This window comes from Carcharhinus amblyrhynchos, chromosome 3, assembly GCF_965287045.1.
Source record: "Carcharhinus amblyrhynchos chromosome 3, sCarAmb.v2.hapA, whole genome shotgun sequence".
NCBI lineage: Eukaryota > Metazoa > Chordata > Chondrichthyes > Carcharhiniformes > Carcharhinidae > Carcharhinus > Carcharhinus amblyrhynchos.
In genome coordinates this window covers 26,207,310-26,351,488 of record NC_137326.1, presented here as the reverse complement: position 1 = coordinate 26,351,488, position 144,179 = coordinate 26,207,310, and the positions used below count along the sequence as shown (strand labels likewise).

Genomic DNA, 144,179 nt, shown 5'->3' with positions numbered 1-144,179 from the left:
AATCTGTCCCGTAGTCCTGGGAAGCATTGTTCCATGGAACCATGTCCACTGGGAGGCAGATTGCACCTACTTTAGCTCACCCATGGAAGGATTCACAGCAGTCATCAAAGACAGAGATTTTAATACTGTCCTTTTGTTCTGGTTCAATTCTAGGCATGTAATACTAAAAAGGGGATGTCTTGTATATGTATGGGTCATTCCATTAAATAACATGCAAAGATCATAGTTGAATTCTTAAAGCATTTAGTTTAATTAATAAATTGTATTCTGTTAAATTCTGGAAATGTTACATCTTACGTATGAGGGAATGTTATTTGTAGAAAAAGGTCAGTTATCACTGAATCCAGTACAACAACAGAAAACCTGTTTAATAAACAATCTGAGTAAGCTGGAATACTGTACAATGTAGAATTAGGTTTCAACCTTACCATCATAGAATTATGTTTGAATAGTTGATATTGTAGAGCATATATATTCATTGCATGCATTCACTGAAAAATAAAATAACCTTATTCACCAATATTTTTGAGACCTGCCACACATGCTAAGTTTGTCGTTACAATCCAGCCATTGTAATTGCTCAGTTTAGACAGCAGACATCTATCGGCTTCAGTGAGTAGGTAATGGGCTACTGTACCATCAGTGAACAAGTGTGGAGAAACATCAGCGTTCAGCCCAGCATTCCTGCTCCTTCCACAGACCACATACAATCTATCCGATAGCAGATTTTCTGATAAAATCTTTTATTTCCTGGAGGAAAAGCTCCATGTGTATATTCCTGTATCACTACAAGGTAAGCAGAACAGCAAAATATTTATGTATCCTACTTCCCCAATATTGCATGCAGGGGCCAGAGGCCTGCAAGAACAGGGTAGGTGGTGAGAGGACCGGAAAATGCAAGACTTCCACAGAAGTTTGACGTTGTGACAATTTCCAAACTTTTTTGAGTGGTGGAAGAAATTGGCATCCCATGACAATGCTGCAGGCATCATTTGAGGCTGTTTAAGTGGTAATTAACTTGAATTTAAATGCAACTGACGGGAATTGTACACTGCTTTTTCTTTTGAGTGGCACGTGTGATACGCAGAGCTTCAGAGCCCAGCAGGCCAAAGCTTGTAACAATGCAGTGAAGCTTCAGTGCTGCCTGTGTCAGGCAATCATTCTGAAAGGAGAGCGAGGAATGGAGGCCAGTGCCAGATGGTGGCAGAAGGCTTATGAAGGTAGATAGCATTCTGCAATGGACACAGAGGGGCAATGGAACTTCCTTCCAAGGAAGGAACAAGGGGAAGATCGTGGGAGAAATGTATTGCAAAGTAAGTGGAAGACAAGGAATAAGAAACGATGTTAGGGAACTTGGGGAGATAAATAGTGATGTCTTGAGGAGGGTACATATTACAGAGAAGGAGGTGCTGGAAGTCTTAAAGTGCATCAAGGTAGATAAATCCCTGGGACCTGATGAAAAGTATCCCAGGGCATTGTGAGAGGCTAGGGAGGAAATTTGAATCATCAATAGTCACGGGTGAGGTGCCTAAAGATTGGACAGTGGCAAATGTTGTGCCTTTGTTTAAAAAAGGGCTGCAGGGAAAGGCCTGGGAACTACAGGCCAATGAGCCTCACAGCTGTGGTAGGTGAAATGTTGGAAGGTATTTTGAGAGACAGGATCGACAGGCATTTAGAGATGCAAGGACTCATTAGGGACTGTCGGCATGGGTTTGTGAGTGGAAAATCATGTCTTACAAATTTGATTGAGTTTTTTGAAGGGTAACCAAGAAGGTAGATGAGGGCAGTGCAGTTGATGTTGTCTACATGGACTTTAGCAAGGCCTTTGACAAGGTACCGCATGGTAGGTTGTAGAATAAAGTTAAATCTCACAGGATCCAGGGTGAGGTATCTAAATGGATACAAAATTGGCTTCTTGACAGAAGCCAGAGGATGTTTATAGAGACTTTTTTCAAATTGAAGATCTGTGACCAGCTGTGTGCCTCAGGAATCAGTGCTGGGCCACTGTTATTTGTCATTTATATTAATGATTTGGATGAGAATATAGGGGGCATGGTTAGTAAGGTTGCAAATGACACCAAGATTCGTGGCATAGTGGACAGCGAAGAAAGTTATCTCCAATTGCAACGGGATTTTGATCAGTTGGGCCAGTGGGCTGATGAGTGGCAGATGGAGTTTAATTCAGACAAGTGTGAGGTGATGCATTTTGGTAGATTGAACCAGGACAGGACTTACTCAGTTAATGGTAGGGCGTTGGGTAGAGTTACAGAACAAAGAGATCTAGGGGTACATGTTCATAGCCCCTTGAAATTGGAGTCACAGGTGGACAGAGTGATGAAGAAGTCATTCAGCATGCTTGGTTTCATCAGTCAGAACATTGAATACAGGACGTCTTGTTGAAGTTGTACAAGACATTGGTAAGGCCACACTTGGAATACTGTGTGCAATTCCGGTTATGTAATTATAGAAAGGATATTATTAAACTAGAAAGAGTGCAGAAAAGATTTACTAGGATGCTACTGGCACTTGATAGATTGAGTTATAAGGAAAGGCTGAATAGACTGAGACTTTTTTCTCTGGAGCGTAGGAGGTTGACTGGTGAATCTTATAGAGGTCTATAAAATAATGAGGGGCATAGACAAGGTAGACAATCAATATGTTTTCCCAAAGGGGAATCTAAAACTAGAGAGCATAGCTTTAAGGTGAGAGGGGAAAGATGCAAAAGTGTCTAGAGGGGCAATTTTTTCACACAGAGGGTGGTGAGTGTCTGGAACAAGCTGCCAGAGGTAGTACTAGAGGCGGGTACAATTTTATCTTTTAAAAAGCATTTACATAGTTATATGGATACGATGCATATAGAGGGATATGGGACAAATGCAGGCAATTGGGATTAGCTTAGGGGTTTTAAACAAAGAAGGGTGACATGGACAAATTGGGCCAAGGGGTCTGTTTCCATACTGTTATCCTCTATGAATCTGAGACCACTTGGCTTGGAACTGATCCATCCAGTCTTTGTAGCCCACCTCCCCAAGGAGGAGCAGAAGAAAGGGAGAGAAGGGAAGTCCAGACACCAGCAAGGGCCACAGCAAAAATTGCAGAAGTAACAAAAGGATAACCTCTGAGTTGGTATGACAGAGAAGGGTGTGGAGGGACTGCCAGTAATCTACCACACTTAGAAGGACCGATCCCTAGAAGAAAGTCTATCATACACAGCATAACTATCTGCAGGTAACTGAGTACAGTGTCAGTGCAGACTGGTTCTCTTCAGGGAGGCAGTCACTGATTTATCTGCCATGTCGAAGGATAAGCTGAGCCATGAAGTTTGGTGGACAGCCAGTGCCAGTGGTCTTCAAGATGACTGTGGCTCTTAGCTTCTACGTCTCTGGATATTTCCAGGGATACACTGGAAATGTTGGAATCTCTCAGGCGGCAATCCATCAGCACACCAGGGAAGAGACAAATGCCATATTTGAAAGAGCCAGCAGCTAAGTGCACTACTGAACTTAAGTCATTAACTAACCCACAGCCACGTGATTATGTTTGGCTGACTGTATGTCACTCCAGTGAATGTGACACCCATGACCTTCAAAACAATCCAGCCCAGGGACTCAAAGCTAATTGTAGTCTTCTGATAAAGAGGTGTTAGAGAACAGGTGATGTTTGGACCAGAGTATGCATACAGACTTAATTATCACATTTTAATGTCAGACATTGTAGTGTTATTCTTTTATAATATAGGTACTTAATTTTTAATACTGTTATGTATGTTAAATTGGGAAGCAGAGAAATGGAGTTATTTGAACTAATAGTGCCTCTCTGCTGTGCAAGCTGAGAAGTTGGAAGAAACAATATTGAAGCACTACTGGAAGGAGAGAATTGTTATAAGGTCGCACCTCGACAACTGTAGTTTCCAAATAATTACGGTCTTATGAATTTATAATCAGAAAGGTTGAGAACAGGAAAATGGTTTCGTCAACAAGAAATGTATACAAAGTTAAGCTTTTGCTATGTTATATATGTTGCCACTAATCATCTCGAGTGTGACAATGCAGTTCTGAAAGCTCACCGATTTGAATCGTTAACCCTATTTCTCTCACCACAGATGTTGCCAGAACTGCTGAGTATTTACAACATCTCCTGTTTTTAAATCAGATTTCCAGAAGCCTGCAGTATCTTGTGTTGGACCTTTTCCATTCCTGCTACAAGGTACATGTAAGTCTTTTTATCCCAGAAAATAAAACAGTGAAGGTAAGTGACTACAGGTGGAATTCTCTCATCCTGGGACTAAGTTCTGTGGCATGACGGAAACACAGAGTCCCAATATCATTAATTATGTAACTCAATGTTTTGTGCCATCTTCCATAGTTTGGCAGGCATGAGGGCACATAATCCACCCTCCTATCTGGGTGCTGTATTGAAAAGGCACCTAACATCACTGACTCACTGAAAAATGTGGATATCTTGAAAATGAAGATTGATCCCTGGGAGCACTCTGAGATGGACCGCCTGAAAAATAAAATGGATCTTGAGGAACAATCTGAGGCTGGAAGATGGACCCCCTCCAGGACACCGAATCTGGAAGACCTGTCTGTAGTTGCTCTCTCCACCCACTGCTGTGGTGTTCTAGGGTCCAGTGTTGCCAACATCATCCACCCCTAATTCTGGAGGCAGCCCCAGGCATTATTCAGGTGAATCCCAGCATCTTCACATTACATGGTGCCAGGTGTGTTTTGCACTGGTGTGTTTTTATGCTGGCGTTGTGGAGAATTGGGTGTGGGTGGTCAGGCCTTCATCTGCATGCTGTTGGCGAGATGTTAGCGAGTTTCACACCAGCCTCCAGCAGGTCTTCCGATCTGCTATGACAAGCACCACCAGACAAACCCGTGGAAAATTCACCCCCACCCACCCACTCCACCAGCTACCATTGAACCGTTGGGGACATAGGAGAATTGCACCAAGTATATTTCTAAATCTACAGTTTGCGACATTTTCTGTACAAGAAACTGTCTTATAATAATCCACTGCATTGGATCATGGAAAATAAATCCAGCTGTATGAGCCATTATAAAATGGCATCTGCATCTTAGAATCTTCCATTGCGGCTAGGATTCTCTAATCTTGTTAGCCCCGTCACCACTCCAAGTGAGAACAGAGAATTTGGCGCTCAGCAAAAACTCCATTCACAGTGGCGGGACTGGAGAATCCCAGTCGGCAGCGAGGTCATAGAATTCCAGCCTACACCCTGAAATTCGGCAAAATGCATATTTATTGTTGTTAGACTGCTCATTCCAGCTAATATGCGTTATAGAAAGATATGTCACCTTTTATTGTGGTTTTAATTCATAATTCTCCATTTAGTTTTCACCAAGAAATAATTATCAGCACTTTAGTCTTTGAATTATTTCCTTATAAACATGCATGAATCAAACAAAAGGAACGTGATTCTGTTAAAATTGCTTCTTTTTTGACGTTTCAGTGGGAGCAATTAAAATGGAATCGGTTTTTAAGAACAGATGGTTCATTGCAAGGTGCAAGCACTGTAATAATAACCTTCGAAGTGAGGGAATGAGTGCAAAGTGCTAATGCCCTGCCGCCTTTCACCTTGGCACAGTTGGACTCTGATGCACATTAAACCCAGAAAGCCACTTGGAGCACCCTTTTATATATATATATATTATGAGATCATTCATCTAATGAACAACTTGCATGAAAACTTCTGGAAGGAAAATTATCTGTATGGGCCTGTGGTTACCATGCAACATTCAAGCTATAACAAAACAACTCCCAAACAGCTGGTTGGCCCAAGTTACTCTATAAACAATGAGGTCTGCTAATAGACTTCATTGGTCCAAAATTACCATTTCATTGAAGGGGGGGGGGAACGGGGAATGCTCTTTCTCAAGGCTAAAAATAACAACATTGTAGGAATGCAGGCTCTTTAATTGTTTGATTCCTGAGAATATAACTGGGTTAGTGAGGCCAAAAATAAAGCAGCCAATAATGAGACATTTGCAATAATTAGGCAGAAGGAGACTGGGGAATAAAGGAAGAAACTCCGTGATTTATTGAACAAAAAATTAAGGAATATTACTGAGAAGAAAAAAATAATTGTTTGGATTTCAGTAAATTTGAAATGCAGTAGAAGCAAAATCCCAAAAACGTTTATAAAAAATTTGATTGAAATGTGCGCTATAATTTATAGAAGATTTAAAAAATAGTTAGGCTTTGTGGATACTAAATGATATGTGGAGACTAATCGTAGAGTGAGAACACATGAGTGGAAATAGAACAAGAGTCATTATTTTCCAGCACAGCTGCCAGAACAGGATAATGCATTTTAATGTTATGTAACTAAACAAACCACGTACGCCAAAAAAGATATATTTATTAGTCTGAGGAAACAGAAAACATTGCAGAAGACCTGTTTATTACTGTTCTGGGATTGCACTGTACTACATCTAAAGGATTTATGCTGCTTATTTGTTTTAATGTTGGCCCTTGATGTCGTACTCACTCCATCAGACCTTGAACTAAATTTACTGCATCTCTTCCTGTAGCAGCAAATGTCACAGACAGAACGTAAGGTGCAGAAAACAACTTGGAGTTGTGTTAAATATCAATTTTTTTTTAGTAATACATACACTGGGACAACTTGATGCAACAGTGAGTCACAGCATTTGAGTTCACTAATTAAATTGAGTGGATCCAGAGTTTCCAGGAACCAACTGCAGATTTCTTTCCTTAGTTAAAATCCTTAGTAAAATTACTTAAACTCATGAAATGGGTGGCACAGTGGTTAGTACTGCTGCTTCACAGCGCCAGGGACCTGGGTTCAGTTCCTGGCTTGGATCATTGTCTGTGTGGAGTTTGCACTTTCTCCCCGTGTCTGCGTGGGTTTCCTCCGGGTGCTCTGGTTTCCTCCCACAGTCCAAAGATGTGCGAATTAGGTGCTGTGACTCGAACAGGTGCCAGAGTGTGGCAACCAGGGGAATTTCACAGTGACTTTATTGTAGTGTCAATGTAAGCCTAACTTGTGACTAATGAGTAAACTTGAGAAAGAAATGTCAACTACATATTTCTCAGACTAAGTTAGCCATTCCCTATGACAACACAAAAATGACCAAAATCAAATAAAATTCCAAATAGTATAATACATATAAATAACAATAGGTGATTTCATGCTTCAAACTGAGAATTCAGATAATCACTACAAATCATACTAGTTTCAATGATTACTATGCTGTATGTATGGACTTTGCAGATTTTGGTGAAAATTGGTTCTCCACCAAAACTCAGCTGCTCCTTTTATGACAGCATGTACCATGCTATACGTCTGACGGCACCACTTCTGATAGTTTCAGGGTGAGGAATGGAGTGTCCTAGACCCCACTTTGGTACATTTTTCTCCACTTTCTAACCTTTGTCTTCCCTGAAGATTTTATTGCTTATTCGGTCACATGGCAAGTTCTATAATCTATCCAGACTGAAACAAATGCATGTCTTGATCAGCGAACTCCTCTACATTGATGATGCTGTGCTAGCCACTCACAAGTTGAACTACAAAAACTCATGGATTGTCTCTCCTACGCCTGCAACTTGTTCTCCCTTTCTAGAAGCATTAAAATAACTGTAGTTATGTGACAGAGTCTCACATCCCAGGCCTTGATCAATCTCAAGAAAATCCCCCCGGAAATGGTTAGCAAATTCTTGGGTCCACAGTGACAGATAATCTCTCTCTTTATGTAGACCCTGAGAGGCACATAAGATAACCTTTGGCCAACTCAAAATGTGAATGGAATATCATCAAGCTGAGCCTTGGGACCAAGATGCTGGTTTATGAGGCACCTTGCTGTATGGCTATGAAACATGGACAAAAAGAAAAGCCGTGGTTTTCATCTTTACTTTTTGTGGCGCATTCTGGAGTGATAAAATCACATGTGGCAGTCCTCTCAAAGGGAAATGTTGGAAGTTTGTTGGCACTCATCAGGCAGAGGTTACTTCGTTGGTTCAGATACGTTTGCAGGATGAGAGAGGGACATATGGTCAAGGATTTTCTGTATGATGAGGTAATCAGAGCCAGGAGACTATTAGGACAGCCAAAAGATGCGTGCAAGCAAGACATGAAAGACCCATACATCGATTTTCATACCTGAGAGACACTGGCTAGTGACAAAGGGAAATGGTGACTTTGTGAACCACCATGATTAAACTAGAAAGAGTGCAGAACAGATTTACCAGGATGCTACCGGGACTTGATGGTTTGAGCTATAAGAAGAGGCTGGGTAGACTGGGACTTTTTCCCCTGGAATGTAGGAGGCTCAGGGATGTCTTCTAGAGGCCTATATGATAACGTGGGTGGTACAGTGGCACAGTAGTTAGCACTGCAGCCTCACAGTGCTAAGGACCTGGGTTTGATTCCCAGCTTGGGTCACTGTTTGTGTGGAATTTGCACCTTCTCCCTGTGACTGCGTGGGTTTCCTCCGGGTGCTCTAGTTTCCTTCCACAGTCTGAAAGACATGTTGGTTAGGTGCATTTACCCAAACAATACCAGAGTGTCAGACTAGGGGAACTTTTACAGTAACTTCATTGCAGTATTAATGTAAGCCTTACTTGTGACTAATAAATTAACTTCAATGAGGGGCATAGATAAGGTAGATAGAAAACATATTTTCCCAAAGACAGAGAAGTCTAAAACTAGAGGGCATAGGATTAAGGTGAGAGGGGAGAAATATAGAAGGGTCCAGAGGCGCAATTTTTTTCACAGAGGGTGATGAGTGTCTGGGACAAGTTGCCAGAGGTAGTAGTAAAGGCAGGTACAATTTTGCCTTTTAAAAAGCATTTAGATAGTTACATGGGTAAGATAGGTATAGAGCAGCGATCTCCAAACTCCGATCCAGGTGCAGCCTGCTGCGGGCCGAATGTGGCCCACGGCCGTAGTTTGGAGACCCCTGGTATTGAGGGATATGGGCCAAACACAGGCAATTGGGACTAGCTTAATGGTTAAAAACTGGCGACATGGACAAGTTGGACCAAAGGGCCTGTTTCTATGCTGTAAAGTTTTATGACTCTATGATGGCCAATGGCTATAGTCACTTGGCAACAGGTGCCAAACAATAACCCACAATGATGCGTAGTAACTACTTCATATGTGGCATTTGTGGCAGAACCTGGCCTTCACACAGATTGGTCTCTTCAGCCTTCTGCAGAAGTACACCATTGATGCTACCCCATTGGAAGGAGATTTTCAGGGGATTCCCTCTGGGGATCTTGCATTCAGCTGATCTGCATTTAACACAAAGACTTGCAAAAGACAGTATGCCATTAAATACATTTTTATTTAAGAACATAAGAAATAGGAGCAGTAGTAGGCCATCTAGCCCTTCGAGCCTGCCCCACCATTCAATAAGATCATGGCTGATCTGAAGTGGATCAGTTCCACTTTCCCGCTTTCTCCGCATAACCCTTAATTCCCTCATCTGTCAAAAACCTATCTACCCGTGACTTAAATATATTTAGCGAGGTAGCCTCCACCACTTCAGAATTCCAGAGATTCACCACCCTTTGAGTGAAGAAGTTCCTCCTCAACTCCGTTCTAAACTGCTCCCCCCCCCCCTTATCTTGAGGCTGTGCCCTCTAGTCCTGCTGTCCTTTCTGAGCGGGAAGAATCTCTCTACCTCTACCCTATCTATCCCTTTCATTATCTTATACGTCTCTATAAGATCCCCCCTCATCCTTCTAAACTCCAACGAGTTTATTTAGTCTCTCTTCATAGTCCAACCCCCTCATCTCTGGTATCAGCCTAGTGAACTTCCTCTGCACTCCCTCCGAGGCCAAAATATCCTTGCGCAAGTGCAGCGACCAAAACTGCACACAGTACTCCAGCTGCGGCCTCACCAGTGCCCTGTACAGTTGCAGCCAGACCTCCCTGCTTTTATATTCTATCCCCCTTGCTATAAAGGCCAGCATTCCATTCGCCTTCTTGATCACCTGCTGCACCTGCAGACTGGGTTTTTGCGACTCGTGCACAAGGACCCCCAGGTCCCTCTGTACCGTAGCATGCTGCAGCTTTTCGCCCTTTAAATAGTAACCCCTCCTACTATTATTTCTGCCAAAGTGGATAACCTCACACTTACTAACATTGTACTCCATCTGCCAAGTCCTCGCCCACTCGCTCAGCCTATCCAGATCCCTCTGCAGACTTTCCACACCCTCCGCACAATTTGCTTTTCCACTCATCTTCATGTCATCAGCAAATTTCGTTACCCTACACTCAGCCCCCTCCTCCAGATCATCTATATAAATGGTAAATAGCTGAGGCCCTAGCACCAATCCCTGCGGCACTCCACTAGTCACCAACCGCCAATCAGAATAGCACCCATTGATACCAACTCTCTGCCTCCTATTAGACAACCAATCCTCTACCTTACCCCCAACTCCATGCCCCCTAACCTTCTGAAGCAATCTTTTGTGCGGCACCTTATCAAACACCTTTTGAAAATCGAGAAACAGCACATCCACCGGTTCCCTTCTGTCCACCACACTAGTCACATCCTCATAGAAATCCAATAAATTCGTCAAACATGACTTCCCCTTAATGAAACCATGCTGCGTCTGCTCTATCAAACCATTCTTTTCTAGGTGCCTCGCTATTTCTTCTTTGACGACGGATTCAAGCATTTTCCCAACTACAGACGATAAACTAACCGGCCTACAATTCCCTGCCTTTTGCCTGCTACCTTTTTTAAACAGCGGCGTAACATTAGCCATTTTCCAATCTTCCAGCACTTCCCCGGAATCCAGCGAAGTTTGGTAAATAATCACTAAGGCATCTACTATCACCTCTGCCATTTCCTTCAGAACCCTGGGATGCATTCCATCTGGTCCTGGGTACTTGACCACCATCAGTCCCGTTAGTCTATCATATTTGACCAACATGCATTGGGAGAAAGTCAGAGGATTCTAACCTCTTTTTGATGTTACATCACATAAGCGCACCAGATATACAGAAGATTTGGTCCTCCTGCCCAACCTGTTATCCAAGCTGGATGGTCCAATTACATTAATACACTTTATTTACTTTGGCCAATAGCATTCTACCTTCCAGCAGAATTAGGAATTCATTGGTCAACCAAACTCAAAAGTTCTTTCCCCCGTTGCCTAGTAACTTTACCTGTGCAAATCTGGTAGGGGCGACCCTTGAACCTAACACCTGCAGTCCAGGAACCAGAAGGGAATCACCTTCTTTGGTCTGTTTTCTGTTGCTTTATCAGTGGAGGCTAAATTGCAGCTGTTAATTACAGCTAGAAACTGAATTCTTCTATTCATTTCAATAACCTTGGTTGCCTACAGCTGCGTGGCCTATTCCTGATAAGAGGGTATATGCTCAATGTTTCATTGTTCCAAAAGAATGTGGTCCGTCTGATTAAACTTTATCTTCCATTATGCTCAGAGGTAAATTGCTTGTTGGCCAAAGCTCATAAGAAAATACAAAAATACAGTTTAAATCTATAATACTTGTTCAAAAATGATTATATATGTGCTTATGTAGACAATACCTTTGTACAATATATAAGTGAGGCAGTTTGTGATACCGTTAGTATTTCGCCAGGCAGTGCAAGTGTTACTTAACTGCAGAGTGCTATTGGTGACACATACATTACTTCGCAGGTACTGCCTGCAAATGCTGAGCAGCACACCTAGAAGGGATACCACTCTCTCAATGCCCAGCAGCTGTGGGTTCATGTCATGCAGGTCAATTCCCATTGTCATGCCAGCTGTCATAATCCCTTTGTTCTGTGGTATCATCAGTATTTCTGTCATTCGGACAAATCAGAGAGTGACTACTAGGAAACAAGGGTTATTTGCTGACCACTTGGCTTATGATTCCAGTGCGTGACACATACTCATGTTGGCGGGATGCATATACCAAGAGTCATAGAGCCACAGCAAGTTGCATTGAGCAGACCACTGGGATATTTAAGTAACATTGGCACTGCCTGGTGAAACTTTGCTATACTTATCTTTGTTGATTGTGTAACAACTCATTTGGTTCACTACTGTCCTTTAGGGAAGGAAATATGTCATCGTTATCTGGCCGTAGGTGAGTGCAGATCCACAGCAATGTGGTTGACTCTTAAATATCCTCAGTGATGGGCAGTAAGTGCTGGCTCAGCCAGCGAAGTCCATATCTTTTGAATTAAAAAAAACATTGATGACCATGCTTTTTGTTGCCAAGGCCTAAGCACTGGAACTCTCTCCTTATATCTCCCTGTTTCTCGACCTTAGCTACCTTTTTGACCAAGCTTTTGATCATCTGTCCTAATATGTCCTTATGGCTTGGTGCCATACTTAGTTTTGTAATGCTCCTGTGAAGTGCCTTGGGACTTGCATTAAATTAAAGCTGTGATTTAAATATAAGTTGTTGTATGTATCTCTGCTTTAAGAAGTGCAGGCTGGTTTTTAAGCTGTGAAAATAGCTTTTGCATCTGCTGTTTAGGTATGCAGTCACTCAGCAGCAAGCTTAGTGCTGACTGGATGCAAGATGATTTAAATGTGCTTTGAACTTCATGGCCAAAACACCAAGAATCAAGCAAGACCCAACTGACTCTGTCAATATTCAAATCATAGAATCACTACAGTGTAGAAGGAAACCATTTGCCTGCCCTGACAACCTGCACCAGCTCCTATCCCTGCAACCCCATATATTTACCCCACTAGTCCCCTAGTTTTACTAGATGTAATATTATTGCAGCTCTATTCTGTAGAATATATCTGGGAACCAAGAATGTCCGTTCTGGAAAAATACAAGAGAGGCTCTTTTTCTTCAAATGTTGCTTGTAGTTTTCCTCTCAATCACTGTAAGTTTGGATGCTTTATATCCCTATGTTTCCTTGTTGCTAGACCGAAGATTAGCTGGGCTTATCTCACTCTTTGTCTCTTTTTGCAACAAGCAAGTTTGAACAAGTTTTGTCATTAAGAGGTTTAGAAAATCAGCTATTTTGTTCATTCATCTACGGGATGCAATGAGCTGACAAAGCCAACATTGTTGCCCATCCCTACTTACTCTTGAGAAGTTGATGAGCCATCTTCTAGAATCGCTGCTGTCTATATGGATTATAGTTTACCACATCAGTTTTTTTCTATTCATTCATGGGACATGGGCATCGCTGGCTGGCCAGCATTTATTGCCCATCCCTAGTTGCCCAAGGGCAATTGAGAGTCAACCATATTGCTGTGGCTCTGTGCCAGGTAAAGACGGCAGATGTCCTTCCCTTAAGGGCATTAGTGAACCAGATGGGTTTTTTCCAACAATCGACAATGGTTTCATGGTCATCAGTAGATTCATAATTCCAGATTTTTTTTATTGAATTCAAATTCCACCATCTGCTGTGGTGGGATTTGAACTGGGTTCCCTGAACATTAGTTGAGTTTTTGGATTAATAGTCTAGCGATAATACCACTAGACCATCCACCTCCTCGAATGACATTATAGAAGACTGTTTATTCAAGCACAAGTATACTAGACTGGATAACAGCAGGTTTCCTTCCTTAAGGGATAATAATGAGTCAGTAGCTTTGACAGAAATGCAACCATTTCATGGTCACCATGACTAATACTAGCTTTTTATTCCAAATTTACTTAATTAACTGGATTGGAATTTCCCGACTGCTATGGTGGGATTTGAATTCACATTTATGAGATTTGAGTTCAGGCCTCTGGATAATTAGTGCAGTAATTTGATCATCATGCTACCATACCTTACTTTCTTACCACACTCATTAATAAACACATCCAGAATTTGGTCTGATTTTGATCAAGTTGATAAAACACTCAGCAGCTTTGACTGGAGTTCATTGCAACTGATGCATTCCTCAATAAGCCATTGACCCCAAGTTCATCAACTTGTAACTTCATTCCAATCAAGTTTTGGTGTAACATCTTTGAAATTGCAGCACTTCCATCAAGTTAGAAATTGGGAATTCCATGGAAGTAACTCAGCCCCTGCCTCCCCAAAGTATTCCCACCATCTACAAGGCACAAGTCAAGAGTATGATGGAATATTGCCCATTTGCCTGGATGAGTGCAGCACAATCAACATTCAAGAGGTTCAACACCATTCAGGACAAAGCAGCCCACTTGATTAGCATGCTATCCACCACCCTAAACATTGTACCCTTCCACCACCAGTGTAGCATGCCTACTGCCAACATTACCTACAAGGCTCCTCCAACAGCATATTTCTGAACTGTGACCTCTGTGCTCAACATAACAAGAGTAGAAATCATAGGAACACTGCCACCTGTAAGTTCCACGCCAAGTTATTTACTTCACTGATTGGGAAATATGTTACTGTTCCTTAATATTCTCTGTATCAAAATCTTAGAACTAACAGCACAGTGGAAGTACCAGCAATGCATAGGCTGCAGCATTACTTCTTGAGGACAATTAAGGATGGGCAATAAATGTTGGCCTTGGCAGCCATGCCCATATCCCTTCGAAGGATTTTGAACTGAAGTATTTGATTCATGTTGTCTTGCTTAACCATATTTCAGAATGAAACCTGTTAGAACAGGGCTAACTAAGTGCAATGTAGCGATTGCATCTAACATGAATCTGAGTGATCTGAAGCATGTGAGCTTGGCTCAAATGATTGCTAACTTGCTGTTTGTGTCTGTCAATTAACTGTTCTTTATCTGTGCTCAGCATTCCACTGAAACGTGATAACAGAAAGAAGTCTCTGCTTGCCAAGACACATAGGGGCAGTTTGCATGTAAACTTTTGAATATTAGCTTAGAACCCGATGGTGTAGTGACAGAGGCCAAGATAAAGAAAATCAGCAAGCAACCTTTGCTGCCCCTTCCAATTGTGGGAGTTTATCACCGCTGGAAAGTGCATTCTGAAAATGCATTTCATGATGTATTTTTAAAAGATCAAGAGCTTATGATAAGCAATTAAAATCTAATTGAAGGCATTTCCATACACCTGCCTGTCTTTCATAATTCAAATATTGCTCGCACTTCCTGTATATTTTCTATTCTGCAGCCCGCAAATGAGGCAGAACAGTGATTGTCATGGAGGATAAGAAAGATTGTTGAGCCTTACATTGTACCCCAGTAAAGATGTTCAAGATTGTTGTGATGTACTGAGTGCACCAGAGAGCTGTCTGTACAAATGCAGGAAACAAAAGAGCTCTGACTGTAACCAGTCTTCCGTCACCAATCACCCTTTCATTTACAGTGATACCTGAATGCCTTTCAACAGCTACAGAGTGCAGATCAGTCTTGAGTATGTCGACTGCTGGCCTGAGTGGAGCCAGCCAGTTTTAAACCTCCCACTGCTCCTTGCCTATTGGGTGAGCCTCCAGTCACCTATTGGGAAGCTTGTATTCAAAGAGGTCCATGGGGAAATCTATAGGTGATCCCGTGTGGCCATCAAAACATTCCTCCCCCTTCAAATCAGTTTCTTCCCTCATACTCCCACGGGGGGTGTGGGGGGGCTTTTGTCTGTTGCTCAATGATTGGCCTGAGGTCAGCTGGAGACAAGACAGCATTGGGGAATGTGAAGCGGATTGGAGAGATTCACTTCTGAAGGGAATACCACAAAAATGCCGACTCCGGCTCTTCTCAAGTCTGACTTCATTAGGAGCGTTGGTTTCTTTTGCTTCCATTTCAGAATCCGTGTCCTGATTACCTGGAGGGGCAGGTAAGTCTCAACGCTGGCAGTGGTCATCCCCATAGCCGGCCTGAGGCCTGTACTGGCACGGGCTCCCTATTTTGAGTCACAGAGGTTTACAGCATGGTAACAGGCCAATTGGCCCAATTTGTCCATGCTACCCTTTTTTTTAAACCCCTAAACTAATCCCAATTGCCCACATTTGGCCCATATCCCTCTACACCTATCATACCCATGTAACTATGTAAATGCTTTTTAAAAGATAAAATTGTACTCGCCTCTACTACTACCCCTGGCAGCTTGTTCCAAATGCTCACCACCCTCTGTGTGAAAAAATTGCCCCTCTGGACACTTCTGTATCTCTCCCCGCTCACCTTAAACCTATGCTCTCTAGTTTTAGATTCCCCTTTGGGAAAAGATATTGATTGTCTACCTTGTCTATGCCCCTCATTATTTTGTAGACCTCTATAAGATTCACCAGTCAACCTCCTACGCGCCAGAGAAAAAAGTCCCAGTCTATTCAGCCTCTCCTTATAACTCAATTCGTCAAGTGCCGGTAGCATCCTAGTAAATCTTCCTGCACTCTTTCTAGTTTAATAATATCCTTTCTATAATAGCAAAACCAGAATTGCACACAGTATTCCAAGTGTGGCCTTACCAATGTTTTGTACAACTTCAACAAGACGTCCCAACTCCTGTATTCAATGTTCTGACTGATGAAACCAAGCATGCCGAATGCCTCCTTCACCACTCATTCCACTTGTGACTCCATTTTCAAGGAGCTATGAAAATGTACCCCTAGATCTCTTTGTTTTGTAACTCTCCTCAACGCCCTACCATTAACTGAGTAAGTCCTGTCCTGGTTCAATCTACCAAAATGCATGTGTCTAAATTAAACTCCATCTGCCATTTGTCAGCCTACTGGCCCAATTGATCAAGATCCCACTGCAATTGAAGATAACCTTCCTCACTGTCCAGCATGCCACCAATCTTGTGTCATCTGCAAACGTACTAACCACGCCCCCTATATTCTCATCCAAATCATTAATATAAATGACAAACAACAATGAGCCCAGCACTGATCCCTGAAGCACACTGCTATTCACAGGCCTCCACTTTGAAAAACAAATCTCTATAACCACCCTCTGACTTCTGTGAAGACGTCAATTTTGTATCCATTTAGATACGTCACCCTGGATCCAGTGAGATTTAACTTTATGCAACAACTGAGATGGTTTGGGTGTTATTGATAATTTTGTCCTGCACTTGGACCTTATATGACACAGGTACCTAGGAGGCCAACCCTGAAGTTCCTCGCGTGACTGGGTCACAGGTTTTGAATGGTCTGTCTGTCCTTACAGAATCGTGATTCTTTTTCTGGGTCCCTGGTGGGCACTCCAGCCTCCCTGCCAGGTTGGGAAAAGTAAGATTAATCTTGTCCAATGCCTCCTTCCCATTAATAATCCCGATTTCTGTTGTGTGAGGGGTACTTCTGTAGTCAAATAGAAATCAGTTTTGTCTGTATGGATGCTGCAGGTTGCTTCTTCAGGCTAATTGTACAATCTGCACTACTTGTTCAGCCAATCCATTTGATGACAAGTGATAGTGTCCTAATGTGTTTGATTCCATTGGAGCAGTAAGATCTGAAACTCAGTGCTTCAGAGACTAGGACTTCAGGTATCCCATTTGTGCAGAAACGTTGTTGTAGTTTCTCAACGATAACGTGGGAAGTGGTGGAGTTTGTACAATGTATCTCTAACCATTTGGAATGTATGTCAATCATAATCCAGAACATGAAGCCAAAAAAGGGTCTGGTGAAATCTACATGCATTCACACACAGGGTCTACCAAGCCACTCCCATGGATGTAGGGAGGCTGAGGGGGGCAGTTTCCGATTCTTTTGCATGGCAACACTGTCTAACCAAGTAAGGCCAGGCCACCATACATAGCTGCTGACAAGCATTTTCGTCTCTGAAATCTCAGGATGGCTAATGGGTTCATAGTTCCGTAAGTATTGGATGTTGCCCTGAGCGAGGGGCAACTACACGGGAACCCCAGAGGATAATACCATCCTCAACACTGAGATCGTCTTTCTTCATCCAGCAGTGTTTCATCTGAGGGCTGTCCGCTGAATGCCCTGAATGGTATTATGTTTTTTAATTTAGACAGGGCTAGGTCCTTTTGCCCCGCTGATACTGGCAAGGTGTCTAAAATATTGAGTGTCATCATGACTCCTTTCACAGCTGGTGGTGAAATCAGACTTCCAGGCAACGTCTGAGAAGTCTGTGAATCGGTTTTAGCTATATGGGTCTTGGACAGCTCTATAGGAGATATTCATATACAGCCAATAACAAGGCCCAATGCTTTATCCAGGTGGAGGCAATGGAGGGTATTGCCTTGCTTTCTTTAAAAAGTCCCAGCAGAAGTTTATGATCAGTCATTATGATAAAGATTCTACCATAGATGTATTGATGGAACATTTTAATGCGAAAGCCAACTGCCGATCCCGCTTTCTTGATCTGGGAATACCTCCACTCAGCATCTGAGAGGATCCTAGAGGTGTGCACAGTAGGTTTCTCTGTCCTATCTTTCCAGCGATGTGCCACTCCTGCCCTAACCCCGTCAGGAAAGACATCACATGTCAAGATAAGGCCCTTTTTGGTGTAAAAATGAGTCAATAAATGAGAGGAAAAAAGTTGCTGTTTAACTCTGTTAAAAACTTTCAGTTGCAATGTCCCCTAGACCCTAGTCAGCAGAACACGCAGGGAGAGCCAGCAAAGAAGCTAAATTAGGAATAAACTTCCCATAATAATTCACTAATCTCAGGAAGGATTTCAAATCCATGGGATTCCTTGGGCCATCAGGGAATAGCAGATGGAGCAGAGGATGCAGTCCCGGAGGACAGCAGGATGAAGATACAGAAAAGACACAGTGCCTGAGGATAGCAAGACAACAATACACAGAGGGTGCAGTCACTGAGCATAGTAGGATGAAGATACACAGGGGATGCAATGCCTGAGAGCACAGGATGAAGATACACAGGGGATGCAGCACCTGAGAGCAGCAGGATGAAGATACACAGGGAATGCAATGCCTGAGAGTACAGGATGAAGATACACAGGGGATAAAATGCCTGAGAGCAGCAGGATGAAGATACACAGAGGATGCAGAGCCTGAAGATAGCAGGATGAAGATACACAGAGGATGCAGTGCCTGAGAATATGCAGCTGCTTCCAGAGAAGCAAAAGGGCAGTTGTAATCACTGTGACGACTGAACTGTACTTATATTCAGTGTTGATCCTATTCTACAGCCTAGACAAGGGATAATCTTTACTGGTGTATACCGGATGTCCAGCTGATTCTTTCTAACAAGAGCAGACATGATTGATTTTAGAATAGGTTCACTTGGTGCAATTGTCAGCATCCTCCTTGCTTGATGGATGGATCCAACATGCAGCATTATAAATACCACGGTGAGAAAGGAATCACAAGAATCAATGCGATTTAAAAGGTTGAATCAGATGATGAAAACTTTGTGACTGCTAAGTAATGTTATCATGCAATTGATTCTCTGCTTCTTCCCAGTGTGCTCTCTCTGCTTACTTTTTCATGCCCTTGGCTCCACAATGCAAAGTCAATAAGACTCTTCTATTTATACCAAATATCCAGGTATATTTTGATCTGTGGAGCTCTGTGTGCTCCTTACAAATAGCTCAGCATTGATTTTTAACTTATTCATAGGATGTAAGCATTGCTGGCAAGGCCAGTGTTTATTGCCTATTCCTAATGGCCTGTGACAAGGCAGTGGTGAGCAGCATTCTTGAATTGCTGCTAGATTCAGGGTTCTCATTCCTGGATTTAAAACATTGGTGGTAACTGGGGAGTTTGTGGGGGGAATGGGGGGCAGTGGATTGTAGCCACAGTATATGCAGCAGTGAAGTATCTTTGTATCCAATGTCTTCCTCTGCATCTTGGGACTGGTACGACTACTTGTACTGCTACTTCTCAGAGAGCATGCTGCTGCCACCAAAGTCTTGCCTTACTTACTGTGAAGGTCACTATAATATTAAGCTTCTTTGCAATAGGATCATTCCAGGCCACAGGTGGAGATCTCTGTGAAATAAGCCAGTCAGCTGTTCATTCATAAATAAAGCCACTGGCTGATAACATTCGAGGAGAAATGTCTTTCTCACTTTCCTTGTGTAAAACAGACACAAACTGGAGAGGGCACAGGACTTTATCCCCTGGCAGGCTTTCTAAAAATCCAGGGCATCATTAATGATATCTGTGTGACCATCAATCCTCTATGTCTGAAATATTTATTTGATTTATTATTGTCATGTATTGGGATACAGTGAAAAGTATTGTTTCTTGTGCGCTATCCAGACAAAGCATGCCGTTCATACAGTACATAGAGGAAAAGGAAAGGGGATGGTGCAGAATATAGTGTTACAGTTTTAGCTAGGGTGTGGAGGAAAATTAGCTTAATATAAGGTAGATCCATTGAAAAGTCTGATGACAGCAGGGAAGAAGCTGTTCTTGAATGAATTGGTGCATGTGTGACGTTAATGTACCTTTAACACAAGTTTATTTTTAACTCTTGTACTCGACAGTTGTAAGCAAATTTTTCAGTTTGTTTTTCTCATCATTGCCAAACTATCTACCAGATCAGGGACTTATTAGGGAGAGTCAACATGGCTTTGTGTGCGGTAGGTCATGTTTGACCACTCTATTAGAGTTTTTCGAGGAGGTTACCAGGAAAGTGGATGAAGGGAAGGTGGTGGATGTTGTCTACCTGGATTTCAGCAAGGCCTTTGGCAAGGAACCTTATGGGAGGTTAGTTAGGAAGGTTCAGTGCTAGGTATACATGGCGAGGTAGTAAATTGGATTAGACACTGGCTCAATGGAAGAAGTCAGAGACTGGTTGTGGAGGATTGCTTCTCTGAGTGGAGGCCTGTGACTAGTGGTGTGCCACAGGGTTGTTTGTTCATCTTCATCATGGGTCCATTGTTGTTTGTCATCTATATCAATGATCTGGATGATAATGTGGTAAATTGGATCAGCAGATTTGCTGATGATACAAAGATTGGAGGTGTAGTGGACAGTGAGAAAGGTTTTCAAAGCTTGCAGAGGAATTTGGACCAACTAGAAAAATGGGCTGAAAAATGGCAAATGGAATTTAATGCAGACAAATGTGAGGTATTGCACTTTGGAAGGACAAACCAAAGTAGAATGTAGAGGGTAAATGGTAGGACTCTGAAGAGTGCAGTTGAACAGAGGGATCTGAGAATACAAGTACAGAATTCCCTAAAAGTGACGTCACAGGTGGATAGGGTCATAACGAGTGCTTTTGGTGCATTGGCCTTTATAAATTGGCATATCGAGTATAAAAGTTGGAGTGTTATGGTAAGGTTATATAAGGCATTGATGAGGCCGAATTTAGAGTATTGTGTACAGTTTTGGTCACCTAGTTACAGGAAGGATGTAAGTAAGGTTGAAAGAGTGCAGAGAAGGTTCATAAGGATGTTGCTGGGACTTGAGAAGCTGAGTTACAGAGAGAGATTGAATAGGTTAGAACTTTATTCCCTGGAGCGTAGAAGAATGAGGGGAGATTTGATAGAGGTATATAAGATTTTGATGGGTATAGATAGAATGAATGCAAGCAGGCTTTTTCCACTGAGGCTAGGGGAGAAAAAAAAAACAGAGGGCATGGGTTAAGGGTGAAAGGAGAAAAGTTTAAAGGGAATATTAGTGGGGGGCTTCTTCACGCAGTGAGTGGTGGGAGAGTGGAATGAGCTGCCAGATAAAGTGGTAAATGTGGGGTCACTTTTAACATTTAAGAAAAACTTGGATGGGTTCATGGATGAGAGGGGTGTGGAGAGAAATGGCCCAAGTGCAGGTCAGTGGGACTAGGCAAAAAAATGGTTTGGCACAGACAAGAAGGGTCAAAAGGCCTGTTTCTGAGCTGTAATTTTCTACGGTTCTATGTCTTTTTATTGCTGCTTATATGCGGTTTGTTTGTTTTTCCTCTGGGATGTTTATGACTGCAACATTTTGGGAGAAAAAAACTGGTTGGCAGGTCAGGTGATATAAGTTTTTTTCATTTTCAGTTTGGAGCTGCTGTTTAGTTTGAGTTTTAGTTTTTAGAAGGGGCATCAAGCTGAAAAGAGCTCCCTCTCTCCCTGGTTTTGGAAATTCTGTTGATTATCTGAAAGCAAAGTCTTGCCTTTCTGAAGGGAATCGGGAGTCGGTGGCTTGCCTTGGGTCCCTGGTGTTTTGGGAAGCTGTTCTGATTTCAAACTGTTCTGAGTCTATCTAGAGAATTGCAGACTTCATGCAAAAGTCACTAGTCTAGTATCACATGAATATTAGTCTTTGCTGTGTTAAACCTGTGAAAAGGGTCTTCTGTCTACAGGTTTGGTTTGATTGGAACACATTAGATATATTTGTTAAGGGTTATACATTATCGTGGTTGTTTTGTTCCTTGTTTGTAATTGATTAGAGTTCTTGCTAATTTTCTTACTATACATGTTAACTATATTCATAAATAAATTTTGTTTGATAAAAGCTCCCTAGTAGGTCATTTGAATCATATCTGAAGTGAAATATATCATGCTTACCCTAGCCAAATTCAAGACACAAAATGTATGATCCAAGTGGGCTCCATAAAACACTTTGGAGTTTCTGACCTGAACCATAACACATGATCTCAGACTTCTGTATATTTTTCCCAATGGAAGAAGATGGAAGAGAGTATATCCGGGATATGTATCGTAGGACATTCTGAGGGCCATGGGAGGAGATATAATGATGGTGTGTTCCAGCATGAAGCGTATTTTAATTTATGTTCATGATAGCCCCATAAAGGTATTTAGGCTGGGATAATCCTATATCACCAAGAAGCCATCCAATTTACCATCTTGCTTTTCAGATAATGGTGGTTTGTTGTCTCTGATAATATTGACGGGTAATCACTAAGGTAGTTTACTACATATATTCATGGACACTTGGACATTAATAGGATATAATCTGTTTCTGTCCATATGGTCCCTTGTACTATCTATAATGCCCTGTAATTTTGGAAAGCTTGTCCCTTGAAAAATTGCACCGTTCTGATGCAAGATCTTGAATTGGGCTCATGGTATAACACCTGTCAGATGCTCTGGTGAAGCAGAACCAGTTGAAAGCAGATCACCGTAGACATATCGAGGTGTCTTGATTGATGAGCTCAGCTAGTTCAGTAAGGGTAGATGCATCCAGCCTAACTCTTGAACAAACAGACCTGCCACTGATTCCTCCAGCCTCCTTTTACCCTTCAATACAGATGAATAGAAAACAATTCCTACCGTCAGAACTTTGATTGCTGCAACTGAAAGTGTGAGTTCCAAAATTAAGTGGGAAATGCAGAGGCCAAAATTTGTAAAAATTGCAAATGGCGACAAAACCTAATCTATCAAACAAATGCAAGGAAAATCTCAGAACAGTGAATTCCAAAATGAATACTTCAATAATTGAAGCTTCAATGGGAAATACTGTCAAGCAGCTTTAAGACAAGCCCTACAATTAGGGAGTGTCTTACCAAGCTGCAGCTCCTGTTTTGAACCAGCCTGCAGCCATGGTGTGCATTTCTATAACAAATGCTGACAACAGTGATTTATTTATGATTCATGGTTTAATGAATCTCTGACCTCTGCTCTGATTTTTGTTTACAAAGGTACAAAATCACAGGGAGAAAACCTCAGACTTGCTCGCTCGATTCCCAATTCACATCAGTGAGAAGTGTCAGATGATTTAAGACACTTCCCTACATAATTTAGTGTTGTACAAAATTAGATATCCTTCTTTTGAATCTTTCATCCAAATATTTTATACATATTGTGAGTTGCTACTTCTGACAACCTGAGAAGATCCCTACTGGGTATAACTGAATAATAAAATATATTATTATTGATCTCAAAAATACCTTTTGTTTAAAAATGGTGCCAACTTAGCACAGTGGTAGCAATCTTTCCAGGAGAAGATTGTGGGTCTGGGCTCCATTCCAGAATTTGAGAACACAGTTCATTACAGCAGTGACAAAGTGTTGCACTGTCAAAGATGGTAAATGATTTTTTTTTAATTGCATATTGTGTAAAGTTAAAGCAAAAGCAGAAAGTATTGTGAAAATCCAGTGCGTCAGTGTACATCCTAAACGACAAGAAGAAAGGAAAAGGTGATAAGCTAGCTTTGTTGTAAAGGATGATATCAGTACAGCAGTGAGAAATAACCTTGGCTCAAAAAGCTTGGCCCCAGAAGACCAAGTTGCAGAATTAGTTTGTGTGGAGGTAAGTAGCAAAAGAAAGAAGTCATTGGTGGGAGTAGTTTATTGGCCTTCTAACAGTAGCTACAGAAATATAGGATAGAGTATACATCAAGAAATAATGGGGACTTGGACTTGTAGAAGGGTATTACAGTAATCGTGAGGAATTTCAATCTTCATGTAAATTGGACGAATCAAATTGGCAAAGATAGCCTGGAAGATGAGTTCATAGAGTGGATTCAGGACAATTTATTAGAACAATTGTTTCTGAAACTAACCAAGGAACATGCTACTTAAGACCTAGTAATGTGCAATGAGACAGGATTAATTAATGACCTCGTAATAAAGGATCCTCCAGGCGTGAGTGATCGTAACATGATCAAATTTTACGTTTAGTTTCAAGCTGAGAAATCTGGGTCTGAAAATTTAAATAAGGGCAATTTCAAGAAGTTCAAAAAGACAGCTCACCACCACCTTCTCAAGGATAACTAGAAATGGGCAATAAATACGGGCTAGCCAGTAAAGCCTAATCTCATAAATGAATAATAAAGGTTTGAAGGTAGAGTCGGCTAAAATGAACTAGAAAAATAGGTTAAAAGGTGAGACAGTAGATCAGCAGTAGCAGAGGCTTTATTTCATAATTCTCAACGATGATATATTCCAGTGAGGAAGAAAGACTCTGCCAGAAGGAAGAACAACCTGTTGAAAACAAAGATAGTTAAGAATGGTAACAAATTAAAGAAAAAGAATACAATGCTGCAAAGATTAGTGGTAAGCCAGAAATTGGGAAAGTTTTAGAAACCAGCAAAGAATGATTAAAAAAGGGAGAAATTGAGGATGCGATTAAATTAACAAGAAATATAAAAACAAACAATAAAATCTTCTACAAGTATATAAAAAGAAAAACCATAGCTAAAGTAAATGTTGTACCCTTGGAGGGTGAGACTGGAGAAATAAGAATGGGAAACAGGGAAAAGACTTTGAACAAGTCTTTTTCTTCACAACAGGTGACACAAAGTAATACGAAATCAAGAGGAAAAGGAAGAGAATGACTTAAAACAATCACTATTACTGGAGAAAAAAGTTCTAGGAAGCTACTGAGACTAAAGGTTAAAAAATTCCTCAAGGCCTGATGATTTGCATCCTAGTATCTTAAAAGAAGTGGCTGCAAAAATAGTGGATGCATTATTTATAGCCTTCCAAAACTTCCTAAATGGAGGAATGATCCCAGTGGATTGGAAAACCCAAATGTAACATTTCTATTCAAGAAAGGATGGTGACAAAAAGCAGGAAATCTTAGACCAGTTAACCTGACATTGGGAAATGCTAAAATCCATTATTAAGGCGATATTACCAGGGTATTTAGAAAACCAGAATACAAATTGACAGAGTCAATGTGGTTTTGTGAAAGGGAAGTTGTGTTTGACAAATTTATTAGAGTTTTAGGGTATAACAAACAAGATGGAGAAAGGAGAGCTAGTAGATGGATTTCCAAAAAGCATTTGATAATTTGCCACATAAAAGATTACCGCACAAGAGCTCATGGTATTCCTAGTGATCTATTAACATGGGTAAACGATTGGCTAACTAACAGGAACCAGAGTCAGAATAAATTGGTCATTTTCAGATTGGCAAATTGTAACTCGCGGAGTGGCACAGGAATTAATGATGGGGCCTCAACTACTTATGATCTCATGTAGATTGCAGTATATAAGTCGACTTCTGAAGCCTTGAAAAATCCTTCTAAAAACGAGGATTGACTTATACACCAAGTATAAAGTATGAATGATGGTCTTGGTAAAGGTAGTCATCATTTTGAAAGGTGACAAAAATACCACCAGTAATTCAAATTAAATCAATGTGACATATTTCATTGAAAGAATTAATTCTATAAGTATGCCTTTAACCACAATCAAAACTGTCAAACTAATTGTCTTCAACATCTGATGCAAGGTGTTCATGAAATTCATTCAGAGTCACTTTGTCTATGGCTTCATCATCCCACTCTGGACTAGATTTGATGCTTTCACTTTCAGAATCATCCCTCCACAATGAACCATCTTCCCCTCCATTCATTAAATTGAATATTCTGCATTTTTTTGAACAATCGAATGATAATTTATACAGTAATAGCATCCCACGATTTGATGATGAAATGATACAAACATCAAATGAAGCAGTATGCATGTTTCCAACTCGTGGTGAAGGTTTTTCTCCAACAACGACTCACCTAATTTTTGGCATGAACATTATTCTTGAATGGCTTGTTAAACATTGAATGTTAGGCGCACTGATATAATTGCAATGTTTGTCCTAGTTCTTTGCAAGCACCTCTTGATCTCGTTAGTTACATGAAATCTGAACATGTTCCATACTGATAAGCTGGCATCTTTGTGTAGGCCACCTGGATACCATTTACACATATTATCAATCGACACCTTTACTTCATCCTCATCCATTTGACTGTTGTAATGGACATACACAAAATCTCCTGCAGAGAGTTTTAAAATTCAGATTTGAAAATTACCCCAGGCTTTAATTTTGCTTTGTCGGCCATGTACCACTGAATCTTGTCTTCTCATGTCCTATGGTTTTCACTCAAACCATTTTTGAACCTTTCCATTCTACAGTTTGATTGCTGGGCATGTCAAAATCCAGAGGTGTTCCATCCATATTGGTAAAGTGACAGGATAGCCACTTGTTTTTGCTGCTGACTGGTGATGCATCACTGGAAACTGGTAATAACGTTTATTTTTTAGTGTCACAAGTAGGCTTACATTAACACTGCAATGAAGTTAGTGTGAATATCCCCCAGTTGCCACACTCTGGTGCCTGTTCGGGTACACTGAGGAAGAATTTAACATGGTCAGTGCACCTAACCAGTGTGTCTTTTGGACTTTGAGAGGAAACTGGTGCACCTGGAGGAAACTGGAGAATATGCAGACTCCACACAGGCAGTGATCCAAGCTGGGAATTGAACCTGGGTCCCTGGCGCTGTGAGACAGCAGTGCTAACACTGTGCCACCGTGCCGCTCATAGTGTAATTTGAGCATTGGAGGATTTTCTTTGGTAGACGCTGAGCAATCTTGGTCTTCTGCCAAAACAGTAGGCTGCTTTGTCCCAGAAAGCAGCTACACCAACTAGCTATTGATCTGAAATTTTCAGAACGTGGGGGAGAATGAGATCAACTGTCCAGAACACTGATTGAAGGCAGTGCATAAGTCTGGAGGAGGGGTAAAGTAATCAGGAAAGGGGCAAGCTCAAGTCAGAAGCAACCCATAGTTTTATATATGTTTTTTCTGTTTCTTCTGACTCCATAATCAAGTGAGTATAAGTGTCTTTGCCTGTCCCTTTAAGAACCATTGGTTTGGCTGCTTTTCATCACAAGAAACTGCCAACACCCTGCTGTGCTCAGTGATGTTAAATTCAGTGAAGTAGACTGAAACAGACATGAGGGTAATTCCAGGGCATCCTATCCAATAAGGCTGACTGCTGACTTTCAGTGCTGATTGAACAAATGCTCACAACACACCGGAGAGGTCCTTCTGTGCTTATTTATCACCCAAAAAGCTAACAATTGAAATTTTGAGTCCTGATTCAAGAGCTATCTGTGGAAAGTAGTGACACTCACTTGTCAGATGATGCAGGTGGTGGAAAAGTTAAGAGTTCACAATTTGCATTTGCAATACAATCTACAAGAGGTATGGCATGAAATGAGAAACAGCCCGGTGACCGACTCCGAGGGCAGTTGTCACTTCCCGAGTGGCAGTAATGCCTGTTTCCGTAGATAGCCTGAAGGGCACACCAGCTAATGGCTTTCAGAACTTAATTAGGGCTTTTCGATCTGCCGTCTGGAGGACAGAGTCACTGCGGTTCTAGAAACCCTGGGGAGGGCGTTTACCTCTCTGCTTTATTTAAAAACAGCACACTTCTGTTGGAAAGATCAGGGTTATGTTGAGGTCACGAGATAGAAACGACAGTGACAATTTTAGGGGCAAGCTTTTGGTAGTGGGCCTCTCGATCACTATTTAATTGCCAGACTACCTGCAGGTTGCCTGAGAATGGTTCTCTTAAAGGAAGATCCAAAGCAATATTTCAATATATTTTCTGTAATATTTCCTTCAATACTTTTCATCTTCAAATTTTAATTTAATTATTTTCCAATTGGGGTATACATAATCTGTTCAATAAAATTTTTTTTATTTATTCCAAGGTAGTCTAATCATATTAAACCTCCTTTCAAACACACCTAAATTTGTGAAAAACCTTGATTTCTCCCTCACAATTGTTGTAACAACAGTTTAAAGTTAAATATCAGCATGAGGGCTAACCTGAGAAACTAATTCCTACTTCTGGCTTGTAGCCTCAAAATTATTTTTCCAGATTTCTTTTGAAGCTTTATGTTACCTGACATATAGAATCATAGCTTCCTACACTGCAGAAGGAGGCCATTCGATTCATTGAGCCTGCACCAACAACAATCCCACCTAGGCCCTATCCCCACAACCCCATGTATTTACCCTAGCTAATCCCGCCTCTCTAAGGGGCAATTTTGCATGGCCAATCCAACTAACCTGCACATCTTTGGACTGTGGGAGGAAACTGGAGCACTCAGAGGAAACCCATGCAGACAAAGGGAGAATGTGTAGACTCCGCACAGACAATGTCCTAAGCTGGGAATCGAACCCGGGTCACTGGCGCCATGAGGTAGTAGTGCTAACCACTGTGCCACCATGCCGCTGCATGAACAGATGAACGGACACTAACTCATAGTAACGTAACTCATTCAAGGCTGTTTAGCTTACCCTCCCCAGCTGGCAGCATTTTCCTGTCCCACCGAAATCGAGGACTTTTAAACAGCTTGCCACATTTTCCGGCTCTGTCCCCACTGAGACAGGCCTGTAAAATTTCTTAATTTCCTACACTTCCTAAAAATTCCTAAACACTTAAAGTGCTTTGAGACACGTGGGCAGTGTTGTTTCATTTCTGGTATAAACTGGCTTGAAGCTGATTTGAATAAGTAAGTAACAGTGTCCACAGCTACTTAGGTTCAACATGTGCAATGCGAAAAGAGATTCAGATTCCGATCTGGTTTCAGATTCCAGCATCCGCAGTAATTTGCTTTTATCAACATGTGAAATGTTTAATTTCCAATATTCTTCCGTATGTTCTTTTCATTTTGTCATTGATGGAGTAACTGATTGAACACCCAAAATTATCTTCATTGCTTTACAGCGAAATCTTCAGACACCACTGTTCAGTATGTTAAAAGGAACTGATTGCTCATGTTTGGGAAAGGGTAAAAATTGAGTAACAACATGAGAATCCAGCCTCTCTGGGCGGTATTAATAGGGAAAATGTGCAAGATGGGGAGATTTAATTAGGCGAGAGCAGAAATCAGGGTTTCCTGATGCAAAGATCGATTCAAGAGCATTGCAGCAAGAAGTGGGGACTCACGAGACCTGTGGCACATTCTTACATTCAATACATTTGCATCCCATTAATAATCATTCATTGGAATTCTCCCAAACCTGTGCCAGTGGGTTCGATGGCAGGCGAGGGAGAGAAGATAGCGGGAGTCCCAGAAATAGGCTTCATGCCAGTCTGAATTTATTGTGGGATCTTGCATTGGTGCCGCTATGGTAGGTTGGAAAACCCACTGGATGCTGGCGTGAATCTCATTTGGTGATGCCAATGAAGGCCTGATATCTTCATGCCGGTGGGAAAAACCTATGTGATACACATTTGGACATGGCATGCAGATGTCGGCCCGCATATGGAAATGCTTGGGGCTGCCTCTGGAGTTCAGGGTGGAGGCCAACACCAATCCTGAACCCCGGAACACCCCCAGCAGTGGGATGGAGGGGAATCTACAGGTGGACATTATAGATTTGGTGTCCTGGAGGTGGTCCATCTTCCAACCTTAGAATGTTTCAGGAGATTCATCTTCATTCTTAAGAGGCCCATCTTCCGGTCTCAGAATATTCCCAGATATCTATCTTCATTTTCAGGACATTCAGCTTCTTTCTTCAATAGTGGCTCAGTAATGTTGGGTACCTGGACATGACAGCAGACAATGCGCCACCCATATCTATCCTACCGCTGAATGTGCCGCAACACACCTGGGTGCACGATTAATGAATAATGAGTGATAGGATCCAAGACCAGAACCCCAAGGTATATTAATGAAGTCAGACAGACCCTCAAGAATTTTTCTATTTTGGGATAAATGTGAGAAAAAGATACTTCCAGGAATGATTTCGCTGATAAAGTAGGGATCTTTTATAATGAAAAAGACTTTATTTAATGACACCATTTAAATATAACTTCAACAAATGAAGCAACTTAACTATTAACAGTTGAACAATATTAAAAAAATTGAAAAGGAAACAACTTTAATATCCAACTTATCACTTACTGTTTCAGTTCCAAATAAGCAAAATTCCTCTTACAGACTTAAAGGCCACTTTAAATATAGTTATCAGTCACAAATATACTTGCTATATATAAGTATAAATAGCCTTGGAGTTTTCAGAAAGATATAGAGCTTTCAGAAGCCTGCAAAATTCTCCCAACTTCAACCAGAACAGCCAAACTCCAACAATGTTTTGCAAAAGACTTTCTTTTCTCTGCACATAAACCATATCATCATATGACCCTGTCAATCACTCTAATCCAAAATCCCATGGGAACTTAAGTAAATGAAAGTATGTTAATTCTACTTAACCAAACTACATGCAAGGTAATTATCCTCCTTTCCCAGCATCTGAGTTGCATTCCCTCCAAACATACCAACTGCCTGTAGCATAAAGCTGAATTTTTAAACATTACCCGTAAACATAAAAAAGCCATATCAATTACACTACTATCATTACATGAGGTTGGGATCTGTTGTACTTTCCAGCCAGCCTCTGCAGCAGGAAACTCTTCTTGTTCTCACCCTTCTATAGCACTTAGTCTCAAAATGGGAGAATTCTGCTTGTTACCTTGAAACTTTTTCAAATTAAGTCCTACTTCAAGATTGAGTCAGCAGCGCATGAGAAACACATGAAACTGGTTTCAATGGCCAGAGGTTTTTGAGGGAGGAGGCTGGTGTTGGGTTGGATCATGAAAGGGAGCCAAATGGCTTTGAGGAGCAGGAGTGTGGTTGGGCCATGAAGAACAGCAAGAGGACTTTGAGAAAGGGGACTAGTTGGCATCAGGACATGGAAGTACACACCATCTGGACAGGCTTTTTAAATGTGGCAGGGGGAAGCAATCAAGAAATGCAAAATGAGGGGACTATAGGGCAGGTCCAGTAATGTCCAATGTCAAGAGCTGTGTGTTGAAGTTAGAAAAGCTATCTGTCATGGGAGTTACTGTGCAGAGGTCGATATGGTATGATGGAATGCCTAATCAAGGGTATGGATATTGGTGGGTCTCAGAGTTCGAGCCAAGGGATTGTAAGAACATATCAAAGATGATGGGGGGGTGGTGTAGGATGGTCTCAGGTTATAGGAGGAGTGTCTATGATGAGGGGGTGTAGGGTGGGAGAGAAGCCAGGTTCACTGCCAGTGTCACAGATTCAAGAGTGATGGTTGGAGGTTGACAGTGACAGTGGAAAGATGCACAATGACGTTCAGAGGGTCAGAGATGGTGGATTTAAATTTGAAGGTGACAGAAGGAGGGGAGATGGACATTCATTCTAGGTGGTGGGTAATGTCACTGGCCAATGCTCTAAATTTATGGTTAAGCTGACCTGAGTCAAGGTCTACATGGGTGGAAGTACTGAGATGGAGGGTGGGAATTCTGGGTGTGGCCCACGGGACAATGTGAAATTCCAATTGTTCAGCAGCTTTACTAAACATGTTCTTAAACCCTTGCCTGCCTTCTTCGCACAGTTCACTGGTGAATTCACTCTGGATTGGATACACCCATTTTTCTTGCAGCCTAGAGAGCAGGAGAAGATACTTAAAGGAGGGCCGTCATTGACCAACAACAGAAGCTGCAAAGCCAACAGCAGGCCACCAACCAGAGTGGGAGATTTGCCAGAGGCAGGCATCCAGGGAAGGCATTGTAGAGAATGGGCACTGCCAAGTCACTGTATCTTCAGGATGAGAACCAAATACCTGCACACATAGAAGAGGCAGTGCGAGAGGCTGAGAGGCTAGAAGCAGCCACAAAGATACACAGATCGATCCTGTAGCAGGATATGCAGCCTCTGGCAGGAATTTGGTAGAAACTCCATTCCAATGGCCCTCAAGGCCATGCTTACTATTTTAACCAATGAGTGTTTCCAGAGATCTATGAGCATCATGTGTGGCATTTCACAGGCTGCCACCCACAGTGCTGTAGAGGAGGTAACCTTTTCCATCATCTGGATGAATTCACCAATTACTCCGTACATGAGGACACCCACACAGCAAAAGCACTGGGCATGAGGATCATTGCTCGTTTCCCAAGGGTGCAAGGAGTCATCAATTGCATTCATGTGGCTCCCCGAGACCAGTCAGCAGCATATGTGAATTGCAAGGGCTTTCAATCTTTGAACATGCAACAAGCCTGTGGCAACACCCAAAAATTGATGCATGTCTGCGCTTGATTCCCAGGGAGCTCATATGACTCATACATTTTGTGCTACTGGCAGATCGCAGAGCTTTTTGAGGCCCCACCCCAGGTCAGCAGCTGAATTCTGGATGACGAGGGCTTTCTCCTCTGGACCTGACTGATGACACCAGTGAGATTCCCAGCTATACAGAGAAAGAACATTAGAATGCAGCTCACGCCTTCACCAAAGCCATCATCAAATAAACCACTGACTTGCTGAAAATGTGTTTCTGCTGCCTATACCAGTCTGAAGGTGTTCTGCATTATACACCTGAGAGGGTCTCACAAATACTCGTGGTCCCCTCACACTGCACAATGTGGCCGAACAATGTTGAGAATCATTGCAACAGGATGAGAAGGAGGGACAGCACCCCTTCTTAGATAAGGATGAACTGGATGAGTTTGAAGAAGAGGACATGTATGCACATTAACCTTTGCTGATGCCAGGGCCATGGAGAAGCATGCAAGGGATGTCAAGGCCAACCTAATATACACCTGATTCACCCAAGTGTGAGGCACTTACATTTCCATGTTCCCATCACCAGAACTCCATTGCCTCTTGCATTGTCTACCAAACACTGCCACCGTCCCTCCTGGAGCTACCTTTGATCCTGTGTCTTCTGCCATCTAGAAAAGCAAGGAGAGCAGAGTTTTGTCACACTTGCTAATGAATACTGGGCTGAAGACATGTGTCTCGCACTTGGCATACTTCAATCAGCCTATCATGACCGAGAAATCAGATCCTGCACCATTGTTACCATGCTTTAAAAGCACCTACAACAATTCAGTTATCCCATTCAAGATGAACTCAGACAATTCCCTGACATTAGGTGTAAGGGAGGTCCATCTCAGCTATATCCTATAGATCAGCGAATATAAAACTCGACACTAATATGAACATTCAGTTGAAGTGAATGCAAACACACAGCCTTGTTTCTTCCACAATAGAAACATCCCTAACTCCCCTGTAACCATCAGTGTGGGTCAAATCATGAGCCATACCAATGCATTTAGATCTCTGACTCAACTAGTCCCAACAAATGACGATGGTGTACACATGAATAAAGTAAAACCAAAATAAATTAGAAAAGTAAATCAATGTGCAATATCAACATGTGACAAACTTAATTTCTTTAAAGCATCATCCCACCTTTATGCTCTCATAAAGTATTATGTTTTCGCTTATGGCTAAATATGTCTTGGTGCAACCCTGACTTTAGCAGCTGAAGTGGAGGCACTCTGCTCCATGCACTGGCAAGTTGTCTTTGATGACCGTGAATGGAGGTCCAAAGCCTTGAGTGCACTAGCCTACTGGGGGTCTCCTCCATTGGTGCAAATACACCCTCCTTGGCTTTACCTACTGGAGGAAGTGGGGTCACTGGAAGAGAGGATGAATAGAGACTGCTTGTGCCAATTGTTAACAGGATCTACGCCAGTTGTTGAAACTGAAATCAAGACACACAGCTTTCCTTTATGCAGAGATTTTATTGACTTGTTCGGTCATACAGCTGTCCTCCCACACACTCAGGGTGGGATTTTTCCAGCTGTGTTTGGAAGTTCCCACCCGAGGTCAGTGTATGGTCCGCTCCTGCCTTCTTCTCTGATTCTCATGGCGGGCGGGATGGCAAAATTCCACCCCCAGTGTCCCATCTATCTCCAATTTATGTTCAAAGACAATTAACCTCCATCATCACGTGATTCTCTTAACCTCAACAATATAATTGACATTAACAAATCTTAAAGATGTAATTGGTAAGGCATTGACACTGATGGCACCTCCCTGTCTCTCTGAGGAGTATAGGCCCCCAGAAGGAGGTCCAGGTGCCTCAATCCCCTCTCGCCAAGCTGTATTATGGAGTCCATAATCAGAGCAATTGAAATGCAGGTCAGAGTGTGTTTGGTTTTTGTTGAGCCTGGCTTGAATGTGTTAACTGGCTTGTGAAAATATTAAATGGTTCACAGCTGTGCTATTAATTTTAATGAGAGTTGGTACTTCATACCAATTTGAAGCCAATTCAGAGACAAACAACCACACCCTCCACACAGAGCCACAATGAATTTTTTGTTTGAATTCACAGAGCGGCACTGAACATATCCAAAGGCCGTACCATCCTGTTCCTGTAGGAATGCATGAATCTATGATGTCAATTTGGAAGAGGGAAATTGAAAAAGAGATCAATATTTTTAGATTGGTTATTAAATCAAGCACTGACTCATGTTGGGACATAATTCCATGGGCACCAGCAGTTCTCTAATCTGCTTTTAAGAGGCCATTTTCAAGTGTCAAAACAAATGTTATGAGGCAGGTTGTGTGAGCATAAATTACCAAGCATCAAATAATAAATTCAGCATATTTTACTTGAACAAAGAGCAAAGAAAATTACAGCACAGACACAGGCCCTTCGGCCTTCCAAGAAGCACCGACCATGCTGTCCATCCAAACGAAAACCCTCTACACTTCCGTGGACCATATCCCTCTATTCCCATCCTACTCATGTATTTGTCAAGACACCCCTTAAAAGTCACTATCATATCCACTTCCATTATTTCCCCCGGCAGCGAGTTCAACACCCATCACTTTCTGTGTAAAAAACTTGCCTCGTACATCTCTTTTAAACTTTGCCCCTCGCACCTTAAACCTATGCCCCCTAGTAATTGACTCTTCCACCCTGGGAAAAAGCTTCTGACAATCCACACTATCCATGCCCCACATAACCTTGTCGACTTCTATCAGGATGCCCCTCAACCTCTGTCATTTCAGTAAGAATAAACCAAGTTTCTCCTCATAGCTAATGCCCTTCATTCTCGGCAATATCCTGGTAAATCTTTTCTGTACTGCCTCCAAAGCCTCCACATCCTTCTGGTAGTAAGGCGACCAAAATTTAACACTATATTCCAAGTGTGGCCCTAACTAAGGTTCAGTAAGGTTCAATGACTTGCCAATCTTTAAACTCAATGCCCTGGCTAATGAAGGCAAGCATGCTATATGCCTTCTTGACTACCTTCTCCACTTGTGATGCCACTTTCAGTGGCCTGTGTACCCGTACACCCAGATCCCTCTGCCTATCAATACTCTTAAGGGTTCTGCCATTTACTGTATATTTCCCATCTGTATTAGATCTTCCAAAGTGCATTACCTCAACATATGTCCGAATTAAATCCATCTGTCATCTCTCTGCCCAATTCTCTAACTGATCTGTATTGTGCTTATCTTCTGATGGTCCTTATTGCCAACCGCAATTTTACCAACCTTTGTGTCATCTGCAAACTTACTAATCAAACCAGTTACATTTTCCTCCAAATCATTTATATATATTACAAACAGCAAAGGTCCCAACACTGATCCCTGAGGAATGCCACTTGTCACAGCCCACCATTCAGAAACACACCCTTCACTGCTACCCTCTGTCTTCTATGACTAAGCCAGTTCTGTATCCATCTTGTCAGCTCATCTCTGATCCCATGCGTCTTCACCTTCTGCAATGTTAATGTAAGCCTACTTGTGACTAATAAATAAACTTCACATTAAAGCTCAGGTAGTTAAGTGCCAATTTTTGGTTTGCAATACTTCTGCTTAAACAAAGGAGACTATAAAGGGATAAGGGAGGAGTTGGCTAAGGTAGATTGAGAGCAAAAACTTTATGGTGAGAAAAAGTGGAGGACTTTCAAAGTGATCTTTCACAGTGTTCAGCAAAAGTATATACCAGTGATAAGGAAGATCTGCAGAAAAAGAGATAATCAGCCATGAATATTAAGGAAATAAAGGAGGGTATCAAACTGAAAGAAAATGTGTACAAAGTGGCAAAGATTAGTGGGACCCTAGAGGATTGGGAAACATAGCAAAAATTTCTACAAAGTTACTGTAAAACTGAGGAAAAATTTAGCATGGTCAATGTACCCTAACCAGCACATCTTTTGGATTGTGGGAGGAAAGCAGGACACCTAGAGGAAACCCATATAGATACGAGAAGAACATACAGACTCCATACAGACAGTGACCCACGCCAGGATAAGAGACTGAGATGAGAAGAAATCTCTTTGCTCAAACTGTTGTGAACCTTTACATTTTCTACTCCATAACATTGTGGATGCTCCTTCATTGAATAAAATTAAGGCTGGGATAGACTGAGCTTTGGTCTCTCAAGGAATCAAGAGATATGGGGAGTGGGTGGCAGAGCAGAGTTAAAGACAAACATCAACTATGATCATATGAAATGGAGGAACATTAGGTCATGTAGGCTTTTAAGAACATAAGAAATAGGAGCAGGAGTAGGCCATCTAGCCCTTCGAGCCTGCCCTGCCATTCAATAAGATCATGGCTGATCCATCATGGCTCAGTTCCACTTTCCCACCCTCTCCCCATAACCCTTAATCCCCTTGCCTATCAAAAACCTATCAACCCGCGTCTTAAATATATTTAGTGAGGCAGCCTCCACCACTTCAACGGGCAGAGAATTCCAGAGATTCACCACCCTTTGAGTGAAGAAGTTCCTCCTCAACTCCATTCTAAACCGCCCCCCCTTTATCTTGAGGCTGTGCCCTCTAGTCCTACTGTCCTTTCTGAGCGGGAAGAGCCTCTCCACCTCTATCCTATCCATCCCATTCATCATCTTATATGTCTCAATGAGATCTCCCCTCATTCTTCTAAACTCTAACGAGTACAAGCCCAGTTTATTCAGCCTCTCCTCATAGTTCAACCCCCTCAACTCCTGTATCAGCCTAGTAAACCTCCTCTGCACTCCCTCCAAGGCCAAAATATCCTTGCGTAAGTACGGTGCCCAAAACTGCACACAGTACTCCAGCTGCGGCCTCACCAGTGCCCTGTACAGTTGCAGCAAGACCTCCCTACTTTTATATTTTATATTTTCCTGCTCCTATTTCCCATATTCCAATGTTCTTATGATGTTGTTCCTCATCCCCACTGGATCCAAAATCCCCAAGTCATATTCTCATTGCCAATTGCTGCCTTCCTTGTGTTCAGGTGGCTTACTAATTGTATCTGAATGTTTTGTCCCCTCATCTTCTGCCCCTGAGGTGCCAGAAGGAGATGACCACTTACACTTCCTGAACAGAAACAGAACATTCTCCCTGCAAACCCTGCAGACTCATTGCTGTGCTGAGGGCTGAGTTCTCCTTTGAAATGTTCTCCCTTTTATGTGCCCATTTATTTTCTTGGAGCAGGTTTAACTGGCTCCCAGTTCTATTGTTGCCTTCATGCACCTAATCTGCCCCTGACTGAGTGAGCAGCCTTTGTGCCTCCACCAAAATCTCAACATGTTCCTCAGTGAGCTCTCAATGACCTTTCTCACTACCTTGGTCAGACTCATTCATGGATCAGCTGGGTGCTCGGGGCTGGCGTCACTTCACCCTGATGAAACTCACCAGGAATGGGAAACTGACATACAACCGGTGCTGGTATTTTCAACACCTGCCTGCCTTTATTCCCATCCCTGACCAGACCTAAATTTGTTCCCATTTTCTTTGGTTGGGTAAATGTATAAAGGGATATGGAAGAAAGATGGTGAAATGGCGTTAAGGTGCATCCATGTCAACTGTGACATAATTTGAATGATGGACAGGCTTGAGGGGCTGAATGGCCTAGTTCTGTTCTATTGTAGGTTGTCTGATTATTGAAAAGGCTGTGATCTCTTCTGATTCCCATTTTGTCTGATAGGAACATGCTTGCAATTTCCAACAGAAGATACTTGAGTCACAATCACTCTGATTCCAAAGCATCAGGTCTTATTGCACCAGACTGCAGCCCTGGCACAGGCCTTACCAAATAGTTAGTTAATTTACTTAATCCATTGGGACAATTTTGTATGATTTTATATCAAATGCTTTTGGTTACAACATCTTAATGACATACAATGCGTACAGCACATGCATGGCATTGTAAAAGTGTCACTTTATAGTAGTTACTGAGCTTTCTAAATCACTTGGGTTATGCTTAAGCTTACAGAATGATTCTAGTGAGCTGTACTGTCAACAATTTACACTGTGTTGCTTGCCCGATGTTGCCTGATGTTGTAATACCCTGTCCCATTTTGTGTGAAAAGTGTCCCCAATTAAACCAAGTCTGATATCCTGTTTCTGTGTTGTAATTCCCTCGCACACCCCCCCCCCCCCCCCCCCCCCGCCCCAGTCTATCTAACTGTAGGCTGCCAGTGCATTTCGCGAAGGTAGCAATAGGAGGAAGTTAGTTTGGTTTTACTTTTGATGCTCAAGGGTTTTAATCACTGTGAGGTACTTGAACCACGTTGAGGACCATTTTAAGGAAAGTAATTTATTGTTGGAGAACATTTTGTGTCTATTATATGGTCTCCACTTTCATACAGTTTAATTTAACAGAGTGCTCTGATTTTGAAATTATTTATCTAACAGGAATGGTCTTTGTGAGATTGTACATAATAACACATTTTTTTAAAAAGGTAACATATTTTTGATCTGGAGGAATGAAATGTAATGGCGGCCTGTGGTAATCACCAATTTCACAGCCACTGCTATATCCTGATGATGTTGTGATAATGACCATCCATCAGGATGTGGTTTTTCTCAGACTAGCTACGGCTATTTTGGCTGATAAAAAAACTATCATAGAAAGCTAGCATTTCAGTTTAATAATATGTGATTATGTCATCAGATATGATCTAATTTTGAATTCAGAAGAATGCTTTCTTCTGAGGGCATTACAGATACATGGCCATCAGTGCATTGCATTAGTTTTTGAACTTTGACAATAAAAAGAATAAATGTGATCTCCCACTGAGAATGTCTGGTGTTTTAAAAATAACATCACTCTTGTTAAGGGACAGGTAACCTGAGGGATCTACTTATTCTGAGGAAATATAAGATTTTTTTTATTCTTTGCAATTAAATTCAAATTATTTAAATTGAATTAATTCCTACCCGTTCACTTAAGACCTTTATTTTGGAATGTTTCTCTTTACTCCTGCAACACTGCTTTCATTTTGATGGAAAAATATCTGTGTTCCAGCCTGTAAACTGTGCAGATGTCATCATATAATCATGTCCATTTCATTTGGAAGCATGTTTGGGATTAATCCAGTAAGTATGATGACCTATAAATGCCACGCGATGAGCTGCAACTATGCCAATATCATTAATGTTGGCACCCATAAAATTAAGCAAGGTATAACTCAGCAGTTTGCACAATGGTTGCCAAACTCCCCAGCAATTACTGACATACGCAATCCTAAAACAAACCTGTTTCTCCAGTTTAACAAGCTCATACCCTCAAGTCTCTTACTCCAACTGTCTGATGCCACTCAGCATAAATTGCTCAACTGTTTACCTCCTCACTAATTCTATCTATTTGAAGGAGAAATTATCCAACAATTCCCACCAGAGGAATATCCCTGGAAGAGCCATCCACACCTCTAAACCCCTCATACCCTCATCCCTCATAGGAGAAAGCAATTCAGTATGTGGGGAAGCACTCAGCCCTGGCTGTCGGAGATTGAGAGGTTGACAGCACTAGCTTTGTGATCGAGCATGCACACAATTCTCCTGTGTGAAGCTTTAGAAAGACACAGACTGTTAACACTTTACTGTTTTCTCAACGTTATTGGGAAATACCAAAAAATAATTTAAGGCAACATTTGCTGCTGCCTGATATTGAAAAGGAATTCATTCAACCCAACAGTAAGGGGTGGAGAACAAACAAGAAGTTGATGAGCTTGAATCTTTGATCATGTTTAAACATGTTTAATTGGGTGTCTCTTGCCAGTTGCATGGGAAAGTTGGATGAAAACTTGCCAGGGTATTAGGAGTGTGTAAGGGAAGTGAATGGTTCAATTGACAATTGAATTTTACTCTGAAGAAAGACATATCAGCCAATTATTGGATAAACCATGAGTATAAATACTGTGTGCTGTGTATTATATTGTATTTAGACTTTGTGCTTTGCATTATATTGCATTTGTTTATTGTGCTGTGTATTTTGTTGTCCTGTGATGTGCATTATATTGTATTTATACTCTGCTTTATTATACCTTGTATTGTGCATTAGATTGTATTTATACTATGTGGTCTGTATTATATAGTACTTATATTCTGTGCTGTGGTACCCTGGTACTGCCCAGGGTGGAATCTAAGGGGAGGGGCAGCAACTGAAGAGGATGCTGTGTGTGGGGAGCTGCGCACTCTGCAATTAGTAGCCACTGGGGTGGCAATCGACTGGGGTGAGGTGAATGGGGTGGCATTCAGCCTGGGATGGGAGGTAAAATCAGGGACGCGGAGGTGCAATCAGCTGGGGGGGGCACAAGCGGGGGGCTATGATTGGCCAGGGAGATCCACGATCGGTGGGGGTGATCAAGGGGATGGGGGGAGTGAAATACTTCCCAATGCACTAACTGTGAAACTTTACACACTGCACTGGGAGATCATGCGCATGCACGATAGCACCCTTGAGCATTCAGCAGCCGGCTCCCCAGCGTGAATCACACTTTCATTTTTTCTCTAAGTGGCACAAGATTTAAATTTTTTTCTCACTGAAAAAGTGGGCATGATTCTCTCCCATTTTCACACTTGTTAGAATTATTTTGGTAAGATCGACCACTTCCCTTCCCCAAGAGTTTCTACAGATATTTAAACAGGAAAATAATAAGTCAAGTGAATATTGATCTTCTAGGGAGTGGGAATGCAGAGTTAATAATAGATAATAAGGAAATGGCAGATGAAACAAACAGATATTTTGCTCTGTATTTGTTATACAGGATGAAGAAAAATTCTAGAAATAACTGTAAATTGGGAGGTGGAGGGGAGAGAGGAATCTAGTGAAATCACTGGGGAAGCAGTACTGAACAAACTACGGGAGCTGTGGCTGACAAGTCTCCAGGTCCTGATGGACTTCATCCCATACTGTTAGAACAGGTGGCTAACGAGATATTAGATGTGTTGGCATTAATTTTCAAAAATGTGCTAGATTCAGAAAGTTCCATCGAACTCAAAAGTACTACATATAACCTTCTATTCAAGAAGGGACAGAAACAGAAAACAGGGAGTTATTGGCCTGTTAGCTTGACTTCTGCTGTGGGGAAGGAATTAGAATTAATCATTAAAGAGGTTATAGCTGGACACTTTGACAAGCTCAAGGTAATTGAGAAGAATCAACAAGGCTTAATGAAACGGAAATCATGTTTAATCAATTTACTCGAGTTCTTTGAAGGAACAACATGTGCTGTGGATAGAAGGTAGACTGTTGACGTATTGTACTTGGATTTACAGAAGGCATTTGGTAAGATACCACATCAAAGATTATTGCAAAAAATAAAAACTGATGGTTTAGTAGCAGGTAACAAAATAGCCTAGATTGTGGATTGGCTGGCAGAAAACAGAGATTATGTATAAATGAGTACTGACTGGCAGGATTGGATGAGTGGAGGGAGACCCATGGACGTCCATGCTGGAGCCTTAGTTTTTTACAATTTACATTCATGACTGAGATGAGGGGAGTGAAGGCATGGTAGCTAAATTTGTAGATGACACAAAGATAGGTAGGAAAGTATGTTGTCAAGAAAACAGTTTGCAAGTGGATATTAGATAGAATAGGTGAGTGGACAAAAATATGACAGATGGTGTGTAATGTGGGAAAGTGTGAAGAGTTTCCACCGGTAGGAAAAGTGAAAAAGCAGGGAATGAATGCAGAATGCTGAGATGCAGAAGGATTTAGATATTCTCATGCGTGAGTCACAAAAAGGTTAGATTGCAAGTGCAGCATGTAATCAAGAAGGCTAATGGAATGCTATCATTTATTACAAGAGCAACTGAGCATAAGAGTAAGGGTATTATGCCTCAGTTATTCAGGGTACTGGTGAGACAGCGTACTATGTGCAGTTTTGCTCTCTTTACTTAAGGAAAGAGATAAATTCATTAGAGGTGGTTCAGAGGTTTACTAGACCTATACCAGGAATGGGTGTGTTGTGTTATAGGGATAGGTTGGAAAAGCTGGCTTGTTTCCAATAATTGAGATACATAAGATCCAGAACTTTATTGACAAGATGGACGTTGAAAGGATGTTTCCACTTCTGGGCAAGTCCGGAACTAATGTATATACTCTGTCTCTTCCCCGCCTCTATCTCTCTCTCTGAACTGAATTGAATATATATTGTGTTGTATTTATAATCTATTGTATTGTATTTATACATTCTGCTCTCTGCTCTATATTGTATTTATACTGTAATGTATTTATATTCTGTGCAGTGTCTTGTATTTATATTCTATTGTGTTTATCTTCTGCTACTATATTGCATTTCTAAACCCTGATCTATGCACTGTAATATATTTATATTCTATTGTATTGCATTTATACACTGCTCTGTGCTGTATTTTGTATTTATACTCTATTGCATTATACTTATACTCTGTGCCATGTTTTATATTTATAATTGTATTGTATGTATACCCCATTGTACTTATACTGTTTTGTATTTATATATTCTGGTCTGTACTGGGTATTGTATTTAAACACTGTTGTATTCTATTTATACTCTATTGCATTGCATTTATACTGTATTGTTTGTACTTATATACTCTGCTCTGTATTCTGTAATGTATTTATAATCTATTATATTGTATTTACACTCCATTGTATTTTTAGTCTATATTACATTTATTCTCTGTTGTATTTATATTTTATAGTGTTGTATTTATGCCCTGCCCTGTGATGTATATTGTATTTATACTCTATTGTATTGAATTTATATTGTATATGCTGCTTTGTATATTATTTATGCTCTGTCTTGTATTTATTCTGTATTGTAGTGCATTTATGTGTTACTGCGCTCTGCTTGTGCTCTATTGTATTTATACTCTATGCTATGTATTGTATTTATAGTCTATTATATTGTATTATATTTATGCTCTATTGTGTTGTACTTATACTGTATATTGTATTGTACTTTACTCTATATTGTATTTATACACTTCTGTATTGCATTTATACCATGTATTGTATTTATTCACTCTGCTCTCTATCCTATTGTGTTACACTCTGCGCTGTGTATTGTATTTACATTTGTTGTACTGTATTTATACTCTGTTGTATTCTACTTATACCCTGTGCTGTGTATTGTATTTGTACTCAGTATAGTATTTATACACTGCTCTGCATTGTATTTGTACTCTATTGTATTTGTACATACTGTTCTGTGCTGTGCATGGTACTTGTACTCTATGGTATTGTATTTATATTCTATTGTATTGCATTTATATTCAATTGTATTTATACTCTATTGTATTCATACACACTTGAGTTCTGTGCATGGTATTTGTACTCTATGGTATTGTATTTATATTCTATTATATTGCATTTATATGCTGTTGTATTGTATTTAGAGTCATTATATTTATACACACTATGCTGTATATTGTATTTATACTCTATTATATTGATATTATTTATACATATTTTGTGATGTGTATTGTATTTATATTTGATCGTATTTATATAATTTAAACACATTCTGTGCTATAGTGTATTGTATTTATACTCTATTATTTATATCCTATAGTATTGGCATCATTTATATACACTGTGCTGTGCATTCTATTTTATTCTATTGTATTGATATGATTTATACATGTTCTGTGCTCTTTTGTGTTTATATTCTATTGTATTTACATTATACACATTTTGTGCTATATATTTATATTATGTTGTATTATTTAGACGCACTCTGTGCTGTGTATAAAATTTACACTATGCTATGGTATTTATATTGTAGTAATACTGTGTTGTGCATAGTGTATTGTATATTTACATTATGTTATTTACACAGTGTGCATTATATATTTATATTCCATTGTATTTATACACACTCTGCTATATTTACACACACTATTCTCTAGTATTTATATGGTATTTATAATCCATTGTATTTACACACTGCTGTGCATTATATTCTATAGTATTTATGTTATGTTGATAGAATATTGTATACACACTGTGCTGTGTATTATATTTATTGCCTATAGTGTATTTTATACACTGCTGCATATGGTATTTATTATATTGTATTAAATTTATATTTATAGTTGTGTATATTGTATACACAATGCTGAGTATATTTATCTTCTATTGTATTTATAGTCTATAGTGTATTTTATTATATTTGCACACTGTGCTGTGTATTATATTTATATTGTATTTCGTTATAGTCTCTAGTGTATTTTATTGTACGCACTCTCTTGTGTATTATTTTCATATTGTATTATTTATATTGTACATTCTCTGTTGCTTCTCCTCCTGGCGGCTCCTTGTCTGAAGCCAGGAGTGCAGGCGTCAGCGGCCGGGAAGTGGGGGCGGCCCGATCTGAGGGGGGGGGGGGGGGGGGAGTGGGGGCCGGGCGGCCCGGTCTGGGGCGGGGGGAGCTGGGCGGCCCGATCTTTGGGGGGGGGGGGAGTGGGGGCCGGGCGGCCCGATCTTTGGGGGGGTGGGGGCCGGGCGGCCCGACACGGGGAGGGGGGGGTTGCTGGGCGGCCCGATCTGGAGGGGTGGGGGGCAGCCCGATGCCGGGTGCGGGGGGGGCAGCCCGAGGCCGGGTGCGGGGGGGTGGGGGCAGCCCGAGGCCGGGTGCGGGGGGGTGGGGGAGCCCGAGGCCGGGTGCGGGGGGGTGGGGGCAGCCCGAGGCCGGGTGCGGGGGGGGCAGCCCGAGGCCGGGTGCGGGGGGTGGGGAGTCAGAGCGCGGTGGGGGTGTGGCAGCCCGAGCCGGAGGTCGCCGGGGGGGGGGGGGGGGGGGGCTGCCTGATTGAGGAGGTTGAGGAGGGGCGGAGACAGAACAGCAGCTCCGGCGGCAGCAGCTGATCGGGGTCGCCGCCGCCGCCGCCGGTTGTGTTTAACACCGGAGCCGCATTCCTTCTCCCGCTCCGCCTCTCCTTACGCCAGCTCCTCCTCCGCCATATCCCAGCCTCCTTCCTCCGGGCTGACAGCCCGAGCCGCCGCCGCCGCCTGTCGGGGAAGGAGTTTGCCTGTGGGAGTGGCGGCGAGACGCTATGGTGGGCACCGGAGAGCAGGCGTCGCGGAGCCGGTTTTAAGTCCTCTCCCGGGAGTGGCGGGGAGGGGGGTGTGAGGAAGAAGGGAGGCGGTTGTGGGGAGAGAGCGGCACCGCCGCCATGGAGGTGGAGGAGCTCCTGATGGAGAGTGAGAGCTTCCTGCGCACTGAGGTGGAGAGGCTGAGCCGGGAGCTGAGTGAGACAACCCAGGAGAAGATCCAGGCGGCCGAGTACGGGCTGGTGGTGCTGGAGGAGAAGCAGAGCCTCAAACAACAGTACGATGAGCTGGAGAGCGAGTATGAGACAGTTAAACAGGAGTTGGAGCAGCTCCGAGAGGTGAGGCTTATTGAACAGGGGGAGACAAAAAAAACCTCCCGGGATCAATCCCCCCTTTTTTGTATTTTTTTAAAATTAAAAAAAAACTAAGATTGCTCAAAGTGTATTGGACGCACGATTCAAAAAATAACTGCCAGGAGACCCAGCCCATTGCCCAAGGGCGTCTAACCGCTGACAGATTTGAGCAGCAGCTCTCAGCATCTGCCACCTCAATTGTTCACAATCTCATTTCGTTTTTTCCTCCTCCTCGCCAAGCTTTTCTTTCTTCTCCTCCCCGCCAAGCTTTTCTTTCTTCTCCTCCCCAGGCTTATCTTCCTTTACCGTCTGACAGCTTCGAACTGTCCTCCCAACCCTCTGCCCTGCAGCAGGTCGATCTCTCATGGATCGGATTGGTGTCCACCACTGAGATCCACTCAGGGATCTTGTCAGGGCACAAACCGGTGGACAGAAATGACTTCTCCCCACCCCGCCCCCACTCATTTAATTTTACAAGCTGGAGAAATCTGTTCACTTGAGTTTGTTGGCCGGTTCCCAAAAAGATGTGCTTTTCTCCACACGCTTCCAGAAGTTTTTTTTGTGTGTAATACTGACTTGACAAGCTCTTAAATTCACAAGAGAAACAATTTCAATCTGCCACATGCACAAATTAGTTTACATTAGAATGTACGGCACAGGAACAGTCCTTTCGGCCCAAATAATGTGGTACATCCAGCAATCAGGATGTTCAAATTGTAAAGAAATGTTTGAATATACAGTACACCCACCAGCATGATCTGCTGACAAAGGCATGCTCTTCTGCAGACATTCTATAACTGCCCAACAGGAAATAGTTGTGACTCATCTACTAAAATTCCCACTCAAGACACTGCTGAACTTGACTTGACGCCTACTTTTAGCATCCTGGGTTGGATTAGGGAGTCATTGGGAAAATTATGGATGTGAACTGACTTGCTGCCACACTGGGCTCATAAATACATAATTAAGTCAGTTACATTCTGAAAAAGAAGTGCATCTTTTACATCATTTTCACAATTGTTTCATCTTTGTTTTGCTTCAATTGATAATTGTCCTTACTTTCTACCTTGGAAAAAATAAACTGGTAAATGGAGGTCTATCTGTAGAACACAGATCTATTTGAGCTGCCTGACAAATCTGAATTTAAATAGATTCATTAAAATGTAGATTATGCAACATTTTTATAGAATTATATATGCTAGAGTTTTAATATGTTTTGTATTGTTACATACGGCAAATGTAATATCATTTGAACTGGGGTCTCGTTCAGATAATGGGTGAAAACCCAAACATGAAAACGTGTGAGAAATACTTGAAACATGTTCAATAAACAAATAACTATAGTTCTTTGGTTTATCATGTTTGAATGAAGCTTTCAAAACATTGTATATTCATAATGTGTTTGAAGAACTAGTGAAATGTTGGATGTCACATTCAGTAACTTTATAGGTTTAAATAATGTTTAATGTATGGGAATTTTCCTCTGTGTTTTTCACAATATTAAATGGAATTTGAGCCCTTTGAGTTTTTTCCTAGTTTCAATAATTGAACTGGCATTTGTGTTTGAATGATAGAAGTTACTTGGGAATAGTACCCTCTTCAAACTAAGGAAAGTTTAAAAAATTGAGTCACAATCCAAGGGAGTAGTTTTATTTTGTTGCTAGATGCAGGGTATGATCAAAGATGGCATATTTGATTTCTAAAGACAAAAAAATGTAATCTATGAAAGGATGTGTAATAATGAATGTACATTCCAAATATTTTCATGTCTGCAGAATCAGGTCTAAGTGGCAACAGTGAAAATCAATTCTTTTTAAACCTTAAGTGATGGAAATTCCATTTTTAACATTGTTAAAAGAATAGTTTGTTCGGTGGGGGTGGTTAACTGAATTAAATTGTGGCATGAACTGTAAACCATAATTTACTCAATTGTGGAATATGTTAGAAGAAAATTTTTTTGGATAAATTTGAATCTGTTGAAGTCAAACATTGAATAACAAAAACAGAAAATGCTGGAAAATCTCAGCATCTATGGAGACAGAATAGAGCTAATGTTTTGAGTCTGGATGATTCTATTTGGGAAAGGGAAAATCACTATGTAGTATCTGGAGTAACAGTTGTGTAATTCTGAAAGGACAGAAAGCACTTGAAATTGAGCTGAAGTTTGAAGCACATTTTAAATTTATAATGTGTTACTTAGTATCCTGTGGATGTAACGGATAGTAACAGATCATCTGTCTTTAAGCTGACGTGCTAAGAAATCTCCTTTCTCCTCCCATGCCGCATGATTGTTATTGGATAAAACAAACTCTTGTAGTTTGTTTATTATGCAGGCATCTAAAGAATGCTGGTTGGTTTTCTCCCTCTTGTAGATATTGATAAAGGGTGGGTGTCTCATAGCCATTTCAAATTTTGGGCTGTATGAGATTACAGTTGGAAATAGAATAGCTTGAAATATAAAGAGAAGGGTGTCACTGAAGGAGGTGCGCACAACTATCATGCTAATCACTCATTGTTCTTTTGTTGGTGATTTTTTTTGGGCACTTCACATCTGGCTTGATGTCAACTCTGTGCAAGTGCTGATCACATTCCATAAACCCTTTTTGTATCTCACTTATTTTCCAGTCTTAATTTTTTTTTACAGAAGCTTTAATTTTTTGTGAATTCTGAACTCTAGCATTGAAACATCTAAAACAATTCTTTATTTCCATGTTAATATTATTTTATTCAAGTTGTTATATTTGTTGCTTCATTGCCTTAAGTAGCTATTGTAAATATAGTTTAGACATGCATACAAAGAGCTTGCTTGTATTTTATGATATAACGAGGTGATATCCAAACTGGTAAATAGCAGTTGTAACCTCTCCACAATTTAATGACTGTTAAATCTTATTTGATATGTAAGATTCTGTTCAAATAATTTTCAGAGTGAGCGATAAGAAAAAGATCATTAAAGCTGTAATGCCAGTTGCCCAGGATAGTATTGAACTTTCAATTGGGGTGCTATTTTTCGGTCAGATAGTTCTGTTGGCAACAGTGTTACCAACTAACTTTGTTTACGTAGCTCATTTACTGTAGATATTTTTTTCAAGGCACTTCACCAAAAGGGAAAATAAATAAAGTACGTGGTGAGGTGAATAGGAAATTTGTTTGAACAGGCGAATTTTAAGAATGATTTCAGATTTGGAGAGCAGATGGGAAGCATGGCAAATGTTGGTATTAAAATGTCGATTAGTGAAATAGAATTATAGAATCCTTACAGTGCAGAAGGAGACCATTTGGCCCATTGAGGCTGCATTGACAACAATCCCCCTAGGCCCTATCTCCATAACCTCATGTATTTACTCTGCTAATCTCCCTGATGCTAAGGGACAATTTAGCATGGCCAATCAACCTGTCTGTTTTTTGGAGTGTGTAAAGAAACCAGAGCAAACCCATGTTGACATGGGAAGAATGTGCAAACCCCACATGAACAGTCACCCAGTCTGGAATTGAACATGGATCCCTGGTGTTGAAGTAGCAGTGCCACACCTTCTACTTTGATCAGTTTTCGATAATGGTAAACCCATGAAGGTGCTTAACAATCTCCAGACTAAGTTCCTGGGAAACCTGGTATCGTTACTGTTTGTCTCCTTTAGGAGAGTTTGTGCACGTGTGAATAAGAGTGCAGGCTTAGGAATCACCAATTAGCTGTTGGGCAACAGATTGCAATTTAAGCTGATTAAACTGCATTGCTTCCCACTTTGTGTCCAGCCAGAACAACCCCTAGTTTGGCTGGTAGGCTTATTTGAAGCAGAACGGGAAGAATTTCAGTCCCCAGTCATGGATCTACCGTGTTGGGTTCCATCAGCGAAGCCAAGTTGTATAGTGGACTTGTCTGTCTCGGGTTTTAGTTCACCAACTCTGGCAGAAGATGATATGAAGTTCTCTTGCAAGGTATGCCACTTTGGAGGCAGCGTGATCTTCCCTGCTTTGATTTTTCTTCTTTTCATTGGTTGCTGATTCGATTTTAAAAGTGTTGATTTGAACTCTCTTCGGTAAATGGCACAGTCCTTCACTTGTGGGAAGGGTATGTAATGAATGGTGCAGTTAATGTGAAACCTTTAAAGAGCAAGTTATATTTGCAAATTTTAAAAATCTGGTTGAATGTGCATAGTTAGACGTTTTTATGTCTAAGTTTACAAGAGTGACTTCTACACTAGTATCAGGTGTTGTTATGGCAAAGAAATCAGAATCTTTCAGTTATGATGCATGTTCAAATTTAGTATTCCAACAAATGTCATTTTTTTAAAAAAGCCATTTTAAGTAAAATGTTACTCTGGATATTTATTAAAGAATGATTTTAGTAGCTTATACCTTTTGCTCTGGTGACTATCTGACTAAGCAACTTTAATCTCACACAAACTAGTCCTTGGCATGCTAAAAGAATCTGACCATTTCTGGCAATTTGAAGCAAATTATTTGCCCATGTTTCTCAACAGTTTTCCAATGGGTTATAAAGATGTGCATACCAGGTGTAACATAAAGATCATTATGATTGCTAACAAAATATAGGATTAAATTAGAACAGGTCTTGTGTTGATGCTTTCAGGCAGTGGATCATTTGAAGGACAATATTGAATGACAGTTTTTGTTATAGCCTATTAGTACTTGCTGATATTTTTTCCTTTCCGTTCCTTTGCATGCTGAGCATATGTCCTGTGATGTGGCAGTTTTTCAGCATATCAATCAGATTAATGTTCTTCAAATAAGGAAGCACGGGGACACAGTGATTATCACTGCTGCCTCACATCACCAGGAACCTGGGTTCGATTCTGGCCATGTTTGACTGTCTGTGTGGAGATTGCACGTTCTCCCTGTGTGCTCTGGTTTCCTCCCACAGTCCAAAGATGTGCAGGTTAGGTGGATTGGCCATGTTAAATTGCTCTTCATGTCCAAAGATTTGTAGGTTAGGTGGATTAGCAATGGTTAAATTGCATGGGGTAATGGAGATAGGGCAGAGGGGAAGACCTGGATGGTATGCTCTTTTGATCAGTCAGTGCAGACTTAATGGGCCAGGTGGCCTCTTTCTGCACTTTAGGGATTCCATGGTTTTGAATGTACATTTTGGCACTGAGTGGTAAGCTGTTCGCCTTTTGAGGGGCAAGGAGAATACAATGATCAGGGGTAGGAACTGTTTCAGATTAATTTTGAGATGAAGAGGCAGTGAACATTTTTCAAAGTTTGCTGACAATTGCTGGGTGGAAATGTAAGCTGTGAGCAAAAGACGGAGAGGGTGCAGAGAAGTAAAGATAGGTTAAGCAAGGAAGCAATAAGACGGTAGATGGAATAAAATGTGGGCAAGTATGAGCTTATTCATCTTTGTTGTAAGAATAGGAAAACAGAATATTTTTTGAAAGATGTGAAATTTGTAAACATTGATATTCAGAGAGGCCTGGGTGTGCTTGTACAACGAATGCAGAAAGTTAGCATGCAGTTATAGCAAGCAATTAGGAGGGCAGATTTACTTCAAAGGGATCAAAGCACAGGAATAAAGAAGTCTTGGTACAGTTGTACAGGACCACACCTAGAATGTATGTAGTTTTGGTCTCTATATTTAAATAAAGATAATCTTGCATTGGACGCTGTACAGCCAAGGTTCACTAGATTGCTCTCTGGGGTGAGGGTGTTGACCTATGATGAGAGACTGAGTAAATTGGTGATACATTTTCTGGAGTTCAGAAGATTAAGAGGTGATTTCATTGAAACATACAAGATTCTGAAGGGATTTGATAGGTTAAATGCTGAGAGATTGTTTCTGCTGATTGGGGAGTCTAAAACACGGGGTGGGGGTGGTTGCAACCTCAGAGTAAGGGACAAATCACTTAATCTAAGATGAGAAATTTCTTCACTCAAATGGCTGTGAATCTTTGAAATTCTCCACCCTAGAGAGCTGTGGTTGATGCTCCATCATTGAATATGTTTTTAGACAGATTTTTGGTGTTACAGATTCGGGGAGAAGGTGAGAAAATGGAGTTGAAGCCTAAGATCAGCTTTCATTGTATTGAATCTTGGAGCAGGATTGGTGGGCTGTATGGTCTGCTCATATTTCCTGTGCCCCTATGTTTTCTGTTTTTGTGCCTGATCAGGCATTAATTTTATTAAGTATAACTTTCTTGGTCATATATGGCATGGTTAATTTCAGACTCATTCAATCTGAGTGGCAAAGAATGTGTAGTTGCTTGCCCTATTCAATCAGGTATGAGATACCTGCAGAAGCACTGCATCGTTTCCATTTCTTATTTCCAGCAACTTGAAGGGCAGAGATATGGGCAATGGTAAATCTGACTAATGATGTTGCTATTTGTTGACCTTTCATAGCTAAACACCCGTTTATTTCCCAGAAATAGTTATTCTGCTTTAGTTTTAATTTTGTACAGTTCAGTTCCTTTACAAGTCCTATTTAATGTTCTAGCTGTAAGATGAAATGGAAATGTGCAAATCAAATGAGTATTTTGGTCTGACTATAGTCACAGGATTTCTTTTGAGATATTAATAAAATTGTGGTGAACTGTAACATGCTTAGGTGTTATTAATTTTCATGTTTTATAACTGTTGTGTCAGTGATCTTTGAAATCTGTAATGTCAAATGAAGAAAAGAATATGTTGAGAAAAGAATACTCATTTGAGATGGGTGCTAGTGTGTGTAATTGTTAATTTTGTTGTAGCTAGCTAATTGTTAACTCATGATTCCTGATTTACTCAGTTAACAATGGGGCCGGTCATGTGTTGGTGACTGTAAAGATTACTTGGAAATATGTCACTGGTCCTTCACTGTCATGTGTCAAAATCCTTGAACTCCCTTCTTGACAGCATTGTGGATGTACCTACACCACGTGGACTGCAGATCCTGCTAAAGAACAATTAGGTTTGGGCATTGAATGCTGGCCCAGCCAGTGATGCCCACATCCCTCAAATGAAGTAACACAAAAAAAGCTGACTTGACAGTGCAATCAATTGATATTTCAATTCCTTAAACAAGGAAAGTTGCATTGATGAATAAGGCATGCCAGCCCATTGCAAGATGGTTCACTTTTGTTTCTGTGTGAACCTTTGACCTCTGCTGTGCTAGCAAGAGAAATGCAGATCAAAGATCAGGTATTTGTTTCCAATACGTTGGCTTTGAGAAGCGATTAATTTCAAAGGGAGGATCGTGGAACCTTCAAAGGAAACTTGCTTATTTTCTCTTTAAAAATATGTTATTAAAAGGAAACAAAAAATGGAAAATTCTGGGAGAGGGCAACAATACATCAAATGTTAAGAACTTTTCCAATTCAGCATTGATATCAAAATAAAGTTCCCCAATTCCATTTCAGGTTTTGATAATGTGAGCTTACTTTATATTTATTTACTGGGATTGTCAAGCACCCAAATGGTGTATAGGCACATGGGCTACTGTCAGTCATGCACTGAGACCATTTTAGACGTCAAGTTCAGCGTGTTTTGCATCACACTTCTACCATTTAAAGGGATAGTAGACCAAAGTTTTTAAATCTGGATTTGGGAAAGCTAAATAGAATTAAAAGAATTATGATTGGCCTACATCTTTACAAATGTACATGTGAACAGGATCTAGCAGGTGGTAGGAGAAATGGTTGCAGCTGGCTTTTGCCAATAAATGTAATCCAGTTTATTCATTTTTGTTTTAGCTTTTTTCAGAAGTATAAAGTTTGTGAGTCAGTGCAGAATTATAAAATTCTGCAGCACAGAATGGAAGCCATTCAGCCCATCAAGTGTCCTCAAACTGCCCAACAGCCCCCATCTGCCCATTCTCTGTGTATGCTGAATATTATTGCTTAAATGTTACTTCACTTATCTTTTAGAAGGTAGATTGGATTTTGTTTTGGATAGCACATTCATATCTTAACAAACTTCTATCTTTGTGGGAAAACAACCACCTAATCTCATCTTTCATTCTTTTGATAATTTTGATACTTTTAGTTATCTGTCCAAAAGATGGTGGGAGCAGTTTCCTCTATTTACCTGATAGGTATGTTGGAGCTGCACTTTAAATTCTACTTTTTAGAAACTAAGACTGAATTATGGAATTAATATAGTGCCAAACTCAGTAATGTAAAATATGGTTTCCTTTGTTCTCTTTCAGACTTGCTTAATTTCATGATCTTTATAACAGGTCAATTTGGAAATGGCTCAAGAGTTTCTATGTCATATTGGCATTGCTTCAGCTGCTTATAACACTGTAGTTGCTTTCACTAAATATTTAATCTTTATTAACTATTTTGATGAACGTTTGGGCTTGATCCTACAAAAATTGAGATTTGCTGTGCCAACTCTGTAGCTTCGGCTGTCTATATTGAGTTGAAATGGGGACTGAGATCATACATCTAAAGTTATCCTGGGTAGACTGTGAGCATGAATAGAACAAATATGGCCAGTCCAAATGTTTTATTTCAGCACAAGAGTTTATTCCTATAAGCACCCAATTGAGATGTTTGAGTATATTATTCTGTATCACAGCTAAGTTTTGTCTGGCAATTGCCAATTTTATGGCATGTTCTTTGTAATAAATACATTTGAAAAGCTAGAATATAAAATAACATTGGTATCTGTTCGTGTTTTCTAATCCTTTCAAGACCTCGCCCTTCCCTACCTCTGTAATTTCTTCCAGCCCCACAATCCTCTGAGGACATATCTGTGCTCCTCTAATTTTGGCCTCTTGAGCATGCCTGATTTTAATAGCTCCAGCATTGGTGGTTGTGCCTTCAGCTGCCTGGGCATAAATCTTTCCTCCTCTCTACCTCAGTTCCTTCTTTTAAGACTTCAAAAAACTTTGTCAGGGTTAGTTTTTTTTTGACATCTACCCTAATGTCTTCTTATGTAGCTTGGTGTTAAAGTTTGTTTTATAATGCCTGTGAAGCACTTGAGACATTGAATTACATTAACAGTGGTGTATAAATACAAGTTGTACTTGTTGTACTCATTGTTTTAGATGATGATCTTTGTAGGCTAATTGATAAAAAGAGTTGTCATCCAGTTAGAGGATGATTCAGTACTAAAGTAGATAATCCACACCTAAATGTATTCATCGATTTGAAGTTGCCCCATTCAGAAAGTAATTAGAAAGGTCAAATTGAAGATAATCTGTAAGTATAGGTTAATAATATTTTCAGTTTTTTCTCCCATTGATTTTTACCTCTATTCCCTTCTTACTCTCATTATATCATCTAGTATATATTCTACTTACAACACCAGCAACTAACATTTATGAAGAACTTTAACATAGGGAAGCATGCCAGAACACTCCACAGAAACATAATGGGCACAATTTCCCACCAAGTCAAAGAGTGAAACACAAATCTTGGTAAATAAGTATATTTTAAGGAGAAAAGAGGTGGAAAGTCAGATTTGGGGAGGGAGCAGAACCTATGTATATCACCACAGACACAAAGAACAAATAACAAAGAAAATTACAGCACAGGAACAAGCCCTTCAGTCCTCTAAGCCTGCACTGACCTTGCTGCTCGACTAAACCAAAACCCCCTACCCTTGCGGGGACCATATCCCTTTATTCCCATCCTCTTCATGTGTTTGTCAAAACGCCCTTTTACTACAGTGTCAGCTTCCATTACCTCCCCCAGCAACGAGTTCCAAGCACCCACTACTCTCTGTGTAAAAAAAAAAATCTGCCTCATATATCTCCTTTAAACCTGTGCCCCCTAGTAATTGACTCTTCCACCCTGTGAAAAAGCTTTTGACTATCCCACTCTGTCCATGCCTCTCATAATCTTGTAGACTTTTATCAGATCGCTCCTCAACCTCTGTCATTCCAGTGAGAACAAATTAAGTCTCTCCAACCTCTCATAGCTAATGCCCTCAATACCAAGCAATATCCTAGCAAATCTTTTCAGTACCCTCTCCAAAATCTCCACATCCTTCTGGTAGTGTGGTGGCCAGAATTGAATACTATATTTCAAGTGCGGCCTAACTAAGATTCCATAAAGCTGCAATATGTCTTGCCAATTTTTAAACTCAATGCCCCAGCCAATGAAGGCAAGCATACCGTATGCTTTCTTGACTACCTTCTCCACCTGCATTGCCACTTTCAATGAGCTGTGTACCTCTACACCCAGATTCCTATCAATACTCTTAAGGGTTCTGCCACTTACTGTATATTTCCTATTTGTATTAGACCTGGTGCCATTGAAAAGAGTGGATGCACAGGAGGTCAGATTTGGAGAACTGTCGTATTCTTGTAAGCAGAGTGAGGCCATGAAAGTATTTGAACATAAGAATTTTACAATCAAGGCATGGGAGAAAGGAAGTGAATGTAGGGCAGGGAGCACAGGGTGATGAGTGAGCAATACTAAATGTGGGTTAGGATATGAGCAGTAGAGTTTTGGATGCAGCATAGGGCCACTCTCTAAAGATCTTCAATTTGCGTTGAACTGGACCATTTCTGCTGATCTGTAACTGGATGCCATTTCTAATGTGTTATTACTATTACTTTATGAATGGTGTGTGGTGGATCAATAGGAACCAAGATTTTCCCTGTAATTTTCAGACATTGTCATCCCTTTTAATACAGCAGAGTCAAAACAAATCTTTATTTGTGCTGTAATTTTGCTTTAGTCAACAGTTTTATTTGTTACTGAGGTGTATCATCATTACTTGCATTCCATCAGGATAAAGAATTTAAAATTATGCTCCATAGAATCCGCAGCACAGGAAGAAGCTAATCAGCTTAACAATTCCATGTCAGTGATTATACTCTTCACGAGCTTGTTCCCAACTCTCTTCATCTAACCCTGTAAACATAACATTTATTTCTTTCCCTGTCAATATTTCTAGCTTCCTTCAAATGTACGTTCATAATCATGTTCTGTGTGTCATCAGAATGTACGTAGTACAATGTTGGATCAGGGGTAGATGACTAACATGCCCTGAAGCTTTTGGCACTGTTTCTAACTAATCAGTAACACATTTTCAGCGAGAAAAAGAGGACATCTCAAGCTAAAAATCTGTGTGTGTTCTTTGGCAGGAATTCATTGCCGAATTACTATTTGGGAAGACCTATTGGACCTTGCAAAACTGCAAATTTTCCTGAATGAGATGTATAGGCATGCACAGCAACATGACCCCACTTTTGTGCAGTGGCAAACATAGCATTTTGCTGAAGCTTTTCTTATGCATATATTTGAACAAAAAGAACATCTGTCTCTCAATATCAAAGTTAAGGTAGAGAAAAGATGTGAGACAGGAAGCTAACTGAGAATCACATGGAAATTCTAGTCAATAATGGAACTATGAATTGTTTGAGTGCCCCAAGCAGATTCTTTCTAATATGTAGGTTAATTAGCCTTGACTGTTTTAAAAGCTTATAAGGTCAAGATCTGGGCAGCATGTCTCACGTTATGCAGCAGCTGGTGAGCTGTTAGCTCTCTCATGATTTGTCTGACAATGTACAATGTCATTTTCATCAGGATAAAGAATGCTAAGTCATCCCACTCTTCGGGTTTACAATACTTAGCAGAGAATTTACAAAAGTGGTTTAAATGTGATTTGACAATGGGCACTCTGAACTGAAAGTTGAGGTTTCTAGTATTCTTAAAGATCAAGGTTTGAGAGTTGGGAATTTTAGAGAATAGGACATGGATTACATTTGTTTGTCTTAAGAATCAAAACAAACACTTTAGCCATGTGAGATAAATTTTAAATTTATTTATAATTAAACTATGAGAAACTACTGTGCTAAAATGCAAAAGTTAAATCTGGAATCAGAGGGAATACTTTTTTTGAAACTGTTTTCTAGATTAGAGTACTACTGGAATGCAGGTGTAAATCCATACAATTATTCTCTCATCATTGCTTCTGTTCTTGGGTATCTACATGGAATCGCTTGAAGTTCTTGAAATGTTGGCGGTTCGTCCGTTTGCATTTGACTTTTCTTGTTGCCCTAAGTAGATGATTCTGCCCCAGTAATCACACTAGATGCACTTATGCATCATAACATTTCTGTATTTATTTCCTTCAACATTTTAGTAATGTTTATATTAGTCATAGTTTTTAAAAAATCCTAGTTATTTTTAATTCAAGTAATCCTTTGCCAAAATATGCATATTGTATTAATGATTTTTGATGTGATATGTAATCATCAGGTGAGCATGTATTTCTGCATAATTCTTAATATTAGTGATGGCTATTGATCTTTGTGTGAGGTTGACCTAACAGCATCAATCAGACATGTTTTCATTTAGTTCACAGGTCAGATGTTCAAACTGATGACCTCGTTAGTGTCTATCACAAATGGATGGCCACTTGTCTGTTTCCAAGTGTCCCATTAGGGATCTGCTAAATGTGCAATGTTTTGGAACGTTCAAAAGCGGTTTAGCAATTTTTGATCTATTTCATTTTTGTGATAGTTTTATGGAAATGAATGTAAGTAGTTGTCATTTGGAAATGCGTTTTTTTGGTTTAATTTTGATTTAATTTACTTGTGTGGAGTTTTTATGTTCAGTGGACTAGAAGTTTGCAGTATATTTTTAGGTTCAGTATTAAACTCTTTGCAAAGTATTGAAAGTTTCACTGTTGTGGCAGTTTAAAATTTATCTGGAACATTAACATTAACATGACTTATTGAGTTTGTTATTGTGCATTGATATTGTGACATCCTTAATCAGGCAGATTTATAACTGCTTTATTGAAATTTGAGACTAAACGTGTTGCTCTGATGATGTAGAATTTTGGTTCTGTCAACTCTCTCTTGCTGTTATGAATTAGGTTAAGCAAAGTACGTGAAAGCAAATTCTCATTGACAGATTGTTGCTTTACATGACAATAGTTCTGTTGGAACTTTGACTTTTTGTGTTACAGTTTTCAAAGAACACAATAAAGCCTTCATTACTTCAATGTTTGTTTGACGATTTGTTTCTGAATTAAGCTGTAGGGCTTGGATAAAGATTCCATCACAGTCCTGCACATTTTAGGATGAAGTTGGTTAACGTGTTTTATACACATGTATTTGCCTTTATCATACTTGGATTATTGCTTAAGCATTTCATTTTATAATGTTAAAAACAAATACAAAGGGAAAATTGTAAAAATGACATCTTGAAAGAGTTTGTGTTTGTTTAATAGTAATTAAAGGAATAGCATTATTGCTTTACATAGATATTAGTGATTTTGCATTCAGTTGAACATCTAGTTTAAAATACATAAAAAAATTAAAATTACTGCATTATTATTGAAGACTGGCTGACACCTAGATATAATTTCCTTAATGTGTACTGATGGTACTGCCACTCTGTGCTGAGTATTTGCATACATAATATATAGTACAGAGCCTGCTTTCTGATCTGCATTTGGATGAATGTAGTTTTTGTATCCTTTGATTGCTGTTGTATTGGACATGCAAAAGAGGTACTGGCAGCTGTTTGTTTAGGACGTGAAACTGAATAATTGTTATCTTGCGTATGTGGTGAGGCCGTATACGAAGAGCAACTGTGAAATTTCTGCCTGATAGGTGGCAGTTTCAGCTGGTGCATTCATGATATTAGACATGCACTTGTGCCAAATTGTCTGTCTTTTCTAAAGCTTTTCAGCTGTGCATATCTCTGCCAATTGTTCCTGCAATTAAGTTGATTTTTTTAAAAAGGGCTTGAATTAGGACTTAATCCTTTATTGATCCCACTATTAAAGGATGAATCCTCATCTTGCTAAGAGGGTTCATAGTTTGGCAAAGTGTCCGAACCAGTAGAAGAGAGTTTGCATTGTAGCATTGTGACAGCTCTTTTCAGAATAATACTTTGTGAAAGACCAAATGATATCTAATCCACGATTGTCCCATTCACACATTATCTGTCTTTGATCTAAATTGGTTCTGTGGTGCAAAATATCTCCGGTTTAAAATTTTCATCCTTTTGTTTAAATACCTCTGTGATTTATCCCTCCCAAAAAAAAAATCCTTCTCTCCTGGATTTTTGTGCCTTGGCCTACAAATGTGCAGACTCCGCAAAGACAGAGACCCAAGCTGGGAATTGAACCCGGGTTCCTGGTGCTGTGAGGCAGCAGTGCTAACCACTGCGCGCCAGATCAAGGAAGTAAGTTCTGTGTATATTTGATCAGGTACCAAATGTTGAAGGGCTGCGGAGTTGATAATTTGGCTGATCAGTAAATGCTTGGTTATCTTATGTTGTAAGTATTTCTTTATAGAGTCCCTTCAAATTATTCAAGAGAATGGATAAATTTATACATTCAAAAAATGTCTTATGAAAGGAACAATGAAATGCAGCCTATTTTGAAATGAAACCCTTGGTCAAGTTAGGAATGGCGCTGAGCAGGATTGTTCCCAGGTATTTGCAAACTATTGATGTCAGATTCTTCAGCCTGTCTGGTGTAATGATTTGTTTAATGTTTCATGCCAGCTTAATGTTAATTAATTTCACTGCCAGTGAATTAGAGAAATTCAAAATTAAGATTTTTGGTCCACTTAACAGCTAGTATTAGTTGTATATTGATTGTGTTTAATTGGATGCAGATGTGGGCATTCAATATAGATTTATTTGGGCTCCTATGAATATTAACAGAGTTTAGTTGATTAGATGGCTAATGTATGGTTCTGAATAATGCCAACAGTGTGCGTTATATTTCCATTTGGCTAAGATAGACTTGGGATCTGCCTCCTCAACTGCTGCATATTTGATGCGGAGTAGTGTCACTTGAACCATATAGCCAGCTGTGTGCCCCTCAAATAGACAGAAATACCTCACGAGCTATGGCTAAATGCCTAAATAGGAACAGACCAGAACCGGGTTTGATTTTAGGAGAGCATTTGTTGCTATAAAACAAATAGGCTTTGGTGTTGTTTTGGGAGCTATCTCAAGGACTATGTATTTTGACAGAAGAACTGTGCAGCTCGAGACTTCTTGGTGCTGAACTCGTGAGCCAATCCATAACTATCATCTGTCACAGCATTTCTCTGTTTATAGTCTCAGCTTTGTGTAGCACAGATTGCCTGCAGTTCAATACTGTAGCAAAGGATTGATTCTTGAGAACTGGCAATAAACATGCAAACCGTGTCCACACTGGTCTTTGAAAGAGGGTTAGAAGTGTACAAAAGAGTTGCTTAAGACTGATTCTTTGAGAGCCTTTGTTTATTATTGCCGCTCAGCCTAACAGCACGTATAGTTATAAATGTTCAAGAAATTTTAAATTCCATGGGCATTGAATGTTTTGCATCACATTGTGAATGAATCTACTGTAATCTGATGTAAGATGTGATGGCAGACAAAAATCAAGTAATCCAACAGTCTTGAGTCTGAGGGCCTCTCGATGCAACATGTTATAGAAGTATCCCCTAACGTTATAGCATTTGCTTTGCCATTTGTGTCTCTGTTCAAGTTTAAAGAACTTGTATGTACATCTGTGTTAATAAAATCAGTGGAGACTTCACTACAATGAAGTTGAGCAGAATTTGTTTTCATTTTATAACTCTTGCATTCTGAGAAGGTTCCTAGTTCTAATTTCAAATGCAGACATAACTGACGTGCATTATCTGCCTTAAACTTCTCTATACAAAACCCTCTCTGCCCTCTCTTCTTAATTCATTGTTTACTTCATGTCACTTTTCATATTCACTTTTCCTATGTTTAATAATATGACATCAAAATTCTTCTAAACTTATGTCAGTTTAATATTGCAGCATTAATATTTCCTATCTTTGTCATGAACCAAGATCCAGCCAAAACTGGAATGTTGCTTGATACAAGGCACCAGACTACAATGTGATATTAACTTGGTGTCATACCAATTAGTCAAAAGGATCCAAACTGTAAGGCTGTAGTATCTTTCTTCCCTTTCTCACTGAGCAAGCCTTGCATTTATATAGCACATTAAGAATTATGCAGCCAATTAATTAATAATGGTGCTTGCTGATCAATTAGTTAGTTTGGCAAAACAGCCAATAGGAAAGAGGTGAGAGATTAGAATTTGAGGTGGGGTTTGTGGAATTGACTGGGCAATTAATTGGGATAGTAATTCCCCAATATATGCATTTATTTGAAGACTTACCTTTTCCATGGTCCGCTAAGCTGAAAATTACCTAATGTTTGCTTATACCCTAAACCTGAACTTGTATCTTTATCTGGCCATCTTCAATGAATCTTTCCTTTTTGAGTCATTGAATGTGCTGTCACCTCCCAAATCTATGCATATCTTTCCTACAATTCCATTCAGTTTTCTGGACCTGCCGCAGCATTGAACTGATCCTTATCAGAGTCACAAATTATACCTTTGTGACTGTTGTAAGCTATTCTTCCTTGTCTTTCTCTACCTGTCTGCGACCTTTGTCACAGTGGACTACACCACCCTCCTCCAGTTGATGTCCTGTGTTGTCCTTTTGGGTAGGTCTGCCCTTGATTCCATTCTTATCTGTCCATCAATACAGAGGATCACTTGCAGTGGCTTTTCTTCCAACTCGTGCATTATGTTTGGAGTTGTTTGTTTTCCCCCCCCGCCGCCCCAAACCTTGGCTGTCTCCTATTTCTCTTCTGTGAGCTGCCTCTCAGCAGCAGCATCATCAAAAAACACTTTCCCGATGACACCCAGATTTACCCACGTTGAGCCACTGCTTCTAATTTGCCATGTTTGTTTTCCTTCATCCAGCTGAATGAGTAAAGGTTTCATAGAATCCCAACAATGCAGAAAGGGGCCGTTCAGTTTTGACAAAGGGTCATCTGGACGCAAAATGTCAGCTCTTTTCTGTCCTTACAGATGCTGCCAGGTCTACTGAGATTTTCCAGCATTTTCTTTTTTGGTTTCAGATTCCAGCATCTGCAGTAGTTTGCTTTTACCCCCACCTGTGCAACTTCCTTTAGTCCTACATATCTCCAAATTCTATATGCTCCTCCAGTTCTGACCTCTTGTGCATCCTCACTTTTAATCACTTCACCATTGACAGTTGTGTCTTCAGTTGTCTAGGTTCTGAACTCAGGAATGCTCTCCCCATTCCTCACTGGCTCTCTAATTCTCGGGCTGTCTTTTAAGTAGTTGCTTAAAACCAACCTCTAACCAAGTAAAAACATAAAATGTTGGAAATATTCTGGTCTGGCAGCATCTATGGTGAGAGAAACAGTGTCACCTTTTCAGATTGGTGACCCTTTGTCAGAAATTGAAGTGTTTAGTGATGTAATCATTTTTAAACTAGCTAGGGAATGAAGAGGAAGGAAGAGCAAATGAGAAGATCTGTGATAGGTTAGTTGGCAAGAGAGATAAAATAACAAGGTATAAAAGTGCAAGGCATAAAGAGAGTGCAAACTGGACAATTAAAGAAACAAAAAAGTGTGTCTACAAATATGGGAAAGCAGAATCACCATCAACAGCTGTCATCGCTATGGTCTGAAATTGTTGAGCTCAGTGCTCAAAGATGAGGTTGTGTTCCTCCAGCTTTTGTTGAGTTTCATTGGAACTATGAAGGAAGTTGAAGTCAGAATGAATGTGGAACAGAGAATCAAAGTAACAATATTTGACAATTTGAAAAGATAGAAACTTCAAAAAAGTTGTGTGGTAGCTCTGTTAATTAAGGATGTCGTTAATATAGTAGTGAGAGATGACTTTAGCTCGAATAAGCAAGATGTAGAGTCCCTTTGAGTAATGATAAGAAGTAGAAGAAGTAAGAGGTCACTTGTAGAAGTAGTTTAGTAGTCACACTGTGGAACAGAATACACAGCAGAAATAAATGGGGCGTGTCTGAAAGGGACTGCAGTAATCAGGTGCAATAAGGTGGCATTGATCCACATATAGAGTGGATGAATCAGATTTGCAAAGATAGCTGGAAAATGCATTTATTGAGTATTTGCAGAACAATTTATTTGAGTAGTTCTGTAAAGAATGACAACAAAAGAAATAGAATATGCAAAGAAACTAGCTAAAACAGACAATAAGAGTTTCTACAAGTATTTAAATAAGCAAAGAGTATCTAAAGCTAGTGACAGTCCTCTAGAGAGTGTCTGGGGAATTGATGATGGAAAAAGAAGGGAATGGCAGGAGAATTGTCTGTCTTCACTGTAAGATTTAGAAAACGTTCCAAAAATACTTGACGATCAAGAGATGAATGAGGGGGATGAACTTTAAACAGTCACCATCACCAGGGAAAAGGAGCTGGGAAAAATATTTGATTGAAAATTCCCAGGTAAAGATTGCATGGTAAGCCAGACCCTGATGTCCCCTCCCTACCCATTTACCTTAAACATTTACCATCTCCCTTGTTTCTCAAATTGGTGTGGAGATGCTGGCATTGGACTGGGGTGGGCATAGTGAGAAGTCTCACAACACCAAGTTCAAGTCCAACAGGCTTATTTGGTATCACAAGCTTTCAGCGCACTGCCCCTTCATCAGGTGAGTGATGAAGGGGAAATGCTGTGAAAGCTCATGCTACCAGATAAGCCTGATGGAGTGTTACGAGACTTCTTACTGTGCCTTCTCAAATTGGCTGGACCTTTAAACCTACCTAAAAGTTAAAGTTTCAAGTTTACTTTTTATTGTCACAAGTAAGCTTACATTAATGAGGTTACCATGAAAATTCCCAAGTCATCACAGTACGGTGCCTGTTCAGGTACACTGAGGGAGAATTTAGCATGGCCAACGCACCTAACCAGCGCGTCTTTCTGACTGTGGTAGGAAACTGGAGCACCCAGAGGAAACTCATGCAGGCATGAGAGAATGTGCTGACTCCATGCAGACAAGATAGACAAGTGAATAATGGATTATTGGGTTAGACTGGAAAGAGGAGTTAAGACCACAACCAGTTCAAGCCATGATTTTGCTGAGTGGCAGCAGCAAACTTGAATTGCCGAATGGCCTATTCCTGCTTCTGCGTCTTATGTTTGTATCTAATAGATGACTGGAACCTCTCTGGCTAGGGCTTCAAGTACTCCTTCCAGATGAATCAATATTTGTTGTCCACGATGTAGTCTGCTTTACTTTGGCGGGAACAAATGCAGATTAGGTAATCACTGCAGCACACCTGCATTTAGTATGGATGAACGCAAGCTTCCAGTCATTTGCTATTTTACTTATGTACCCAAGCCTAAATGCTCTGCAGATCTTTCATGCGTCTAGGCATGGGCTACATCATTATGTGAGAACTTGTGAATGGAACCACTGCAACCAATAAAGTGTTTTTGATGCAATCCTTCGTGATTAAATATGACTTACTTCCACTCTGGTTCTGCGATATGGTTGGGATAGTGAATTGTTTGGAGGTTTGTGTTCGATGCCTCAACTTCCCCTCTGAGTTCCTGACGAAGCCTTTCAATGTGCTTGATGCCTTCCTGAATGAACATTCTCCATTTTGGTCAGTCATCCCAACTTCGGTTATTGAACTCCTGTATGCATAAGATGTCTGTGTATACACTCACTCAGGAACTGAGCTCCAGGCCATTATCGATGACTCCTCTGAAACATGTGAGAAAATAAGCCTTTTGCTAAACACCCAGAAAAACAAGATCCTCTTTCAGTCATCATCCACAGCACAACACCTCTCCCTCGTGATTTAAGATGACTGACAAGATTGACAAAGATTACAGAATTCATCATTTGCCTTAAATGTGGAAGCTCAACCTTTAGCTGACAAAACGAGTATTTTTGAAGTTGAGTCAGTCTGTTATGCAGGAACTTTGTAATGCTGAATTTTATTTGACCCTCGTTTGTTTACCATGACCTAATCTCAACAGTAACGACATTTGAAGTGGTAAAATGTGGTTATGACTCATGGGATGTAGCAAGGAAACCTTTCATTTCCTGTTTTGTACAGCGAAAACTTGATGCAGGCTGGACTTGTTCAGAGAAACTAGCTGGGCTTTATGGTGATAAAGGAACAACAATGTAGTAGGAAATGTATACAATGCTGCTGCAGCTTGCAAATCAATGATTCTTTTAAAGAAGTGGTCTTTTTCCGTCAAGTTATAGCTTACCCCAATGACTATTCTTTCTGTGCAAGCCTGGGTGCTGAAGGTTGGCAAGTAATTCAATTGTAGGGATTTCAGATAAATTTTTCCTTGTTCCATGATGAGTTTCCCTGATACATTACCAGCAGAGATGATGGGCAGTGGCATCAAATGACAACCTGGCAGTTTTTTCCCATCTCTTTTAACTCACCCGTTAAAATCCCATCAGGGACCAACTGAGATCTTCAGACTCCTATTTAAATGTAATTGATGCTTCCATTTCTGACGGGTGCATCTCTAATGAGTCAACTGTACAGTTAAAAGCAGTCAATTTCTTGCAGGACTGAGGTGATAAGTAGATTTTAGCTGATTGCCTGAAATAAAAACTATTTTGAGCTGATGCTGTTGTATATAGAATAAAATTATTTTTCTGCTAACTCTCTAGCTTTTTGTTCACGTGATTTTCAAAAATCATTTTTCTAAAGAGGAATTTATATATTGTCAAGAAGTTCCAGTAATAAACATTCTTGTATCTAAAAATGGCTGCATTGCATACTTTTGTTAAAATAAATTATACAAACTAAGAGAGTTTATTAGCAATTTGTTGGCTTAATTCTTTTTAAGTCACATCTAGTTGCACAACAAAGGTTGATAATTAATCATTGGCTGAGACACAGAAATCACTCGTAACCATTGATTAAAAATTGGTTGTACTTTTTGTTTTTTTATTGTTTCATCATAGTAAAAACTGCTTTGAAGTGAAGATCTGATTTGGACTTGTATTGCTATTTTATCTTTTTAATTAACTGCAAACGTCTTAGACGTTCCGCAGTGGATTGCTTTTTTTTTCTTGCTGCCCTTTGTGTGTATGCACCAAGTACGCTTTCAGCTGCTGTTTTACCCACTTGCTCTTTCCTCTCTTCATTGTTCCATAGTCAAACAGCCTATGTAGGCACATGAAGCAGCTGCTTCCTGTGACATGAGAGATGGCAACATATTTGGTGAAGAAGTTTGAGGAATGAGCACTTGGTTTTTAAAGAAATATAACCATGTGTATGTGGTACATACATACTTAATTGTATTTGTAGCACCTTTAGCATAGTAAAACATCCTAAGATGCTTCATAGGAATGCAAAATGTAGCATTTGAATCTGAGATTTTGGGATAGCTGACCAAAAACTTTGTCAGAGGTAGATTTTATATACTGTTTTAATGGAGGGAGAGTAGAGAAGTTTAGGGAGAGGTTTAGAGAGCTTTGGACATCAGCAAAATAGGGGAAGTATAAAAAGCCAAACTGGGAGAACAGATTTTTAAAATTCAATCATGGGATGTGAGAATTGCTGGCTGTGTTGGCATTTATTGCCCATCCTGTTATCTGGAGAAGCCAGCCTCTGATTGGACAAATGGCTTTGTGGTATTTTTCAAATTTTATACATCAGTCTGGCCTGTGGGTTCCGTGAAACCCAGTTTGGGAAACCCTGCTTTAGACCTTCTCCTTCCCACCACCAGGGTGGGTTGTAGAGTATTTGGCACTGTACATACCTTCAAGATAATTTCTAGCTGACCAACAAGAAGTGTAATTCTGACAGGATGGTGTAATCTGTGTCGACTCCTAAACAGGAATTCCACCTATTGTGTTCCTAGCTGTTTCTAAAATTGCAAAACTGCAATCAAATATGGATTTAGAAGCCATAAAGGTTAATTGTATGGACAAACATTAACCAATTTGAATATTGATTTGAGGTCCTTATTGCACAAGTTCAGTTTGTGATTGACATTTGTTCATTATTAATCCTGTGTTGACATACTGATTAAAGTTGAGGTTAAATCTGATTCGGACAGTTTTTGTGAAGCATCTTTTGTCCTGTTTCACTAGCTTAAAAGGTTCTATAATTTCATGACTTCAGTGACCCAGAAATGTTTAAATGGACTTTTTCGCAGAAATTGTGCTGAGCTATCTATAAATGTGTCAAGGAAAGGGAAGAATTGAGGAAGAGAATTAATGATTTTGGATAGCTTTCATCCAATAATATCTCAGGCCTTTTTTATAGTCAGGGCCACACTAACACTTTTGACAAGAACTTTCTTTATCTGGTGGAAAACTTTGAAATTGACTGATTTGAATTGCATGGATATGTTGGACACAGTATATGAAGATGTCTCAAATTAGTGACTTTGCTAAGAAATATAATTTATAAGAATTTAGAACTTATAAATTTTTAAATATTATTTCAAAAGACACGTGACAGGTTTGGAACACAGCTTATAGTAGGTGCTTCAGTTTGAACTGATAGCCAACGTGTCAGCTCTGAAATGATTTTCCCATCTGTCCTGAGTCCATCTTTGGAATCGGCATGTGGTTTCAGTTATTGATGCTGTTCCCTTGTTCCTGTCAGAGGGAGAGAATGAAGTGTTGAATGTTGTATCCCTAATGTTTCATTCATCATGAAGAGAATCTGCATTTTTCTCCTTTATCCATGAAATATTATTTAGCAAATATAGCACAAAAATATTTTCCTGTTATTGCAGACAGGGGATTATTTTCTGTTAATGCAATTTATCCAAGTTCCCATCCAATTCCTGCAGCACCTGATTTGCCTGTGCAGTATGTATATAGGATGTATTGCTGTAACTCTGGATACTCACCTCAACAGCATCTTCCAGCCCCAAAACCTGCCTCACTGAGGACAAGATCAGCCAAGTTATAGGAATTCCATTATCTCTAAGTTTCCATCCAATTCGTGCAGCACTTGATTTGGGCACATTCTGCCATTCTAATCTCACTGGGTAAACATCCTAGAATTTCCAACCGATCATTATCAAGGAGCACCTTCATCACAATTCGAGGAAAAGATCTTGTTAGAGTAACTACTAATGGACAATAAATGTAATTTTTGTTAGTTTTATCCATATCCTGAAAGGAAAAAGCTGCACTATTTATAGTTTCAGGGCTTGCTCTTGAGCTTTTCTGTGCAGGTTCCAATTACAGACAACTGAGTATTGCTTTTGTAATTTTACAAAGTTCTTTTGCAGTTTTGTGCTGTTGAAATTATTTTGTATGAGTTTTTTTCACTGATTGTATTTGAGTATCTTGTGCTTTGCCACTCTTTTAGAATTTTGCGGTGTATCGCTCATCAGAAGAAACCAATTAAGTCTCACACAGTAAATCTTAGTTCGGTGTAACAATTTTAGATGACTGATTTATACTTGTGCATCTTTATCTTCAGATAAAATTAATGGAAGTTAAGTAAATGTAGAAAAAGTGGATTTTGATCCTTAAAAGAATGAATCACTTTGCTAAAATGTAATTGATTTAACAGAACTGATACGTGTTTTGAATGTTGTTCATAATGTTGGAAATTGTTTGCTTTTAATTGACTTGCAATGCAATGATGCATGTTTAATTATTTTATTATCTGACTTGGATGAAATGTGTATTTCCATTCCCCTAAACTCACTGCCTTGTGTTTTATATTTCTTTTAGGCTTTTGGTCAGGCATACAGCAACCAAAAGAAGGTAGCAGCTGATGGAGAAAGCCGCGAGGAGTCATTGATTCAAGAGTCTGCTTCTAAAGAGGCATATTATGTGGGGAAAATTCTGGAACTGCAAACAGAACTGAAACAGATCAAAAATGTGCTCACCAATGCCCAGTCTGAAAATGATCACCTAGCTTCAATCACACAACAGCTTAAAGAGGTAACAAAGAATGAGTGTTGTGAAATCTATTTTTCAAGTTTATTAATTTGAAGAGCATTCTCTGTCTATCTTTGTTTATTCCATTTTCATTTATTTTCCCACCTCTTTGGGTCTTTTGTTGGCGTACACTAATTTTCAGCAAAGAGGACAAAGTAGAGCAAACCAGGAAAACCATAGGAGTGATTCTTGACTGTTGCTATGTTAATTGATTTTAGCAGAGGTGGCAGTGAAAGTATAGTAGTTTTGTCTTGTTATGGACCAAAATCACTTCTGGTAGTATAAATGTGTGGACTAGAAGATCAGTTCAGCATTGGTGTGGTCAAATAAACAACAGGTTTAATCAACAGGTTTTGATTAAACAACAAAGGTTGCTACATAACCCACTGTTTTTAGAATAAGATTGAGAAGGAGAAAATATTAGAAGAGGGAGGTGGGACTGGAAGGTGGGGAAAATAGAGTAAGAAGTATGAGTACTGAAAATTAAACACAACGAAAACCATTCATGGTGACCATCAGATGAGCTGCCTCTGTTCCAGCCCTCCCTTTTGCTGGTACATTAAGTCAAATTTCGTCTGAAGTTCCCCATTACCCTAGTCCTGACTTGCATCTTTCTCTCATTTCTCCTATCTTCCCTTCAAGTTAATCTTTTCCGTGAGATCTCCCTCCTGCACCCCAACCCTCTTCACTAAACTGCTGACCACCTAACTTTCCCACCTGGTTCCCACATTAACTGATATTGTCAAGGATTCTCTTTCCAAGTGTTGTCCTCTTGCCTTTAAGTTTACCATCCTAAGCTCTCGTCAAAACACCAAAGCTTGATCCTGCTGACTTTGCAAACTACCACCTGATCACTCGCATACTTTTCCACTCTAAAGTTCTTGAAATGATATCTCCCACTGCGCCCACTTCTGTAGAAACTCCATATTTGTACACTGGGCATTGTGGGTGTGCTGACACCACATGGACTGCAACAGTTCAAGAAGGTGGCTCATCACCAACCTTTCACGGGCAATTAGGGATGCAAATGCTGGCCTAACCAGCAATACCCACATCTCATGAAATAATTTTTAAAAATTCTCATGTTTTTGTCTTTGCTACTGAAATAAAACAGCCCCCATCACAGTCAGAAAAGGCATACTATGTGACTGTTACGAAGATCCTTTTTGATTCATTTGCAGCCTTTAACGCAGTTGACCATGCTGTCCTCCTCCAACACCTTTCCACAGTTGTTCAGCTAGTTTGGACTGCTCCCACCTGGCTTCATTCTTATCTATCTAATCATAGCCATTGTCTTTGATCCTTGCTCCAATCTCAATTTCCTAGCCACATCTTGCTGACAACAGTTTGAGACTAAACCAGTCTGGCAATCTTTGTGCCATATTTGAGCCTGAGATGAGTTTCCAACCACTAGGGCCATCTTTTTCCATCTTCATTAATATCATTTGACTTTGTCCCTATCTCAGCTCAGTTGTTGAAACCCCCATTCATCCCTTTGTTACCTCTAGGCTTGAATTTTCCAATGCAGCCTTGTCTGGTCTCCAGTTGTCTACTCTGAGTAAACTTGAGGTCACCAGAACTCTGCTGCTCATCAAAAAACATTGCTGCCTGTGTCTTAATTCACACCAAGTCCCATTGAGATATGTGGTGCCTGGTCAAGTAATGCCAGGATTTTAAAATTTACATCCTTGTTTTCAAATCCCTTCATGGCTTTACTCTTCTCAATTTCTGTAATCTCCCCAAGCTCCACAAGCATTTGAAATATCTGCGCTCATCTAATTCTGGCCTCTTGAGAATCCCCATTCCACTTTTGGTAACTGTGCCTACAGTTGCTGGGCCTGAAGCTCTTGAAGTTCCCTTACTGCGTTAGGTCACTTTTCTCCTTTAAGACACTCCTTACAGCTTACCTCTTTGACCAAACTTTTGATCATCTGACCTAATATCACTTCATGTGGCTCAGTGTGATATTTTGTTTTATAATGCTTCTCTGAAGCCCTTGTAACATGTTATTAGGGTGCAAAGTACATACTTAATACTTTAGCTTTGGCTTCTACCTCTACATGAAAATTTCCCTTGGGTCTTTAATATGAACAACTTTTTCTTTAGTTGATAGCTTAGCTTACACTTGGTATGCTTATAAATTTGCTCTCGCATGCTAATCTTGTTCACAACTTCCATGTTTAATCATTTATAGACATTACTAGCGAGGGTAGCATTTATTGAATTTGAGAGGCAATGGTGAGTTGCCTTCTTGAATATAACAGAGTGGCTTGCTTGGCCAATTCAGGGGGTGGTTGTGAATCAACCACATTGCTGTGTTTCTGGAGTCACATATAGCTAGACGGGTACGGATGGCAAATTTAATTCCTCAAACAGCATTAGTTCATCACAGGAGTGTTTTTTAATAATTCAGTAGTCCCATAGTCATAATTACTGATATTAACTTTTTACTCCAGATATGTTTAAGTAATTGAATTTAAGATCCCCAGCTGTGTTAGTGAAACTTGAATTCATGTCTTTGGATCATTCATCTAGGCATCTGGATTATTGTTCAATAACGTAACCATTGTATGGGCATATCCCCATTCCTTCCTGTGCTTTTCATAAATTTTCCGGTTACTTACTAAATCTTGCAGCTGTCATTTGTTGTAAACCTCCTGTTTCTGTTTTATTTTAATTTTTATTTCCTTTTGTCATCTGGAATGCATGAGCTTTGCCTTCAAAAGAATATAAAGTTTTCACCTGCATTATCTCTTCCATGTGTGTTCTCCATCATCTGTAACAACTCTGATAGCTGTGGCTCAATTGGTAACACACTTGTCTCCACTCAAGGACTTGAGAACAACAAACTAGGCTGACACTTCCGCACAGTAGTGAGGGATTGCTGTACTGTCAGATATGCCATTTTTCAGATAAGATGTTAAATTGAAGTGCTATCTGCCTTCTCAGTTGGACATGAAACATCCCGTGCAACTTCTTTCAATGAACAAAGAGGGTTTTTCCCTGATCTGTTTTTTCATAATGTTAATTGAGAGATAAATATTGGCTAGAACATTATCTACTGGCTATTGGTGGGAGTTTGTCAAGTGCAAATTAGCTGCTGGACTTCCTGCATTACACCATTGATTATATTTCAGAAGTACTTACTTAATTGACTGTAAGGTGCTTTGAGATGTTTGGCAGTTACAAAAGTCAATAAATCAATGCAAATCTTCCCTTCTTCATTCCCTTCCCCACTCCTCCAAACATCCTTCCCTCTGTCCATCCATCCCAATCCATTTGTAATCATTGAAATTAATTTTTCTGCAGTCGAACGTTATTATCTTTTCTGTAGACTTTCCATTATACTGTGGTCATCATTTGCTAGATGATCACCAACGATTAACACAATTGACTTATTCCATTTTGCACAGCCAGATCCTACAGTACTCCCTTGTTGGATTGGAGACATATTGATTGAGATAGTTCTCTTATACATTTGTCAGAAATTGCTCTCCTTACTACTATCCTTTTCTCAGTATATATCAGGGTAATGGAAGTCTCCTAATATTACGATTCTATTTTTGTTGCACTCCTTTAAAGTTTGCTGACAAATTTGCTATTTATCCCATGGAGTTCCATAGAAAGTAAAGTCAACACTGTAAACAACCCTCTAAACTTTTCAACTCAAACCAGATGGATTCAGAACATTTAGTACAGTATATCCTTCCTACATATAACTGCAGCATCACCCTTAATACTTCCTGAATAACTAGTAATCAAGAATATTCAAAAACCGTCCTAGCCTTGCATCATAATTCCGTTTAGCAATTTGTGTCTGCAGCTCACTAGGCTTGAGTTATACCACAGACATTGATGAGGTGGAGAGTAGTTATGGGAAACATAGAAAACATGATTCAGAAACACAGAATCACTTTTTTATTGGACAGGCAGGATAGATTTTTTTCCAGCCTGAAATTGATCATGCTTTTGTGGGCCACTCCAAACATGCCTGGAATGTTTTTGGCTGTAGGTGGGTTAAAAGGATTATGAAATAATTTTTGTTTATTCTAATTAATTATCCCAAGGCACTTAACTTTAAAAACATACAGCAGAGGTATAGGTAAGCATTTCTAATTTCTGTTTCGAGAAATGAGAAGCCTTTTGGGGAATTAGAGGATGGTGACTTATTTAGGTGGTTTCTTGTAATAATGTTTTGTTTCAGCTACCAAAGGTAACTATCTCCAAAGCCCTAAAGTGCAAACTGTGCTTCTGCTTTGCTGATGCCCCTAGAGGAACTTCAACCCACAGTTGTTCTGCTGCAATATATTGGAAATCTAATGTCAGCATCCATCAAACTAATGAAGCAGATAAATTATTGATTTTTTTTTGGTATTTGCACTCTGTGTAGTGGAGTTTATGATGCCCACGTTTCTAAAGTTAACATTTTAGGGCAGTGAAAAAAGGGAATTACTTTTTCCTCATTGGCGTTTGTCAGTTATTTCCTACTTTGCTTCAATGTTTATTCCAATGGTTGTTTAAACGTGTGGAACAATTGAATAGGCATTATTATTTTAAAGGTTTACTCTGAAGTTGTCCATTTCTGCTACTTGGCCTATCTTGCCCCTGCATTTAAAGAAATATAATGTATAGAGTCCAGTTTCTGTACTTTTGTTCTATTCAATTTGTAAACACTTCTGGAAATTGATCCCAGGGGACAACAATCAAATAACACGCTGTGGGGATGTGTTTAGACAAGTTGGCTTTCTTTAGAAGGTGGCAGTTCGCCATTTTGATACTTGATGAGGGTGTCTTGAAAATATATAATTTAGTATTACAACAGAGGTGCTGTGTTTCTGTCACTTGGTATTTTGTTGAGTCTGGAGTTTGTTCACTTTATATTTTAAGAACATTATTCACTTTTTTTTCTCTGAAGTATGATTGCTGCCATTTAATTAAATCATAGAATCTTGTGGCACAGGAGTCCATTCATCCCTTTGTATCTTAGAGGGCACTTGAGTTCCACGCCTCTACGTGTATTTGCTGCAATGTTCTTCTCATGTTTAGACTTGTATTGTTATGTTCCAGTTTAGTGTGAACATTAAATAATGTTTTAACATTTAGAACACATACACAAGAAAAATGGCCATTACGAATCATGTGATCCTTTGGCATTTCAAACTTCAAACAGTCCTGAATTTAAACAATTAAATGTGGGCATTGATACTATTGGGGGAATTTACACATCCCTTGTTTAAGGTTAGACCATCAACAAAAGAATTATAGTATTCTAGCCAGTTGTTCTTATTGTTTCACCATGGACAGAAAAAACATCAGAGCTCAGTGTAAAATAGGTGAATGTGAATGGATCCTATTAACCTTTCATTGTGTTAAGATGGTCCCTTATCCAGACCAGACAGGGATTTCAAGGTGTCAGATGAGAACACTAGATGTTAATCAACATACTTTCCCTTTTTTGGAAAAAGAATTTTTAAACTTGTGCAAGACACAGAGTGAGGAAGCCATTTTATTGGCTCCTGTTAAAACATCAACCAGAAGCTGGAGACAGAATTTAATTAGAAAACCATTGAACCAGCTGCAAGTCGTCATTGCAACTAAGATAATAAAAAAATACCTTGAAGGTGCGCAAAGAATTCCCCAAAGATGTTCTGACTTCAAGTTCACCTGCAAACCAACTTCCTGGAAATTCAACTACAAGAAGTCTTGGACCATACTTGGAATCCTCTGCTTTCTAAGATCTTCATTTAAACTAAAGCATCAACTCATTTAAGAAACTATAGGGTTGCCACAAAAAAGATGGCAGTCATAAATTGTGAAGATGTTGTTTTACATTGATCTGTACCTAACCTTTCTCTGTGAGTCAAGCGAGTAAGATGTTGCGTTTTGAACATCCAGGGGAAGTGTATGCCAATAAATAAACACCTTTATTTTTAAAACTCACTAAAATCTAGGCACCTGAATTATTTAATCAGGACAATCACCCTGAGAGTAAGAAAATACACACCACTTATGGACAAACATATTGACTACTGGCAGGAAAAAAGAAAAGCACACATTTTGTGTGACAATGTACGTATATCATGGTTCCTTTTTCACTTAGTAGGGGGGAGAGGGCCTGGGTAAGATATTCCGTCACAGTCGATGCAGACTCAATGGGCTGAATGGTCTCCTTCTGCACTGTAGGGATTCTATTTAGTTTTTTTATGGTAACAGGAGGGCATACTCTGCAGTGATAACTTGCATTTGCATAGGGCCTTTAATGTATAAAACACTTTAACCAAATATTGACATTATAATTAGAAAGGAGCTAACAGGAAAGGTAACTTAAAGCTCGGTCTAAGATGAGTTTACAGGATAATCTAACAAGAGGAGAACTAGGAGAAGAGGCAGAGATAATGGGTGGTACATTTAGTTATAGCTGCATTCCTGAAAACTGCAACTTTAATGTTCCCAATAAAACCAATGTAAAAGCTGTAGTTAGGTTCTGTACGACTGTTCCCATTGGGAAGAAAAACATTATATCCTGTAAGTTGGAGTTCATTACATTGCTGAATTCCTACATTGCTAAATGAAATAACTTTAAAATTAAATGGATTTAAAAGTTTAAAAGAAATATAACTCTTTCAGCTTGTTTCCTGTTCCCTGATCCTTCTGGTTGCTGCCAGTTCTGCTTGCTGCTTGCCCCTCTTGCTGCCTCTCCCTGTTCTTGCCAGTCCCGCTCTCCAAGCCTCTCACTCTCAACATCTCCTGCTCATTGACTCTCTCTTTTAACGTTTGCCATTACAATCTTTTGGTAAACCTCCTGCTACTCTGCCTCTCCTGTTTGCCACATCCCTTGTCCAAACCCTGGATCTAAAGAAGAGTCTAGAGGTAAAATGTGAGAGGCAGGAAGAGCAGCTTTGACGAGTTGGAGAGGTGGCAGGAGTAAGTGTCAGTTAGCGGGAGGGACCCAACTGTACAGTCGGCAACAACCAGGTGGATTCGGGAGCAAGAGAGATTCAGAGCCACGGTGTCAATGCAACCAAGTGGATCAGGCATGGGAGAGCCATGAGCTGGAAGGTTTGCAATAACTGTGAGGGTCAGGGAGTGAGAGAAGCTGCAAGCTGGAGCAATGGCAAAGGATGAGAGAGACCATGAGCTGAAACGTTGGCAATGACCAGAAGAGTCAGAGTGGGAAAGGCCATGAGGGAGATCAGTGAAGGGAATATCAGGGAGTGGAAGTGTCAGCTCCAATGGCACTGATCAGGTCATGCGACACCATGTCAGACCTGATACGAAGTGGTTTCAAAAGTAAAATCCTAATGCTAAACACGAATATGAACCTTGTTAACTGACTAACATTAAAGAAGAATTACGTAAAACAGGACAAACCAGAAGGGGGACTTGCAGTTTTCTGAGTTGGAAGTAGGTCACCTTTGTGATGAAATGAATATAGTGTTGGTAACTCAGCTTAGGGTCCAACAGGGCCTGGCCCATCCTTCTCTTCTCTCTCGACTGTCTCCTCCAATCTTCCGAGATCCCTGCATGGCTCTAGTTCTGACCTCTTGTGAATCACTAATCACCACTGGAGGTTGTACCATCTAGACCATTTAGCCCTAGATTTCTCAAACTTTCATCTCTTCCCCTTTTGCTACTTGACCTACGTCTTTGATCAAGCTTTTGGTCACCAACATTGATATCTCTGTCTCTTGGCGGAGTGCAGCAGCATGTTTGTGTTGAAGAAAGAAGCATCATGATTAAACACACTGCAGATTGTGTTGCTTTGAAGAGTACATTGTTGGATAGAAATTAACCCAAAGGTGAGTTGAGAAACAATGACAATGCTTTGATAGTGCACTTGCATGACTAGTCTCGCAATGACAACATGGAAAAGTAGCACAGCCAAAGTTTTAAAAAAGTTACTGTCTACCAATGAAACAGTTTTCCATTTGCCCTTGATACATTTTCCCCAAGCTGGTAGCAAGGTTTTGCAAATCTCAGTGCAAGTTCATGTGATGGTATGCGGACATTTTTTTTGTGAAACCCATTCACTTCCTTAAGAGTGGTGCAGAAAAACAAATGTTGCATAAAATGGTGCAGTTGGTCCTATTGGTAGTATTTAGTTGACAAATGATGTTGAATTCTGTTGTAGTTTGGCATGCTTGATTAGATTTGATGCATGTTCAGTAAAGTGTGACCATTAATTTCTTTGTCTTATTAGAGAAGCAGCTTTTTATTTCCCTTGGTATCCTTGGTTACCAAACTTCTCGGCTATGCCTTCCCATTTTCCTACAGCAACCATTAATTAACCACTCCCTTATGGTGGGGAGACTATTGTCATTGATTTTGTCTTTTGCTTTGATTTTCGATTTTCTTACCTGGCAAATTTTTGACTTGAAATTAACTTGGGGCAAATATTAGCTGCTTACATTTTCAACCGAGAACCGTTCCAATGTTACACATATTGATTCACTTAAAAGTCATCTTTCCGCTGGAAAACCAACTCATTAGTGGCTCTAAGTCGCTGATCCTGTCAAATTTGAGGAATTAAAACTTCATTTTTTGACGTGTCTACAGTTATCTCATACGGTTTTACTGCTTAAGAACAGATAAGTGAATCAAGGCAGTTAATATTGTAAATAGTTTTCATTTGAAATGGTGATATATTATTTCAAGAATACTTCTTACCAGAAAATGGAGGATTTATCAATTTGGGGAAAATGGTGGCATAGCGGCAATGTCACTGGGCTTGCCATACGGAGGCCCAGGCTAATGTCCAGGAGACAAGGGTCCAAATCCCACCACGACAGCTATTGGAATTTAAATTCATTAAATAAAATCCGGAACTGAAAGCTAGCCTTGATAATGGTAACCATGAAACTATCATTGTTGTAAAAACCCAACTGGTTCACTAATGTCCTTTTAGAGAAGGGAATTTGCTGTCCTTACCTTGTCTTGTCTACGTGTGACTCCAGGCCCATGACAGTGGTTGACTCCTAACTAACCCCCCTGAAATGGTATGGCAAGCCCACTCAGTTCAGAGGCTGTTCGGGATGGATAACAATAGCTGGCTTTGCCAGCGATGCCCACATCCCATGAAAGAATAAACAGTGTTTGGAGACGTAGGCAATTGTAGAATCCCTATAGTACAGAAGAAGGCCTTTTGAAAGTCCAAATAAATGATATCCACTGTCTCCCCCTCATCAACTATACCAGTTACATTCTTGAAGAATTCCAATAGCTTTGTTAAAAATCCCTTTTGTAAATCCATTCTGTCTGATTCCATCACTTTTTTCCCAAGTGCTCAGCTATAAAATCGTTGAGAATGGACTGTAATAGAATTTTCCCCAATACCGATGTCAAGCTGACTGCTCTGTAATTCCCTGTCTTCTCTCAACCTGCCTTTTTAAATAGTGGGGTTACATTGGCTATCTTCCAATCTGTAGGAATTATTCTCGGGTTTATAGAATCTTGGAGGATGACCACAAATCCACTATTTCCAGGGCTACTTCCTTAAATACTCTGGGATGTAGAATATTAGTCCCTGAGAATTTATCAGCCCATCAATTTCCCCAACTCAATTTCTCTCAATACTGATTTCCTTTAGTTCCTCCCTCTCACTAAACCCTGTGTTCCCCAACGTTTCCGATATAGTATTTGTGTCCACATTTGTGAAGACAAAAACCAAAGTATGTATTTAGAACCATAGAAAAGTTGTAGCACAAACTGAAGCCATTTGGCCTTTCATGTCCATGCTAGTCCAAGGGCGCAGTAAGAAATCTCACAACACCAGGTTAAAGTCCAACAGGTTTATTTGATAGTAAATGCCACAAGCTTTCGGAATGCTGTTCCTTCGTCAGGTGACTCACCTGATGAAGGAACAGCATTCTGAAAGCTGTGGCATTTACTATCAAATAAACCTGTTGGACGTTAACCTGGTGTTGTGGAACTTTTTACTGTGTTTACCCCAGTCCAACACCGGCATCTCCACATCATGAGTCCAAGGACACCCAGATGCCCTTTCTAATCCCACCTTCTTGCACCCAGCCCATATTCCTGTAACTTACAGCAATTAAAGTGCAGCCATTTCTTTGTTTCCCATTTATACATCCCACTGTTTCTGATTATAAGGGATCTATGTTTGTCTTTACCAGTCTTTTGCTCTTCCCATACCTATTGAAACTTTTACAGTCAGTTTTTTTTCTATGTTCCCCACCAGTTTACCCTTGTACTCAATTTTCCCCTTTCTTAATCAGCGCTTGGATCTGTCTTTTCTGAATTCTAAACTGCTCCCAGATTTCAGGCTTGTTGCTTTTCTGGTCAATTTTATGCTGCTTTCTTGGATCCAGTGCTCAGAGTACAATTTCTTTTAATTCTTTTGACCTGTGCTTAGCACTCAGAATTAAAATTTATTTTAATTGACATTTTATGGAGAAACTGCTTTGCAAATCTTTGGAACAAAGTTTAAAAGTAAAGTTGTCTGCTTTCATTTTGAATAATGAACTGCAATTCCTGTCAGTCAACACAAAGGAGTGTGACTTAAAACACATCATATCAATAGCATATCTATGCACTTGTAGGTATATGCATATAATTATATTGTAAATAAATATTGTGTAACTTGTTTATATACCAATCTTTTAATTAAAAACTCTTTTTTGCAGAGTTTTCAGCTTCTTTCCTTGATGCATGAGGACGTATGGAGCCTGGCTTTGTGCCAGTTTAATTTATTACAGCTGTAATTGCAGATGCCTAGCAGCTGTTGGTAAAATAGTTTTCTCGAAGCTTTTAAATTCCAACTAGCACAACTGCCCAAAGCTCTAAAGGAAACTTTTCGGACTACATAGCGCGACTCTAGTTCTCTGCCTCCACCAATATTTAAACACATGACAAGTCATCAATATCATTTAAAAGGAAAATTAAATTCATAAGTACAGTTAAAAGTAATGCATTGTTCATGTAACAAGCGTGCCGCCTGGAGAGCATTCATTTTGGTGAAGTTACTTTTATTAGATTGTGTGGGGTGCTTTTTCAACAGGAGAAACAAAGATGGCTGATTACTACCAGCTGACTTGCTTCTTATTTTCCCAACAATAATGAGAATAGCTGTGATAGGGCCTCCCTGTGTGTGGTTTCATTTCATGTAGTTGAAAAAGGGGAAATTTTAAAAAATGCCACAGGGCTGTAAACACGGTTGGTGTTAAGCAGACTTTGAAGCTTGGTTTACAAAATAATAGAAGAGCTTTATCTCGGCAGCTGCTGTAAAAGCACCTCTTTTTCAGGCAGATTAGCCCTTTGTTCACCCTATCAGATTTTCAGAGTCCAGAGTTCAGAGTGGCTGGAATTTGAATTTTGTGTTTTTGAACTTCATTTAAAAGAATGTTTGATTTGTTTGCTGTGATTTTAATTGGACGGACAGATTTGAGAGCAGGAAATAAGGAAGTTATCGGCATTTCTATTTTTATAGAATCATATGGTTTCACAAGAGGAGATCCTTTAGATTGGCTCACTTTTGTTGTGATTTACTGCCACAACAGAAATGATAAAACAATGAAAAGGGGTCTGCCATTTTTAACTTTGGCATCAGATTTCACACACCATTTGTCTTTCATTTAAACTGTCTGTGGTTCTCATGAAATAGGATCATTCAGAATGCAGATCTGAGCTGAAATGAGTTTTACAACAATAGTGCAAATGGGAACATCAAATTCAGGTCAGGTATTTGATTCTTCAGCCATCTTTGGCATGTATTCATTTATGCAGCTGATTTAAAAAAAAAATGGTCAAGTTGATACAAATTAAGTTTTGATTTCAGACTTCCCTCTAAGTACCTGGTTGCAACTTCCAAAGCAAAACAACCAAAGTAACATAGAACGTCCCAGCGATTGGTTGATTGAATCATAAGAACATAAGAAATAGGAGCAGAAGTAGGCCAACTAGCCCTTCGAGCCTGCCCCGCCATTCAGTAAGATCATGGCTGATCTGTCTTGGTTCAGTTCCACATTCCCGCCCTCTCCCCATAACCCTTGATCCCCCCTCTTATCAAAAACCCATCAACCCGCGTCTTAAAAATATTTAGCGAGGTAGCCTCCACCACTTCAACAGGCAGAGAACTCCAGAGATTCACCACCCTTTGAGTGAAGAAGTTTCTCCTCAACTCCGTTCTAAACCGCCCCCCCTTTATCTTGAGGCTGTGCCCCCTAGTCCTACTATCCTTTCTGAGCGGGAAGAGTCTCTCCACCTCTATCCTATCCATCCCATTCATCATCTTATACATCTCAATGAGATCTCCCCTCATTCTTCTAAACTCTAACGAGTACAAGCCTAATTTATTCAGCCTCTCCTCATAGCTCAACCCCCTCAACTCCGGCATCAGCCTAGTAAACCTCCTCTGCACTCCCTCCAAGGCCAAAATAGCCTTGCGTAAGTACGGCGCCCAAAACTGCACACAGTACTCCAGCTGCGGCCTCACCAATGCCCTATACAGCCGCAGCAAGACCTCCCTACTTTTATATTCAATCCCCCTCGCGATGAAGGCCAGCATCCCATTCGCCTTCCTGACCACCTGCTGTACCTGCAAGCTGGGTTTTTGCGACTCATGCGACTTTTGCGAATCAAGCAGCATGTTCCCTTGGTTGTCCATAATAAGCAGAGTCAAGGTATAAACAACCAGCCTGCGCTAGCAAAACCCAAAACAAATGTCTGCTGTTAAATGTGATTCTGTTTTTGGGCAGCACTTGGCTGAATAACCCCGAGTGAGTCAGTGGTTATATGAACAATTTTAAGACTATCAGTCAAGCTTATAGTATGGCTCATTGTTCCTTCTGGAACACGTAAAGCCTGATTTGTCCCAATGCATTTAAGCAGCTTGCCTCTCCAGTTTTCTCGCTTAGAATCAATGTAATTTAAAACCACTGAGATTCCTTTCTACTCTTTAATGTCTGATCCATAGGGAGATGAAAGCAGCCATGTTACAAAGTTACAACCCTTGCTCCTGAGCAGAAGTAGAAATATACTCATCACGAATACTTAAGTTCATAATTGGACTGAACCGATTGGATCATACAAGAAATAAGATTGGAAACAGATATTATCTTTACATTCTTCATGTCAGGCCTCGAATGCATACTAATATCTTTTGTGAAATATTTAATGAGATTTTTGAACAGTTTAAGCTTTGATATTTTTGTATGAACTTGCTATATGTTCAAAGATATTTGCAAATGTATTTGCTAAGTACATACCTTTTAAAAAAAAATGATCTGTCCATTAGTGCACACGCTGTCTGGCATCTCGTGTCTGCTCACTACTGCTCTTTTTAAATTATTGGTTGCATGGTTATTACTCGGGAGCAATTTCCTCTTTGATTTCTTCCTACTGTACCCTTTCTCACTTCTAACCCCAGCTCTGCAGCACCACTGGAATTCAGCTAGCAATAGTCCAAGTCTATTTATGTATTTATGCATGTTTTAAAAGTCTTCATGTATCTGTTACTGAATTTGGACATCATGCAGTATATAATTACTGGCTTTTTGAGTGATGCTGTAATCATGCATGTGGAACAAACTTTAAAGTGCCACTTTGAAGTATTCAACATTTGCTAAAATTAAAGTTAGTTGCAACTGAATAAGAAAGAGCTGTGCTTTACAAATCATAGTAATTTTCATTAATATTGTATAAACAAAACATCTATCTCCAAATTGATTTATATCAGATAGATGAGGTAATGATTTAGCATTTAGAATTATTTGTTTGTAAGAATGAACTGAAAAATACAGTCAATCCAACTTCAGTTTAGTTTTATCTTGCCAAATTTATTTGGTAGTATTGTGTTGAGACCAATGTGTACCATTTTAATTAAAGTAATATGACTTTAACTGTTTTCCAAGGTTTACAGCAGATTGAATAGGTTTTTAGATTGGATAAAGTTAGTTTTTTTATTCTTTAGGGCAACCAGGTTGTGGAGCTGCAGAGAAATCGCCTGCGTGATGACATTAAAGAATATAAATTCCGTGAAGCGAGGCTTTTGCAAGATTACTCTGAGCTTGAAGATGAAAACATCTCTCTTCAGAAACAAGTCTCTGTCCTTAAACAAAACCAGGTGAGTTATAAAAGCTGTTTTGTGAGTATTTTGAATTTTATATTGGAAAAAATTGTGCAAGTTTTACCAAAACTTTCTATCACATCAGACTGAACAGAAAACTGGAGGCTGAGTGGTGGCTGGATAGAGTTCTTTTAAGTAATGGAAGACTTTGAGAAGGTAGAAGTGGAGAAAATGTTTCCATTTGTAAGGAAACCAAATCTGGAAGCCATAAATAATCTCCTCACTTGCAGTCAGTTTGGGCTCTGCCAGGACTGCTCGACCCCTGGCCTCATTACAGCCTTGGTCCAAATCTGGACAAAAGAGTTGCATTCGTGAGAGTGACTGTCCCTGACATCAAAGTAGCATTTGACCAAATGTGGCATCAGGGAGTGCTAACAAAACCAAAATCCGGGGGAATCAGGGGAAAAGCACTCTCTATTCACTGATGCCCACCATTGGATGATAAAATTTAAAATATGGTTGGAAGAAGTAAATTTAGTAGAGAATTCAAGAGATGTTCTTCACCTAATAAGTGATTACAGCATGGAATACAATATTGCAGTGAACAACATGGATGCATTAAAGGATAAACCAGATAGGGAAAGATGAATGGAAAGATATGACTCCTGTAGAACTGGGTATGATGGTTGGAGTCATACCCAGTGCAACCCCCAGTGTTAATATAAGATCAGAGGTGGGCATGTTCACTGAAGATTCACAATGTGCAGTACCATCTGCGATTCTTCAAACATTTAATCAGTCTGTTCAGCAAGACTTGGACAACATTCAGGCTTGGGCTGATAAGTGCAAGTAACATTTGTATGACAAGTACCAGGCAATGACCATATCTAAGGAGAGAACCTAACCATCTCCCCTTGACATTTCCCTGGGACAGTACGGAGGCTAAGTGGTTAGCACTGTTGCCTCACAGCTCCAGAAACCTGGATTCGATCCCAGCCTTGGGTGACTGTGTGGAGTTTGCATGTTATCCCTGTGTCTGCGTGAGCTTCCTCCAGGTGTTCCAGATTCCTTCCACAGTTCAAAGATATGCAGGTTAGATGGATTGGCCATTCTAAATTGCCCGTTTGTGTCCCAAGACATGTAGGTTGGTGGATTAATGTGGTAAATATGTAGGATTATGGGGATGGGATAGTTAGGGATGCCTGGGTGAGATGCTCTGATGGAGAATTGGTGCAGACTTGGGGCCAGATTTTACCAATTGGAGGCTAAGGGCCAGATCCGGACATAAAACAGATCCGAGCCTGGAATCCTCATTCCAGTGCGCCCATACGGCTTTTGCCGGTTCCGATCTGGTCTGCGCTGTGGGTGGGACTTAGCTTTGCTGGAACGATTGGAGCTCTGAACTGCGCATGTGCAGTTAAACTAACACAAGAGAGCCTGGGGGCGGGGGGATGAGCTGCGATTTGGCCCCCCCCCCCCCCCCCCAACAAAGCACACCCCCAACCTACCTGGATTGCTGCTCTCTCTCCTCCATCCTGCTGACCTGCACTCGTTAATGTGGAGATGTCGGCGTTGGACTTGGGTCAACACAGTAAGAAGTCTCAACACCAGGTTAATGTCCTTTTGGACTTTAACCTGGTGTTGTGAGACTTACTGCACTTGGACATCCTGCAGCACCTTCCTGGCATTCTGCTGGCATCTGCCGAAGGAGAGGGGTATACTCAGGTGTCGGTAAAGGCGTGATCTGCTTGGTTTCGGGTGCAGATCGCGTTACAGGCCTGACGCCTGAATTTACTGCGATTTTGCGCCCAAAAACGGGCGCGAATTTTTGGTAAAATTGGGCCCTTGATGGACCAAATGGCTTCTTTTTACACTAAGGATTCTATGATTCAATTGCATTGCTGAATCCTTCACTATCAACATCCTGGGATTACCATTGACCAGAAACTGAATTAGACTAGCCGTATAAATACTGTGGCTACAAGACTAAGTACAGCACTGGCATCTCCACGTCAGGGACCTGAAATTCTAGGGTAAGTAACTCACCATCCTGTTAAGACTAGTTAGGGATGGCCAATAAATGCTGGCCTTGTCACTGATGCCCACCATTAGATGATAAAATTTAAAATATGGTTGGAAGAAATTAATTCAGTAGGGAATTCAAGAGAATGTCCTTCACCTAAAGAGTGATTACAGAGTGGAATACAATATTGCAGTGAATAACGTGGATCCATTAAAGGGTAAGCTAGATAGGGAAAAATGAATGGAAAGATATGACTCATGTTGATCTTAGAATGAGTCAAAATTGCAGTTTTGGCAACTTTACATTTCTTGTTGACCAGGAAGATGGGAGAAATTGTTACAATACTCAAATTTGAGCTTAAGGATTTGAGCTTAAAATTGATGACTCAATTTTTCTATAGTTGCCTTGATGTGTACTGATGCAAAAGTAAAAGTTTTGGGGATGGAGCACTAAAATAATGCCATATTCATCAGTAAGGTCATTGAATCAAATTAAAACTGCATTCAGTACAGCCGTTAAATGTTTGATTTCTGAAAAGTAAAGATTATTCCTGTGCTAGAAGAAAGTCAATCTTTGTCGAGTATTAATGCTCCATAATATTGCTTCTTATGAACAAGTTATGAAGTAAGAATTCATTGCTTCAAAATAAGACATGATTTGCACAGTTCCTGACCATAATGTTTAGCAAGTGCATTTTTGAATGATTTTTGACCTAAAAGTATAATACAGAAATTATATTTTCAGAAAGTACTTCTTCCAAAAGTTCTTCACTCTTACAGGCAAGAAAAGGCACATCTTTCTTTGCTTCCACAATGCATTATTAATTTTTTCTCAAAACTGCCAGGCATGCAAAATAATGAAATGTTTTTATTTGAGTTTGGGTATTCCTGTATCCCCATGATACCTGCATGGGGTGGCACAGTGGTTACACTACTGCCTCACAGCGCCAGGATCCCAGGTGCAGTTCCGGCCTCATGTCACTGTCTGGTGTGCAGTCTGCATGTTCTCCCTGTGACTGCATGGGTTTCCTCCAGATGCTCCAGTTTCCCCCCTCAGTTGAAAGATGTGTGGGTTAGGTGGATTGGCCATGGTAAATTGACCCTAATGTCAGGGGGATTAACAGGGCAAATGCGTGAGATTACAGGAATAGGGTCTGGGTGGGATTGTGGTCGGTACACACTTGATGGGCCGAATGGCCTCCTTTTGTATTGCAGGAATTCTATGAGAAGTTTCACAACACCAGGTTAAAGTCAAACAGGTTTATTTGGTAGCAAAAGCCAAGTTCTGCACACATGAGAACAGCCTCAACCGGGATCTTGGGTTCATGTCACACTACCTGTAACCCCCACGACTTGCCTGGGCTTGCAAAATCTCACTAACTGTCCCATTTGGAGACAATACGCATCTCTTTAACATGTGCTTAATGCTCTCTCCACACTCGTTGTCTGTACCTTTTAAGACTTGATCACCTGCAAAGACTTGCATTCCAACCACTATTTTGTAAATTGAGTTTGTGTCTTTGTATGTCCTGTTTGTGAACAGAGCTCCCACTTACCTGATGGAGGAGCAGCACTCTGAAAGCAAGTAGCTTTTGCTACCAAGTAAACCTGTTGGACTTTAACCTGGTGTTGTGAGACTTCTTACCATTTTTACCCCAGTCCAACGCTGGCATCTCCACATTGAGATTCTATGATGCATAGATAAACACCGTTATGATTAAGGGTATAGTTTATGAAAGCTGATTTTAACCACAAATCTGGTTACTAGTGAACATAAAATGTTATTCTGCTCATAAATAAACTAATTATTTCATCATAATGCAGGTTGAATTTGAAGGTCTTAAACATGAGATTAAAAGACTTGAAGAAGATACAGAATTCCTCAACAGTCAATTGGAAGATGCCATCAGACTGAAAGAAATAGCAGAACGCCAACTTGAGGAATCCTTGGAGACTTTGAAGAATGAGCGTGAACAGAAGAACAATATGCGAAAAGAATTATCCCACTACATGAATATCAATGATTCAATGTACACTAGCCAGTTGAATATATCTCTGGATGGATTGAAGTTTAGTGATGATGGCAATGAACCAAACAATGATGAGATGATTAATGGTTACGAAAACAATAGCCTCAGCAAAATGAATGGTGACAATAAGATGTCCACTCCCAAGAAAAATGATATCTTTAAACCAGCACCAAGTTTGGTGTCCGATTTGCTAAGTGAACTGAATATTTCTGAAATTCAAAAGCTGAAACAGCAGCTTATGCAGGTATGTGTTTTCAATAATTATAGTGACGTGCAATGGTTAGGTATTTTTGGGAATCTATTTTTATATATTAATTTATGACCACTTACTCAAGTTTAGTAGTGTTGTAACTTCCTGTCTTTTTATTTTTATTTATAAATAAGTAATGTTTGAACAATTGGTACAATATTAACAAAATGAATTTTAAACTGTATATTTTAACTGATTTTATTAGAAGTTGAAGTGTGTATAGAGAAGGCTGCTAAGTGAACGTATGTTTGCATTTATTTTTCCTGTTCAACATATTTCTATGAAATTCCTCCATATTAAAATGATGGGATTTGCTTGATGGTGCTGTTTCCTCAATCAAAACCTATTAGTGAAAAGTGGTCTCTTAAACTGGAGTAGGATCGGCCATTGAAAGTTATATTAATTTTATTCTGGATAATTTGTGCTAATTGGCTTAAAACAAATTGATTACAGAATAATTTTCGTAAAGCTCAAGCAGGAGTATTTGCTGCACAAAAGTATTAATTTTTTAATAATTTTATTTAAGAAAGCAACTAATAGAATTGTCACTGAATTAATGTTTTAGCAACTTTCATTTTTCTCCTGCAACGACATTTTTTCTCACTTGCTGATTTTCATTTGAGGCTGCACCACATGTAACTAGGTGTTTACTCATTTTGTTCTTGAGCCAGTGGTTTGCTATATAAGTGGAATGTCTGGACGAGTTCCCACTAATATTTATGTAGCATTGGTTGGTTTTTCAATGCAAACATCTAATGGCATAACTGAGATTGCGAACTTGCCATATCAAAATCACTTGGTTCACATCTAGATTGAAATACTTTTGAGATGTGTTCTATGCAGTGGTCTTTAACTTCTACGAAGTGGTATAATGGTAGTGATACAGCGGTAGCTTTTTGCAATTTACGTACCCTGATCCCTCGGTACTGCAATGCCGTGAAAGTCACCTCCATTTCAATAATATATCTCCTTTATTAATCTTCCTGCCCAAGTGGACAACCTCATATTTCCCCATATTATACTCCATCTGCAAAATTTTTGCCCACTCACTTAACTTATCTTTCAGAGCCTTTCAGACACTTTACTGTCCCTTTGCAAGTTATTGTCTTATCTATCTTTGTGTCATGTGTCATCAATAAACCTAGCAATCATACATGGGGCAGGATTTTCCAGTTGCACTCTCTCCAAAACCAGAAATCCTGCCCGAGGTCAGTGGACCTTTGCGTGGTCTGCCCCCCGCTTGCTATGATTCCCATGGTGGGTGGATGGGAAAACGCCCTCTAAGTCCCTTCATCCAAGTCATTGCTGTAGAATGTAAATAGTTGAGGCCTGAGCCCTGGACCCTATGGCACTCCTCCAGCTTGCCAACCTGAAAATGAGCCATTTATTCCTACTCTGCTTTACTTGGCTAACCAATCCTCCAATCATACTAACGAGTTACCCCACTAAACCATGAGTTCTTATCTTGTCTGCCTCCAATGTACCATCTTATCAAGTACCTTCTAGAAATGCAAGTACGCAATGTCCAGAGCTTACTCTTTATTCATGTTGGTCATCATGTCCTCAAAGTTCTCAAATTAGTGAATGTGATATCCTTTTCACATGTTGACACTGCCTGATTGCATTAAGATTTTCTAAGTGTTCTGCCTTAATAATAGATTCTAGCATTTTCCCAGTGACAGATGTTAGGCTAATAGTTGTGGACTGTAGTTTCCTGTTTTCTGTCTTCCCTCCTTTCTTTAATAGAGGAGGTGCATTTGATATTTTCCAATCTAATGGTACCTCTCCAGAATCTAGGAAACTTTGAAAAATTACATCCAATGCATATACTATCTCAGCAATCACTTCTAAGACCCTAGGATGGAGGGCATCAGGTCCTGAAGATTTGTCAGCTTTTAATTATAATAGTTTTCTCAGGACTCTTTCCCTGGTGATTGTAATTGTTTTGAGTTCTCCCTCCATTTCACCTCTTGAATTACAGGTACTTTTGGGATGCTATTTGTGCCTTCTACAATGAAGCCAGACACAAACTATCCATTCAATGTTTCTGCCATTTCCTTATTTCCCATTATTAATTCCCCAGACTCATTCTAAGGATCGCTACTACCTTTACCATAGAACAAAGAACTCTACAGCACAAACAGGCCCTTCGGCCCACAAGTTGCGCCAATCATATCCATACCTACCAGGCCATAGAACTATCTGTAACTCCCAATCCCATGAAATTCCATGTACTCATCCAGAAGTCTTTTAAAAGACCCCAGCGAGTTTGTCTCTACCACCACTGGCGGCAGCCGATTCCACTCACTCACCACCCTCTGAGTGAAAAACTTACCCCTAACACCTCCTCTGTACTTGCTTCCCAGCACCTTAAACCTGTGTTCTCTCATAGCGACCACTTCAGCCCTGGGAAATAGCCTCAGAGAATCCACCCTATCTATTCCTCTCGACGTTTTATAAATCTCTATCAGGTCGCCTCTCAACCTTCGTCTCTCCAGGGAGAAGAGACCTAGCTCCCTGAACCTATCTTCATAAGGCATGCCTCCCAATCCAGGCAACATCCTTGTAAATCTCCTCTGCACCCTCTCAATAGCTTCCACATCCTTGCTGTAGTGAGGCAACCAGAACTGTGCACAGTACTCCAAGTAGGGTCTGACAAGGGTCTTATAAAGTTGCAGCATTACCTCCAACTCCTAAACTCAATCCCTCGATTAATGAAGGCCAGTACACCATACGCCTTCTTGACCACATCCTCCACCTGCAAGGCCGATTTAAGAGTCCTGTGGACCCGGACCCCAAGATCCTTCTGCTCTTCAACACTGCTAAGAGTCCTACCCTTGATATTGTACTCCTTCATCCCATTGGTCCTGCCAAAATGGACCACCACACATTGATCAGTGTTGAAGTCCATCTGCCACTTCTACGCCCAGTCTTGCATCCTATCTATGTCACGCTGCAACTTTTGACATCCCTCCAGTCTATCCACAACACCACCGACCTTCGTGTCGTTGGCGAACTTACTAACCCATCCCTCCACTTCCTCATCCAGGTCATTTATGAAAATGACAAACAGCAGGGGTCCTAGAACAGATCCCGGGGGCACTCCACTGGTGACCGACCTCCATGTAGAAAAAGACTCATCCACAACCACTCTCTGCCTTCTGCAGGCAAGCCAGTTCTGGATCCACAAGGCCAAAGCCCCTTGGATCCCATGCCCTCTCACCTTCTCAAGAAGTCTTGCATGGGGGACCTTATCAAATGCCTTGCTGAAGTCCATGTAAACCACGTCCACCGCTCTTCCTTAGTCAATGTGTTCAGTCACGTTTTCGAAGAACTCAACTAGGCTCGTAAGGCACGACCTGCCCTTGGCAAAGCCGTGCTGACTATTTCTGATTGTACTAAACTTCTCTAAATGCTCATAAATCGTGTCCCTCAGAATCCTCTCCATCAACTTACTGACCACTGAGGTTAGACTCTCCGGTTGGTAATTTCCCAGGCTATCCCTGTTCCCTTTCTTGAAAGGTAGTTAGTCTTTTCCACCTTAAGTGCTTGTAGAAGATTGCTGATTTCTAGCTATCCTTCCCTCATACTCTAATTTCTCTCTTTTCAGTTGTTCTTTGGCCAGAGTTTAAAAACCAATCTTCTGTCCTACCTTTAATTGTTGCAGAATTATGTTTTTCTTTCAGTTTCATACTATCCTGAATTCCCTTTTGTTAGCCAAGCATGGTGCATCATAAATGGAAAATGCTGGAAAATCTTAGCAGGTCTGACAGCATCTATGGAGGGAGAATAGAGCCAACCTTTTGAGTTAGGAGCTCCAGAGAAGCATTATCCTGCCTCAACATTGGCTCCATTCTCTCTCCACAGATGCAGCCAGACAAGTTGAGATTTTTCAGCACTTTGTTTCTGTTTCAGTTTCCAGTATCTGCAGTATTTTGCTTTTATGGATGGTGCATCCTTCCCTTAGAGTCTTTCTTTCTCACTAGAGTGTATTTTTGCTGAATGTCATCACCATATATCTTGGCATTTATCTCTACTGAACTACTCAATCCAGTTTCCCAGTTCACTTTAGCCAGTTCTATTTTCTTACCCTCAGTTGATAGTTTAAAACATTTATCTTCGACCCATTCTTCTCCCCCCTCAAACTGAATGCGAAATTCAATCATGTTATGGTCGCTGCCACTGAGAGGTTCCTTTATTATGAGTTCATTAATTAACCTTGCCTCATTGCATATTACCAGGTCTAGAATCGGCTGCACTCTGATTACCTCTAATACATTCTACTGTAGGAAAGTGTTCCAAAAACAATCTGTGAATTCATTTTCCAGGCTTCTATTGTAGATCTGATTTGTCTAATCTCTATTATTTCTTATAAGTTCCCAACCTCGTCCTACAGTGTGGTTACTGTTAGGGGGCTTATTAGCTACTCCCTACTCATTGGAGTTTAGAAGGTTGGAGGGGGGGATCTTATTAAAACTTACAGGATACTGCAAGGCCTGGATAGAATGGACATGGTTATTGAATCAATTGGGTAGAGATGAGAAATAGCAAAGGTCAGAAGTCACTTATTAAGTAGACCATAAGACATAGGAGCAGAATTAGGCCACTCAGCCATCAAGTCTGCTGTGCCATTTCTCATCCCCATTCTCTGGCCTTTTCCCCATAACCTCTGATCCCCTTACTAATCAAGAACTTAATTGTCTCTGTCTTAAAGACACTCAGTGACCTGGCCTCCATAGCCCTCTGCGGCAAATAGTTCCATAGATATACACTCTGACTGAAGAAATTCCTCTTCATCTCTGTTTTAAAGGAACATCCCTTTAGCCTGAGATTGTGCCCTCTGGTTCTAGTTTTTCTTATCAGTGGAAGCATCCAGAGAGTGCCATAATTGGCTGTCTCCATCAAAATTTCCCTTTGACCCCGCCACAGACATTTGTGGATTCTGAACCCACATTTCATTGTGACCGTGGAGTCAAGACCAGGAAATTAAAATACAGCCCTTGGAATCCATAATCATGTGGAAATTTGCATGACAATAGATTTGCACCAAAGTGGGGCATATGGATACCTTAAGCCAGAGAAAGTTTCAGTTGGGATATTCTAATCACCTGCTTTATTGTTCCCTGTTTTGTGATCATTTGGCATGAGGCCCAGAGCTGTATAATTTTATAAGTAACTTTTAGTATGCTGCATTTGTGGGTGAGACAAGTAAAAGATTCACCTGAGTTCTCCACTTTGACCAATATTTATTCGCAACCAGCTTCACTTGAAATAAAGATTTAATTGGTTTGTGAGATTTTGTTGTGCACTAATTGTTCTTCCTACTTCCTTGCTTGCATTATGCCAGTGAGTATACTTGAGGTTTTGATAGGTGCTATGTAAATGCCAGTTTATTCTTTCATCATTTCTTAACTTTATTTCTTACAACTGTGCATTTTAGGTGGAAAGGGAGAAGACCACATTGCTTGCTACTCTTCAAGAGTCTCAAAAGCAGCTCGAACATGCAAGAGGTGCTTTGTCAGAACAGCATGAGAAAGTTAACAGACTCACTGAGCATGTCAGTGTCATGAAAAAACTTCAAGCTAGCAAAGAACGACAGACTTCACTTGATAATGAAAAAGAGCGAGATAGTCATGAAGATGGGGATTACTATGAAGTGGACATAAATGGTCCTGAGATTCTAGAGTGCAAATACAAGGTAGCTGTAGCAGATGTAAATGAACTTAAGGAAGAACTAAAAAATCTTAAAGCCAAGTACACCGATGATGAGAACAAATATGAAAAAGAGAAGATCAGGAATGAAAATGAAATCCAAGTATTGACAGAAAAACTTGCAATGCTGGAGAAAACTAATAAAGAAGATCGGGACCAGGTAATTTGCCTGGAAAAGGAACTAAAGAAGGTGAGTGAGGTTGCTGAAGGAACCCAAGGTAGCTTGACTGTCGCTCAAGATGAGCTGGTCACTTTCAGTGAAGAATTAGCAAATCTGTACAACCATGTTTGTATGTGCAACAATGAGACACCCAACCGGGTGATTTTGGATTATTTCAAGGAAGGCAAAGATGTTCGCAGTAGTCCAGAAGGTAGAGAAAGAAGATCACCAGTTCTGCTGACCAAGGGACTTTTTCCAGGAGAAATGGGAAAAATTGAAAATGGTGCTGGAGACACTGTACCGTCTTCTGGTTCACCTTTGCCCCCCCCATTGTCTTATTCCAGTGATCCACGCAAAGAGCCGATGAATATTTACAACCTGATTGCTGTCATTCGTGACCAGATCAAGCACCTTCAAAAAGCAGTTGATAGATCAACAGAGCTGTCCAAACAACGTGCTGCATCGCCTGAACTTGGGCCAGTGGCTGACAAAGACAAAGAAGCATATATGGATGAGATCTTGAAACTGAAGTCCCTGTTGAGCACCAAGAGAGAACAAATAGCAACACTGAGGACTGTCCTCAAAGCGAACAAGCAGGTAGAGTACAAATCATTCTAAAACTGGATGTCAAAAGTTGATTAGAAAATTGAGCTTTCCACTCTTTAATGTAAAGTTACAACTCTATCACATCACTTGTTGTCATCTAGTTAGTAGGATCATCAACAAATGTAATTTTAGTCAATGAGCTAGTCATGTTAACCAGCTTGCTACTTTCAAGTGCATTTAAATTATTGTAATCTTCATTCAAATTTTTATATGTAACGTGATTGATGTACATCTGCACCATTTTTGCACTGCTGCTAATAGCTCAAATTTCCAAACTGCCTTTAATATGAATAATTAGTCATATTTATGTATTGCATATTTAATTAAAAAACATAAAAATCAGATCAAAATACTTAATTATTTATTCTTTAGACTGCTGAAGTCGCCCTAACAAATCTGAAGAGTAAATATGAAATTGAGAAATCTATGGTCACTGAGACCATATTGAAGCTGCGTAATGAACTCAAGGCTTTAAAAGAAGATGCTGCTACCTTCTCATCCTTGAGAGCCATGTTTGCAACAAGGTAAAGATTATATTCTTAACTTTGGTTTAATTGTTCCATTTTCTTTTTTCAGTCAACTTCCTTTCTTTAGGGCCATCTACCTTCCTCAACCATGAAGCAGGGGGGAAACATTATTTCCCTCACATAGCAGCCCAAATAGTTGGTGGAAACTTGTAACATTGTTGATTTGCTCCAGACTTCAGTTTGCTTGCAGTTGTGTAAAGACAGTATCTAAGAATTTGGATTAACTTATTAAGTACTGTATCGTAAATCACAGATTTACACCTGGCTACTTCCTACAGCATATTGAACAACGCTGTGACACCACAGTAAGCATTCTTGAATTGCATTTTAACACCGTATGTCATACTTTTTTATTTAAGTGCAGATGTAAAGACTAATTTTGGGGATGTGGCTTAATTTTCTCTTAGTCAAATCACTGTCTTGTGCTGCTTTATCAATTCTCCATACAACTTTGGCCTCTTTCTTTTCCTCCCTCTTGATTTTATTTTCCTTCCAATGATTGTTTCTGAATCCTCCATTCTTCCTTGGAGCATTCTGGTCCAATTTATACACCCATTATGAATGAAGAGAAAAGGGAAGACTTGCATTTATGTAACAACTTTTATAACCTCAGCACTTGCCTCCAATAAATTACTTTTTGAGTATAATCCCAGTTAAATATAGCAATAGTTATGTAGTTAAAGGATCATCAACCAATGTGATAATAGATTATTTTTGGTGATGTTGGTTGATGAATAGACGTTAATTGGGGAGGACTTTGTATCTTTCTACATAATCGTGCATTAATGTGTTTATATAACTAATTAAATTATGTTCTTCATGTCACATTGCTGGTATAACCTCATCGATCCCTTCACTAACCCTTGCTCAGTAGCTAATTACTTGTTCAGTCAGTTTTCTCTTTGTGATGATATTGAGTTTATTTGAGTTGGGAGCACTCCTGCCTCAGTCAGAAAGCAGTTGGGAGTCAGAAGATAGTGTGTTTAAGACCCTTTCCAGCAACTTGAGAGCAAAAATATCTAGGCTGACATTGCCACATGTTACAGATGGAGTGCATTGTTGAAGTTGAAGCTTTTTGGATGAGATGTTACACTGAGGCCCTGTCTGTTCCCTTTGGTGGATGTAAAAGGTAACATAGCATTACTTTAAAGAAGAGCAGAGGAGTTAGTGTTCTACCTCATTTACCCTTCATTCAACATCACTAAAAAAAAACACGTTGTTATGTTGATGTTCATGGGAGCTTGGTGTGCACAAATTGATGACTGAATTTCTTTCATTACAACATTTTGAAAGCACTTTGTCGGCTGTGAAGCACTTTGGGACGTCCTAAAGTTATAAAAGGCACTATATAAATGCCTGTCTTTCTTTCTGACTTTTCCCATTGTAACCCTGTCATTTCCTTGCCACATCTGCCATCCTGAGCATACTCTCATACGTATGTAAATAGTCTCTTTTGATGCAACTGTTCCTTGGTTGTTAAAATGCTGACTCTTTCACCTGTTTTTCTAGAAACCTTCATGACGTTGGTTTTGCCCCGCAATACCTTATAACTCTGATTTTTTTCCTTGCAGAGGCTACCAGACCTGCTGAGTATTCCCAGCATTTTCCAATTTTGTATAATTATAGTAAATCTTCTCAGCATTCACTCCATGGCCTTTCTTGGATTGAAAGTGTGCTTACCTTACACCAGGGTTTCCCAAGCTTTTCTGGTCATGGAACCCTATGACCTCCCAAGGGCACTAATGGAACCCCTAAGAAACATTATTATTATGTTGATAAGTTAAACCACAAAAAGTGATTATTTTTATGCAATCTGTTGTACAAACACACATGAAAGTCTTTCTTTATTTCATAAGGGATATATTTATTATAATTACATTTTCTTAGAACATAGAACACTACAGCGCAGAACAGGCCCTTCGGCCCACGATGTTGCGCCGACCAGTTACAAAAACAATGACCCACTAGCCTATACCAATCCCTTTTCGTCCATAAACCTATCCAGAGATCTCTTAAACGCCCCCAAACTAGACGCATTTACAACTGCAGCAGGCAGGGCATTCCAATCCCTCACCACCCGCTGGGTAAAGAACCTACCCCTGACATCCGTCCTGTAGCTACCCCCCCTTAATTTAAAGCCATGCCCCCTCGTGCTAGCTTTCTCCATCCGAGGAAAAAGGCTATCACTATCCACCCTATCTAAACCTCTAATCATCTTATATGTTTCAATAAGATCCCCTCTTAGCCGCCTTCTTTCCAACGAAAACAACCCTAAATCCCTCAGTCTCTCCTCATAGGACCTCCCCACCATACCAGGCAACATCCTAGTAAACCTCCTCTGCACCCTCTCCAACGCCTCCACATCCTTCTTGTAATGCGGGGACCAGAACTGCACACAGTACTCCAAGTGCGGCCGCACTAGAGTAGTGTACAGTTGCAACATTACACTGCGACTCCTAAATTCAATCCCCCTACCAATAAACGCCAAGACACCGTACGCCTTCTTGACAACCTTATCTACTTGATTCCCAACTTTCAGGGATCTATGTACACACACACCTAGATCCCTCTGTTCATCCACACTATTCAAAGTCCTCCCGTTAGCCCGATACTCGACACATCTGTTGCTCCTACCAAAGTGAATTACCTCACACTTCTCCGCATTAAATTCCATCCGCCACCTCTCGGCCCAGCTCTGCAACCTATCTAAGTCTCCCTGCAGACTATGACACCCTTCCTCACAATCTACCACACCTCCAATTTTGGTGTCATCAGCAAATTTACTAATCCACCCAACTACACCCTCATCCAGATCATTAATAAAAATTACAAACAACAGTGGCCCCAAAACAGATCCCTGAGGCACACCACTCGTAACTGTACTCCATGATGAATATTTACCATCCACCACCACCCTCTGTCTCCTATCTGATAGCCAATTCCTGATCCAACTTCCTAGATTACCCACAATCCCATACATCTGCATTTTCTGCAGAAGCCTACCATGGTGAACCTTATCGAACGCCTTACTAAAATCCATGTATACCACGTCAACTGCCTTGCCCCCATCCACCTCTTTGGTCACCTTCTCAAAAAACTCAATAAGGTTAGTAAGGCACGACCTACCCGCTACAAAACCATGCTGACTATTTCTAATCAATTCATTACACTCCAAATAACTATAAATCCTATCCCTAATAATTTTTTCTAAAACCTTGCCCACAACAGAAGTAAGACTCACCGGTCTATAATTCCCGGCAAAGTCTCTGTTCCCCTTCTTAAACAATGGGACAACATTCGCTATCCTCCAATCCTCCGGGACTACACCAGAGACCAATGACGACCTGAAGATCTGAGCCAGAGGCTCTGCAATCACCTCTCTAGCCTCCCAGAGAATCCTAGGATAGATCCCATCCGGACCAGGGGACTTATCTATTTTCAGCCCCTCAAGAATTTCCAGCACATCCCCTTTATCAACCGTAATACTGTCTATTTTACACCCCTGCAACCCAATGTCCTCCTCAGCTATATTCATGTCCCCCTGCGTGAACACCGAAGAGAAATATTGGTTCAATACTTCTCCAATCTCCTCCGGTTCCACACACATCTTCCCCCTGCTGTCTGTAACTGGCCCTAATCTTGCCCTGACGAACCTTCTGTTCTTGACATACCTATAGAACGCCTTAGGATTCTCCTTAATCCTATCAGCCAAAGTCTTCTCATGTCCTCTTTTAGCCCTTCTCAACTCACTCTTCAACTCCCTCCTAGCCAATCTAAAGCTTTCTAGTGCACTATCTGAGCCCTCCAATCTCATCCGAACATAAGCCTCCTTTTTCTTTTTAACCATCGACTCAACTCTTTTAGTGCACCACGGTTCCCTAGATCTACCAAATCCACCATGCCTGACAGGGACATACCTATCAAGGACTCGCAGTAGCTGCTCCTTGAAAAAACTCCACATTTCAGACGTTCCCAGTCCCTGTAATCCCCTAATCCAATCCATGCTTCCTAATTCACTCCTGATAGCCTCATAATCGCCCTTACCCCAGCTAAAATTGCTGACCCGAGGTTCATGCCTATCTCTTCCCATCACTAATTACATTTTCTTGGTCATCAAAGTACTTTTTCTCATTTTTAATGGGAGGAATGATGCTGCTTCCTTTGTTCACAAATTTGTTTATTACGAATGCTGCTAGAGAGTTGGATTCTCCTACCAGACACTGAACTCGCCTCTCTCTCCTACACACCCATGTACTCATGCTCTCTGACTCACATACTTACACTCCTACCTTTCTCTCTCAGTCACAGGCTGACCTCAATTTGAAATACACACTCACCTCCCTTTCACACATGCGCACACACACTCCCCCACCCCCTCACCCTTACACCCATCTGCTTCTGTCTCTTTCACATACATACATGAGCTTGCTTTCACATGTGCACATTCACATGCTTGCTTTGGCATACACACACTTGTGTGCACATGCACCCGCCCTCCCCTCTCTCTCATGCACACTCACAATCCCACCTTTCATTTTCTTTCCTCTCATGGCCTCTTCCTCTCCCTTCCCATAGCTGTTGCCTACCTTGCTCCACTATCCATTCTCTACCTTGCTCTAGCTTTGGCCTGGACCTTTGAGGACTTTCTTTCCTGCTCTTTCCAGCTTGTCCAGTCAGCGGCTTACTAGTAAGCCTATGAGCAGCCCCCGCAGGGAGAAACTCAGCCTCTGATTGGATAAGCAGCTTCATGGCATTTTTCAAATTTTATACATCAGCCTAGTCTACTACGAAACTCCAGGATGTATCTGATGGAACCCCAGTGTGCCACGGATCCCAGTTTAGGAAACCCTCGTATGAAAGCAAAGCCATTGCAAGGTCACATTTGGGTATCACTGACAAATGTCAGTTTGGGCAAAGCACAAGAAGACTTGGCTGCAAATGTGGTTCAGGTGATTTTATTGTTAAAGGAAAGGGGAAAATAACCAGAATGTTGGATATAGATAATTCAGTAAGTTTTTGATGGATATTTTGGTCTCCAAAAAGTGTTCAAATGAAATTTTTCTCACTGCCTTAGAAGGCAGTGAGAAAGGAATTAAATCTTGTGAGAATTTGAACAAATATTACCCTGTATAGATATAAATGATCTATGACAGCATTGAGTGCATACCTACACCACATGGATTGCAGTGGTTCAAGAAGTTGGCTCAACACCACCTCCTCGAGTGCAGTTAGGGATGGGCAGTAAATGTTGGCCTTGGCGCCCTCATCCCATGAACAAATTGAAGAACTTTGGTTGAAATTATGTAAGATTTTAAAAAATTAATTCATAGGATGTGGGCATTGGTGGTTAGGCCAGCATTTATTGCCCACCTCTAATTGCTCACGAGAAGGTTGTGGTGAGCTGATTTCTTGAACCACTGCAGTCTGTGTGATGTTGGTACACCCACAGTGCTGTTGGTGAGAGAGTTCCAAGATTTTGACCAAGCGACAGTGAAGATAATATTTCCAAATCAGGATGGTGAGTTGCTTGGACAGAAACTTTCAGGTGATGGTGTCCCATGTGTCTGCTGCCGTTGTCCTTCCAGATGGTGACTGCTGCCCTTGCCCATGTGTCTGCTGCCCTTGTCCTTCCAGATGGTGACAACCTTGGATTTGGAAGGTGCCATCTAAGGAGCCTTGTTGAGTTCCTGTAGTGCGTTTTGTAGATAGTACACGCTGCTGCCACTTTGCGTCAGTGGTGGAAGGGGTGATGGGTGCCAATCAAATGGGCTGCTTTGTCCTGGAAGATGTCAAGCTTCTCCTGTGTTGTTGGAGCTGCACCCACCCAGGCAAGTGGAGAGTATTCCATCACAGTCCTGAATTGTGCCTTGTAGATGGTAGACAGGTTTTGGAGAGCCAGGTGATGGGTTTCTTGCTACAGGATTCCTAGTCTCTAAACCACCCTCATAGCCACAGTATTCATATGGGTATTCCGATTTAGTTTTGTTCGATAGTAACTCCCAGGATGTTGATAATGGGTTTGCAATGATGGTGATGCCATTGAATGTCAAGGGATGATTGTTAGATTCTCTCTTGTTGGCGATGATCATTGCCTGGCACTTGTGTGGTGCCAAATTTACATGAAACTTGTGGAAGAGTATGTTTCATTTTTGTACCAGTCATGGGCAAAGATCCAGGTCTGTACTGGTTCCAATAAGGTCAATTTTGTTCATCATCTGGAGGAGTTCCTAGACATTCAATCATTCTTAAATTGGTGGAAGATGCAAAATTGTGCTCAAGGACTAATAATACAGACCAAAATAATTAGGTTGAGTTAATAAATGATGTGTTAAATGCTGATTAACATAGATAAATTTAATGTTCGGTATTATGACAAATATCTGGTTCATGTAAATATTTGGAGATAATATTTAGTTTCGTGAAGATTGGAAAATGATGGCCCTTAAAGACTGCCAGAATACCTAAAAGTAAATGGCAGTTCATAATGTTACCCATGTTTATTTAATAGTGTCAGAATAAAAGGGATGGAGCCATAAAACAGCAGGTAGGCTTATTTAGCTGAAAACCTGGTGATGTATTGTCTACAATGCTTGCAAAGAAGTGCAATTCAGAGATTGATTTTATTTTGGGAGTTAGAGCTAAATTAGTTTTAACACATTTGTTGAACCCTGAAAGGCAATATCACCATCAAAAAAGGTAGAACTTAAAAGTATTTGGTTTCAATTTATCTGAGTGTTATATATAGCAGCAGAAGAGGCTCCTTACCAAAAAGGTGCTGCTGTTGACAGGCGTCATGCATTTGGGTTCAGAAAGCCTCAGGAGTTGTTTGATGCAGTTGGGGCTCAGGAGAAGTCCTGGGAAGCTGAGAATCGAGTAGAAGGTTTCTTGTCTTGTGCTGGAGACAGAAACTCAGAGCTACTTACAGCTCAGTGCAGCCGGGAAACTGGAGTTTGGAGAAACCTAGAGTCGGTGCCAACTTAGTGAAGCCAGCAGTTTGCAAAAGAACCTTAATTCATTTGCAGTTTTGTAAATCCCATGGAACGTAGTCCCGTGAGAAGAGATTAGGCCATTGGAGGGTGAGCAATCATTCAGGCAGTCCAAGTCAGAATACTTGTTGAGAGAATTCAGAGGCTAGATCTTCCGAAGTGAGGAGTTGAAACCCTTTGTGAGGAAAACCAGAGTTTTAACAAGATTTTGTGATTTTCTGGATGTCTAAGTGGCTTGCTGAGAAGTCTGTGGGATTTGTCTTGGTCCACCTGCAATTTAATGTGCACTGTCCTGTATTTGACCACAACTTTGCTTGTTAATTCATGCTTATCTTGTTAATTCTGAAAGGTAAGGTATGAATTTGATATTGTAACTGGTTGTTTTTTCTGACTTTGTATAGTATTTGTTGTAAAACCATGGAAGCTTATGACTTTATTCTCAGGTACCTGGGCTTTCAAACTCCATCTACTTTACAGAAATAGTTTCTGGTCCCTAACTGGATTGTAATAGTATGAAGAAACTTTACTAATATCTATGCCATGTTAAGGTACCTTCTAACAATGAAACATTATGAAAATGATCTAGATAGCTTAATAAAGCAAGCAGTGCCAGGTTCCAAAAAAGAGTACTTCTCTATAGCAGAGCATCTTATACTTCTGAAAAAAAGCTGTGGGGGCATAAAGACACGATCCCTGCAGTGTTCCTCTAAGGAGGTTACATACCTGAGATTAAAAACCATTCTGTTGTAACAGATACAATTAGCGTGAATTCATAAGCAACTACAGTCTGCTACCTTGCACTGGTGTTTTCAGTATGTCTTCCTCCTACCATAAACTGAGGATTCCTCTTCATCACACTTGACTGGGTCTTCAACCATGTCCATTTCATTTCCTGCACTTCTGTTTTCGTTCTTCCCCTCCCTCCTTCCCACCACCATGATAGGGTTCCCTTGTTCCCACCATCTACATTCAACTGATCATCCTTCACCATTTTCCACACCAAACACTGCCTTCTCTTCCAGCATTTCAAAGGGACCCTAGTCCCCTTCTCAATCACCCCCTTCTCCATCCCAGCACTTACTATGCAAACACAGGAGATGGAAGTCTGCACTTTTACTTCTTCTGTCCAGAACTCCAAATGCTCCTTCCAGGCAAAACAGTGTTGTAGTTCTTTCAACTTACAATGAATTTTAATTTATTATTTTATGGGATATGGGCTGGGCTAGCATTTATTGCCCATCGCTAATTGCCCTTGAACTGAGTGGCTTGCTAGTCCATTTCACAGGGTCTTTTAAAGTCAACCACATTGCTGTGGATCTTGAGTCACATAGGCCAAACCAGATAAGGATGGCAGACTTCCTTCCCTAAAGGACATTAGTGAGCCAGCAATCAACAATAGTCTTGTGGTCATCATTAGATTTTAATTCCAAATTTTTATTGACTTCAAATTTCACCATCTTCCTTGGTGGGTTTTGAAGCCAGGCCCCCCACAGCATTACCCTGGTTCTTTGGATTACTAGTCCAGTGACAATACCACAAGACCACTGTCTCCCTTGATTTCACAATGTGATCTCTGTTGTGTTGGGAGATCAGATGTAGATTGGGTGACCACTTTGCAAAACCTCTCCATTCAGTCTGCAAGCATGACTTCCTGTCGCCTGTCATTTCAATTCCTGTCCCACTCCTCTTTTTCTTTAACCTTCTACACTGTTCCAATGAAGCTCAAGGAATAGAACCTAATCTTGGTTAGGTACTTTATAGCCTTCCATATTCAACCTTGGATTCTACAATTTCAAAGCATAACCACTGTTTCCAATTTTATGGACAACAGCTGTTGTTACTAATTCTATTATTCCCATTTACAACTCTTCTTGATCTATCTTCAGATTCTTTACTTGTCTCGTTACCATTTCTTTTTGCTATGCATCATCATTTATTTTATTATTTAATCTGTCTTGCCTTCCACCCTATCACTGATGTTCCCTTTTCTACTTTCCACCCCCATCCCTTTTTCTACCTCTTTACTTGCTTTAAAGTTAGAAATGTAACAGGTTTTAAGTTCTGATGGAAGGACATTGATCTAAATCCTTAAATGATTTTTTTTCTCCATAGAAACTTCCTTTGCCTTTTATTTCAGATTTCCAGCAGTATATCGCTTTTAAATAATCTCCTGGAGCATGCTTGAATTGTCTTAGGGTCTTGTTACTTCTCAAAGTATTCAATACTTAACTACAAAAAAAATCCTCTTCGTGTTTTTGGTTTTTCCAAGATTCATGCTTCCAATATTACTGATCTATCACTTGTATTAATTTCAAGTTCTTATTCCGAGATTACAATTCCTGCCACGTTCTTGTCACTCTCTCCCATCTCTGCTCAATTTGTAATAAACTTAATTTAGTTGCAATCAATATAGTGAATATGTTGAGTTTTATTGGCATACAAAACATGATGTAACATGCTAATTATAAAGCAAAAACAAACGTCAGTTGCAAGTCGTGAGTATTGCTTCAGATTGGGCAGGTTGGCAGCAATCTGTGGACATATCTTCTTTTCCTTCTTCCCTTAATGCTTCATATCTTGACTCCTAAGATTACCCAATAGACAGGAGTCACCCCTGAATGTTGTTCTCCACTGCCTGACTGCACTGAGACATTCCAAGTCTTTTATACCCTTTTTTTCCAGGGGTAGATCTTGATGGATTATTGACAGGGCTTTATTGTCCTATCTATATTTCCTTTTAATATGATGTGCATTAATATATAGAGTTCTTCCTTTCGGCTGTGTGCTAAAAACCACCCTACTGTTATTAATGAGCTTGTACAATTTAGAGTCATTGTGAGTGCTCTCTATGATTCATCAATCAGGTCTTTCTTTATATTATCTTTCCTTATGCTCGTGCCCTGGTCAATTTCATTCTCCCAAGAAATCTTCCTTCAAAACTAACATTCAGAAGTTTAATTATTCTTATATACTCATTATCATTTATTTATGTTCAGAGCTGTCTGTAAGATTTGTTAACAAACTGCTCTTAGTGGCAAATCAGTCCAGCTGTTCTTATTCCTTACCAGACTATTAAACTGAAGTGACTCCTATTATATTCCTTCCTACCTACCTATTAAATTGCACATTCCAGGAAACATCTTCATTAAACAAGGTTAACTGAAAATTCAGCATCATTTTGTATTAGGGTTATTTACATTTATCTACATTATCCACATTTATTCAGCTTTCATCCGTCTTGGACTGATTATCATTAAGAATCATTCCAGTAGATTTATTTTTGCAGAAACAAAACCCTAAGCAGTATAAATTTTGTCATTGAATTTTTGGAACTGACTACCTCAGGGCATTGTGGATGCTCCATTGTTGGATATATTCATGGCTGAGACAGACAAATTTCTGGCCTCAGAGAATTGAGGGGTATTGAGAGTGGGCAGGGAAGTGTAGTTGAAGCCTAAGATCAGCCATAATCATATTGAATTGCAGAACTTGCTTGTGGGGTTGTAAATTCTACTTTGAATTCTTATGTTCTTATTGCTGACTTGGTTCCCTTTTACATTATCACTTCTTTGCTGCATTTTGGTAGCAACCATGTTCACCCTACTTGCTAGAATGCTCCATCAGTTGGAGCATAGAAAGTTAAGTGAGAATCCAAGTGTTCATACTTTAAAAGTTTTTGGGCTGTCTGATGGAAGACTATATTATTGGTTGACAGGTCAGTAATAATGGAAACAATAATTTTGGAAATAAAGTATGAAAAACAAAAATGTAAAGAGGAACATAGATTCTTTAGTGTAAAGTATTTTAAAATATGGCATGCTTTGAGCATGTGACAAATTGATCACAGTATTTAAGAAGGAGTTTAAGAAACACTGACAGGAAAATATTAAAAGGAAGAGGGAAAAGTGTTTAGAGATGAGTGTGATGTGAAGCTAGTGCTGGTAAAAGGATTGAAGTGGACACATGGACTTATTTACTGAAATCTTTGATTCCATGGTGAGATTTTCTGCTCTAATCATTTATAATTTATTATTATGCTTCAGATTATTAAACTCTACAAAGATTCGCCAGGTAGGATATGAATAGGTGTGTGCTGTTGGGACTTCTGTTATAATTAATGCAGTGACTGCATGTTGGCTTTTCATATTGTAGCAATATCGGAGCTGTGGAAGTCTATATTGTAGCACCCTCTGCTGTTTAATTATGGAATTCATGTGCTTGCAGTCACCATTTTGCCTCCTTGATTGCTAAAGTAGTCAGTCATCTTATTTCTCCGGTCATGTCTTCATCCTTTTCTGGGGTCACCTCAAGTAAACATTTTCACAACTATTTGTGCAACACTTGAGCACTGTTTCTTTCAATAAATTGACCAGTGTTACCGTTATTTAGTTATCACAAAAAAGAAACTTAATTTTCCTCTACAAATTTGACCAAATGTTGGACAATTTTCAATGAAAATATGGAAAATTCTGATATCGATAAAATGACTGAAAGAGAGAAATGCATTTTTTAGAAATTACTATTTTTTTTCCACCCAATATTTCTTCCTTTTATAGAAGATGTAACTTACCCTCGGGTATTTCCATTGCAGCAGTCAGCTACTGGCAGCTTGCCCAAGTGTGAGCCTTATATCACTTGAGTCCAATCATTACATCAGGGACTTGCATTAGCAGTAGAAATCACTGTATTGTGAACAATGCCCTTGGTGATTAAATCCAGTTGAGATCAGTGAACTCAGCGTAAACCAGGGATCAAATGTGGGACCACCTAATCTGAGAGGCACGGAAGTGATTTATGTCTGAACCTTTGGAGATATAACTTGTGCTTTTAAAATCAAATGTAATATCAAATGTTATTTTCTTTATTGTCTTTATCTGAATTTGACTGAATTATTAAGACAACTCCTGAAGTATATGCAAGAAACAACAAACCCTTTATCTTTAGCTCTTTATCATAGTGTGGTCAGCTCACCTGCACAACATAGAATCTATCAAAAAGATTTTTTTTTCAACACTCAGCTGCAGAACAAAGAACTATAAGCATTCCATCAAGTTACTGAGATCTTTAATGACAAATCAAATTTCTAATTGTGAAAAAAGCAAGTATCAGAACAAATAGATTATCCACATTGAAAGTAAACTTCACACTTTCTTCTCCCATTGTTCTGTTGTAGAGTTTGCAGTTCCCTGGTTTAAGATGCAGCAGGTGACTCTCTGAACTGGAACTGTGTGTTTTACTTTTTTATTCTTGGTATGACATAATTGTTCAACATCTCAGCATTTAATCAGTCCTTGGTCTTTTGTTGTTTCTTGTGCTGTTTGGTGTGAATGCTTGGTTAAGTGCAGCCTATTTTTGATTTGTCTGGAGGTTTCCACATCTCCACTTGTTTACGTTACAGATAATCATTGTAACATTGTCATAAGAGTATAGTCATATAACTGCGTCCATTATTATTTTGTTCCTGGTTCAGACTTGTATGCTTATGCTTGCTTCTGGGATACTTTATGCAAAAAGAAAACCATGTTGCTCTATCATTGCTTTTGATAATAGTAGTAACACGTATCACATAATTATTGAAATAAACTATGCAGCAAGCGCAGGTTTATTTATATTTTACAATCTTAACAATGTCTGATGCTATATATAGTTCTGATCTATTTAACCAAAAGCTTGGTTACAATTTATGTCAAGTTTCAACTATTTCCTCATCTTCAAAGTTTATTGCTTTATATATTTTTTTTCTGTCATTCACCAGCAGACTTCAGTGCATTTTAGATCAATCCAAACTAACATATATCAATGATGCTAGTTAAATTATATTTTTAATATAGTTTTGCAAACTTGTAATTCACAATTTTGTATTTCAGATGTGATGAATATGTAAATCAGCTCGATGAAATGCAGCGTCAACTTGCTGCTGCTGAGGACGAGAAGAAGACTCTGAACTCTCTCCTTCGCATGGCCATTCAGCAGAAACTGGCACTGACTCAACGGCTGGAGGACTTAGAGTTCGATCATGAACAGTCCAAGCGTGGCCGAACCAAATCGTGGACCAAAACCAGGGCTAACAATCCCAGCGTAAGTCATGTGCGCTCTTGCGTTGTCAGACAAGAGGGAGTAGTTGTCAGCAACCAGATGTATTGCAGTGAGAAGTACAAAATCTACTGTGATTGATTGTGGTCTGTAGGGAATTTGCACAAAGTGGATAGTAAATAGATGTTGATGCTTTGGTGTGCAGCGCAGCATTAATGCCCTGTTTTCTTAGCATTGCAGTGAGTTCATCTGTATTGAATTGTTAACCATCATTTAATGTATGGAGATGAAGTAACTGGATTAGTGTGACATTTACATCTTGTAATATAGGGCTTTAATTGTGATATCCATGCACTATATGAGTAGTATGGCATCTCTCAGGTGTCAGTCAGTTCATTTCAGTCAGCCTGCTCCAACACCACTGTCTGATGTCTGTATAGCACAAATGTGCTTTTTTGTCACCCAGCTTTAGTTTGCACTTCATCTTTCAAAGAGTTACATTTAACAATGTTGCACGTTTACAGTATTGATATATGCAAATTCATCCCATTCCAAATCGAACTCCAATTTGGTTTAACAAAATTAAGCTCAAGGTGATGTGCAGTTTTGCAATTGCTTTCAGAATGTAAAAGATCTTGGAGTTTTCCATTTACAATTATTGTTCTTGAAACTGTTTTAAGTAAGTGAAGCTTATATCCCAAGCAAGCCATTCAATTGACGTTTTGTTTCTGTATCTACCAGTATTGAAAAACACAACACAATGCAATGCTTCAGTGTTAATTCATGCCAGTAGTGCTCGCAGGCTTTTAATTTCAAAGTGTCTTTTACAACTTGTATTTATGTGTATAAGCACAGACCATGTGGAACTCTCCATTATGTGTGACAATATAGGATGAGGAGAAAGTCCTAATATTAAATGCTAGCAAGTGAATGAGGTTAATTTTTGTTTTATAAGATTATGTGCTTTGAATTCGGCAAAAGCAGTAACTGTGATCCGGCAGTAACATGTATTTAATAAAATATAAAAGCATTTTGATGCTGTTCATTCAAATAAGCACAAAGTGAAATACACACAATGGACTGAGGCTGCACTACATTTGTTGAGAACTGCCTGTTATCAAGCATATGTCTTGCCTGTCATTTAAATGCATTGTCTGGGCATAAGGTCCTGCTTGAAGCAATGTAAGGAAATATTCTTAATCCTATTTCTCATTAATTGCCAGTAGCTTTGTTTTTCCAAACTACCACATTGCCTATAAGTAATCAGGAGATTTGTTTTAGTAACACAAAAGTAAGTGCACTGCTTGCCTTTGGTTCCAGAAAAGATTATAAAATACATTAATATGATGAGTTTGAAAATTTATACCTTGTGCTTTATAAAGTTAAGTACTTCATTTTTTAAAAAGAAAATTTACCACAAAAATAACAACACTTTTCAAATGTATTTAATTCTAGTTTGGTGTCCCTAAATTACATATTTAGGATTAAACTTTATTTTATACTGAACTGACCACAAGTATATCAAAGGACTGCAATTAATAATTAATATTCAAGTCCTAGTTCAAACATACTGAAGTATATCTATTACTCACTATTGTAATGGAGACAGTAAGAAATGCATATTGTTTCTAGAAACTGAACTCCATAATGAAGTCATTCAAATGAATATTTGTTACCATATGAAGCAGCAATGCTACAAAATATTTCCATTAAATGCGCAGTTGTTTATGCTGTAAATATTGAGTATTGACTTTCCATTTTTATTTTCCTGGGGCTGCTGGCTTAGGGTGTGACTTCATATTCTAAATTACAGGACTATTTTGTCCTTTTAACTTCTCTCTGTGCATTGATATGAAGTAGTCTCCTGCTTGTGAGCTTTAAAATTACAACAAGATTAAATGGTGATTTTTTAAAAAAATTATATGACGCCGCAGGCTAATGAGTTAGATGCTTTTAATTTTAAGCGACTCTTGACAATGCATCAGAAACTTGCCATTGCTGAAATTGTGTATATGAAGGATTTCTGTTCAATTCAATCCTCCTGTAGTTTTCTATGCTGCACATCCTTTAAAGGCCTTTGATCTACTGATAATTATCTTAATTGCATTGTGGGTTATTAATAAATGCCTGTGGTTTGAATTAACCTAGCGTTTAGCAATGAGACATTAAACATTTTTGCTCTATTTGAAGCAGATTTATTTGCTTCCAATGTTTCAGGAAATTTTTTAACAATGCAGTGATTTCCGGGCAGTAGTAGCAAAAGTAAACAATCACCAAATTTGATACTTTGAAAAGAGATTTGTAAAGTAACTTGGGCAATATTAAAATGTATCTCAAATGTATAAGCTAATTTTGTGATATGGCAATGTGTCCCAAGTTTGCAGAAAGGTTTGGAATATGCATCTATGTACCTAGTGTTATTTAACTGCTGTTAAAACACAGCATGTGAAATCATTATATTATTGCCTACCTCTGTTAGCAGGCTGTCTGTCCTTTTGGCTTCTGGCTGTATTGGCTATTCCTTATAGCAGTCTGCATATAATGGCCTGCATGTCTCTGTTCTAATCTAATGGCTTTGTAAACCAATTCCTGTGATAAATTATTATCTCTGCATGACCAACAGCAGGTCACTCAATACTTGTGAGGTTGGCTTCCTACAAATGGCTCGCATCATATTAAACCTTACTCTGCTTTATATTCAGAAATAATCCAAAATGTCACCTCCTTTGCTCACTAACAGCCCACAGTTTGCATTAACAGACTAATGTGACTAGCAAAACCTTGTGCTGTGCATTCTTCATGAATTGCTCCTTGTGCAAGTTGTTGTTTGTAAAAGAGTTTTGGCTAATTTTTTTTATTTTCCCTTTTTCAGCGATAAAAGTCCCTGGAGAAGGACTTTCCACCAAGAGTGCAGTTTATTTAAAAATTGCTAGTGTAGTCTGTTGCACAAAATGAACTAATAGTCAAGAATACACTATTGAACCACATTAATAATAGAGGCAGTTAATTTGCTGTCTTGTGTTTGTTTTGCACGACAAGTTGCAAATAAGAACACAATTATTAAAATGGCTGCTGCAGGAAGAGAAACTCACAAGTGTTGAAGAAATCTTCAATGATTTGATTAACATTATGCTTTATGATAGAATATTCACAGTTTGAGATGATGTTATGATATTCGTATATGTTTTGCAATTATTCAGTGTTTTTAATCAGATGTTATACCTGTGCACTTTTGATATATTTTTTTTAATTATTAGGAAAGTAGAAAATGCTGCGGTTTGTGGATATGACTCCTGCCGGTAGTGTCTTTAATTGGTGTGATAGATTACTGCATCAGCATGCTGCAGAAGAGTCAATTATATTTTTAACCTGTGGTTCAGATTAAATTTTTACACTACCGGCATTTGTGCTTCAGCATTTTCTCCATTAGAATTTGTTTTGTTTTACATATGTTAACTGCCACGTTCTAAAATCCAGGGTGATCTAATTCTGGGGTTTTCTTGTATATTATTCTTAGGAATAGTTCAATGTAACAAGGACAAAAACTTGACTTTGTTCTGGTAATGGTAATAGGCACTTGAAAAGTAGTATTACCAACAAATTCCAGGATTTCTGGGTTTAAAAAAAATCAAGTATCATTGATTTATCAGAATTTTCTACAAAGGCGCCAAATAAATTCCAAATTGGAATTGTTTCCTTGTTTCTCATTTTGTTTATTGTGCCAAAACTTGGTACATCTAGAAGAAAAATCTAAGCGATTGTTCATTGTGGGGTGTTCTGTTTCCATGCCTTGATTTTGTTAATTCTGCCAGTAGTGCCTTTAATAATTTCAAGAAAGAGTGCTTGTTCCTACAATTATGTTTTCTTTCAAACTAAAAAGTATTCAAATTTCAAAAAGAAAGGATAAAGCAATAAGTGCAACTGAGAACCCCCCCTTTTGCACAGAATTTTCCACTGCAGTCTTAATTTTACAAATAAATTGTATGAAATTCTTCTTTGTCGATGATACTTCTGAAATGCAGATTCATGCAAATTCAGGGGATACTTATTTTGGGAACCAAATCAAGTGAGTTTGGACTCCTAACACGCATTAAATTGTATTAACACTTTTTGTGGTTGCAGTACAGAGGACTGTATCAGATGTATCTTAGCTTTGTTTGGTGATGGTCGCAAATAACTGGTATTGTTGGCAGATGTGAAAACATTAAGGCAGTAACTTTCCTTACCAGCTGTGTAATCATTGTGTAAGTTCAGCAAACAGAAAATAGATGCTGCATCAACAAACTATGTCACTATATTAAATGGTGATGTTTGTTGAAGCCAGGTTCTGACAAATTGGGTTAAATTTAGAAATAACTTTAAATTAAGTGCAATTTAAATGATGAATTTTAGCATTATTATGGAAGATATTTTCTGTTCGCTGGAAGAATGGTGTGATTCTTATTTTTTGTTACAGTATTGATCATATGCTCAGTTACATTAAAAAAATGTACTTCATGTGGGTATTTATTTGAAGCAATTGTCACAGTACTGTATTACTTTTACGTGCATTATCATTTAGTGGCAGGTTGGCTTAAACATAATGTCATATGCATGTGTGCCAGCCTAGAGACCTTTACACAGATTGTGTTTTTTTTAAATTAAATTGAAGATTTTAAACAAGTATGGAACTAAAGGCTTCTAAGACGTTGTGAAATATTGGACATTGGACTTACAAACATGTAAAACCTGAAGAGAAGGTTTATTGTATCAGGATTGTATCTGTGTAAACGTAATCCTATTGGCTATGTCAATAAATGTGATTATAAATAAGACATTGAGTCTGGAGACTTTTATTCTTCTGTTTGAATTTCTTGCTAAAATAAATGAGAACTTGACCACTTTCTCGCTAACAGTAGTTTTGGATGTCTGTGATGTCACAGAATCACAAAATGCTTACAGCAAAGAAGCCACTCGGCCAGTCATGTCTGTGCTGGCTCACTGTAGGAACAATTCACCTAGTGCCATTCCACCGCTACCTTCCTCTAGTCTAGCAAATTCTTCCTTTTCACAAGATAATCCAATTCTCTCTTGTATGCCTCATTTGACCATACTTCCATCACACTCTCAGGCAGTGCATTCCAAATTCTAACCACTTGCTATGTGAAAACATTTTTCCTCAAATTGATTCTTTTGCTGATTACCTTAAATGTGTGCCCTCTGGTTCTCCATCCTTTCACTAATGGGAACCGTTTTCCCTATCTACTTTGTCCAGACCCCTCATATTTTTGAATACCTTTAGCAAATCTCCTCTCAACCTTTTCCTCTCCAAGGAAAAACAGTCTTAACTTCTCCAGTATATCTGTATAACAGACATTCCTCATTCCTGGAACCATTCTCCTGAACAGTTTCTGCATTGTCTCTAATGTCTTCACATCCTTACTAAATTGAAAAAAAATAATCAAATTGTTAAAATATTATTGTAAAATAATTCTTATTGGTGGAATTGTAGAAGTTCAAAGCATCATGCCATTTCTAGGAGGCTTGTATAATAGGTCACAATGGCTATTGTCCAAAATTGGTTGAAACAGCTTTCTGCTAAACTGTTACTAATCTACCTACAACCTCTGAATGTTTGTACCTCGCATCAATCCATCATGGCACATCTTAAAGTATTACACCTCAAACTAACATGTATATAAAGGGTAAAAATTCCATGATCGACCAAAATAAGTGACCATTTACAAGTGTAAAAAATTGGCCGAATATTTTGTGTAACTGATATTGCCATCATGCTTGTGTTTTAATTGTCAGAAAATGCATTCTTATAAATAACGTAATCTAAGAAATTGAAGAAATCAAACTCCAGTATAATTTCTGCTCAGTTGCTGATATAATTTTGTATATCCCTGAAAAGTATTCTGAGGTAATAACTTCTGTTGGGATTCCAAGTGGGGATTTAAATTTGGATATTTGTCTCCAATCTGAATTGTTATTGAAATAAAAGTACAAGATGCAGTAATAGATACTTCAGCATACATTCTTAAGAACTTCAAACTGAAAGGTAAGTGAAGTTTATGATGGAACTCCGCAAACAAGAAGTGCTGAGAGAAACATAATGGATCATAACTTCCTCAAAATGGCAGCGTGTTGGATTGCCACTCAAGCACACACTTACGTGTGCCAAATTTCATCCATCACTGTCTTGCCCAATCTTCCTGATCTAGGCCAGGCAAACTTCAGGCGGCCAGGTGAGATTCGGGCAGCCATCGAGTCCCCGGGTTCAGCATCAGAGTCTAAATGAATAGGAATCAAGGAGAACACACCCTTTAAACTCACCTCCCATAAAGCAGGTCAAACATTGGGGTTGGGTTGTGGGCTCCCAGGGCAGGTTGGGCTGGGTTAGCAGGATAGAGTTAAGATCTGGTCAGGTTGAGGATCAGGTCAGATTGAAATTCTGAGAGTGGGGAATACCATTGGGGAATGAGTGGGTGTGCCTAATAAGGGTGGGATAATAGTCCCTGTTGGGTTGGGAGTGTGGGGTGAGATCCATGTGAGTACTTACAATAGTTACACTGAGGTTAGAAGGCATTTTATTCTAACTTCTGTGGAATCATTCGCATAACGCTGGCAGAACCATACAAAGTTTGCGATTTAAATTGCTTTGTCGGATAGTTCCCTGTATAGCACAGTTGTCCAGGGAAATTTGGCACCTCTGAACAAATGCCATGTAAACCATTACCTGAGAACTTGCAAGAAGGATTCAATAGTACATCTTTGGGTTACCCCGTAAATCCAACTCTGGGGAACCAGGAACTTGTGGGCCGGTGAGCAGTGTTAGTGAATTTCCCAGTGGTGACGGGCACAAAGTGTTGTTATACATTAGGAAAACAAAAGGCATCAGCTTAGGCCTCCTTTCAGAATCTGCAGAAATCCTTGCCACCTTTGATAATTCCTCCCCTCCCCCACCCCTATAGACTAGCCTGACCAAGATAAATTGCAACATATGTCCTGTTCAATCCTGAGCATACCTTCTGACCACAGACCAAGACTACCTAAAAGTCACCTGCTTCCATTTCTACGTTTCCATCTTTCCACCGAATGGGCCAGGAAATGGCAAATGGAATTTAATGTTGGCAAGTGTGAGGTGGTCCACTTTGGTAGGAAGAATGGTAGGAAGGACTATTACTTACGTGGCGAAAAACTGCAGCAGGCGACGGTGCAGAGGGACCTCGGGGTCCTTGTGCATGAGTCGCAAAAACCCAGCTTGCAGGTGCAGCAGGTGGTCAGGAAGGCAAATGGGATGCTGGCCTTCATAGCGAGGGGGATTGAATATAAAAGTAGGGAGGTCTTGCTGCAGCTGTATAGGGCATTGGTGAGGCCGCAGCTGGAGTACTGTGTGCAGTTTTGGGCGCCGCACCTGCGCAAGGATATTTTGGCCCTGGAGGGAGTGCAGAGGAGGTTTACTAGGCTGATACCGGAGTTGAGGGGATTGAGCTATGAGGAGAGGCTGAATAAACTAGGCTTGTACTCGTTAGAGTTTAGAAGAATGAGGGGAGATCTCATTGAGACGTATAAGATGATGAATGGGATGGATAGGATAGAGGTGGAGAGACTCTTCCCGCTCAAAAAAGACAGTAGGACTAGGGGGCACAGCCTCAAGATAAAGGGGAGGCGGTTTAGAACGGAGTTGAGGAGGAACTTCTTCACTCAAAGGGTGGTGAATCTCTGGAATTCTCTGCCCGTTGAAGTGGTGGAGGCTGCCTCGCTAAATATTTTTAAGAAGCGGGTTGATGGGTTCTTGATAAGAGAGGGGATTAAGGGTTATGGGGAGAGGGCGGGAAAGTGGAACTGAGCCACAACAGATCAGCCATGATCTTATTGAATGGCGGGGCAGGCTCGAAGGGCTAGATGGCCTACTCCTGCTCCTATTTCTTATGTTCTTATGTTTATGTTCTCCTCCTCCCCAGCATTCAAAATTGAATGTTTTTGAAAATTTAAGATTATTAAAAAAGATGAATTATATTTTTCAGTCCCTGTCACATAGATTGTAGCCTGTCTATTTCATCATAGATGGGGACAATAATCATTGCTCACTTTCTAATTATTGAAAAACATAATTATTTTCCCTCAAATGTCTTTTTTTGAAAATTGAAGTACTGTCCCGAAAAGGGTTTGTCTCCTTTTCTTATCTGCACTATTTTGCTCTCCTTTCTGTCCTTGAATAACACTTTCTGAAGTTTACAGAACACAAGGAGGGAGCGAGAGCCAAGTTTAGTCTGGGTGGGAGATATGTGTTTTTATGAAATGACTTTGCAGTGCCATGACTGACTACACCAGTCAGTTCCCAAAGGACAGGATCTGTGGAGAAAGAAAAGAGCCAACATTTTGAGTCTGGATGACCCTTCGTCAGAGCTAAAGGCAAAGAAAACAGGTCAAGATTTATACTGTTTAGGGTGAGGAAAGGAGATGTTTTATGTAATTGACCAAGATGATTCCTGGCGATGATCTTTGCATCATCGATGGAGATGGGAGAGGTTCCGGAGGATTGGAGGATTGCGGATGTGGTTCCTAGACTGGTTGTCAAAGATAGAGGACTGGTTGTCAAATAGGAGGCAGAGAGTGGGGGTCAATGGGTGCTATTTGGATTGGCGGATGGTGACTAGTGGAGTGCCCCAGGGGTCGGTGCTGGGGCCTCAGCTATTTACCATTTATATAGATGATCTGGAGGAGGGAACCGAGTGTATGGTGTTGAAATTTGCTGATGACACCAAGATTGGTGGAAAGGCAAATTGTGCGGAGGGTGGTGAGAGTCTACAGAAGGATCTAGATAGGCTGGGCGAATGGGCCAGGAAATGGCAAATGGAATTTAATGTTGGCAAGTGCGAGGTGGTCCACTTTGGTAGGAATAATGGTAGGAAGGATTATTACTTACGTGGAGAAAAACTGCAGCAGGCGACGGTGCAGAGGGACCTTGGGGTCCTTGTGCATGAGTCGCAAAAACCCAGCTTGCAGGTGCAGCAGGTGGTCAGGAAGGCGAATGGGATGCTGGCCTTCATCGCGAGGGGGATTGAATATAAAAGTAGGGAGGTCTTGCTGCGGCTGTATAGGGCATTGGTGAGGCCGCAGCTGGAGTACTGTGTGCAGTTTTGGGCGCCGTACTTACGCAAGGATATTTTGGCCTTGGAGGGAGTGCAGAGGAGGTTTACTAGGCTGATGCCGGAGTTGAGGGGGTTGAGCTATGAGGAGAGGCTGAATAAACTAGGCTTGTACTCGTTAGAGTTTAGAAGAATGAGGGGAGATCTCATTGAGACGTATAAGATGATGAATGGGATGGATAGGATAGAGGTGGAGAGACTCTTCCCACTCAGAAAGGATAGTAGGACTAGGGGGCACAGCCTCAAGATAAAGGGGGGGCGGTTTAGAACGGAGTTGAGGAGGAACTTCTTCACTCAAAGGGTGGTGAATCTCTGGAATTCTCTGCCTGTTGAAGTGGTGGAGGCTACCTCGCTCAATATTTTTAAGACGCGGGTTGATGGGTTCTTGATAAGAGAGGGGATTAAGGGTTATGGGGAGAGGGCGGGAATGTGGAACTGAGCCACGACAGATCAGCCCTGACCTTATTGAATGGCGGGGCAGGCTTGAAGGGCTAGTTGGCCTACTCCTGCTCCTATTTCTTATGTTCTTATATTCAAGAAAGGGAATAGGGATAGCCCAGGAAATTACCAACCGGTGAGTCTAACCTCAGTGGTTGGTAAGTTGATGGAGAAGATCCTGAGCGACAGGATTTATGAACAGTTAGAGAAGTTTAGTTTGCTCAAAAGTAGTCAGCACGGCTTTGTCAAAGGCAGATTGTGCCTTACGAGCCTGGTTGAGTTTGAAAATGTGACTAAACGCATTGACGAAGGAAGAGCGGTAGATGTAGTTTAAATGGACTTCAGCAAGGCATTCGATAAGGTCCCCCCTGCAAGACTTCTTGAGAAAGTGAGAGGGCATGGGATCCAAGGGGCTGTTGCCTTGTGGATCCAGAACTGGCTTGCCCGCAGAAGGCAGAGAGTGGTTGTAGATGGGTCTTTTTCTGCATGGAGGTCGGTCACCAGTGGAGTGCCCCAGGGATCTGTTCTGGGACCCTTGCTGTTTGTAATTTTCATAAATGACCTAGATGAGGAAGTGGAGGGATGGGTTGGTAAGTTTGCCGACGACACGAAGGATGGTGGTGTTGTGGATAGTTTGGAGGGAAGTCAGAAGTTGCAGTGTGACATAGATAGGAAGCAAGACTGGGCGGAGAAGTAGCAGATGGACTTCAACTCAGATAAATGTGTAGTGGTCCATTTTAGCTGGTCAAATGGAATGAAGGAGTATAATATCAAGGGTAAGACTCTTAGCAGTGTAGAGGATCAGAAGGACCTTGGGGTCTGGGTCCATAGGACTCTTAAATCGGCTTCGCAGGTAGGGGATGTGGTTAAGAAGGCATATGGTGTACTGGCCTTCATCAATCAAGGGATTGAGTTTAGGAGTTGGGAGATAATGCTGCAGCTTTATAAGACCCTAGTCAGACCCCACTTGGAGTACTGTGCTCAGTTCTGGTCGCTTCATTACAGAAGGCATGTGGAAGCTATTGAAAGGGTGCAGAGGAGATTTACAAGTATGTTGCCTGGATTGGGTGGCATGCCTTATGGGGATAGGTTGAGGGAGCTCGATCTTTTCTCCTTGTAGAGACGAAGGATGAGAGGCGACCTGATAGAGGTGTATAAGATGTTGAGAGGCATAGATCGGGTGGATTCTCAGAGGCTTTTTCCCAGGGCTGAAATGGTTGCTACGAGAGGACACAGGTTTAAGGTGATCGGGAGTAGGTACAGAGGAGATGTCGGGGATAAGTTTTTCACTGAGGGTGGTGGGTGAGTGGAATCGCCTGTCGTCGGTGGTGGTGGTGGAGGCAAATTCAACAGGGTCTTTTAAGAGACTTCTGGATGAGTACGTGGGACTTAATAGGATTGAGAGTTAGAGGTAAGTCTAGTGGGTAGCGATGTGTTCGGCGTAACTTGTGGATCAAAGGGCCTGTTTGTGCTGTAGTTTTTCTATGTTGTATGTTCTATGCCGTAGACAAAAGGACAAAGGGAATGTAAATGGTCGTTATAAAGGCAGAGAATGGTGCTAATAAGCTATATTAAGAGATCTAATTTTTTTTAGCATTTTCTGTTTTTATTTCAGATTCCAGCATCCACAGAATTTTCCTTTAACCTGAAGGACAGGGCTGCCAGAAAGTTTAAGTTTATTTATTAGTCACAAGGACGCTTACAGTAACACTGCAATGAAGTTACTGTGAAAATCCCCTAGTCGTCACACTCTGGCACCCATTTGGGAAAACTGAGGGAGAACTTAGCATGGTCAATGCAGCTAACTAGCATGACTTTTGCACTGTGGGAGGAAACCGGAGCATCCGGAAGAAACCCTGCAGACTCGGGGAGAACATTGCAAGCTTCACTAAATTGACACTATTCTCCCCTGAATCTGGCTAAGTTAGGGGTTCCATTCGTAGACACGCAGGGTAGAATAGGTGTAGGGTGATGCGGCGGCGCGGGCTCGTTGGGCCGAAGGGTCTGTTTCCCGTGCTGGGTTGTTCTTTGTTCTTTGTTCACCCAGACGGTCACCCAAGCTGGGAATTAAACCCGGCTCCCTGGTGCTGTGAGGCAGCACAGCTAACTACTGTGCCACCTCCGAAGAGGAGGAGATTGGAGGGGAAGTGGTAGCTTTAATTCATTGACAATAGAATGAGTGATATTATGATGTATGAAGAGAGGTTTAAGATAATTAAGATAAAATAAGACAAACTGAAACAAATTAGGATTCTGTGGGGGATAAGCGAACATTACAGAGTTCCTAGTAATTATATTTCAGGACTCTATTTAGTGCAGATAGATGATAGAAAACTGGTAAGTGGCTGATGTAGTTTCCAATTTAAAAATTGAAGCTATTCTGAGTAATTACAGACCAGTTAGTTTAACATCTACAATAGGGAAAACGTGACTTAAAAATTGAAATAGCTTGGAATTCAGAAGGGACCAGCATACTTGACAAATCTGATAGAATCCTTTGAAATGGAAAGGAGTATTATAGATGGGAAGAATGTCATTAATGTTGTGTACGTGGAATTTTAATAGCCTTTGACAAGATACCACATGGAATATTACCAAACATAGAAACTAGAAGCAAGAGAAGACCGCATATTTCTTGATCCCTTTAGGCCCAAGAGCTATACCTAATTTATTCCTGAAATCGGACAGCGTTTTGGTCTCGACATCAAAGCAGATTAAAGAATGTGGAATTACGAGGAGGATAACAAACTGGATTAAAATCTTGTTAGAAAAGAGCAAGAGTAGAAGTTGCGAACAGTTTCATTTTTTTTTCCCAAGTAGTAGGTAGTTTTGATGCCCCCACGATGTTCAGTTCTGGGGCCACTTCTGTTCTTTGTATATCAATGATATTGATAGCCTAGTGGGGATGGTGTTGAAATTTGCAAAATACAGTTTTTTTTATAAGATGAAGCTGCAAAGTCATTGACAAAACAGGGAAAAGATGGAATTCAATGCTTGGCAGCATGAGATTATGTACGTTAGATAAATCAAAATTGCAGCAATTTAACTTTGAATGGAGGTAGGCTTAGTGCAGCAAGAGCAGAAAAGAGCTCATGGATTTGGGGATCAGAGAACACAAAACTGATGACCATGAACTGATATAGCTACTATAATAGAATTCCAGATTTAGGTAATGATGAGCCTATACCAGTCTCTAATAAAGCCTCTCTCTATAGCTCTGCTTTACAGGAAAGATAAGCAAGTTCATTGGGATGTTTCAACTGTCATATAAAGGCAAATTATTGTGTTAAGGCTTTAGGGAGGTACTAATTTATTAAGAATTTGCCAGCTATGAGGAAAGTCCTCAAGGTGCCATATTTTTCATCAGAAAATTGTTGTGTAGTGCATTTATGGATCTATGGTGACCAGAGTGGATCCCAGAGATCTAATTACATCATCATTTAGAGTCACCCAGCAAGAACAGGCTGGAAGAAGGTAATAAATGGTGGATTACTTTTTTTGTTTCATTAAACAAATGCCCTTCAACTTCCAAGCCACTCAACCTGACAACTGAACTATATTCGATGAACGACAGGGGACTCCAGTCTAACAGAAGCATTGTTGATTCTTCCTGGCTCGCTTAATTAGGGACGGAGAACAAATAGCAATCTAGTGACACAATACTCATATCCACTGCTGCAACTTTAACACAACTCAATTTTGTGTGGCTGTAAAAATGAACAGCATCAATTCACATGTGGCTAATTCACCATGTGGTGACCATGTTGGACAGCACAGCATTAGGACAAGATCAGAGCAATATTGTAGTATTTAAAATGATGAAAGGATAGGACTTCTGTAGACAGAAGTGGACTATTTCCAATAACTAAGTGGGGGGCCATGGATACTACAAGTTTGAGATTTAAGGTAGAGGGACGACTTTCTATATAACATTGTGAAGTTGTGCTACTCTCTCCCAACGTGAGTGATTAAGCAGAAAGTATGTCAATATTTAACATCAGATTGGATAGGAGGTTAAAGAAAAGGCATGCAAGAAGATGGGGAAATATAACAACTGTTTTCTCCAATGGAAGGTAAACTTGAATCAGCTCTGAAAAAGAGTTATCCAACTCGAAACATTGGCTCTGTTCTCTCTCCTCAGATAATGTCTTCCTGCTCTGATTTTCCAGAATTTTCTGTTTTTAAAAGTTTCACATTCCAGCATCTGCAGTAATTTGCTTTTACTAACACACATTCTTTGGATCCCTTTCCTTCTCATAATTTCCATGTATTTCTATCTACTAGGCTTGCATCAAGTGATGAGGGAACATAAATGCTTGATCTTGTCCCCGTCAACCTAGTGCTTGCAGACACTTCTGTCTACAGCTGATAGGAGTGATCACCGTATAATCCTTTTGAAGGCAATATCATTTTCACAGGAGAGCACCTTCCATTGTGACAAATTTATTTGTCCAGTGTTTGTCATTCATCAATCTCTAGAACAGTAGCAACTGCAGTAGAACTGTTGACTCACAATCTAACTATAGAAGTGAGACAGCACAGAAGGAGCCATTCGACCCATCTTGCCCACCCAAAAACAGCGAGGGGCCCTTTCTAATCTTATCTAACCTCATGGTCTGGCACATCCTCCACTTCAATCCACCAGGCAGGAGATCAACTCATTTGATGTGAAGTGTGGAAGTGTGAGCTGCAAGCAGAAAAATGGACCCTCTTGAATAAAGACATTTTTGGTCCAGTTATCATCCTATCTATAAACCTCCAGCAAATGTTGGAAGATTTAATTGGTGGCACCAAGTGCTGCAAACTGACCAACAACCTTACTGATGATGATCCTGGGTTTTGTCAGAACCACTTGGCCCTAATATAGCATTGCAAGAAACAATACTTCTTGCTGTATACAAATACACGAGACAAGAATAAATCAAATCAGATCAGTATTTTTCACAGCCTTGATCTAGTTTGAGTGAAAGAATTGACTGTAGTGGTGGAGCTGAGAGTATTATCCTGATAATCAAGATAAAATTCAATCAAGATAAATGGGAAAACTCTCAAGTAGGTGGAGTCATCCCTAGTACAGGACCACCTAAAGGTTCCCCTCCAAGTCATACAACAATCTGACTTGGAATGATATCGTCATTCCTTCCACTTTGTTGGGTTGAAATCTTGGAACTGCCTTGTTAACTGCACAAGACAGATCGCAGGGATTCAAAACATGGCTCATCACCACTTTCTCACGGGTAGTTAGAGATGGGCAGAAAATGCTGATTTTGCCAGTGTTATTCCAGATCCCATGAAAAGAAAACAATTACCTACTCTGTCAATATGTCAGGAGTGTGGTCATGCGGAGACTGCCCTACGCCTTTCAGTTCCATCTGTAATTCTGCCAATTTACAGCAGGACTTGAGTAACATCCAGGTTTGACATTTGGCTGGTATGTTTGTGTTACATTAGTGTCAGATAGTGGCATCCACCACAAAAAAGAAGCCCAAGTATCTCCTGTCACACTTGATGTCATGACTATCACTGAGTCCCTCACCCTAAACATCTTGCGGGGATTGCTATTTAACCAAAAACTATAACTGGATGAGGCACATTCGCATTACAGATCCAAGAACATAGTAGTGTTTACTACTTGCCACTCAAATCCTCCCCACTATTTACAGGTAACAAGTCAGAAAAGTTATAGAATACTTACTAGTCACCCGGATGTGCGCAGTTGCCACAAGATTTCAGAAGCTCACTGCCAGGACAAAGCAGTCTGCTTCTGGTCACCTCCTCATCACCAGTACTGTGGCTGCAATATGTATAATCTAACTGATGCACTGCAGCAGATTGTCCAGCTTATTTCAACAACTCTTCCCAAATATGTGATCTTGTTTTAGTGATAAACAAAAACAGCAAGATTAAGGGAGCACCATTGTTTTTACATTTCCCTTTTAAAGTCATTCACCACCATGAAATGGATTAACATTGCCATTCATTTATTGTCACTGGGTCAATATTTTGGAATTTCCTAACACCATCAAGCTTGCAACATGACCATGAGGACTGCAATAGCTCAAGAAGTGCAGCAGAATGGAAGATGATGAGGAGTAGTCCTGATAATAAAAGATGGCGTAAGGACGTTAGTTAAGAAAGAATTTTAGCTCAGATCAAAAGGGTTAGGTGGATTGGCCATGCTACATTGTCCCTTAATGTCAGGGGGACTAGCTAAGATAAATGCATGGGGTTATGAGGATAGGGCCTGGGTGGGTTTATGGTCACTGCAAATTCGATGGGCTGAATGGGCTTCTTCTGCACTGAAGGGATTCTATAAATGGAATTAAGAAATTAAGTGGAGGTTAGGAATAACAACACTCAGAAAACGGTGATAGGGATAGGCTCTCTAATGCTCACTATGCCATTGCGCAAAATAACTGGACTTGCAACAAAGGCAATGTAATAATCGTGGAGGAGTTTAATCTTCATAAAGACAACAACAGCTTATCTTTATATCACCACTTGAAAGCTAATGAACATCCCAAGGCACTTCACAGGAGCATTATAAAACAAAAGATAAGCCACATAAAGAGATATTAGATAACATGACTAGAAGCTCAGTCAAAGAGGTAAGTAGAAGAGGAAAGGGAAATGGAGTGTTGTAGGAAGGGAATTCCAGAGTTTAGGGCCTACCCAACTGAAGGCATAGTCACCAATGGGGAAGCAATTATAGTAAAAAGTCTGACAACACCAGGTTTTAGTCCAACCGATTTATTTGATAATAGACTGACAAGCTTTCGGGGTTAGTCCCTTCGTCAGATGACGAAGGGACTAACCCCGAAAGCTTGTCAGTCTATTATCAAATAAATCGGTTGGACTAAAACCTGGTGTTGTCAGACTTTTTACTGTGTTTACGCCAGTCCAACGCCGGCATACCCACATCATGACTACTATCGGAAGCAATTATAATCAGGAATGTGCAAGAGACCATAATTAGAGTGCAGATTTTTCAAAGGGTTGAGGGATGTAGGAAATTACAGAGATAGTGAAGGGCAAGGATTTGAAGGATTTGAAAGCAAGGATGAGAATTTTAAATTTAAGATGTTGATTGAACAGGAGCCAATGTAGGTCAGCTAGGTGTTAGTGGAATGGAACTTATTGCAAATTAAGACATGGGAACAGAGTTTTGGATGACCTTAGGTCTCTGGAGAGTAAAGAATGAGAGACCAACCAGAAGTGTGTCAAGTCAAAAGGTAACAAAGATGTAGGTGAGGGTGATAGCAGCAGATCAGCTGAGATGAAATGAAATCAAGCGATGTAATAGAGGTGAAAATAGGTGGGCTTAGAGGTCGGAAGTTCATTTCAAGATCAAATGTGACATAAACGTTGTGAACAGAACAGATAAATAAATCTCAGACTGTTGTTAGCAAGAGGGATGGAGTCAGGAGTTGGGAAAGGGTGTTTAGAGCATGGACCAGTGAGCTTGCGCACATTAATGGGAGAGAGACTGCAACCAGAGTGAGATTCAGCCAGAGTGAGCATATCGGGAATTTGGAGCTGAGTGGGTAAATATTGGTAAGTGTTTCTCTTTTTTCTCTTTAAATGATATAGTCTAGCTGAAAGGTCAATAAACTTACCAATTGACTCAGTTAGCTACGTGGCAGTTATCTGTCAATCAACTGAAGCTGATTAGGTCTCAATAGGTGTGAACACTTAGGAATTTTAAACTGACCTGTGAGTCATCTCAGCTCATCTGAACTGTATATAAGGCAGTGGTTTTAGCAAGTGCACAATTAGTGAGCATGTGTACACCAGTGGGAGAGAGACTGCAGCTGGAATGACTTCCAGCCAGTGTGAGGGTATTGGAAATTTGGAGCTGTGTGAGAATTCAGTGCTGCAGGGAAAGAGGTGCTCATTTTCGGTAGGAGTGGAGAGGTAGACCTGCGAGGGAGACTCGAAGGCAACAGAGAGGTAGAAAGAAATTGAACCGTGATATCACAACCGGCAGGTAAGTGATTGGCTGGTGATGGGTAAGTAGGTTTTTTTCTCTTGGCATTGTAGTTGTTTTAAGTCAAGTTGTGGGTTAAGTAATGGCAGGAAATCCCAGACCCATGTCATGCTCCTTAGGTGTAATGTGGGAATTCAGGGACCCTTCTGATATCCCTGACCTTTCATGTGCAAGAAGTGTGTCCAACTGCAGCACCTGTTCGACCACTTGATATCTCTGGAGCTGCGGATGGATTCACTTTGGTGCATCCACCAATGCTGAGGAAGTCATGGATAGCACGTCAGTGAATTGGTCACACTGCAGATAAAAATTACTGACCAGACAGAGGAAGTGTAGGAAGGCAGTGTGGGGGTCCCTTGAGATCATCTCCCTCCAAATCAGATGTATCGTTTTGGATACTGTTGGGGGAGTTGGCTCACGAGAGAAGGTGGGACCAGCCATGTGCAAGAAAGCAGGAAAAAGAGCAGCAGAGTTATAATGATAGGGGAATCAATTGTAAGGGGGATAGACGAGTGTTTCCGCAAACGCAAATGAGACTCCAGGGTGGTATGTTGCCTGCCTGGTGCAAGGATCAAGGGTGCCTTGAAACAGCTGCAGGGCATTCTGGAGGGGGAAAGTGAGCAGCCAGCTGTTGTGGTGCATATAGGCACCAATGATATAGATAAAAAACAGGATGAAGTCCTACAAGCTGAATTTAGGGAGGTAGCAGTTAAACTAAAAGGTAGGACCTCAAAGGTAGTCATCTCAGGATTGCTGCCAGTGCCATGCTCTAGTCAGAGGAGGAATGTCAGGACAGCTAAGATGAATATATGGCTTGAGGGATGGTGCAAGAGGGAGGGATTCAAATTCCTGCGACATTGGAACTGGTTCTGGAGAAGGTGGGACCAAGTACAAATCCAACGGTCTGCACTGGACAGGACTAGAACTAATGTTTGCTAGTGTTGCTGTTGGGGAGAGTTTAAACTCATGTGTCAGAGGGATGGGAACCCATGCAGGAAGTCAGAGGGAAGTAAGGTGGGGACAGAAACTAAAGGCAGTAAGGCGAAAAGTGGAAGGCAGAGAAACCAAAGATAAAAATCAGAAAGGACCAGAGTACAGACTACAGAGACTGTGGAGGACTCAGTGAATAGGTCCAGTCAGACTAAGAGAAATAAAACATGATGGGAAAGATGGTCTGAGGTGTGTGTGTTAATGCAAGGAGCTTAACAGGTAAAGCGGATGAACTTAAAGCTTGGATTACTACATGGAACTATGATGTTTTGGCAATTACGGAGACTGATAAAAAAGGGCAGGACTGGCAGCTTAGCATTCCAGGATTTAGATGCCTCAGACAAGATAGAGAGGGTGACAAAAAAGGTGGGGGTGTTGCTTCACTGAATAGGGAGAATGTCACAACTATACAGAGGAAGGATAGCTTGGTGAGATCATGCAGTGAGGCAATATGGGTAGAATTCATGAACAGGAATGGTGCAATCACACTGTTGGGGTTGAACTACAGACCTCCCAACAGCAAGCATGAAGTGGAGGAACTGATATGTCAGCAGATTATGGGATGATGTAAAAACAACAGAGTTGTTGTGACGGGGCAGAGTTTGTTCAGTGTATCCAAGAGTGCTTCTTGAGGTAATATGTAGATAGTCCAAATCAGGAAGGGGCTAGCTTACATCTAGTTCTTGGAAATGAGTCTGGACAGGTGATTGATGTCTCAGTGGGGGACTATTTTTGGAACAGTGACCACAACTCTATAAGTTCTAAGATGCTTGTAGAAAAGGATAGAAGTATTCCCAGAGTGAAAATACTAAATTAGAGGAAGGCTAATTACGACAGTATTAGGCAGGAGCTAGGGAATGTAGACTGGGGACAGCTGTTTGAGGGTAAATCCACATCCAATACATGAGAGTCTTTTAAAAGCCAGTTGTTAATAATTCAAGACAAGTATGTCCCTGTAAAAATGAAGGATAAAGATGGCAAAATTCGGAACCTTGGATGACAAGAGATTGTGAGCTTAATGAAAAAGAAGAAGGAGGCATACATAAATTTCAGGAAATTGAAAACGGATAAAGCTCTTGAGGTATACAAAGAGAGCCGGAAAATGCTTAACAGGGACTTTGGAGGCAAAAAGGGGCCATGAAATGTCCTTGGTAGGCAGCATTAAGGAAAATCCCAAGGCTTTTTATGTGTATATAAGGATGAAGAAGGTAGGGAAGGATAGATCCACTCAAGGACAGCGGGGGTAATTTGTGTGTGGAGCCGGATGAGGTGGGTGAGTATCTTGCATCAGTATTCACAAAGGAGAAGGATGTGGTGAGTGTAGAACGGAGGATGTTAAGATTCTGGGATATGCCGAGATAAAAATGGGAGGAGGTATTGTAGATTTTGAAAAAACATTGAGGTGGACAAATCTCCAGGGCCAGGTAGGGTCTCTCTCAGAATACTGAGAGAGGCAAAGGAAGACATTGCTGAGGCTTTGGCCAAAACCTTTGTCTCCTCTTTAGTCATGGGTGAGATACCAGAGGATTGGGGAGTAGCTGATGTTGTTCCTCTGCTTAAGAAGGGCAGAAGAGACAATCCTGGAAATTACAGACCTGTGAGCCTTACATCAGTGGTGGGGAAATTATTGGGGAACATTCTTAGGGTCACGATGTACTCCTATCTGGAAGCAAATAGGCTTATTAGCGATAGGCAGCATGGTTTTGTGAAGGGAAGGTCATGTCTCACAAACTTGATTGACTCCTTTGAAGGAGTGACAAGAAAAATTGACCAGGGCAGGGCAGTGGATGTTGTATATATGGACTTTAGTAAAGCTTTCAATAAGGTTCCTCATGGCAGGCTGATACAGAAGATGAAGTCATATGGGATCCAAGGTGAGCTGGTAAAATGGATACAAAACTGGTTTGGGCATAGAAAGTAGAGAGTAGCAATGGAAGGGTACTTTTCAACTGGAGGTCTATGACAAGCGGTGTTCCACAAGGATCAGTGCTGGGGCCTCCGTTGATTGTAATATATATGAATGATTTGGAGGGAAGTGTAGGTAGTCTGATTAGTAAATTTGCAGATGGTACAAAAGTTGGAGGGGTAGTAGATATGAGAAGAATGTCAGGATACAGTAGGGTATAAATCAACTGGAGACCTGTGCCAAAAGATGGCAGGTGGAATTTAACCTGGACAATTGTGAGATGATGCAGAAAGAAAATATACAGTAAACGGTAGAGCCTGAGAAATATTGGCATACAGAGGGATCAAGGCATGCAGATCCACACTTCCCAGAAGATGGCAACTCAGGTGGACTAGGTGATCAAGAAGGCATATGACATGTTGGCCTTCATTGATCCGGGCATTGAGTACAGGAATTGGAAAAACATGTTGCAGCTGTATAAGACTTTGGTTAGCCTGCATTTGGGGTAGTGTATACAATTCTGGTCATCACACTACCGGATGGATGTTAATGCATTGAAAAGGGTGTAGAAGAGATTTACCAGGATGTTGCCTGATTTGGAGGATATGGACTATGAGGAAAGGTTGAACAAACTTGGATTGCTTTCATTGGAGCGTCGGAGGATGAGGGGATGACCTGATAGAGGTTTATAAGATTATGACAGGCTTGGATAGAGTGGATAGTCAAAGTCTTTGTTTTTTCAGGGTCAAAGGTCAATTACTCGAGGGCACAGGTTAAAAGTGAGATGTAGAAGTTTATAAGAGGTGTGAGGGGCAAGTTTTTCACACAGCGGGTGGTGAATGCCTGGAGGCGGTGGAAGCAGATTCTATAACAACGTTCAAGAGGCATCTGGATAGATACATGAATAGGCAGGGAATAGAGGGATATAGACCATGTAGAGACAAGAAAATATTAGATTAGAGAAGCATCCGCATTGGCACAGACTTGTGGACCGAAGGGGCTGTTCCTGTGCGGCACTGTTCTTTGTTTTCAAAGAACAAAGAGAACAATGGCTTCAGCTTTCCCTGTATTTAATTGGAGGAAATTTCTGCTCATCCAATACCAGATGTGGGATGGGCAGTCTGACAATTTAGCAATAGTACAGGAGTCAAGAGAAGAACTCTGGACAAATCAAATCACAAATGGAAGGTGAGTTTATAGAATTTTGTTTTAACAAGAGAATCCTTGGATAATACATTGTCACCAACTAGGGATAAAACTATTTTAGATCTAGTGTTGTGCAGTGAGGCAGGGTTAATTAGTAATCTCAATAAAAGATGCTCTGGGAAAAAAGTGAATTTCATATTTAAAAATGAGTGCGACATACTTAAATCCAAACAAGAATATTAAACTTAAGCAAAATCAATGGCATAGCTGTGAAAGGTGAGCTGCTTAATGTTGATTGGTAAATAGACTGAAAGATAGCACAATAAATAACCTGTGAGAAACTATAAAGACATGATTCAAAATACTTTCCATTGAAAAGCAATAGCTAACCAAGAATAGTCTACCTGTGGTTTATTGGGAATATGAGCATAGTATTACATTGAAACAATCTAATACTATTATATTGAAAGAATCTATAATGTTGAAAGGACAATAATAAGTCTACAGCATGGGAATGTTTTAGAAATAAGCAAAGGGTGATAATAGTTCGATAAGGAACACATAGAATATGAATTGAAACTAGGCAGAGATATAACAATGGAGCACATAAATACAAGGTGAGTAACTAAAGTAATGATGGTCCCTTAGAGAAGGAGACAAGAGAAATTGTTGTAGGAAATGAGAAAATGGCATAGATGTCACAGCAGATAATACAAATTGCATACTAAAACTAGTGGATACCCAAGAGGTTAATGAGCTGAGCAACTAAAGCAATTAAGATTAACAGAGAAAAAAATTAGAGAAACTTGAGGAACTAAATGCCAAGAAATCCCTAGAACATGTTGGCCCATATCCTTAGGTTCTAAAAGAGGTAGTTGGAAAGATAGTGAGATCAATACTCAGAATACATTCTGTAACCAGCAAGTTTATAGAATTTTATAGAGGGAAACAGGCTGCTTTAGACCTGGCAATGTGTAATGAAACAGCTTTAATTAATACTGTCACATAAAGAATCATCGAGGAAAGAGTGATCATAACATTGTAGAATTTCACAACCAGTTGAGAGTGAGAAACTTGGGTCAGTGTGTTAAACTTAAATAAACGCAATTACGAAGGTATGAAGACAAAGTGGGCTACATGAATTGTGAAAGTATTTTAAAAGTTAAGATGGCAGATAAGCAGTGGCAGAAATTTATTTCCTAACAAAGATATATTTCTTTGAGAAAGAAAAATTCTACGAGAACGATTCGCCATTTGTGGTGATCTAAGGAAATCATGGATGACATAAAATTGAAAGAAAAGGCGTGGTAGGCTGCAAAGATTAGTGATAGGCCAGAAGATTGGGAAAAGTTTAGAAATCAACAAAGGATGATTTAAAAAATGATAGAGGGAGAAATTAGAACATTTTGCTAGAGTCATAAGAAAGACAGTTAAAAACTTCCAGAGGCATGTTGAAAGGAAGAGAGCAGTTAAAGAATATGTTAGTCCCTTAGAGGTTAAGCCTCAGACTTTAACAATGAGGAATCAGGGAAATGGTAGAAAATTTCCCTAAGTATTTTTAAGTCTGTCTTCAAGGTGGAAGACATAAAAAGCACCTTAAGTTGAAAATCAAGGGGCAAAAAGGAGGGAGGAGCTTAAAACAATTACTATTATTAGAGAAAAGGTACAATGAAAACTAATGGGACTAAAGGCTGACAAGTTCCCTGAACCTGGTGGCCAGCATCTGAGATTCTTAAACAGACATATTGGATGCATTGGTTATATTCTTCTAAAATTCACTTCGTTCTGAAAAGTCACAGTGGAATGGAAAGCCACATGTGTTACATCTTTATTCAAGAAAGGAAGGAGATAGTAAGCAGAACATTATTGACTAGTTATCCTAACCTCTCATTGGTTAAACATTGGAATCCACTGTTAAGGAAGTAAAAGTCAGACATTCAGAAAATCATAATACAATAAAACAGAATCAACATGGTTTTTCAGAGAGAAATCATTTTTTACAAACTCATTAGGGATCTTTGAGGATGAAACAAGCAGAGTTATACTAGCATGGATAGAGGGTTGGCCAGGAGGAAAGAGAGAGTCAGGATAAGTGGGTCATTTTTAGGTAGGCAAACTTATTAGAGGAGTGGTACAGTGATCAGTGCTGGGTCCTCAACTATTTATAATGTATCTTAATGATTTGGATGAAGAGGCTGACTGTATTGCAACCAAAATTTGCTGACTGATAGAGAAGCAAATTGTGAGGAGAATACAAAGAGTCTCCAAAGGGTTAAATGAGTGGGGAAAAATTGACAGAATAAGTGTAATTTGGAAAAATGTGAGATTGTCCACTTCGGTTGTAAGAATCAAAAATCAGGATATTTTTTAAATAGAGAGACTTTAGAAGCTGTGCTAGAAAGGGATCTGGTTGTCCTGGCACGAGTCACAAAAGCAAACCATGCAGGTACAGCGAGTAATTGGGAAGACAAATGGAAATTGACCTTTAATGCAAAGGTGATGAAGTACAAAAGTAAGCAAGTCTTGCTACAACTCTACAAGGTACTTACGAGTCTACACCTAGAGCATTGCATGCAATTTTCATTTCCTTATTTAGGAGGTGTATACATGCATTGTAGGCAATTCAAAGAAGGTACACTAGGTTGATGCCTCAGATGAAAAGGATTTCCTTATGGAGAAAGGTTGAACAGGTTGGGCCTGTAATCATTAAGAGTTCAGAAGATTTGAGAGATGATTTTATTGAAACATAGAATTCTGAGGCCTTGACAGAGCAGATGCTGAGAGGAATTTACTTTCATGGGGTAATCTAGAACTGGGAGCGGGGGTGGGGGGGCACAGTTTCAAAGTCAGAGGTTTACTCTTTAAGATGGAGATGAGAAAAAATTTCTTCTCCCAAGGATCATTAATCTTTGGATTTCTCTACCCCAGAGAGCCTGTGGAGACTGGGTCATTGAGTATATTCAAAACTGAGTTGGACAGATTTTTAATCTACAAGGGGATCCAAGGTTTTGAGGGATGGGTATGACGAAAGTGCAATTAAAGCCACAATCAAATCAGCCATGATCTTATTGAATGGTGGAGGAGCCTCAAGGGGACAAATGGCTTACTCCTGTGCTTAATTCATGTGTTCCTATGTTCCCTGACTACAATTTTCCAAAATTCCTTAGATTCTAGAATAGTTCAAGCAGATGGGAAATTAGCAAATGTAACTGTTTTCAAGAAAGGAGGGAGAAAGGAAACAGGAAATTAACTACAAGTCCGTTAGCCCCACATTAGTACTGAAAATATTAATATGGAAGACTTAACAATCTATTCAGAAAATCGTAGTATGATCAGTCAAAGAACATAAGAACATAAGAAATAGGAGCAGGAGTAGGCCATCTAGCCCTTCGAGCCTGCCCCGCCATTCAATAAGATCATGGCTGATCTGTCGTGGCTCAGTTCCACATTCCCGCCCTCTCCCCATAACCCTTAATCCCCTCTCTTATCAAAAACCCATCAACCCGCGTCTTAAAAATACTTAGCGAGGTAGCCTCCACCACTTCAACGGGCAGAGAATTCCAGAGATTCACCACCCTTTGAGTGAAGAAGTTCCTCCTCAACTCCGTTCTAAACCGCTCCCCCTTTATCTTGAGGCTGTACCCCCTAGTCCTACTATCCTTTCTGAGCGGGACGAGTCTCTCCACCTCTATCCTATCCATCCCATTCATCATCTTATACGTCTCAATGAGATCTCCCCTCATTCTTCTAAACTCTAACGAGTACAAGCCCAGTTTATTCAGCCTCTCCTCATAGCTCAACCCCCTCAACTCCGGCATCAGCCTAGTAAACCTCCTCTGCACTCCCTCCAAGGCCAAAATATCCTTGCGTAAGCACGGCGCCCAAAACTGCACACAGTACTCCAGCTGCGGCCTCACCAATGTCCTATACAGCCGCAGCAAGACCTCCCTACTTTTATATTCAATCCCCCTCGCTATGAAGGCCAGCATCCCATTCGCCTTCCTGACCACCTGCTGCACCTGCAAGCTGGGTTTTTGCGACTCATGCACAAGGACCCCGAGGTCCCTCTGCACCGTCGCCTGCTGCAGTTTTTCTCCACGTAAGTAATAATCCTTCCTACCATTATTCCGACCAAAGTGGACCACCTCGCACTTGCCAACATTAAATTCCATTTGCCAGTTCCTGGCCCATTCGCCCAGCCTATCTAGATCCTTCTGTAGACTCTCCACACCCTCCGCACAATTTGCTGTTCCACCAATCTTGGTGTTATCAGCAAATTTCGACACCATACACTTGGTTCCATCCTCCAGATCATCTATATAAATGGTAAATAGCTGAGGCCCCAGCACCGACCCCTGGGGCACTCCACTAGTCACCATCCGCCAATCCGAATAGCACCCATTGACCCCCACTCTCTGCCTCCTAGGTTTTGAGACAACATGATTTTACGAAAGGGAAATCATTTTTGACAAAGTTGTTGCAGTCTTTTGAAGACGTAGCTCGTAAGTTAGATAAAGGGGATATGGCTGATGTAATATGGTTGAATTACCAAAGGGCATTCAGTCAGGTGTCACACAAAAGGTTAACACACAAGATGAGGGTCCATGGAGTTCGGGGGGGGGGGGGGGGGGTGCGGTGGGGATGTTAGAATGGATGAAGGATTGGTTAACTGAAAGAAACAGAAGATAGAGAAAAATGGGGCATTTTCAAGTTGGCAGGTTGGAATGAATGGAGTGCCACAAGGATCAGTTCTGGACCCCCACTGTTCTTTTGTTCATTCCAGGGATGTGGGCGTTGTTGGCTAGGCCAGCATTAATTGCCCATCTCTAATTATTCTTGAGAAGGTTGTGGTGAGCTGTTTTCTTGAACCACTGCAGTCCACGTGGTGTAGGTAAACCCACAGTGCTGTTCGAGAGGGAGTTACAGGATTTTGACCCAGCCGCAGTAAAGGAACAATAATATTGACCTTTATCATAATGTGACTGCAGTGTAAGAACAAGAAAGTCTTGCTATAATTATGAGGGGTTTCATGAAGCTGGTTCATCTAACTGCATAATATGTTCACCAGTTAGAATGTACATCATCACAGGAAGTGATTTAACATCATATGATTTATGTCTCTTATGCCACCTTGTGGAAGATGTAACAAGAGGAGTAAGATGTATTCCAATAAAGCTTGTGACTGAGAGACCTCTGCAAACTCATTTTCTCTTTTGTATTGGTTGAAAAATACCATGAATATTTTATGTTGGCAACAGATGAAGGGTCATTAATGGAGAAGTCCCTACCAGTACCAGAAAGCTGAGAAAGTCACTGGCTCCAACCAAGCAGAAGTATAGCCGAACTGGTCCAGGAGATTTGCTAAATATCGAATGGCACTGGGACTCGCTGCTGAGGAGAACAGTGAGTAGGTTAGTACCCTGTTGTGTGTGATAGGCAGCAATGTAGATAAATCCTTAATAGGCACAGTATTTGTGGGCAGCATGGTGGCACAGTAGTTAGCACTGCTGCCTCACAGTTCCGGGGACCTAGGCTCGATTCTTGGCTTGGGTTGCTATCTGTGTGGAGTTTGCACATTCTCCCCATGTCTATGTGGGTTTCCTCCAGGTGCTCCGGTTTCCTCCCAAAGATGTGCATGTTAAGTGCATTGACCATGCTAAATTGCCCCTTAGTGTCCTAGGATGCATATGTTAGAGGGATTAGCAGGGTAATTGGGTTCTGGGGATAGGACCTAGGTGGGATTGTTGTTGGTGCAGACTCATGCAGATGGGCCAAATGGCTGCCATCTGCACTGTAGGGATTCTAATATTTGTAAGGACAAAGCCATGAACAATGAAGTAATCAAGGCACTTCATACGTACTTCAATCTATCTCAAAAGCAGCTAACTCAGTACAATATATCAAATTGAAAAATAGAAATGACATAAAAACAGGGGGGACAGGAGGCGTGTCCATCAACCCCCAACCCCCAGCGAACTAATCAACGTGACTGAGAAAAAAAACCATAGGTGTGAACACTGGCCTGCTGAAGAGACTCAGTGCCGTTCATATGATAAGATGGGTTATTGCTAGGCTGTGTGTCTGAATACACACAAAGGGAAGCTACCAAAAAGATGCCAAGATCCATCAAATAGTCTATGAAATAGGTGATATCTGTGACATTGAAGTGCCTTTAATTGGAGAGACCCACGGATCAAGTAGAAGCTACTCGAGTGCTGATATCCTAAGAGAGAAATAATCTAAATACAAGTCCAGCAAGCAGTTTGGGTTCTTTCTGATCCTGGACTGTGGTTGGAGAGAAGCTCTCTTCAGCCATCATGCAAAAAAATAATGATAGGGGCTGGGAGGGATAAAACTCAATGTCATTGAAAAACTGAAGGAATCCCACAATATCAAGAGAAAAGAAAATTACATTTGATGTGATTCAGAACCAGAGTTTCTCACTCATGAGTAGAGAAGCCTGTATTGACTTTAATCTGCCTTGTAAAGTTACAGGAACTGGAGAGCCCAGAATATCAGCCCAAAGATTTCAGAACTGGATCTGTACAGCTGTTCACAGGACGAGGAAAGGGGAACAAAGAACAAAGAACAACCCAGCACGGGAAACAGGCCCTTCGGCCCAACGAGCCCGCGCCGCCGCATCACCCTACACCTATTCTACCCTGCATGTCTACGAATGGGACCCTACTCAGTCAGATTCAGGGAAGAAATAGTGTCAATTTGGTAAAAACCAATCAGCCTAAGAGCACATCTTTGGGGTGTGGGAGGAAACTGGAGCGCCCGGAGGAAACCCACGCAACCACAGGGAGAATGCGCAAACTCCCACAGACACAGGCCCAAATCCATGTATCTGCACAGCCAGCAGTGCTAGTCACTGAGCTGTTGCGGCGCCCGTCTACCGGTCCGGGATCAAGCACACACACCGACATGAAGTACTAGGCCACTCCTGGACTTCCAAGAGCAGCCCACGCACGACCCGCCGTGTGCATGCCCCTCGCTTGACACGAGGTGGACCTCCACCTGTGGAATAAAGACAAAAAATATTAATCATACAGCCTGCCCTTCCGGTGTCTCCCGAGGTTTAACCCTATTTAATAGCCCCTACCATATCCCTCCATTCTCGTTTCACTCATGTGCCTATCTAACTGCATCTTAAATGAGTCCAACGTTCCTGCCTCCACCACCCTACTCGGTAGCGCATTCCAGACCCCCACAACTCTCTGCGTAAAGAACCTTCTTCTCACCTCCAAATTATACCTCCCCACCCCCCCCCCCCCCCCCCCCCCCACCACCCTTAAATGATGACCTCTCGTGTTCGTACCCAGTCTAGGGAGCAGTCTCTCACTATTAACTCTATCTATTCCCTTCAGCATCTTATATACTTCTATCATGTCCCCTCTCAATCTCCGTCTTTCCAAGGACGGTAGTAAGGTGACCAGAACTGGACGCAGTACTCCAAATGCGGTCTAACCAACGTTCTGTATAACTGAAGCATTAGACGGCAGCTTTTATACTCTAAGCCCCTTCCTATAAAGGCTAACATTCCATACGCCTTCCTAACAACCTTCTCCACTTGTGACGCAACCTTCATGGATTTGTGAACCTGCACTCCCAGGTCCCTCTGTATGTCTATACTCCTAATCTGTCTACCTTTTATCACATAGCTCCTCTCTGCATTATTCCTTCCAAAATGCATCACCTCGCATTTGTCAGGATTAAATGCCATCTGCCACCTATCTGCCCACTGCACCAACCTATCTATATCCTGTTGTATCACCTGACAATCCAGTTCCGTACCCGCCAACCCTGCCATCTTGGTGTCATCAGCAAACTTGCTGATCACACCACCTACGCCCTCTTCCAAGTCATTTATGTAGACTACAAAGAGGAGAGGTCCCAGTACTGAGCCCTGCGGCACACCACTGGTCACTGGCCTCCAGCCCGACAAGGTCCCCTCCACAACTACCCTCTGTCTCATATTTCCCAGCCAGTTCTCAATCCACCTAGGTTAAGACCTTTTCTACCAGCCTACCGTGAGGGACTTTGTCAAACGCCTTACTGAAATCCATATAGATGACATCAATGGCTCTCCCATCGTCAACCGTTTTTGTCACCTCCTCAAAGAATTCCACCAGATTCGTAAGGCAAGACCTCCCTCTAACAAAGCCATGTTGCGTATCCCTAATCAGATCGCAACTCTCCAAATGCTCATACATCCTACCCCTAAGTATTTTTTCCATTAACTTCCCTACCACCGACGTCAAACTCACCGGCCTATAATTCCCAGGGTTATCCCTACTACCTTTTTTGAACAACGGGACCACATTTGCTACCCTCCAGTCTCCTGGGACCTCACCTGTGTCCAAAGAAGAGACAAAGATGTGCGCCAGAGGCCCAGCAATTTCATCTTTCGCCTCCCTAAGCAGCCTGGGATAAATACCATCAGACCCCGGAGCTTTATCCGTCCTTACGCTACCTAAAAGCCCTAGCACTTCCTCTCTCGTAATAACTATATCCTGCAACTGAACCTCCGCTCCCTCCAAGAGACCGCACGATTCCGAACCCCTCTCCTTTGTGAATACCGACGCAAAGTATTCATTCAGGAGCTCCCTCATTCCCTCCGACTCAATACACAACTCTCCACTCTTGTCCCTAAGAGGACCAATTTTCCCTCTAACTACTCTCTTGCCTCTAATATAGGAATAAAATGCCTTAGGATTTTCCTTAATCCTACCAGCCAAAGCCATCTCATGCCCTCTCTTCGCCCTTCTAATTCCCCTTTTTAGCTCCCTCCTACTCTCTCTATATTCCTCCAGCGCACACTCTGTACCCATTTGTTTTGACCTAACATACGCCTCCCTCTTCTTCCTGACCAAGTCTTCAATACCCCCTGTAATCCACGGCTCTCTAATTCTACCTTTCCCATCCTTTCGCTTAACCGGAACATACCTCCCCTGCAACCATTTCATTTTGTCCCTAAAAGCCTCCCATGGTACACCATGGAACACAGTGCCCAGAAATGAAGCCACTGTGCCTGTTTACACCTCATTCACTCTAACCAAAATAGACAAAGGAAATTGATTCTATATTGAAGCAGGGAGCTATTTCACCTGTGAAAGAGTCAACAAGTTGGTGCTTGGGGCTGGTCCCAGTGCCCACAGCCACTGGATCTATCAGAAATTGGGTAGATTTTGCACAGCTGAACAAAGCTGTTGAACGTGAAGTTCATCTTATGTCAGCTGTGGATGACAGCTTAGCTAAATTAGAAAAGAGATCAATCTTTTCTATTCATTCGTAGGACCTGGGCATCACTGGCTGGTCAGCATTTATTGCCCATCCCTATTTGCCCTTGGAGGGCAGTTGAGAATCAACCATATTGCTATGGGTCTGCAATCACATGTAGGCCAGATCGGGTATGGTCAACAGATTTCCTTCCTTAAAAGACACTAGTGAACCAGATGGGTTTTGTCCAACGATTGACAATGGTTTCATGGTCATTGTTAGATTCTTAATTCCAGATATTTTTTGTTGAATTCAAATTCCACCATCTGCTGTGGTGGGATTTGAACCCGAATTCCCGGAACATTAGCTGAGTTTCTGGATTAGTAGCCTAGCAATAATACCACTCGGCCATCACCTCCCCTCCTCCACCAAAGCTATTTTTCCAATAGATTGTTCATTGAGGGGTATTTGCCAAAAAGCACTAAATTGTTCACAACCTTCATTTTTTTTTCATTTTGCTTCAACAAACTACATTTCAGCATCACATCTCCCAGAGGACAATGTCAATCATCCCAGTAGGTCTGGATGCAGTCATATGTCATGTGGATGATGTCCTGAGCCATGGATCCACTCAGAACCTGGATTGTGAGCTATGCTTTGATGTCAGCGTGAAACAAGACTTACCTTCAACACCAAATGTGAATTCTCACAATGGACTGTTGAATTCATTGGGGATATTGTGGGTGCATAGAAATCATAGAAACCCTATAGTGCAGGAGGAGGCCATTCGGCCCATCGAGTCTGCACCAGCCACAATCCCATCCAGACCCTACCCTCATTTCCCTACGTATTTACCCGCTAATCCCTCAAACCTACGCATCTCAGGAAACTAAGGGGCAATTTTTAGCATGATCAATCAACCTAACCCGCACATCTTTGGACTGTGGGAGGAAACTGGAGCACCCGGAGGAAACCCACGCAGACACAAGGAGAATGTACAAATTCCACATAGACGGTGACCCAAGCCGGGAATCGAACCTGGGTCCCTGAAGCTGTAAAGCAGCAGTGCTAACCACTGTGCTACTGCGCCGCCCATCTGGTGTCTGAACTGATCCAAAGAAGACAAGTGTACCCAGCACTTCAGAACATGTCTGAACTCCAGAGATACATGGATATGACAAGAAAATCAGACAGTTCCTGCCTACCCTAGTGGTCATCAATAAACCACTGTGCCAGCTGCTGCAACAGGATACATGGTGCTGGGAGGAAAAACAACAGAGGTCTTTTGAGAAATCAGAGGTGCTGATAGCACCTGATATTTTAGTTCACCACAACTCAGAACTACCTAGTATCATCCTGTCAAAATGGACAATTTCACATTTGCCCAGATTATGCTCCATGTGCCAGATTTTTGCCCATTCATTTAATCTACCTATCTATATATCTTTGCAGCCTCCTTACGTCCTTTCCACAACTTACTTTCCTACCTATCTTTGTGTCATCAGCAAATTTAGTAACTGAACCTTCATTCCCTTCATTCAAGTCATTTATATAAGTTGTAAGAAGTTGAGGCCCCGACATTGATCCCTCTGGCACATCACTTGTTGTATCCTGCCAACCAAAAGAAGACCCCTTTATGCCAATTCTCTTGTTTACTGTCTTCCATCTTCCATCCATGCCAATGTACTGCCTTCACACCATGAGTTTTTATTTTATGCAATAATCTTTGATGTGGGACCTATCAGGAAATCTCAGTATAGTCTAGGTGATACAGTAGGATAATGGTTAGCACTGCTGCCTCATGGAGCCAGGAATCTGGGTTTGATCCTGGCCTTGAATAACTGTGTGGAGTTTCTCCTCATATCTGCATGTTTCTTCCCACAATCGAAGGATGTGCAGGTTAGATGGATTGGCCATGCTAAATAGCCCCTTGGTGTCCAAAGATATGTAGGTTAGTTGGATTAGCCATGGTAAATGTGTGGAGTTATGGGGTAGAGTAGAGAGGAGGGCCTATATGGGATGCTCTTCTGGAGAGTCAATGCAGACCTGATTGATTGGATGGCCTCTTTCTGCAATGTAGGGATTTTATATCCTATGGTATCCTTCACCCACATACATGTGACTCTTTCAGAGAATTCCAATAAATCGGTTAAACATGATTTCCCTTTCACAAACCATGTTGACTCTACCTAATTGCTTTGAAATTTTCCAAGTGCCGTTCTATATTTAATAATATTTTCTAACCCTTTCTCTCTGACAGGTGTTTCCTACTTCCATCCCTTTTTGAATAAAGGAGTTATCTTCCAATTTAATGGGACCTTCCCCAAATTTAGGGAATTTTGGAAGATTAAAACCAATGCATCAACTATCTTACAAGCCACTTCTTTCAGTGAAGTCCATCTGGACCCAAGAATTTGTCACTAATAGACCTAACAATTTGCTCAATGCAATTCCCTGGTGATTGTAATTTTCCTGAGCTCCTTCCTCCCTTCCATCTCCTGATTTACAGCTATTTCTGGGAGTGGGATGGGCCTGTGTGTTTGTGTGTGTGTGTGTGTGTGTGTGTGTGTTATGTAATGAGGCGGGTAGAATTAGGGACCTTGTGGTGAAGGATCCTCTTGGGGAGAGTGATCATTGTATGGTGGAGTTTCTGATGCAGATGGAGGAGGAGAAAGTGGGTTCCCGGACACGCGTCCTTTGTTTGAACAGAGGGGAGTACGGTAGGATGAGAGAAGAATTGGCAAATGTTGACTGGGGGAGCGCGTTGGAAGATAGGTCTGCTGAGGAGCAGTGGAGGATCTTTAAGGAGATCTTTCTTGGTGCTCAGCAGAAATTTATTCCGATGGTCAAAAAGGACCGTAGGAGGAGAGGTAATAAGCCGTGGATAACGAAGGAGGTGAAGGAAAGTGTTAAATTAAAAGCGGAGGCGTTTAGAGTAGCTAAGAGTAGTGGGCGAGAAGAGAATTGGGAGAGGTTTAAATGTCAACAAAGATTGACAAAGAAGTTGATAAACATAAGAACATAAGAAATAGGAGCAGGAGTAGGCCATCCAGCCCCTCGAGCCTGCCCCGCCATTCAACAAGATCATGGCTGATCTGTCGCTGCTCAGTTCCACTTTCCCGCCCTCTCCCCATAACCCTTAATCCCCTCTCCTATCAAAAACCCATCAACCCGCGTCTTAAAAATATTTAGCGAGGCAGCCTCCACCACTTCAACGGGCAGAGAATTTCAGAGACTCACCACCCTTTGAGTGAAGAAGTTCCTTCTCAACTCCGTTCTAATCCGCCCCCCTTTTATCTTGAGGCTGTGCCCCCTAATCCTATTGTCTTTTTTGAGCGGGAAGAGTCTTTCCACCTCTATCCTATCCATCCCATTCATCATCTTATACGTCTCAATGAGATCTCCCCTCATTCTTCTAAACTCTAACGAGTACAAGCCCAGTTTATTCAGCCTCTCCTCATAGCTCAACCCCCTCAACTCCGGTATCAGCCTAGTAAACCTCCTCTGCACTCCCTCCAAGGCCAAAATATCTTTGTGCAGGTGCGGCGCCCAAAAATGCACACAGTACTCCAGTTGCGGCCTCACCAATGCCCTATACAGCTGCAGCAAGACCTCCCTACTTTTATATTCAATCCCCCTCGCTATGAAGGCCAGCATCCCATTCGCCTTCCTGACCACCTGCTGCACCTGCAAGCTGGGTTTTTGCGACTCATGCACAAGGACCCCGAGGTCCCTCTGCACCGTCGCCTGCTGCAGTTTTTTAAAGAAGGGTAGGAGAAACTATGAAGCTGGGCTAGCGCTTAATATAAAAAAGGATAGCAAGAGTTTTTATAAGTATATAAAAAGGAAGAGGCTGGCTAGGGTGAACGTTGGACCCTTAGAGGATGAGAGGGGGGACTAAGTGGTAGGGGATGGGGAAATGGCTGAGGTCTTGAATAACTTTTTTGTTTCGGTCTTCACGGAAGAGGACGTGAATAATTTGTCGGGTGTTAGTGATGGAAAGGTGGTAGGACTGGAGGGTCTCAATGACATTATTGTTACTAGAGAGGCGGTGCTCGACAGACTGGAGGGACTGATTGTGGACAAGTCCCCAGGACCGGATGGAATGCATCCAAGCGTTCTGAAAGAAATGGCGGAGGTGATAGTGGATGCCTTGGTGGTTATTCTCCAAACGTCACTGGATTCCGGGGAAGTGCCGGAAGATTGGAAAACGGCTAATGTTACGCCGTTGTTTAAGAAGGGTGGCAGGCAAAAGGCAGGGAATTATAATTCGGTTAGTTTAACGTATGTTGTAGGTAAAATGTTAGAATCTGTCATCAAGGAGGAAATAGCGAGGCATCTTGAGGGGAATTGCTTGATAGAGCAGACGCAGCACAGTTTCGTTAAGGGGAAGTTGTGTCTGACAAATTTATTGGAGTTCTATGAGGATGTGTCTAGGGCGGTGGATAGAGGAGAGCCGGTGGATGTGGTCTTTCTTGATTTTCAGAAGGCGTTTGACAAGGTACCTCACAAGAGGTTATTGCAGAAGGTAAGGGGGCATGGAGTTGGGGGTAGGGTGTTAGCATGGATAGAGGATTGGTTGTCAAATAGGAGGCAGAGAGTGGGGGTTAATGGGTGCTATTCGGATTGGCGGTTGGTGACTAGTGGAGTGCCCCAGGGGTCGGTGCTGGGGCCTCAGCTATTTACCATTTATATAGATGATCTGGAGGAGGGGACCGAGTGTATGGTGTCGAAATTTGCTGATGACACCAAGATGGGTGGAACAGCAAATTGCACGGAGGGTGTGGAGAATCTGCAGAAGGGTCTAGATAGGCTGGGCGAATGGGCCAGGAACTGGCAAATGGAATTTAATGTTGGCAAGTGCGAGGTGGTCCACTTTGGTAGGAATAATGGTAGGAAGGACTATTACTTACGGGGCGAAAAACTGCAGCAGGCAACGGTGCAGAGGGACCTCGGGGTCCTTGTGCATGAGTCGCAAAAACCCAGCTTGCAGGTGCAGCAGGTGGTCAGGAAGGCGAATGGGATGCTGGCGTTCATAGCGAGGGGGATTGAATATAAAAGTAGGGAGGTCTTGCTGCAGCTGTATAGGGGATTGGTGAGGCCGCAGCTGGAGTACTGTGTGCAGTTTTGGTTGCCGCACTTACGCAAGGATATTTTGGCCTTGGAGGGAGTGCAGAGGAGGTTTACGAGGCTGATACCGGAGTTGAGGGGGTTGAGCTATGAGGAGAGGCTGAATAAACTGGGCTTGTACTCGTTAGAGTTTAGAAGAATGAGGGGAGATCTCATTGAGACATATAAGATGATGAATGGGATGGATAGGATAGAGGTGGAGAGACTCTTCCCGCTCAGAAAGGACAGTAGGACTAGAGGGCACAGCCTCAAGATAAAGTGGGGGGGCGATTTAGAACGGAGTTGAAGAGGAACTTCTTCTCTCAAAGGGTGGTGAA

The 144,179-nt window shown here is 40.7% G+C and overlaps 1 protein-coding gene across 2 annotated transcripts; it reads left to right on the top strand.

Annotated features, from left to right (window-relative positions):
- The first annotated feature begins 45,398 nt into the window (after nt 1–45,398).
- On the top strand, nt 45,399–112,718 carry LOC145337663 (protein bicaudal D homolog 2-like). 2 transcript variants are annotated; one of them, XM_080182487.1, is made up of 8 exons: nt 45,400–45,908; nt 69,348–69,560; nt 83,485–83,637; nt 87,427–87,876; nt 93,323–94,351; nt 94,733–94,884; nt 107,741–107,951; nt 110,779–112,718. In XM_080182487.1, exons 1-8 carry the CDS (start codon nt 45,693–45,695, stop codon nt 110,782–110,784), a joined length of 2,430 nt encoding a protein of 809 aa, XP_080038613.1. In that variant the 5' UTR covers nt 45,400–45,692; the 3' UTR covers nt 110,785–112,718. The 2 variants fall into 2 exon arrangements, with proteins under 2 accessions (XP_080038604.1, XP_080038613.1); XM_080182478.1 differs by having other exon boundaries at nt 45,399–45,908; nt 107,741–112,718.
- Nucleotides 112,719–144,179: the final 31,461 nt, after the last annotated feature.

Excerpts from the sequence above, each read along its gene's own strand:
- LOC145337663 (XM_080182478.1), top strand. The coding sequence starts at position 45,693 with ATGGAGGTGGAGGAGCTCCTGATGGAGAGTGAGAGCTTCCTGCGCACT. Across the intron at positions 69,561-83,484 it reads TCACACAACAGCTTAAAGAG|GGCAACCAGGTTGTGGAGCT; the intron begins GTAACAAAGAAT and ends TTTATTCTTTAG. Across the intron at positions 94,352-94,732 it reads TCCTCAAAGCGAACAAGCAG|ACTGCTGAAGTCGCCCTAAC; the intron begins GTAGAGTACAAA and ends TTTATTCTTTAG.